This window comes from Oryctolagus cuniculus, chromosome 4 (assembly GCF_964237555.1).
Source record: "Oryctolagus cuniculus chromosome 4, mOryCun1.1, whole genome shotgun sequence".
NCBI classification, from domain to species: Eukaryota; Metazoa; Chordata; class Mammalia; order Lagomorpha; family Leporidae; genus Oryctolagus; species Oryctolagus cuniculus.
Window position 1 is genome coordinate 82,974,869 of NC_091435.1, and position 142,533 is coordinate 83,117,401.

The 142,533-nt window shown below is 45.4% G+C and overlaps 4 protein-coding genes across 17 annotated transcripts; 1 reads left to right on the forward strand and 3 right to left on the reverse strand.

The window, feature by feature from the left end:
• Positions 1–13,974: 13,974 nt before the first annotated feature.
• Positions 13,975–55,938, reverse strand: RNF168 (ring finger protein 168). Of its 2 annotated transcripts, none has more exons than XM_002716403.5 (7): positions 55,754–55,938; positions 55,078–55,415; positions 38,955–39,031; positions 30,884–31,063; positions 26,999–27,120; positions 19,260–19,338; positions 13,975–16,879 (listed from the first exon to the last, which is right to left on the reverse strand). In XM_002716403.5, exons 2-7 carry the CDS (start codon positions 55,376–55,378, stop codon positions 15,980–15,982), a joined length of 1,659 nt encoding a protein of 552 aa, XP_002716449.2. In that variant the 5' UTR covers positions 55,379–55,415; positions 55,754–55,938; the 3' UTR covers positions 13,975–15,979. The 2 variants fall into 2 exon arrangements, with proteins under 2 accessions (XP_002716449.2, XP_051674928.2); XM_051818968.2 differs by lacking the exon at positions 55,754–55,938 and adding an exon at positions 55,503–55,625.
• A 2,777-nt stretch (positions 55,939–58,715) lies between these two features.
• On the reverse strand, positions 58,716–63,176 carry SMCO1 (single-pass membrane protein with coiled-coil domains 1). 2 transcript variants are annotated; one of them, XM_002716532.5, is made up of 3 exons: positions 62,929–63,176; positions 60,176–60,325; positions 58,716–59,749 (listed from the first exon to the last, which is right to left on the reverse strand). In XM_002716532.5, the coding sequence occupies exons 1-3, from the start codon at positions 62,976–62,978 to the stop codon at positions 59,305–59,307; spliced, it is 645 nt and encodes a 214-aa protein (XP_002716578.1). In that variant the 5' UTR covers positions 62,979–63,176; the 3' UTR covers positions 58,716–59,304. The 2 variants fall into 2 exon arrangements, with proteins under 2 accessions (XP_002716578.1, XP_069928402.1); XM_070072301.1 differs by having other exon boundaries at positions 62,873–63,176.
• A 24,306-nt stretch (positions 63,177–87,482) lies between these two features.
• WDR53 (WD repeat domain 53) lies at positions 87,483–101,584 on the reverse strand. 12 transcript variants are annotated; one of them, XM_017347016.3, is made up of 4 exons: positions 101,446–101,528; positions 97,455–97,635; positions 95,073–95,568; positions 87,483–88,908 (listed from the first exon to the last, which is right to left on the reverse strand). In XM_017347016.3, the coding sequence occupies exons 2-4, from the start codon at positions 97,556–97,558 to the stop codon at positions 88,312–88,314; spliced, it is 1,197 nt and encodes a 398-aa protein (XP_017202505.2). In that variant the 5' UTR covers positions 97,559–97,635; positions 101,446–101,528; the 3' UTR covers positions 87,483–88,311. The 12 variants fall into 12 exon arrangements, with proteins under 12 accessions (XP_017202505.2, XP_069928403.1, XP_069928406.1 ...); XM_070072302.1 differs by having other exon boundaries at positions 97,455–97,537; positions 101,446–101,486; XM_070072305.1 differs by lacking the exon at positions 97,455–97,635 and adding an exon at positions 91,734–91,816 and having other exon boundaries at positions 101,446–101,482.
• A 29-nt stretch (positions 101,585–101,613) lies between these two features.
• On the forward strand, positions 101,614–122,512 carry FBXO45 (F-box protein 45). The gene is made up of 3 exons (XM_002716530.5): positions 101,614–102,229; positions 110,474–110,830; positions 118,360–122,512. Exons 1-3 carry the CDS (start codon positions 101,909–101,911, stop codon positions 118,543–118,545), a joined length of 864 nt encoding a protein of 287 aa, XP_002716576.2. The 5' UTR covers positions 101,614–101,908; the 3' UTR covers positions 118,546–122,512.
• The last annotated feature ends 20,021 nt before the right edge of the window (positions 122,513–142,533 follow it).

Below are 142,533 nucleotides of genomic sequence, written 5' to 3' on the forward strand. Positions count from 1 at the left end.
GACACAGCTCCAAACCTAGTCTATGTGTGAGAAGTAAAGACATAAGATTCATTTTCTTTCTTTCTCTCTCTCTCGCTCTTTTGTTGTTGTTGTTGTTGTTGTTGTTGTTGTTGTTAAAGACTCATTTATTTATTTGAAAGTCAGAATTACAGAGAGAGGGCGAGGCAAAGGGCTGGGAGGGCCAATGCTAGGAGCCAGGAGTTTTATCAGGGTCTCCCACATGCATGGTAGGGCCCCAAGGACTTGGGCCATCTTCCACTGCATTCCCAGGCACATCAGCAGGGAGCTGGATTGGAAGTGGAGCAGCTGAGACACAAACTGGCACCCATATGGGATGCCAGCACTGCAGGCAGCAGCTTTACCTGCTACGCCACAACATCAGTCCCCATTTGGTTCATTTTCAAATTAAAGTGTTCACCTGAAAATTACTAACAACTAGCTAGCATAATAGCTTGCAGAAGTATAGACAGTCACAAGTAGCCAGCGTAACCAGCCAGGTTACAAACCACAAAGTACACGCACCTGGAAAGTCCTGAAGCAAACAAGGCGTTGAGCCAATAGAACTTTAGCAAAACTACAACAGATGGAAATACAGGTGACGTCCAGGAAGATTGTAACCACATAGTACTTAGCCAGTGAAGAACAGGAGGAGGGACCTGCCTGCTGGAAATAAATTGCTTGCTAGAAACCACCCTCAGTGTGCCTGCCTACCAGGCACCTGAGCTTGCAAGACCATTAATAAAGTCTTCTTTCACTGCACTGAATCCATCCTTTGGGAATAAACAGGTGAGAATATTTCCCAGTTTGTATGTGGTCCTTAGACAGTTATATGCTGCCCCCAAATTCTAATATCCTAGAATAGCTACACAAATAGCTGATACCAGGGTTTGGCATTGTGGTGTAGTGTGTAAAGCCATTGCCTGCAATGCCGGCAAACTATATGGCTGCAGCTTTGAGTCCCACTGCTCCACTTCCACTCCAGCTCCCTGCTAATGCACCTAGGAAAGCAGCAGAGGATGGCCTAGGCACTTGGGCCCCTGCACCCATATGGGAGACCTGGAAGAAGCTCTTGGCTCCTGGCTTCGGCCTGGCTCAGCTGTGGCCGTTGCGACTGTTTTGGGGGAGATATCTCTGTTTCTGCTCCCCACCCCTGTAACTGCCTTTCAAATAAATAAAAAAAATTTTTTTAAAAAGTAGCTGATACTAATCTTGAGCCAGAAGTAGTTGTACTATACCTTTATGTTTCTATGATTCAACTTTATTTATATTGTTAACTCCATCTGGGGAAACAAAAATTTTATTTCAGTTAAGCTGGTTTCCTCATGCTTTACCTTGTGTTATACATAAATTCTTGGGGGGCTTTCCATTAGCGTAAACACACACAGACACACACAGACACTTCTGCTTTGGCACCCATGTGACCTTTGTCATCTAGTCACGCCACCACCTATATATATATATATTTTTTTTTTTTTTGACAGGCAGAGTGGACAGTGAGAGAGAGAGACAGAGAAAGGTCTTCCTTCCATTGGTTCACTCCCCAATGGCCGCTGTGGCCAACGCACTGCGCTGATCCAAAGCCAGGAGCCAGGTGCTTCTCCTGGTCTCCCATGCAGGTGCAGGACCCAAGCACTTGGGCCATCCTCCACTGCACTCCCGGGCCACAGCAGAGAGCTGGACAGGAAGAGGAGCAACTGGGACAGAATCCGGCGCTCTGACCTGGACTAGAACCTAGTGTGCCGGCGCCACAGGTGGAGGATTAGCCTATTGAGCCACGACGCCGGCCCACCTATATATTTTTTAATTTATTTATTGGGGCTGGCGCTGTGGCGTAGCAGGTGAAGCCACCGCCTGTAGTGCCAGCATCTCATGTGGGCACCGGTTGGAGTCCTGGCTGCTCCACTTCCTATCCAGCTCTCTGCTATGGCCTGGGAAAGCAGCAGAAGATGGTCCTCCAAGTTCTTGGGCCCCTGCACCCACGTGGGAGACCTGGAAGAAGCTCCTGGCTCCTGGCTCCTGGCTCCTGGCTGATGCGGTCATCTGGGGAGGGAACCAGCAGATGGAAGACCTCTCTCCCTCTGCCTCTTACTCTCTATAATTCTGCCTTTCAAAATAAATAAATAAATCTTTCTTCTAAGGCAGTTACAGGAAGAGAGGGGGAGAGAGAAAGAAAGAAAGAGAGAGAAAGAGAGAGAGAGAGAGAATCTTCCATTTGCTGGTTCATTCCCCAAATAGCCACAACAGCCAGGACTGGACCAGGTTGAAGCCAGGAGCTAAGAGCTTCCTTGGGGTCTCCTACATAGGTGCGTCGGGTCATGTTCCATTGCTTCCCCGGGCATATTAGCAGGGAGCTGGATCAGAAACAGAGCAGCAGGGACAGGACTGGAGCCCATATGGGACTCCAGCACTGCAGTAGGTGGCTTAACCCTTACACCACAGAGCCATACGCCACCATCTTATGATACCATCCCAACATATCTCTTGCTTAGTGCTTCTCTGTCCTCATTTGTAGAATTCCTTTAGGTCCAAAGGTCCCTGCTGAGCACACAGGGAATGTTCTGCTGCTCTAATTCCTGCCTGGGCCAGAGAAGCTCCGAGGTTGTCTAAGGTTCTCTGTTTCCGTATTATTTGGGGGATGCTTCTGAGACACAAGGGAGTCTGGGGCACAAGCTCTCCTTCTCCAGAGATACACACTTCACCTGAACCTGTAATGCTTCTCCTCTCCCAGTCCAGGGAACCTTCATTTGCTCTGAGGTCGGGGAATCCTGTCTTACTCAACAATGGGTATTCTCCCAAATCTATTGTTCTTCTGTTGAGTTCTTTCTTGCCCTCTCTGAACACTAGATTTTCAAGACTCAAAAGCCTAAAACTAACTGCTAATTCCTCCTAGATGAATCTTTCCATGCAGGAATAAATGGCAAATAGCCCAGCTGATTAAATGGGAGACCAGATATTTCAAGGTCAGGGTAAAATATTGGCTAATATTTCAGAAATGTATCCTGTCACACATACACTATGTCATTTAGCCTTTTCAACGGCTTTAGAGGAATACCTTTTGTCTCTGTTTTACAGTCTAGGAAACATTCAGGCCAGGCAGGGCTACACAGCTGGAAGCAGAATTTGAGTGCATGGCTATCTAACTCTAGACCCCTGGCTTGCTACTTCCCCATACACTATCTACAGGCACCTAGAAGCACAACCTCATGTTCCAAGCCTTACACTGAGTTTCCTGGCAGATCACTGCCCAAGGGGGCCTCAGCTTCCTTCCAGAGGTCTCTCAAGAAGGTTCGATTGAAGTGCAAGAACAAGTTCACCCGATTAAGTGTTGCTTCTCTCCAACCGTGACTCCTAATCATACTAATCTGATGTTCAGGCTTCTTATTGTGCCATGAGAATGACACATGGATTCTCTGACCCAGGAATCTCATGCCTTCTGCCAATATCTAGGAAACAGTAATTAACTTTTTAGCCTGCAAGTAGGTAAAATCCAATCCCGGACCTGGCCCCTGGCACAGGTGTGAGATCAGGCGCTCTGTGGTAGCAAACAGGAGAAGCTGTTCAGAGTCCAGGAAGAAGTGGTCGCTACAGCAGCAGGTAGCGTAAGAGGCAGCTAAAGCCAAAGAGATACTCTTTATGTTTCTCACCCCTCAAATCAGCAGCAGGTAGCCTAAGCGGCCACCCTCTCAATCGCTTTCAGCTGAGACTGGGAAAGCTAGAACTATCAGGCAAAACTCCCATGATTTATACCACTAGACCCACAAATTTACACGCAAATACACTTATCCTGGTTCCTCTTTCTGTCTCCTGACGGAAAAGCCATCTTTTCTCCAATGGGAAAAAATCTCTCCCTCCTCTTGTCTGTGAGTACTGCATGAGGGATCTTTAAAAAGTTCATGGAAAGGGGCCAGCACTGTGGCACCGCGGGCAAAGCTGCCTGTGGTGCTGGCATCCCAAAGGGGCGCTGGCTCGAGTCTGGGCTGCTCCACTTCTGATCCAGCTCCCTGCTAATGTGCCTCAGAAAGCAACAGAATATGGCCCAAGTGCCTGGGCCCCTGCACTCACATGGGAGACCTTGAGGAAGGTCGTGGCTCCTGGTTTCAGATTGGCCCAGCTCCAGCTGTTGCAGCCACTGGGGAGTAAACCAGAGGATGGAAGATTTCTGTGTATCTCTCCCTCTCTGTAACTCTGCCTTTCTAATAAATAAGATATTAAAAAAAAAAAAGCTCATGTAAAGAGATCGGCACTGGGGGGGGGGACAGGGGGGTTGTGGCACTCCACATGGGAGCTGGTTCGAGTCTGGGGTACTCCACTTCTGATCCAGCTCCCTGCTAATGTGGCTGGGAGGAAAGGGAAGGATAGTCCAAGTGCTTGGGTCCCTGCACCCACCTGGGAGACCCAGAAGAGGTTCCTGGCTCCTGCAGCCATTTGGGGAGTGAATGTATCTATCTATCTATGTAACTCTTTCAAATAAATTATTTAAAGCTCATGGACAATGCACATCATAAAAAACTGCATGGATTTCAAAACATCTGCCCTCAAATAAACTTAGCTTTTAACTGTTTTCCACGCACTCCTATATGTAAACGTTCCCTTACAACCGGGGCTTCTGAGCTGACATTGGTCACGGGCACCGGGTCTCCTCGTCCCATTCCAGCTGTTCCCTGCTCTCTCAGCCCCTTCAGAACCTGACTTCTCTCGTCTCACTCACTTCGGGATAGCTCCTGTCAGATCCCTGCTCACGCCACAGGCAGCCCACTTCGGCTGGCGCCTCTGAGACCTCAGAGTTGCCAACGCTGGTCGGTCTGCACGGGATTTGGCCGAGCCCCCACTCCCTCCTCAGAAGAGTCTGCCCCCTGGCGTCCGCGGGCGGAAGCGCAGGCCGAGGTCCTCCGGCTCGTGCCCGCCTCCGCAGCGCGGCTGCTCCGCGCGTCCTCAGCGTCGCCCTGGCGCAGCTCGCTCCTCCCCCTGCAGGGTGGGAGATCTCAGCACCAGCGTTCACCCCCAGAAGGAAATGTGACTTATAAAAGTCAGGTGGCATACGGGTACATTTAATCCTCACGCTTCATAGAATTTGTGCTTCACAAGGCAGCACAACCTTCCTGAGAGGGTATGGGCGGTGGACTCTGATCTGGATACACATCTTGGCTTTTTCCATTTCCTGTCAGAACCATCTTGGGAAATCCAGGGAAACTGCCTGGATCTCGGGTTCTTCCTTCACAAAACCGTGGCCACCATCCCCGTGTCAAGTGTGTAGAACTGCAAATAATCCCTTCCCTTTCTCCTAAACAGTGAAAAAAGTTGGCCCATACCTCACCAGCTATGCCAGGTTAAACACCAAGTGAATTTTTAAAAAAGATTGATTGATTTATTTGAAAGAGTTGCAGAGAGAAGGAAAGGCAGAGAGAGAGAGAGAGAGAGAGAGAGAGATCTTCCACCCACTGGTTCACTCCCCAACTGGCTGCAATGGCTGGAGCTATGCTGATTAGAAGCCAGGAGCCTGGAGCTTCCTCTGGGTCTCCTACACAGGGGCCCAAGCACTTGGGCCATCTTCTACTGCTTTCCCAGGCCACAGCAGAGAGCTGGATCAAAAGTGGAGCAGCCGGGACTTGAACTGGCGCCCATATGGGATGCCGGCACTGCAGGTGGCAGCTTTACCTGCTACGCCACAGCACCAGCCCTTCAAATGAATTTTAAAAATACCCTTATCCTGGCCCCGGGGGGAGTCTTGGCGGGTTCCCCAGCTAGCTGTCCCCCAGTGGTCAAGGACTTTGCTCTCACTGCTGAGGTGGAGGTGCAGGCAGGCAGGGTGAAATAGAAAACGGGATTACGGAATGATGCAACAGGTCCCCTCGGCTCACAGACCGGGCGGTTCCGAATGAAATGCCTCCCAGAGAAGCAGTGGCTGCCAGGAGACTGCTGCCTAGCAGCCCGCTGGGTCTCCCGGGGAGCAGTAAGACTTTTATGTAGGATAATGCATGCCCAGAGTGCTGGTGAAGCAGAGGGATCAGTCCGAAAAGGAATATTTCCATGGTTCCTTCTCTGTTCATTCTGCGGCTCCATTACACTATTTACCAAAAGTTTCCCCAGATACTCACTGGATGTCTGCAACAGACTGAATGGCCGTCCCCCTCCCCTCCCGCGCCCAGTTCAGAGGCTGAAATCTCACCTTGGCTGTGGTGGATGAGGAGGTGATGGGTCCTGAAGGCTGGGTCCTCATGAAGAGGATTAGGGCCCTCGTAAGAGGGATCCAGAGGGCGCCAGCACCCCCTTCCGCCAGGTGGAGGTGCCAGGGGTGAGCCAGCAAAGGGACCCTCAGCAGGCACTGGCTCTGCAGTGCTGGATCTTGGACTTCTGGCACCCGGAGTTCAGAAATAAATGCCTGCTGTTGATTTAAAAAAATAAAACAAAGCAAATCACACATGTATTGGTGGGAGGAGGTAGAAATCAGTTTTGCAGAGAGGAAATCCTTCTAACAAAAAATTCCAGATCCATTCTACAAAAGATTGAAGGAAGCTATATAAAGAAAAAAATTGCAGCATGGCAAACAAACAAAAGGATTCCCAATCAGAGTCAAAGACAAAAGTCAAAATGTAGGGCCAGTGCAGTGGCACCAGGGGTTGCTGCCACCTGGGAGCCCAGCATCCCGCATCAGAGCGCGGGTGGAGTTCCGGCCTCTCTGCTTCCAGTTCCGCTCCCTGCTAATGTGCAGGGAAGGCAGCAGAACAGGGCCCAAGTACTCGGGTCACGGTCACCCAAGAAGGAGACCCAGATTGAGTTCCAGGCTCCTGGATGGATCCTGGGCCAACCCCTGCCAATGTAGCCATCTGGGGAGTGAACCAGCAGATGGAAGATTCTTCTGCCCCTCTCCCTCTCTCTCTCACTCTGCCTTTCAATGTAATTTAAAAAAGAAACCTTTTAAAAAAGAGAAAGTCCAAATATGAGCCCATACTTGGTAATTAAGACTCCCAAGTCAGTTTGTAATTTAAGTACGGGAGAGGTGTGCTGATGGCATAATTACGCTGCACAAAGCAAACCCTGATCCGTGTCGGGGTCTAGGAAGTGTGACGGCGCTGGTTGTGTTGACTACAGGGGAGGAGTGGATGACATCAGCTGTGAGACGCCCGAGGACGAGCTGATTTTCAAAGCATGAGTCTGTCGCTGACTGGTGGTGTTTCAGACTTGCATTGAACGAACCCGGCCGTCACGGATAGTCTAGAGAGGGCTTGCGGCCTGTTCTGCCGGTTACTTGTTGTCAGGGCTCCAGAACAATCTTTTCCTGGGAGTAGGTGAGAACCCTTACTCTCATGCAAGGGTTATTTTTGGTAACTCGTGAATAGGAAGGGTCAATCTTCTTGATACAAAAAGGGCCCTTAGAGGCTGGCGTTGTGGCGGAGCGGTTAAATCTGCCGCCTGCAGTGCGGGAATCCCATTTGGATGCCGGTTCGAGAACCGGCTGCTCCACTTCCCATCCAGCTCTCTGCTATGGCCTGGGAAAGCAGTAGAAGATGGCCCAAGTCCTTGGGCCCCTGCATCCATGTGGGAGACCCTGAAGAAGCTCCTGGCTCCTGGCTTTGGATGGGCTCAGCTACCACTGTTGTGGCCATCTGGGGAGTGAACTAGCAGATCAAAGACCTCTCTCTCTGCCTCTGCCTCTGCCTCTGCCTCTCTATAGGTCTGCCTTATAAATAAATAAATCTTAAAAAAAGGGGGGGGGGCTTAGAAACTGAGAAGAGAAAAATCAACAATACAATAGAAACATAAGCAAATAACTCCAGCAGAAAAATAAATACAAATGGGCCAGAATATTGGGGGGGGGGGACCAAAAACACTTCAATCTCATTCAAAATAAATGCATTCTCTAAGTAACAGTTCTCAAACACCAGCAGAGAAACACAAAGGGCATTCCATAAAATGAAGGTAGAATGTCAAAAGGTATTTAATGCACAAGCCACCAAGTTTTTTTAAAAAGTACTTGATAACATAATTTTTAAAAAAGATTTATTTATTTATTTGAAAGTCAGGGTTATAGACACAGAGAGAGGGAGAGACAGAGAGTGAGGTGAAGAGAGAGATCTTCCATCTGATGGTTCACTCCCCAAATAGCCAAAATAGCCAGAGCTGGGCCCATCCAAAACTAGAAGACAGGAGCTTCTTCTGGGCCTCCCATGTAGGTAGGAGGGGCCCAGGCACTTGGGCCATCTTTTGCTGCTTTCCCAGGCACATTAACAGGGAGCTGGATCAGAAGTGGAGCAATTGGGGCTCAAACTGGTGCCCATATGGGATGCTGAGTGGCTTTACCCACTACACTATAGTGCCAGCCTTGATACAAACTTTTTTCTTTAAAAAGATTTATTAATTTATTTGAAAGGCAGAGTTACAGAGAGGCAGAAGCAGAGAGAGAGAGAGAGAGAGAGAGAGAGGTCTTCCATCCACTGACTGGTTCACTCTCCCGGATGGCCACAACAGTGGTAGCTGAGCCCATCCAAAGCCAGGAGCCAGGAGCTTTTTCCAGGTCTCCCACGCAGGTGCAGGGGCCCAAAGACTTGGACCATCTTCTACTGCTTTCCTAGGCCATAGCAGAGATCTGGATTGGAAGTGGAGCAGCCAGGACTCAAACCGGCGCCCATATGGGATTCTGGCACTGCAGGCGACAGCTTTACCTGCTACATCACAGTGCCAGCCCCGATACATAATTTTTAAGCCAAAGAAAAGAAGAGTGGTTAATTCAAAACCTTTTTGATTGCCTTAGAAATTAGGGCATGTGGGGCAGGCATTGTGGTACAGTGGGTTAAGCTACACTAGAGACACATGCATCCCATATCAAATGCCTGGATTGAGTCCCGCCTCTATTTTCAATCCAGCTTTCTGCTAATGTGCCTGGAAGGCGGCAGAGGATGGCCCAGTACGTGGGTTTCTGCCACCCGCCCACGTGGGAGACCTGGCAGAAGCTCCTGGCTCCTGGCTTTAGCTTGACCTAGCCATGGCCTTTGTGATCATCTGGGAGAGTGAATCAGCAGATGAAAAACCTCTCTCTGTGTAACTATGACTTCCAAATAAATAAATAAGTAATCTTTTTCTAAAAAGGAAAGGGCTGGGGCCAGAGCTGTGGCATAGCAGCTTAAGCCACTGCCTATGCTGCCAGCATCCCATATGGACACTGGTTCAAGCCCCAGCTGCTCCACTTCTAATCCAGCTCTCTACTATGGTGTAGGAAAGCAGTGAAGGATGGCCCAAGTCCTTGGGATCCTACACCCATGTGGGAGACCCAGAGGAAGCTCCTGGCTCCTGGCTTCATATTGGCCCAGCCCTGATCATTGTGGCTATCTGGGGAGTGAACCAGCAGATGGAAGAATCTCTCTCTCTCCCTTTCTTTTTGTAACTCTGCCTTTCAAATAAATAACTTTAAATTTTTTCCTTTGGTGCTAATAAGAACAGGGAACAGGCTAAAAAATATGAGAGTTAACTAAGATTTAGATCTTTAGGTAGATGGCCAGAATGGTCAGGGCTGGCCAGGCTGACGCCAGGAGCCAGGAGCTTCCTCTGGGTCTCCCACAAGGGTACAGGGGCCCAAGCACTTGGGTTATCATTTTACACACATACATACACATACATATTTCATTTTATACATACATATATCATTTTATACACACACATACATACATATACACATACACACACACACATATATAAGGATTTATTTATTTGAAAATCAGAGCTACACAGAGAGAGAAGTAGAGAGAGCGAGAGATATGTCTTCCACTTGCTGATTCACTCTCCAATTAGCGGCAATGGCTGGAGCTGCGCTGATCTGAAGCCAGGAGCAGCCAGGATTTGAACAATTAGTGCTCATATGGGATCCTGGCATTGCAGGTGGCATCAATGCCAGGATTTGCTATGGCACAATGCTGGCCCTGAAAATTTTTTTTGATAATTCTTTAAAAAGCACCAGTTAAGTGGCCGGCAGTGTGGTATAGAGGGTAAAGCTGCTGCCTGTGATGCCGGCATCCCATATGGGTAACTGTTCGAGTCCTGGCTGCTCAACTTTCAATCCAGCTTTCTGCTATGGTCTGAGAAAGCAGTAGAAGATGGTCCAAGTCCTTGGGCCCCTGCACTGACTTGGAAGCCCCGAAAGAAGCTCCTGGCTCCTGGCTTCGGATCGGCACAGCTCTGGCCATGCAGCCAACTGGGGAGTGAACCAGTGATGGAAGACCTTTCTCTCTCTGCCTCTCCTTCTCTCTGTGTAACTCTTTCAAATAAATAAATAAATAAGTCTTTTTTAAAAAAAGTACCAGCTATATCTAGGTAGTTGTCAGTTTTACACAAATAAAAGATTTAAGTGTAAGTTTTCTGAGCATTTGCCAATGGAAGAAATCACACCTTGTTTATAAGATGCTCTCTGCATCATCAGCTCTGGCCGAGCAAGGACAAAACAAACAACTGGGAGGGCTTTCTACAGGCCCTTGAAGATTCTCGCTTTTCTCCCATTGATCCGGTCCTGGGAATTTGCAGATAAGCATCATTGCCCCAAAGACCTCTCCCTCTTGTCAAGAGAGGAGTTTTACAGGTTTTTGTTTTAAAAATTTCAGATGTGAGTCTCAGAATCTATTTAAAAAAAATCGAGGGCCAGTGCTGTGGCATAGCAGATTAAGCGATCGCCTACAGTGCCGGCTGTAGGCACCGGCTGCTCCACTTCCTATCCAGCTCCCTGCTAAAGTCCTGGGAAAGCAGAAAATGGTTCAAGAGCTTGGGCCTCTGCACCCATGTGGGAGACCCGGATGAAGCTCCCGGCTCCTGTCTGGCACAGCTCTGGTTGTTACAGCCATTTGTTGAGTGAACCAGCGGATGGAAGATGTTTTTTTTCTCTCTCTTTAAAAAGATGTAGTTATTTATTTGAAAGTCAGAGTCACACAGAGAGAAGGAGATGCAGAGAGAGGTCTTCCATCCACTGGTTCATTCCTCAGTTGTCCACAAGGCTGGAGCTGCGCCAATCTGAAGCCAGGAGCCAAGAGCCAGGAGAACACTCCGGGTCTTCCCACATGGGTACAGGGGCCCAAGGACTTGGGCCATCTTCCACTGCTTTCCCAGGCCTTAGCAGAGAACTGGATTGGTAGTGGAGCAGCCGGGACTGGAACCATTGTCCATATGGGATGCCGGCACTGCAGGCGGTGGCTTTACCCACCATGCCAGAGCACCAGCCCCAATAAATAAATCTTTATTAAAAAAAGAAAAACGTCTGCGGTGTGCTTTCTTTCCCCCTGCCTCTCATTTCTGAAACTGCCATTTTAAACCCTGCTCTGATGTAAAAAATATTTCCCGACTGCTTTGCCAGCCGGTGTCCTATCAGGCTCTCTAGTCGGAGATCCAAGGAAAGGGAAGGAGCCTTCTAGGGTTTTGCTGTTTCCTGTCAGTGTTGAGCCTGCAATGGCAGTTGACTCCAACGGCTTTCAGCTCTTTCAGATGTGGACCCACTGGGCTGCCTCGGAGGTACCGGCGGCTGCTGGGAGGCACTTCCTCTTTCAAAGGCCTGCACGCCCAGTCTGCAGGGGCCACTTTTCCCCATGTCCCGGGCGCCTGCATTCTAGAAACCGAAGCCCTTTGTGTTTCTTGGCCGTGAGGGTGGTGGCCACTTCCAACCGTTACCATCTTCAGGATACCTCTGTGGTCTCTTTTGCTGCAACACCTGTGAAACCAAATCCCTTGACTGAACACCCTCTGTTGAAATATTGTTTTTTTTCTTTTTAAGGATTTATTTATTTAAAAGGCAGAGTTACACAGAGGGGAGAGAGGAGAGGAGAGGGGAGGGGAGGGGAGGGGAGGGGAGGGGAGGGGAGGGGAGGGGAGGGGAGAGAGTCTTCCATCTGCTGGTTTACTCCCCAAATGGCTGCAATGGCCAGGGCTGGGACAGGCTGAAACCAGGAACCTGGAACTCCACCTGGGTCCCCCATGTAGATGCCGGGGCCCACGGAGTGGCGGTTCAAGTCCTGGCTTCTTCGCTTCTTTAGCTCCCTGCTAATGTACCTGGGAAGGCAGCAGAAAATGGTCCAAGTGCTTGGGCCCCTGCCACCATCATAATTGGCGACCTAACCCACTGTACCACAATGCTGACCCCTCCTATCTTATAACTTGTATATGTGTGTTTTTATATCTGAAAATGTTTTTATTTATTTACTTGTTAATTTAAGAGTCAAAATTAGAGTGAAAGAGACAGAGAGATCTCTTATCCATAACAGCCAGGGCTGAGCCAGGCTGATGCCAACAGCTTCATCTGGGTCTCCCTCATGGGTGGCAGCAGATCAAGCACTTGGGCCATCCTCCTTTGCTTTTCCTAGACCATTAGCAGGGAACTGGATGGGAAATGAAGCAATTGGAACACAAATTGGTGCTCATATGGGATGGTGGCCTCAAAGGTGGCTTTAGCCCCTATACCACAACAGTGCTCCTCCACCCCCCATGCTTTCAAACTATCTCATTATACCATCATTTATTTAATGTCTACATGGTCATTAAAGTTGTTTCTAAGCTTATTATAAACAATGCCATAACAAAATATTTTCGTACACAACATTCAGCATACGTGAAGGTGGCTGAAAAAATCTCTATTAACATGAATGGTATCATACATCTTTTCACATGTTTAATTTAAAGTCATTTTTTCTCAGAATGTTCCTTGAAACACTTTTAAAAAAATATTTTATTTGAAACGAAGCATGAGAGAGGGGAGCGACACAGAGATCTTTTATCTACTGGTTCACGTTCCAATTGGCCACACTGCCAGGAGTGAGCCAGGATAAAGCCGGGAGACCAGAACTACCCCCCAGGTCTCCCACATGAGGAGCAGGCATCCCAGTACCCGTGGCCATCCCCTTGACTTCCTAGGTGGACTAGCAAGGAGCTGGATGAAAAGCCAGCAGCGGGGACTTCAAGCAGTGCTTCGATATGGGATGCCAATGTTGCAGGCATCAGCTTAACCCACTGTGCCATGACTCTTGCCCTGGAAACAAACTTCTCTAATTTTCCAATTATTTTTTTTCTTAATGTGTATATAAAGGAAATCAGCACTTCATAATACACTGCAACTATTTCTTCCCAAGTTTTGCCATATTTTTCAATTTCCATTTATGGTTGTTTTTAGAATGCACAGCATATAATTTTTTAAATGGAGCCAATCTATGTATTTCTTTTCTTTTTTTTTTTTTTTGACAGGCAGAATGGACAGTGAGAGAGAGAAAGGTCTTCCTTTGCCGTTGGTTCACCCTCCAATGGCCGCCGCGGCCGGCGCACCGCGCTGATCCGATGGCAGGAGCCAGGAACCAGGTGCTTTCCCTGGTCTCCCATGGGGTGCAGGGCCCAAGCACTTGGGCCATCCTCCACTGCACTCCCTGGCCACAGCAGAGAGCTGGCCTGGAAGAGGGGCAACCGGGACAGAATCCGGCGCCCCGACCGGGACTAGAACCCGGTGTGCCGGCGCCGCAAGGCGGAGGATTAGCCTATTGAGCCGCAGCGCCGGCCTGTATTTCATTTTTTAACAAAGATTTATTTATTTGAAAGGCAGAGAGGGAGAGAAAAGCTTGACCTGCTGATTCACTCCCCAAATGGCCACCATGGCTGGAGCTGGGCTGATCTGAAAACATTTTCTTCTGGGTCTCCCACATGGATGCAGGAGCCAAAGCACTTAGGCCATCCTCCACTGCTTTCCCAGACACATCAGGGAGCTGGATGGGAAGTGGAGCAGCTGGGATTCAAACTGGTACCTATATGGGATGCTGACACAGCAGAAGGAGGCTTAACCTTCTACACCACAGTACTGGTCCCAAATCTATCTATTTTTAAACTGTGATAAAATATACATAATACTCTATTTTTATTTCCAGTAATTACTTTAATTTTCCAGGTTCTCAACATCTGTACAGCTTTAGTACTCCCTGAGAAATTCAACATTCTCATATTCATTTCACAATGAGAGAACAGCAGCAATACACTCTCATTAACACAAAACATTTATTAGTTTCTAATAAAAAGGCATACATGGTTCGAATAGCAGAAAGACTATCGAAGAAATAAAATTTATCTTCAAACCAACTTTAGTCTGAAAGACTTCTTCACAAATGAGTATGGAGTTAAATATGTAAATCCTAAATTACTGTACCATGCGCTATTTTTTTTTTTTTTTTTTTTTTTTTTTTGACAGGCAGAGTGGACAGTGAGTGAGAGAGACAGAGAGAAAGGTCCTCCTTTTGCCGTTGGTTCACCCTCTAATGGCCGCACACCGCGTTGATCCGATGGCAGGAGCCAGGTACTTCTCCTGGTCTCCCATGGGGTGCAGGGCCCAAGCACTTGGGCCATCCTCCACTGCACTCCCGGGCCACAGCAGAGAGCTGGCCTGGAAGAGGGGCAACCGGGACAGAATTCAGCGCCCTGACCGGGACTAGAACCCGGTGTGCCGATGCTGCAAGGCGGAGGATTAGCCTATTGAGCCGCGGCGCCGGCTTCATGCGCTATTTTTGTTTCCCCTTTTTGGTCATGGACTATTCCAGAAAGATTTAATCAGATAACTTTCAATTTGAAGATTTCCAACAATGTCTATCCAAAAACATAAGGTGAAATTGATCTTAGAAAAAATATTAATTCAACAAGAAGATGGAGTTTAGTCTATTTTAGCCAATTTGGTTAGTTTTGCCTATATTTCATTTGATCTCATCAACATTTAGAAGGCACTCACTCGAAAGGACATTTTACTCATTGTTATTTAATCAATATTTCCATAGATGTCATCAAGTATGAAAAGACTTTCAACTATAAAATATGGAGGCCAAAAATTTTACAATATGCAAATACTGATAAATTTCACTAGAATTAGCTTTAGAGCATTTTTATTTTAGTTTTCATTAAATGGAGAAATGCTGTTAAATTGTTGCTTGTTGCTGAAAGTTGTTTATATTAATGAAGCAACAGTCTCTAAACTAAATTTCATATAATGAAATCACTGTCTTTTAATTTTTGAAATTAAGAGAGGGCAAAATTCAAGTATCATACTTTTTATTTATTTCCATAAACATAAATAAAAGTTAATATCAATACAAATGATAAGGAAACAGGCACACAGTTCTGTATCAGGTCCTACAACGTAAGACACTGTGACATAACTCCTGTACAGTAAGCTCTTTTTTTCCCCTGGAACGAACTAAAAGAAATTTGAATTTCCAAAATTTCAGTTAATTTAATACCTAATATTTTGACACCAGATACTATGGAGTAAAAAGTAATAAAACTAAAATGCTTTCTGTGTCATTTGGCAAACAAAGGACAAGGGGCAAATATATGCCAACCTGCATCTTGTTACCCTGTTATGGACCCAATTCCTGACTGCCCATTCAGTTCCAATGCTCCCAAAGGGTCAATCTACCCCACTCAGCCTTGTCTCAATTCTTAACTCCTTTTACACAAGGGTGGTCCAACTTCCTGTCAACTCATATCCAACTTTCCTGATTTAATGTTGGTGCCAATCTATTTTAAAGTAAAGGATATGGTATAATGCTTCAAATTTTATGAAATTGGAGATGGAAACTAATTACTGTAGTGTTATGGAAGATACTTTCACGCATTCTGTAAATATCTAGAAAAGCAGCAAGGATACCTAGTTTGGGTTTCTTAACTATTTGTTATAGTGAAATCTTGCTTTGATGTACTCATGACAAAAAGGTAAGCAAAGGTCATAAGCATGCTTTTGCAAAGAGAATGGCATGTGAAGATGTCAAGGCAATTTTCTATCTCTAAGAACCGTTGAACTTAGGAGGTCAGTTATTAACAATGGCAATTACAGGGACCCTTGCTTACAAGTTTTGCTAAGTACATTTGTATATTCTTCCCTTGTGACCCACAGTCCTTTAAAGATAATGAGTGTGCCTACAGAGCAGAAATTGATGACAAATTTACAGATTCTGGGATAGAAGAGAAATTCACAATCCAGGTTAACTATGCATTATTTGGTATATCTCTGAAACATTTGGAAAATACTTTTCTGTGAATTACTAGGAGCACTTTTAGATACATTACAATTATCTCTGGTAGAATTTCTCATCTTTCTTCCATTAACAACTGAATTCTTCAACTGGATCTTCAAAGAGGGCTGCCAGTTTTCAGACCGGGAGCCTCTCCGCAGCCTTGAATGCTCTCTATCAGTCTGTCGGTTGGTGTTCCTATCTCTCAGATTCCTTCCCTGTCCGTTTAGCAGTTTGTCTGGAGGTGAGGACGTAGCTCGCAGATGATATTCACCCGGGGATCCCTTTTGCCTATTTGGTTTCATTTGTTCTCTATCCACCTCTTTCTGTAGTTCTAATGCTAATAACCTATCTTGTTCTTCCTGTTTGTGTCTCTCAAAAAGTAGACGCTCCAAATCTACCAGTTTTTGGGTGAAGGTTATTTCCGTTTCTTCTTGCTCTGTGGAAGGTGTGGGAAGTATTTTCCTTCTTTTGGCACAAAGGCATGGATCGCTGGCTGTTTCCAATGGAGAGTGCTGGTCTTTACTTCTGGAAACATCCTCACTGATCAGGAGGCAGGACTCTACAACTGATGGTGTGCATTCATTGTCTACGTGGCCGCCAGGCTTCACCTCGGCTTCTCTAGCGTCAGCAGCTGCAGGCTTAGGTCCCTCCTGACTTAGGATACGTGATTCTTTATCATGATTGTTTGGTTCTGCTCTGACTTCTCTTTCAAGGCACCCTTCTGTATCATAGGCACATAACCAAGGCATAGGCGACTCCACTGAAGACTTTGCTCCTTGTTCTTGAATTTCAAGGTATATTTGCGGAGAAAGCGTTGGCATATCTTCACTGTCTGTGTCTTGCCATGTAGGGTTTTTCACATCACTACTATCAGTTGCCTGCAGGAAACAGGAGAAAACATCAAATCTTAATATGTAAGTCTAATTATGCTGATACCATACCTGAACTGACACTACACATTGTTAAGTATTACTAGGTAATATACATTAATTCTTAGTATTTTTATTTTGTGTGCCAATTTAGATTAAAGCATTTCATCATTTTCCCTCTCATACAAGCCTATGGATTAAAATCCACAAACCACACTTCATATATAGGAAATAGCTAGCATCAGGAGCTGACCTCTGTGTCACCTTATAAATGTCTTCTATGATAGGAAAAATATCCCAATGCTACAATGCCTAGTCTACCAACCCTCAATTCCAATATAAGCTAGATTATCTGGACTGAAAGTCTCTATTAATTCTATTTGAGGGACTTTAGGCAAGTCTCTTAAATGCTTTATGCCTCAAGTTCTTTTTTTTCCCCCTAAACTGTAAATTGAGTTTAAGAAGGGTAACTGTCTAACAGAATCGGAGGCTGTAAAAATGACAGAAAAAATCTAAATTATGCAGTACATAGTAAATCTAAATTTTTGGTGCTTGTGGTAGGTGTTTAGCCTAGTGGTTATGATGACTGTTAAGATGTTCCCATCTCACATCAGAGTGCCAGGTTTTAACACCTGGCTCTGGCTCCTGACTCTAGCTCCCCACTAACGCAGACCCTGGGAGACAGTGGTTACGGCTCAAGCAATCGGGTTCTTGCCATCCACATGGGAAACCTCGATGGAGTTCCTGGTTCCTGACTTCTGCCCAGCTCAGTCCTAGGATTTGTGGGTATTTAGGGGAGTGAACCAGCAGATTGAGAGCTCTCTCTCAAATTAATAAATTAACAAATAATAACATTAGGTGCCATCAAACCACTTAATGGAAATGAAAAAAATGTTAGAACTCCATGAAAAAGGTTTAACAAAACTTCTATGTAGGAAATTGACCTCAGCATGAGTTTCCCATTCCTAGCTCAATTTTCCCAGAAACCTGACAAAGGCAGAATGTCACCTGTTCTAGGCCACACAGTTTATGGTAAAGATGCCCCTTGGGGCCAGTGCTGTGGTGCAGTGGGTTAAAGCCCTGGCCTGAAGCGCTGGCATCCCATATGGGTGCTGGTTCTAGTCCCGGCTGCTCCTCTTCTGATCCAGCTCTCTGCTATGGCTTGGGAAGGCAGTAAAAGATGGCTCAAGTCCTTGGGGCCCTGTACCCACGAGGGAGACCTGGAAGAAGCTCCTGGCTCCTGGCTTTGGATTGGCACAGCTCCAGCCATTGCAGCCATCTGGGGAGTGAACCAGTGAATAGAAGACTTCTCTTTCTCTGTCTCTACCTCTCTCTGCAACTCTTTCAAATAAATAAAATAAATCTTAAAAAAAAAAAAATGTCCCTTGACAGGTGATCTGTATCTGTGCTATTACTAGGAATATTTTATAAAAACCTAGTAGGGGCCGGCGCCGCGGCTCACTAGGCTAATCCTCCGCCTAGCGGCGCCGGCACACCGGGTTCTAGTCCCGGTTGGGGCGCCGGATTCTGTCCCGGTTGCCCCTCTTCCAGGCCAGCTCTCTGCTGTGGCCAGGGAGTGCAGTGGAGGATGGCCCAGGTGCTTGGGCCCTGCACCCCATGGGAGACCAGGGAAAGCACCTGGTTCCTGGCTCCTGCCATCGGATCAGCGCGGTGCGCTGGCCGCGGCAGCCATTGGAGGGTGAACCAACGGCAAAGGAAGACCTTTCTCTCTGTTTCTCTCTCTCACTGTCCACTCTGCCTGTCAAAAAAAAAAAAAAAAAAAAAAAAAACTAGTAGGAAGGCAAAGCTGGGCTTCTGAAATGACATATAGTTTTCTGACTGGGTGTTTTTCTTATCAGGAACCTACAGAAGCTACATCCATGGGTTGTTACCAGAAATAACTGATGTTGTATAACATGGGGTCCCAGTGGTTACCACACTCACCTGTGTGGCTTGTTTCTAGGCCAACACTTAAGAGCTCTGCTGAACAGACATGTCGACGCTGTCCTATTAGAAAGCTTTGTTTCACACCTTATAATAATCTCCGTGAAGCTGGTGTCAGGTATATCCTACTCAGTTTTTTGAGTTTGATTATCTAGGTCAAGAATCAACAAACTATGACCCATGGACCAAATCCAGCATGCTGCCTGCTTTTGTAAACCAAGTTTTATTGAACATGAACAAGCTTTTTTGTTTACCTAATGTCTATGGTGCTTTCACACTATAAGGGCATAGCTGAACCAGCTGTGATGGAGAGTGTATTAGACTATCCTGACTACAAAGCCTGAAATATTTTACTATCTGGAGCCCAAGATGACTAAGAGAGTTGTTGCATTAACTATTACTGTAATAAACTTGCCTTAGTGGGCGCATCTTCACATCAACGTACCTCAGATATGCAGCTTTTCCTGACTTTTACAACTTCAGACTGTGACGCTGACTCAAGCTGAGACTTAGGTGACAAGTACCTTTAAGAAAGAAAAGGAGTATCAGAGTTTGTCTGTTCTGAAGGACAAGTATAATACAGTCCTCTATATATGTGTGTGTATCTATATGTATATAGGACTGTGTGTGTGTGTATATATATATATATTTACAGTCAGTATAACAGAGTCCAAAAAACGATGCCTAAGGTTGTCTGGTTGTTGATTGGCAAATTTATCACAGTGTATTTCATCTCCTCATCTCAGGAATTTTGGTTTAACTTCAGGACAAAAAGTAAAAGGTTAAGTATTGACATTTTAGTGAGAAACAACAGAAAAGTAAAAAATCAAATCCAAATATATATTAATTCTTCAAAGAATTAGAAAAGGAAGATAGTATTAAAGCAATGCAAGATTATAGTCATCTTAAAAGTAATGAAAAAACAAAAAACAAAAAATAAAAACCAAAAACCAAAAAAAAAAAAAAAAAAAAAAGACATTTAAAATCAGGAAAGTGAATTTGTTAGTCTCTTCTCTGCCAGAAACTTGGGCTGATTAAATTTTTTTCTTTATTATTAGGAAAGGGTCAGACTATGATTAGATGTTTTACCACTGTAGCATGAACATTTTATTACATAAGCTTTTATTATCAACTAATTGCTTAGAAACATACAGACATACCAATATGAACATTAACAGCATATCTCTAAATTTCTAAGAATCTTTAATGGCTGTTTGTTACTAAAAATATGAAGTCTGTAATAACATGGAAAATGCTGTAGAAGTAGGAAGAAAACGGTAGGTTACAAGATGGTAAGAATGCCTTTTAAAATATTCAAACATATAAAAAAATGCTATTAAATAGCAGAACTCTCCCAAAACTGTTGGTTGTTTTCAAGTGGTATTAATTTTCGATGACTTTCAAGAGTAGGTAACCATAATTTTTATTAAAAAAAAAAGGAAAAAAATGTCATTACAAATATCTTGTAAAATCATAAGTTGCACTATCTAAAGCACCAATAAGTAACATATGGAACAATAAAACAAAATCTAGATAAAGATCTCATATAAAGGTTGAATAACTCACAGACACAAATGAGTACGTAAACCACACTTTTACTTTATTAGTCTAAATGATTTTGAGAACAAGAACTGCCTTTTCAGTTGATAAGAGAAAAACAGGAGTTCAGATTCAGTTTCATTTTCATTTTGTTTCCCAAGGCTGAAGAATTCCTTCTGCCAATGTCGGTCCCTTGGTTTACCAAGTATGTCAGTATCAAGGGATCACTGCTTTACCACAATGGTTATTTTGAAATTCATGAGAGAACAAAACAAAATGTGATCAAATACCTATGAGAATCAGAATTTTAACAAAATCAGTAGAGATTCATTAATTCTCCTGGATATTCTTTATAACGAAGTAATGTATAAGTATACTTTTTATATATATATACACACACACACACTCATTCTAAAAATAAATAAATAAAAAAGTATTCTTATATAAATACATACTCATTCTAAAAAATAAACAGAAATACAGGAAATATATAATCAAACATTTCTATTCCTTTTTGCTTCTTCATATGTAACTTTTTAAAAAATGTGATTTTTTATAAAGATTCATTTATTCATTTGAAAGTCAGCTTTACAGAAAGGGAGAGACAGAGAGAAAGACAGATCTTCCATTTTCTGGTTCACTCCCCAAATGGCAACAACAGCCAGGGTTGGGCCAGGCTGAAGCCAGGAGCCAGGAGCTTCTTCTAGGTCTTCCACATAGTTCAACGACTTGTGCCATCTTCTACTGCCTTCCCAGGCCATAGCAGAGAGCTGGATCAGAAGTACAGCAGCCAGAGGCCAGCGCCGCGGCTCACTAGGCTAACCCTCCACCTGTGGAGCCAGCACCCTGGGTTCTACTCCTGGTTGGGGCACAGGATTCTGTCCCAGTTGCTCCTCTTCCAGTCCAGCTCTCTGCTGTGGCCCGGGAAGGCAGTGGAGAATGGCCCAAGTGCTTGGGCCCTGCACCCGCATGGGAGACCAGGAGGAAGCACCTGGCTCCTGGCTTCGGATCGGCGCAGCACACTGGCTGCAGTGGCCACTGTGGGGTGAACCAATGGAAAAAGGAGGACCTTTCTCTCTGTCTCTCTGTCCACTCTGCCTGTCAAAAAAAAAAAAAAAAAAAAAAAAAGAAAAAGTACAGCAGCCAGGACAAAAACCAGTGTCTATATGGGATGCTCGCACTGCAGGCAGTGGTTTTATATGCTATACCACAACACTGCCCCCCAAAATGTAATTTCTATATAGTATACACTCCCTCTTGGTTAAAGCAAAATGTATCCTATGATTTGCTTTTTTTCATTTAATGTCTTAAAGATATTTTCAAGGGAGCGTGAATGGATTTGTCTCATGAAAACCAGTTCTTGGGCCCCTGCACCCACGTGAGACACCTGGAAGAAGCTACTGGCTCCTGACTTTGGCCTGGCCCAGCCATAGCCCCAGCTATTCTGACAATTCAGAAACTGAACTGGCAGATGGAAGATCACTCTCTCTCCTTCTCTCTTTTCAATTAAATGAATCTTAAAATAGTTATCTCTTGTCAGTTAAATAAGTTAAAATATCTTGAAGTTGGCATCTCATCTTTTTATTTTCTAAATAGTTTCAATAAATGTCCTTACTCTTAATACCACCTAATTGGTTTTTGCTCTTTCAAACAACCCTTCCTAAAAATATCTGCCTTTATTATCCTCTTAAAGTTTGATTTTTAGCTCTATAAACTCTATAAATTGGTTTTTAAACAACTATTGTGTTGTTTCAGTCAACTACCTACCCATCCTTGTATAAACACCATCTAGGTTTAATTACTACAGATTTGCAGCATCCATCCTCTACCACACATTTTACTGTCTTTCAGGAGTAATTGAAGGCCCTTTCTCTTCTAAATCAATTTAAAATCAGTGTGTTACAGGCTGGTGTTGTGGCAGTGGATTAAACTGCCTCTTCTGAACCAATCATCCCATACTGGAGCACAAGTTCAAGTTGGCTGCTTCACTCCCAGTCCAGCTTTTTGTTAATGCTCCCAAGAAAAGCGGTGGATGATGATCCATATGCTTGGATCACTGCCACCCATGTGGGGGACCGGATGGAGATCCTGGCTCCAGCCCTGACTGCTGAGGTCATTTAGGGAACAAATCAGCAGATGGAAGATGCTCCTGGGCAGAGGACGAAAGATTCCTCTTTCTCTCAAATACATACTTTTTTTTTTTTTTTTTTAATTCATAAGCCAGAGATAGAAAGAATGCGAGTGAAAGAGACACAGAAATGCCCATCCACTGCTCACTCCCCAAATGACTATTAACAGCTGAGGCTGGGCCAGGCTGAAGCCAGGAGCCCAGAACTTCCGCCCCATCAGTCGGCAGGGACCCACATCCTTGAGCCATCATCTGCTGCCTCCAAAGATGCTCATTAGTTGGAAGCTGGATCAGAAGTGGAGTAGCCAGGACATGAACCAGCCATTCCATCAATTTGGGATAAGGGCATCCCAAATGGTAGTGGTGACTTATCTGCTGCATCAAACATCTACCTTTCTTTGCCCATTTTTAAACTGCCGTGTCACTGAGTTACTAGTTTTTTTGGGACATAGTCTATAGACTAGATTTGATCTGGTTTTGACTTTAAATTTATACCAGATTTCCCAATCATTTTTTCTAAATTCATTAGTGTATTCTCATATTTCTAGTAATTATATATTTTAAAGATTAGCCGGCGCCGCGGCTCAATAGGCTAATCCTCCACCTTGTGGCGCCAGCACACCAGGTTCTAGTCCCGGTCGGGGCGCCGGATTCTGTCCCGGTTGCCCCTCTTCCAGGCCACCTCTCTGCTGTGGCCTGGGAGTGCAGTGGAGGATGGCCCAAGTCCTTGGGCCCTGCACCCCATGGGAGACCAGGATAAGTACCTGGCTCCTGCCTTCAGATCAGGGCGGTGCGCTGGCTGCAGCACACCGGCCGCGGCGGCCATTGGAGGGTGAATCAACAGCAAAGGAAGACCTTTCTCTCTGTCTCTCTCACTGTCCACTCTGCCTGTCAAAAAAAAAAAAAAAAAAAAAAAAAAAAAAAAAAATTAAAAAAAAAAAAAAAGATTTATTTATTTGAAAGCAGAGTTATGGAGAAAGAGAGAGGGAAAGACAAAGAGATCTTCCATCAGCTGGTTCATTCCCCAGATGGCCGCAACGGCCGGACCTGGGGCCAGGCTGAAGCCAGGGGTCAGCAGCTTCTTCCAGGTCTCCCATGTGGGTACAGGTGCCCAAGGACTTGGGCTATCTTACACTGCTTTCCCAGGCATATTAGTAGGGAGCTGGATTGGAAATAGAGCGGTTGGGACTCAAACCAGGGCACGAATGGGATGCTGGCATTGCAGGCAGTGGCTTTACTCGCTATGCCACAGCACTGGTCCCTATATATTTCAAAATATATAATTCAGGTACATAAAGATTCATAACATAGACAATAAGCCCAGTTGTTAAGTCACCAGTTAAAACATCCAAATCTCATATTGGAGCACCTGGGTTCGATGTCCGGTTCCAGCTCTTTATTCCAGCTTCCTGCTGGTGCAGCCGGTGCAAGGTAATGCTGATGGCTCAAGTAGCGGGGTCCCTGCCACCCACGTAGAAAGAGCTGGATTCAATTCCCAGATCCCAGCTTCCCCTAGCCATTTCAGGCATTTGGGGAGTGATCCAACAGATGGGGGAGCACTCTCACTACCTGACTCTCTCACTGTCTACCTCTCAAATAAATAGATAAAAAATGAAACAAATTCATGAGTCATATTCTTTTTTTTTCTTAAAGATTTATTTATTTTACTTGAAAGTCAGAGTTACACAGACAGACAAGGAGAGGCAGACAGAGAAAGAGAGAGAGGTCTTCTATCCGCTGGTTCACTCCCCAATTGGCTGCAACGGCCAAAGCTGTGCCAATCCAAAGCCAGGAGCTTCTTCTGGGTCTCCTATGTTGGTTCAGGGGCCCAAGTACTTGGGACATCTTCTATTGCTTTCCCAGGACACAGCAGAGAGCTGGATAGAAAGTGGAGCAGCTGGGACTCGAACCAGCACCCATTAGAGATGCCAGCACTACAGGTGGCAGCTCTACCCACTATGCCACAGCGCCGGCCCCTATGAGTTATATTCTTAAGCAGAAAAATGTTGTATCAATACAAAATACTTATGATTTTCCTCTTTAATGGTTTTCTCTTTATGTGTACTTTGCATGTCATCAGTATTAACAATATTGAAGGGCTGGCATTGTGGCACAGTGGGTTAAACAGCAACCTGCAATGCCCACATCCAATATGGGTACTGGTTTGAGTCTCAGCTACTCCATTTCCAATCCAGTTCTCTGGTAATATGTCTGGGAAAGCAGCAGAACATGGTCCAAGTGCTTGGGTCCCTGTCACCCACATCAGAGATGAGGGCGGAGTTCCAGGCTCCTAGCTTCAGCTTAGTCCAACCCTGGCCACTGTGGCCATTTGGGGAGTGAACCAGTGGATGGAAGATCTCTCTCTCTCTCTCCCTCTATCTCTGTAACTCTGCCTTTCAAATAGATAAAATGTTTTTCTAAAAATTGATATTGCCACATCTATTTTTTTTTTTTTTTTTTTTTTGGACAGGCAGAGTGGATAGTGAGAGAGAGAGAGAGACAGAGAGAAAGGTCTTCCTTTTGCCGTTGGTTCACCCTCCAATGGCCGCCACGGCTGGCGCGCTGCGGCCAGCGCACCGCGCTGATCCGATGGCAGGAGCCAGGAGCCAGGTGCTCTTCCTGGTCTCCCCATGGGGTGCAGGGCCCAAGCACCTGGGCCATCCTCCACTGCACTCCCTGGCCACAGCAGAGGGCTGGCCTGGAAGAGGGGCAACCGGGACAGAATCCGGCGCCCCGACCGGGACTAGAACCCGGTGTGCCGGCGCTGCTAGGCGGAGGATTAGCCTAGTGAGCCGCGGCGCCGGCCCGCCACATCTATTTTTAAAATTCTGGCCGGTGGCGGCTCCATCTGTTGTGCCACAGCGCTGGTCCCTAAATTATAGTTCTTCAATTCTTCCAAATACAAAATGCCACAGAAAGGCTTTTATCCTCATTAAGCCATCAACACCACTCATGACCTGCTGCTGAAGAGATACTGAGGGGAAACTAAACCACTCCACTACGCTCTGATTCACGCTTTTGGATGGTGGAGAAGAAATACGATGCATAAGCTGGTGGGGAAAGGGAGAGAGGAGAAGGAACCACATGCCAAACTGTAAAGTCTTAAACAAAGAGCTTATTTGGGAGCAGCTTTTTACATTTTTTTTTCTCGGGGCCGGTGCTGTGGTGCAATGGGTTAACGCCCTGGCCTGAAGTGCCGGCATCCCATATGGGCGCCGGTTCAAGACCCGGCTGCTCCTCTTCCGATCCAGCTCCCTGCTATGGCCTGGGAAAGCAGTACAAGATGGCCCAAGTCCTTGGGCCCCTGCACCCACACGGGAGACCTGGAAGAAGCTCCTGGCTCCTAACTTCGGATTGGTGCAGCTCTGGCCGTTGTGGCCAATTGGGGAGTGAACGATCAGATAGAAGACCTCTCTCTCTCTCTCTCTCTCTCTCTCTCTCTCTCTCTCTCTCTCTCTGTATCTCCTCTCTCTGTGTAACTCTGACTTTCAAATAAATAAATAAATCTTAAAACATTTTTTTCTTTATTTATTTGAAAGGCACACTTAGAGAAAGAGAGAAGGAGAGACACAGAGATTTTCCATCCACTGGTCACTCCCCAAATGGCTGCAACAGCCAGGTTAAAGCCAGGAGCCAATAACTTCCTCCAGGTCTCCCAACTGGGTGCTGGGGCACTTGGGCCATTCTCCGATGCTTTCCCAGGAGCACTGGCAGGAAGCTGCATCAGAAGCGGAGCATTGCCGGTGCCGTGGCTCACTAGGCTAATCCTCCGCCTGCGGCGCCGGCACCCCAGGGTTCTAGTCCCGGTTGGGACGCCGATTCTGTCCTGGTTGCTCCTCTTCCAGTCCAGCTCTCAGCTGTGCCCTGGGAAGGCAGTGGAGGATGGCCCAGGTACTTGGGCCCTGCACCCACATGGGAGACCAGGAGGAAGCACCTGGCGCCTGGCTTAGTATTGGCGCAGTGCCAGCCGTAGCAGCCATTTGGGGGGTGAACCAACGGAAGGAAGACCTTTCTATCTCTCTGGCTCTCTCACTGTCTAACTCCGCCTGTCAAAAAAAAAAGAAGCGGAGCACTGGGTTTCAAAGCAGTGCCCACAGGAGATTCTGGCATTGCAAATGGCAGCTTAACCTGCCAAAGCAAGAGCCCCTTTCAGTTTAAACCAAGAGAAAGAGGAATTCAACAGACTCATTTTGGGAAAATGGGAATAACATGAAAGTCCTGAGCAAGCAAGATAAAAAGTACAAATCTGTCAAAGTAAGTGGCTGGTGAAAACATCTACCATTTTCCTAGGCCCATTAACAGGGAGCTGGATCACAGGCGGAGCAGCCCGGACTGGAACGGGAGCTCTGCCATGGATGTCAGTGACGTGAGTTGTGACTTCACCTGCTGTACCACAATACCGGCCCCTTGAGGGTTTTCATGCAGAGCTCACAAACAAAATTTTGATAGTCAGTTGTCTTTATGAACAAAAAACACTAATATATGATAGACGTCAAAAAATTGTCATGTTTACTTACTTCTGAATATCTCCAGTGCTTCTTTGTTTATTCTTATTTTTCTTTTGTGACTTGGTTGTTACTGGATCAGATTTTCTGGAATTCAAGGGAGAAGCCAAGATATCTCCCTCAGAGAAATTGTTCTTCAACAATTAAAAAAAAAAAGGATTATTAAAGGAAACCTTATCAGAATAAGCTATCAATATGGGATCTACAGAATTTTTCAGGAATTATACTAATACTTAAATTCTATACATCCACTGAAGATAACTGACCACATAAAACTGGTTGTTCCTCTTCCAGTCCAGCTCTCTACGGTGGCCTGGGAGTGCAGTGGAGGATGGTACAAGTGCTTGGGCCCTGTACCTGCATGGGAGACCAGGAGGAGGCACCTAGCTCTTGGCTTCGGATCGGCACAGCGCGCCAGCCATAGCGGCCATTTGGGGGGTGAACCAATGGAAGGAAGACCTTTCTCTCTGTCTCTCTTTCTCTCACTGTCTAACTGCCTGTCAAAAAAACAAAACAAAACAAACAAACAAACAAACAAAAAAAAAAACAAAAAAAAAACACCTCAGTATTGTCAGCTTACTGTATCTCTAGGTTTTGCATCCAGATTCAAGCATTTAAGCATTTATGGTTCAAAAATTCTCAAAAAAAAAAAAAAAGAAAGAAAGAAACTGTGTCTATTCTGAACACATACAGCCTTTCTTATCATTACTCCCTAAACAATACAGTGTAACAACTATTTACATTGTATTAGGTATTCTAATTAATTTAAAATGCATATTTATTTTTACTTCATTTGAAAGGTAGTGAGACAGAGAGACCTTCCACCTGCTGGTTCACTCCAAAATGTCTGCAAAGGCCAGGGTTGGACTAGGCTGAAGTCAAGAGCCTGGAGTTCAATCCAGGTCCCACAAGGGTGGCAGGGACCAAAGTACTTGAACCATTATTGCTGCTTCCCAGGGTGTACATCAGCAGGAAGCTGGATCACAAGCAGGGAAGCCAAGACTTGAACGAGGTACTCTGATATGGGATGCAGGTGCCCTAAAACACTGTGACAAATGCCTGGCCTGATTTAGAAATGACTTAAGGTTTATGACAGTGTATGTACAGATTACAGGCATATACTACACCCATAAAAGGCCCTTGAGCATCCATGGACGAGCTCCTAGAACCAATCCCCTAGATACTGAGGGATGATTACAGAAACAAAATTAAGTACATCCAAGTTGATCTAAATAAATCAATTTTTGCTGTAGATTATAAAGCATGCAAAATGGCATCACGATACTAATCTCTTTAGCTGATAAATTCTGATTTTTTTCTAAACAAAGTTTCATACGACTATAAATAACTATCTTAATCTATAGGGGAAAATTCAAAGACTTGTAGATATAACGAGGAGTAAAATTTAGTTTAACATGAAAATAATTTAAGTCTAGGCCTTAAGCGTGTAACAATAAATATTACAAATATTTGTGTTTTATCAGTCTCATAAGTTTTGTACTACCTTATTGGAAAATTCATATAATCTGTGATGGTGGGGGCTGGCACTGTGGCTTAGCAGGCAAAGTCACTGCCTGCAGTGCTGGCATCCCATATGGGCACCAGTTCAAGTCCCAGCTACTCCACTTCCAAACCAGCTTTCTGCTATGGCCTGGGAAAGCAGTAGAAGACGGCCCAAGTGCTTGGGCCCCTGCACCCACATGGGAGACCCAGAGGAAGCTCCTGGCTCTTGGCTTTGGATCAGCACAGCTCCAGTCGTTGCGGGCATCTGGGGGAGTGAACCAGTGGATGGAAGACTGCTCTTTCTCTTCCTCTGCCTCTCTGTAACTCTGTCTTTCAAATAAATAAATGAATAAATAAATCTTTAAAAAAAATTGTGATGTGAACACTTGGCTCTGGTCCAAACTTTCTCAAGTAAACCAAAGCTTATTATAAAATATTAATAAAAATATTCTATAATCCCATGTTATAGCTGGAAGATTTAGAAGCACAGACACTTTAAAGACAGGCACAGAGAACAGCAACCTGTCCTCTTCAACACATTTATTTTCTGTTCCATTTACTATTCCACTGCTCAATGTCTTTAATTTTATTTCCTGATTAAGCATCTTTCTAAGGTTATTCTACTCAAACATTTTTTAAAAGGCTAAAAGAGGGCCGGCGCCATGGCTCACTAGGCTAATCCTCCGCCTTTCGGCGCCGGCACACTGGGTTCTAGTCCCGGTCGGGGCGCCGGATTCTGTCCCGGTTGCCCCTCTTCCAGGCCAGCTCTCTGCTGTGGCCAGGGAGTGCAGTGGAGGATGGCCCAGGTGCTTGGGCCAGGCACCCCATGGGAGACCAGGAGAAGTACCTGCCTCCTGGCTTCGGATCAGCGCAGTGCGCCGGCCGCAGCGCGCCGGCTGCAGTGGCCATTGGAGGGTGAACCAGCGGCAAAAAGGAAGACCTTTCTCTCTGTCTCTCTCTCTCCCTGTCAACTCTGCCTATCAAAAATAAAAAAATAAATAAATAAAAATAAATTAAAAAAAATGGTGAAAAAGGCTATAAGAAAGAGGGCATACAATCCAAAACCTGAGAATATTTTTACAAACTATAAGCCTCTCAGAAAAGAAATAAAGAAAAAAAAAAAAAAGCTGGTTCTCAGTGTACTTCATTTTTGTTAAGTAAATATACATTTTTTAAAGATTTACTTTATTTATTTGAAAGACAGTTACAGAGAGAGGTAGAATGAGAGCAAGAAAGAGAGAAAGAGAAAGAAAAAGGTCTTCCATCCACTGGTTCACTCCCCAAATGGCCATGACAACAGAGCTGAGCCAATCTGAAGCCAGGAGCCAGGAGCTTCTTCCAGGTCTCCCATGTGGGTGCAGGGACCAAGTACTTGGCCCATCTTCTGCTTTCCCAGGCGCATTAGCAGGAAGCCAGATCGGAAGCAGAGCAAGGACGCCAGCACTGCAACCCTGGGATTTAACCTGCTGTACCACAACACTGGCCACACTAGCTATATATTTTTAGAGATATTTATTGTTTGAAAGCAAAGGAATTGTTCTCACAACCTCTTAAACCTGCATGTTTCATATCTCTGTAGGGACGATCCAAATTCCCTAAGTCCCACACCCCAGACACTTTAATTCAGTAGATTTGGAGTAGGTACAAGAGTATATATTTTCAAGGATCCTTTGGTAATTCTGCCAGGCTTTTTAAAGTCCTTGGTTCCCTTTGGCCTTAATATATGTGCTGGATCATCCTTTCTTTCATTCATTTTCTCATAGGCAGTAATTTAACTACAGCAAGATAATAAAATCCAGGAGACTGATGTAACAGAACAGGAATGGGAGTGACAAGGTAGAATGAGGAGAAAGGAAGTTTTCACTGAATAGTTTCCCTACATAATTTGAATTTATAATAACATTTAAAAAGCTTTTTTTAAAAAAAAACTGATTAGAGCAAATATGTAAAAGTATATAAAAAAGTATATGTTTTATCATCTTTCAATTCATTTTCTCATAGCAGTAATTTAACTACAGCAAGTTAATAATATCCAAGTTGAACACATTACTTAAGAATATGTACTCTACTTTCAAATAGTGATTTATATCAATACAATGGAATGATATTCTACTCTTAAAAAAAGAATTAGACTACATGTGAAAAGTCTCTGAACAAACACAAGGAGCAAAATAGTATGATTTAATCCTTTCTAAGTGAATAAGGGAAAAAGTTTTAAGAATCTGTTACCAATGGCTGCCTTTCAAACAGACTCATGTAATGGAACAGGAATGCGAGTGGAGAGGTGGAATGGGGAGAAAGGAAACTCATTTTTCACTGAACAGCTTTTCTATAAAATTTGAATTCAATAATAACATATTTAAAAAGCTTTTTAAGTTCTCTCTTAAAACTTACAATATCAATGCTTAGCCGTCTTGCCAGTTTCTCGTCGTTTTGCAGTTGTTCTTCCATCTCTCTTCGCCTTTTTTCTGCTTGTCTCTTTTCTTCTTCTTCCTCCTCAGCCAGTAATTTCTGTATGTATTCCTCACTGGCTTTGTTTTCTTCTTCCTCACTGGCTCGTCGCTCTGCTTCCACCTCAAAAAGCATTAATACAGAACAATATTTCCCTGAACTTTTAATTTTTTAATAGAAAATTTTTATTTAATAAATATGAATTTCAAAAGTACAACTTTTGGACTATGGCGGTTCTTCCCCCCATAAACACCCTCCCACCCGCAAACCATCCCACCTCCGACTCCCTCTCCCATCCCATTCTTCATTAAGATTCATTTTTTTTTAAAGGCAGAGTTAGACAGTGAGAGAGACAAAGGTTCACCCCCCAAATGGCCGCTACGGCCAGCGCTGTGCTGATCCGAAGCCAGGAGCCAGGTACTTCCTCCTGGTCTCCCATGCAGGTGCAGGGCTCAAGCACTTCGGCCATCCTCCACTGCCCTCCTGGGCCACAGCAGAGAGCTGGACTGGAAGAGGAGCAACCGGGACAGAATCCGGCGCCCCAACCAGGACTAGAACCTGAGTGCCAGCGCCGCAGGCGGAGGATTAGCCTAGTGAGCTACGGCGCCGGCCAAGATTCATTTTTAATTATCTTTATATACAACAGATCAACTCTATACTAAGTAAAGATTTCAACAGTTTACACCCACACAGACACACAAAGTATAAAATACTGCTTGAAGATTAGTTTTACCATTAATTCTCATAGTACAGTACATTAAGGACAGAGATCCTATATGGGGAGTTAAGTGCACAGTGACTTCTGTTGTTGATTTAACAACTGACACTCTTATTTATAATGTCAGTGATCACCCGAGGCTCTTGTCATGAGCTGTCAAGGCTATGGAAGTCTCTTGAGTTCACAATCTCTGATCTTATATACACAAGGCCACAGTCAAAGTGGAAGTTCTCTCCTCCCTTCAGAGAAAGGTACCTCCTTCTTTGATGGCCCTTTCTTTCCACTGAGATCTCACTCACAGAGATCTTTCACGTAGGTCATTTTTTGCCGCAGTGTCTTGGCTTTCCATGCCTGAGATACTCTCATGGGCTGTTTAGCCAGATCCGAATGCCTTAAGGGCTGATTCTGAGGCAAGGGTGCTGGTTAGGGCATTTGTCATTCTATGAGTCTGCTGTGTATCCTGCTTCCCATGTTGGATCTTTCCCTGCTTTTTAATTATATCAATTATTATTAGCAGACACTGGTCTTATTTATGTGATCCCTTTGACACTTAATCCTATCTTTATGATCAGTTATGAACTTAAAAGCTTTACCCTTAGGGGTAAGTCTGAGAGAGTGTGCGCCGAACTGTATATCTCCTCCCTCTCTTATTCCCACTCTTATTTTTAGCAGGAATCAAGGGCTGGCGCCGTGGCTCAATAGGCTAATCCTCCACCTAGCAGCGCCAGCACACCAGGTTCTAGTCCCGTTCGGGGCACCGGATTCTTTCCCGGTTGCCCCTCTTCCAGGCCAGCTCTCTGCTGTGGCCCAGAAAGGCAGTGGAGGATGGCCCAAGTGCTTGGGCCCTGCACCCCATGGGAGACCTGGAGAAGCACGTGGCTCCTGCCATCGGATCAGCGCGGTGCGTTGGCTGCGGCACACCGGCCGCGGCAGCCACTGGAGGGCGAACCAACGGCAAAAGGAAGACCTTTCTCTCTGTCTCTCTCTCTCTCACTCTCTCACTATCCACTCTGCCTGTCAAAAAAAAAAAAAAAAAAAAAAAAAAAAAACAGGAATCAAGATCAATTTTCAGTTGGGTTTAAACACCTAAGAATAATTGTGTGTTAATTAAAGAGTTCAACCAATGATATTAAGTAGAAAAACAAAATAATACAAAGAACAAAATAGTAGGCTTGAACTTTTAATTTTTTTTTTTTTTTTATTTGACAGGCAGAGTGGATAGTGAGAGAGAGAGACAGAGAGAAAGGTCTTCCTTTGCCATTGGTTCACCCTCCAATGGCCGCCGCGGCCGGCGCGCTGCGGCCGGCGCACCGCGCTGATCCGATGGCAGGAGCCAGGATCCAGGTGCTTTTCCTGGTCTCCCATGGGGTGCAGGGCCCAAGCACCTGGGCCATCCTCCACTGCACTCCCTGGCCACAGCAGAGAGCTGGCCTGGAAGAGGGGCAACCGGGACAGAATCCGGCGCCCCAACCGGGACTAGAACCCGGTGTGCTGAACTTTTAATTTTTTAAAATATATATTTATTTACTTGAAAGTTAGAGAGAGGAAGAGACAGAGAGAAGAGAGATCTTCCGTCCACTGGTTCATTCCCTAGATGGTTGCAATAGCTAGGGCTGGGCCAGGCCATTTTCCTGTCCCCTGCCCCCCGCCCCAGTCCAGGGAGCTGGATCAGAAATGAAGCAGCCAGGACTTGAACCAGCATCCTGATGGGATGCTGGTGTTGCAGGAGGCTTTACCTGCTATGCCACAATGGCCGTCCCTCTGAAGTTTTTAGTATGCTTGCAATAGAATAGCAAAAGAACAAGTTGGCAGGAATCTACCTCAAATGAAGTAGAAATGTGGAGAGGTGCCAGCACCGCGGCTCACTGGCTAATCCTCCGCCTGTGGTGCTGGTACCCCGGGTTCTAGTCCCAGTTGGGGCGCTAGATTCTGTCCTGGTTGCTCCTCTTCCAGGCCAGCTCTCTGCTGTGGCCCAGGAGTGCAGTGGAGGATAGCCCAGGTGCTTGGGCCCTGTACCCACATGGGAGACCGGGAGGAAGTACCTGGCTCCTGGCTTCAGATTGGCGCAGCACGCCGGCTGTGGCGGCCATTTGGAGGGTGAATCAATGGAAAGAAGACCTTTCTCTGTCTCACTATCTAACTCTGCCTGTCAAAAAAAAAAAAAAAAAAAAGAAGGAAAAAGAAAAAGAAAAGAAAGAAAAAAGAAATGTGGAGAGGCAAATTCCTGTAGAATAGTTCAAGAAGGCTCTCAAGAAGCCTTGAGCAAAGCCTGGCTCTTGTTCATTCTTTTCAGTCATTACCACAAGGCCACACATTCGTGCAAGGGGTTCTTGGTAACATTTTCTTAAAAAAAATTTTTTTTTAATTTATTTGAAAGGCAAAGTTACAGACAAGGACAAAGGGAGAGAGAAAGAGAGAGGTCTTTCCGTCAGTGATTCACTCCCCAAATGGCCACAACCGTCAGGGCTGGGCCAGGCCAAAGCCAGGAGCCAGGAGCCAGGAGCTTCTTTCGGGTCTCCCACATGCCTGCAGGAGCCCAAGAACTTTGGCCATCTTGTGCTGCTTTCCCAGGCACGTTAGCAGAGAGCTGGATGGGAAGTGGAGCAGACGGGACTTGAACTGGAACCCATATGGGATATTGGCATTGCAGGAGGTGGCTTAACCTGCTGTGCCATGGTACCGGCCCTGGTGATACTTTCTCAGGTGATAGAAAGCCATGAACTCACTGAGGTACACCTAGCTTCCTGAACCCACTTCTAGAAAAGGGGATGGAATAATAAAAGGGCCTTGGACTAATCAGGGACCCTCCCTGAAACTGGGATGAACTCCCAGAGTGGGCTGGAATGGAACAGATGCTGAAGAAACAACCTCAATGATCATTATATGATTTACAGGTGTAGAAAAGGACATGGAAAAGCGAGTAACTTTCCCAAGTTGGTAAATGGCAAAGACTCAAAATCAGATTCTAAGACCTAAGGTCATGCTTGTAGTCATTTTTTTTTTTTTTTTGGACAGGCAGAGTTAGACAGTGAAAGAGAGACAGACAGAGAGAAAGGTCTTCCTTCTGTTGGTTCACCTCCCAAATGGCCGCCACACTGAGCAGATCTGAAGCCAGGAGCCAGGCGCTTCCTCCTGGTCTCCCATGCAGGTGCAGGGCCCAAGCACTTGGGCCATCCTCCACTGTACTCCTGGGCCACAGCAGAGAGTTGGACTGGAAGAGGAGCAACCAGAACTAGAACCCGGAGTACCAGCACCACAGGCGGAAGATTAACCTAGTGAGCCGGCCCTTGTAGTCATTTAACTATACTGCCTGGGGTGAACATTGCGAAACAGGTTAAGCCACCATTTGGAACACCTCCATCACAAATTGGAGATCACAAATTCAAGATCCAGATGCTCCACTTCCAGTTAGCTTAAAAAAAAAAAAAAAAAGATTTATTTATTTATTTGAAGCAGAGAGAGAGAGAGAGAGAGAGAGAGAAGGAGGAGAGAGAGGTCTTCCATCCACTGGTTCACTTCCCAATTGGCCACAATGGCCAGAGCTGCGTCGATCTGAAGACAGGAACCAGGAGCTTCCTCCGGGTCTCCCATGCGGGTGCAGGGATCCAAGGACTTGGGCCATCTTCCACTGCTTTCCCAGGCCACAGCAGAGAGCTGGCTCAGAAGTGGAGTGGAGCAGCCGGGTCTCGAACCAGCTCCCATATGGGATGCCAGTGCTTCAGGCCAGGGCGTTAACCTGCTGCCCTACAGCTCCGGCCCCACAATTTGCTTCTTACTAATGTTTCCTGGGGGCAGCAGATGATGGTTCAAGATTTGGACCTCTGCCCCTCATGTGGGACACCTAGAAATATTTCTGGGCTCCTGGCTTTGGCCTGGCCCAGCTCTGGCTGTTGCAGGCATTTGGTAAGTGAAGCAGTGGATAAAAAAAAAAAATCTGTTACTCTGTCTTTCAAATACCTGAAAATAAACTATACTCCCTGAATATATTTAAAAAATCACTTTAGCAATCCAGATGGTGTGATAGAATAAGTTACTGATCCAATTCAAGTGAATGATAAGAGGGGAAGTTTGTTATAGCACTTTTGAGTCAAGTTTGCTTGCTCTTAAAGGAAAGCCATCAAAAATGCTCCTTTTCCCTCTGCATGCAGTTCTGCATGCATCTGAGGCTTGGAACTATGTAACTATCTTCCCACTAGCTTGAGGACAAAGCCAGCTCACAGAAGTGTACAAACAAATGGAGCTCAGGGGCTGTCACTGTGGTGTAGCGGGTAAAGCTGCCTCCTGTAGTGCTGGAATCCCATATGGACGCCAGTTCAAGTCTCAGCTGCTCCACTTCCCATCCAGCTCTCTGCTATGGCCTGGGAAAGCAGTACAAGATGGCCCAAGTCCTTGGGCCCCTGCACCCACATGGGAGACCTGGAAGAAGCTCCTGGCTCTTGGCCTGGGAAAGCAGTGGAAAATGGCCCAAGTGCTTGGACTCCAGCACCCATGTGGGAGACCTGGAAGAAGCTCCTGGCTCTTGGTCTGGGAAAGCAGTAGAAGATGGCCCAAGTGCTTGGACCCCAGCACCCGCATGGGAGACCTGGAAGAAGCTCCTGGCTCTTGGCCTGGGAAAGCAGTAGAAGATGGCCCAAGTACTTGGACCCCAGCACCCGCATGGGAGACCTGGAAGAAGCTCCTGGCTCTTGGCCTGGGAAAGCAGTAGAAGATGGCCCAGTGCTTGGACCCCAGCACCCGCGTGGGAGACCTGGAAGAAGCTCCTGGCTCCTGATTTCAGATCTGCTCAGCTGTGGCCGTTGTGACCATCTGGAGAGTGAACCAGTGGATGGAAGACCTCTCTTTCTCTGCCTCTGCCTCTGTGTAATTCTGCCTTTCAAATAAATAAATAAATCTTAAAAAAAAAAAAAAAGAAAAAAAAGAAAAAAAAAAGAAAAAATGGAGCTCAGCTCTGAAAGAAGAACCTGTCTTAAAACCCCTTAAAACCCGTACTATCACTTTAACTCCAGTTAATTTTAATTTTCTTGCTAAACAAGGTAATTTAAAGTGGGCATTCTTCTACTTGTAGTCAAAAGCATCCTGGTCGAGCCTGTTCTCACTACACTGTTGTAAGGATTAAATTATTCCTTTAAAACCCTTATTTACTGGGAGTTAGCTAAGACACTGTGTCCCACATTGGACTACTTCAGTTCAATACCCAGCTCTGGCTCCTTACTTTAGCTTCCTCCTATTTTAGAAACCGGGAGGCAGCATGAAACACTATAATAATTGGTTTCTTGCCATCCTGTGCAAGACCTGGATGGAGTTCCCTTCCCAACTTCAGCTGGCCCAACCCAGGCCACTTCAGGCACTTAGGGAGTGAACCAGCAGATGGTAGTTCTCCTCATCTCTCAAAGAGAATGCAAAATAATACAACCCCCACTGTCCCAGCCAAAACTTACTTAGGACCCAGTTTAAATAATATGCTGACAACTCTGCTAACAGAATTATTTAATAGGTCGTCTAGACATGTACAGTCCAACTGCCACTGCCACTGAAAATTTGGAATATGAGGCCGGCGCCACGGCTCACTAGGCTAATCCTCCGCCTTTTCGGCGCCGGCACACTGGGTTCTAGTCCCGGTCGGGGCACCGGATTCTGTCCTGGTTGCCCCTCTTCCAGGCCAGCTCTCTGCTGTGGCCCGGGAGTGCAGTGGAGGATGGCCCAGGTGCTTGGGCCCTGCACCCCATGGGAGACCAGGAGAAGCACCTGGCTCCTGCCATCGGATCAGCGCGGTGCACTGGCCGCGGTGGCCATTGGAGGGTGAACCAACGGCAAAGGAAGACCTTTCTCTCTGTCTCTCTCTCTCACTGTCCACTCTGCCTGTCAAAAACAAAAAAAAAAAAAAAAAAAAGAAAAAATTTGAAATATGATTAGTCCAAGTTGGGATGTATTTTAAGTGTAAAATACACAATGGATCTTGAAGAATTAAAAAAAAAGGTAAAAATTATTATTTAATGATTTATTTATTTATTTATTTGAAAGCTGAGTGACAGAGTGAACAAAGAGAGAGGGCGAGGGAGATGTAGATAGATCTTCCTTCTGCTGTTTCACTCCCCAAGTGCCCCCAACACCCAGGGTTAGGGTTGGGCCAGGGCAAAGCCAGGAGCATGAACTCCATTTGGGTCTCCCAGGTGGGTGGCAGCCACTTAAGTACTCTGCCAACATCTGCAGCCTCCCAAGCTGCATTAGCAGGAATCTGGATCGGAAGCACAAACAGCCAGGACTCAAACCAGGCACTCTGATATGGGATGTGGCTGTTCCAAGCAATGGCTCACCCTGCTGCACCACAACACCCTCTCCTCACTATTTTTATTGATTTTTATTTATTTGAGAGGCACAGAACCAGAAAGAGAGTAAGAGAGAGTGAGAGACAGAAACAGCACTCCCAATCACTACTTCACTCCTCAAATGCCCACAACAGCCAGGAGTGGGCCAACTTAAGGCTGGGAGCTAGGAACTCAAACCAGATCTCCCACCTGGGCGGCAGACCCCTGACTAGTTGAGCCATCATCTGAGGCCTCCTAGGCATATTAGAAGGAATCTAGAATCAGGAGTAGAGCCAAGACTTGAACTCAGGCACTCCAGTGGGATGCAGGTATCCCAGTAACTTAACCACTAGTTCGAATGTCCACCTCTCATTATTTTTTACATGTAATTAAAACTATCACATCATTAATCATTTTCATACTGATTATATAATAAAGCAACATTTTTAGACATACTGGATTAAATGCAGTATTAACGTAATTTAAAAAAAATTTTAATTGTGACAATTAGAACAACTTAAATAACAAATGGGCACATATTACACTTCCATTGGACACCACCATCCTACACAAAGCAAGAATGCTAGGGTTCTCTAGCTCCGTGTTAGTGAAGTGCAAAGGTTTCTCTGCGAACACTACTCATTCTCCTTCTTATGTCTTTCACAATTAGCCCTTTATGCTTTCCTCATCTAACCTTACAATCCACCCCCTTTTCCACCCTTCAAGCTCAAATCTTCAGAGAAATGAAACTTCTCACCCTTAAATGCTTAGGCTATTACATAACAGCACTAATCATGTATAAGTAAATTAAAGCAAGCTAGTTCATAACTAATTTGAACACATGTAAAAATGGAGCCTTTATAAAGCACATTGAAACTGCTTATATTTTAACATGTAATAGTTATATCAGCACATATAACTATGTAAATTCTGAAACTAAAAATATGGCAGAAAAAATTTCCCCCCAAAAGATAAGAACATTAACATCTACCTTGCTTATCTCCTCTTCATATTCTCGTCTCAATTCTCCAGGCTTACTTATCAGACGAATTGGCTGATAGTCTTCAACTGTTTGATATCAAAAAAGAAAATAATATTATAGGCACTATAGAATTTTATTACTAACCTTGATCTTCCAAGGTTATATAATATGTTAGCACTAAGATGTAAAACTAAAATAAAAGGTACAATTAATAGCCTCAGCAATATCTTCTCTTGGAGTTCCATTTTAAAAAGCTAGAGGTTTTTTAGTTCAAAATGGCATACAAATACATATATGTAACCCTTCCTCAAGATCTATTAAAATAAAAATGAAGGGATTTCTAAAAGAATGTAATGCCATAGCAACAGAGCTATTAGGGGAGGGGATCAATGAACTGATTTCAAGAAAACAGGAAGCCAATAAAAGAAAGGCGATGCAGCAGAATGAAGGAAAACAAGCCATGGAGAGATCACTTCAGTGGGAGGGAATCTGCCCAGACAGCAGCTCACAGATACATAGATTCTGGAGTAAGTGTGGGCTGCAAACAGGAGAATTCCAAGTTTATACTTGACTGATAAGAATTTCTTCCTGGATATGTGTGCAAGTGCACATATGCAGATTTCTTTTAAGAAACTACAGAAAGCCAGACCCAGAGCAAAGCCCTCTGCAATCTGGTAGTTAGGGGTGGCAAAACATGATGTAAAAACCTAACGGTGGGCCAGTACCGCAGCTCACTAGGCTAATCCTCCGCCTGCAGTGCCGGCACCCCGGGTTCTAGTCCTGGTTGGGGTGCCGGAATCTGTCCCGGTTGTTCCTCTTCCAGTCTAGCTCTCTGCTGTGGCCTGGGAAGGCAGTGGAGGATGGCCCAAATGTTTGGGCCCTGCACCCGCATGGGAGACCAGGAGGAAGCACCTGGGTCCTGGCTTTGGATCAGCGCAGCATGCTGACCGTGGCAGCCATTTGGGGGATGAACCAACAGAAGGAAGACCTTTCTCTCTCTCTCTCTCACTGTCTAACTCTGCCTGTTAAAAAAAAAAAAAAAAAAGCATCATGGTAGAGCCTGTTCTCAATACATTGCTGTAAGGATTAAATTATCCCTTTAAAATCCTTATTTACTGGGAGTTAGTTAAGACACTGTCCCAGGAAAAAGCACCTGACTCCTGGCTTCAGATCAGCACAGCTCCAGACATTGTGGCCATCTAGGGAGTGAGTCAGCAGATGGATGAAAGACCTCCCCCCCCCACCCCCCACCTCTCCCTCTCTCTGTGTAACTCTTTCAAATAAATAAATAAGTCTTTAAAAAAATTAAAAATTAAGAAGGTGTGGTCCTAGTAAGCATAGTTATCAACAGCAATTTAAAAAGTGAAAAGCCCCATAATAGCTCTGGAAAATAAGCCAAGGATTAGGGAAGTAGTACATTAATGAGGATGGACCATTCACCAAGCAGTGATGATTTATGATGGCAATCCCTTGAAGAAAACATCAAAATGCCTCTATCATAATATTCCATATGGATTAACATTTTTCTAATGGAAACAGACTATAAATGACTGAGAAGAAAATATAAGAGACTAATTTAAAATCTCTAAGATATAAATTTCCTGAGCAAAATGAGAACTCACCAAACAACCAAAACATCTATATAACAACAGACATCACGAAGTTAAACTTTTAGACATTAATTATGGAAAAACTACAATGAGCAAAGAAACATGCAATTTACAGTAGAAGCTTAACTACCCTATAGTAAACAGAAAACTGAAATTTTTTAAAAACATGGAACTGAGATTTTAAAAGTATGTCAACTATTAAAGGTGAATCTAATAATTTTTCAACCATAAACACAACAAATTAAAATTGCCTTTATGTTCAACATCATCTAGGTGCAGCATTTGCTATTTTTTAATTTCTTTAAAAAATTTATTAATTTGAAAGTGAGAGAGAGAGAGAGAGAGAGAGGGAGGGAGTGGGAGGGAAGGAGGGAAAGAGAGAGAGAGACTTTCCATCTGCTGGTTCACTCTCTAGATGGCCACAATGGCCAAGGCTAGGAGCCAGGAGCTACATTCGGTTCTCCTACGTGTGTGGCAGGTGCCCCAATACTTGGGCCATCTTCCTCTGCTTTTCCCAGGTCATTAGCAGGAAATTGGATCGGAAGTGGAGTGGCCATTAACACAAACGAGTGCCCATATGGGATGCCAGCATTGTAGGCTTCAGCTTTACTCCTTATGCCACAATGCCAGCCCCAGCATTTCTTTTTCTTTTCTTTTCTTTTTTTTTTTTTTTTTTGTTGTTGTTGGAAAGATTTTTATTTTCCTCTCCCAGTGCTGTGGAAGGACACAGTGTTCTGTTTCGCTTCCTCCCTCAAGGAGAAAAGACTGTTTTGGGGTCTTCAGGTAAAGCTAAAGCTGTTCCTACGTGAACCCAGCCCAGACAGACTGGTGACTGCTCTCAAATCTATCAATTAACATATCAACCACCACTGAAGGGGCACGCAAAGGACGAGCAGGCAAGCTGTCAACTTGACTTCAGGGACTGAGGTGATCAAAACATAAAGGTCAGCACCTCTCAGGCTGCAGCTGACAGGGGACCCTGGTACTTTGGCTACTCACAGTAAGTGGTATGTACTTGGGCTATAGCCTCCAGGCCAGATGCACAGCTCACGCTCAAGACTGAGTGTCTCTTTCCATTCTCCTTGGCCTTAAACTGCAGGCAAAAAGGCAGAGTTCTAGCAAAAATCCTCCTATAACAGCAGTTCTAGGCCAAGCAACAGCTCCAAGCAAAGGGAACCATGGTGCAGGGCTCTGGACATGTACAGGGCTCCTACTCACAGGATACCCTTGGCGCTTCTCCAGGGTCCTTAGGTCCTAAACTTGATCCCTCACCAAAACCACCTGTGCTCTCAAGTAGAGTGCCAGCCACTCCAAACATGACTGGTGGGTGTTCAGGGCTGAGGCCCAGGAGACAACAGGACACCAGCCATAATGAATTAGTGCACATACTAATGACCTTATTATTTTTTAAAATGCCTTCTAGCTTTTCTTTTCTTTTTAATTTAGTGGTCAATGCTATGGCACAGAGGATTAAGCCACTGCCTGCAACACTGATGTCTCATATGGGCACCAGTTTGAGTCCCCACTACACCACTTCCAATCCAGCTCCCTACTATTGTGCCTGGGAAAGCAGAAGAAGATGGCAAGTGTCTGGGACCCTTCCACCCACATGGGAGACCCAGGATGGAGCTCCTGGCTCCTGGCTTGGGCCTGGCCCAGCCCCAGTCATTGTGGAATGAACCAACAGATGGGAAGATCTCTCTCTGTAACTGTGCCTTTCAAATAAATGTATCTTAAAAGAAAATGGAATAATATAAATGCAAATAAACCTACAATGCAGTGGGCGTGGCTTAAGTCCACCCTAATCCTAGATTCAAGTCCCATAATGGAGTGCCTGGTTCACTCCAGGCTACTGGGCTTCTGATCCAGTTCCCCGTTAATGCACCCTGGGAGGCAGCAAGTGATTGCTGAAGTACCTGGCCCCCTGCCACCCACAAGGGAGATACGATGAAGTTCTTGGCTGCCAGCTTCAATTGGGCACAGCACTGGCTGCTGTAGGCATTTGGGGACTGAACTACCCATGAAAGAGCTCCCTGTGTGGTTCTATCTTTCAAATAAAAATTAAATATACATAAAACTACAACATAAGGGTGGGCACAGAGTCCAGCAGCTAAGGACACCATTTAAAATGTCTGTCCATATTGAGGACCTGAGTTCAATACCCTGCTAGTTCCTGACTAGTGTCCTGCTAACGCCTGGGAGGCAGCCACAGTGGCTTCAGTGAGAGGGGTTATTGCCAACCATGCTGGAGACCTGGATTGAAGTTCAAGCTCCCAGCTTTACTGTGGACATCTGAGCAGTGAATCAGTAGATGGGAGCACTCTGTTTCTGTCCTGCCAATAAATAAATAAATATTTTTTTAAAATCTACAATGAGAAACTATAAACCCACTACAATGGCTAAAATTAAAGAGAAATAATACTAAAGGTTGGTGAAAATGTGTAGAAATCAGAACTTACAAATATGTTGTTGGGAATATGACAATCAATTTGGAAAAAGACCTAGTAGTTTCTTATAAAACCAAAGATGCACCTACTGTACGACTGAGCAATTCTACTCCTAAGTATTTATCCAAGAAAATGGACATATACAACCACAAAAAGCTTTTATAAGAATTTTCTCAAATTTATAATAGCCAAAAACTGGAAACAATTATGGTGCTAACACTGGAAAATGGTCAATAAAATACAGCATAGTTAACAGCGGAATAACACTTTAAAAGAAATTCATGCCCATCTCTTAAGTGGGTTGTTTGTTTTGATCTTGTGGAGTTTCTTGATTTCTTTGTAAATTCTGGTTATCAACCCTTTATCAGTTCCATAGTTTGCAAATATATTTTCCCATTCTGTCAGTTGTCTCTTCACTTTCCTGACTGTAAACAAGAGTGTCAATCTGTTAAGTCAACAACAGGAGTCACTGTGCACTTACTCCTCATGTAGGATCTTTGTCCTTAGTGTGCCGTACATTGAGATTTAATGCTATAACTAGTACTCAAACAGTATTTTTCACTTTATGTTTCTGTGTGGGAGCAAACTGTTGAAATCTTTACTTAATGTATGCTAAACTGAGCTTCTGTATATAAAGAAAATCGAAAATGAATCTTGATGTGAATGGAAGGGGAGAGGGAGTGGATAAGGGGAGGGTTGCGGGTGGGAGGGACGTTATGGGGGGAAGCCATTGTAATCCATAAGCTGTACTTTGGAAATTTATATTCATTAAATAAAAGTTAAAAAAAATGGGAAAAAAAAAAAAAAGAAATTCATGCCTACATAAGGATGAACCTCAAACCTCATGGCTGAATAAAAGAAGTGTACACAAAAGAATAGAGGCCAGAGCTGTGGCATAGCAAGTAAAGCTGCCACCTGCAGAACCAGCATCCCATATGGGCACTGGTTCAAAACCTGGCTGCTCCACTTCCAATCCAGCTCTCTACTGCAACCTGGGAAAGCAGTAGAAGATGGTCCAACTCCTTGGGCCCTGAACCTGCATGGGAACAAGCTCCTGACTCCTGGCTTTGGATCAATCTAGCTCCAGCCATTGCAGCCATCTGGGGAGTATACCAGTGGATGGAAGACCTCTCTCATACTCTATCTGCCTCTGCCCTTCAAATAAATAAATCTTTATACTCTTCAGATGGCCTTAAAGGCCGGAGCTGCACCAATCCGAAGCTTCTTCCAGGTCTCCCATGAAGATGCAGTGACCCAAGGACTTGGGCCATCCTCCATTGCTTTCCCAGGCCATAGTGGAAAGCTGGATTGGAAGCGGAGCATCCAGGACTCGAACCAGCCCACATATGGGATGCCAGCACTGCAGGCAGCGGCTTTACCTACTACGCCACAGCACCACCCCCAATAAATCTTTAAAAAATACACACACACACACACACACACACACACGGCATGAATACTGCTGTAGGTTGAGTTGTGTCCCCTAAAAAGATATGTTGAGGGGCCAGTGTTAAGCCCTGCCTGAGGCACTGGCATCCCATATGGTTGCTGGTTTGAGTCCCGGATGCTCCTCTTCTGATCCAGCTCTCTACTATGGCCTAGGAAAGTAGTAGAAGACATTCAAGTCTTTGGGCCCCTGCACCCATGTGGGAGACCCGGAAGTTCTGGCTCCTGGCTCTTGGCTTTGGATCAGCTCATCTCCGCCTGCTGCAGCTATTTGGGGAGTGAACCAATGGATTGAAGACCTTTGTCTCTTCCTCTGTTTGTAACTCTACCTCTCAAATTTTTAAAAAATTATTTAGGCCAGCACCGCGGCTCAATGGGCTAATCCTCCGCCTTGCGGCACTGGCACACCGGGTTCTAGTCCCGGCCGGGGCGCCGGAGGCCAGCTCTCTGCTGTGGCCAGGGAATGCAGTGGAGGATGGCCCAAGTCCTTGGGCCCTGCACCCCATGGGAGACCAGGATAAGTACCTGGCTCCTGCCATCGGATCAGCGCGGTACGCCGGCCGCGGCAGCCATTGGAGGGTAAACCAACGGCAAAGGAAGACCTCTCTCCCTGTCTCTCTCTCTCACTGTCCACTCTGTCAAAAAAAAATTATTAAAAAAAAAAAAAAAGATGCTGAAGTCCTAACCCCTAGTAATTAAGACATAACAACTTAAGAAACAGAGTTACTACAGGTATAATTGGGTTTATATTGTAATAGGATGGGCTCTTAATCCAGTATGACTGGTGTTCTTAATAAGAAAGGTGATGGCCAGGTAAAGACACACACAGTGAACTCCATGTGATGACAGAGGCAGAGACTGGCAGTTACATGGCTGCAAGAAAGGAAGGAACACCATGGATTGCCAGTGATTCTAGAAGCTAAGAGAAAGGCATGGAATGTACTCTCCTAGAACCTTCAACAAAACATGTTTTTGCTGACACCTTGATTTAGTACTATGGCCTCCAGAACTGGGAGAAAATAAATTTCTGTTATCTTTTAATTTTTTTACAAAGATTTTATTTATTATTTACTTGAGAGGTAGAGACAGAAAGATCTTCCATTTACTGGTTCACTCCCCAAATGGCAGCAACGGCTGGAGCTGGGTTGATCCGAAGCCAGGAGCTTTTTCTGGGTCTCCCACGCAGGTGCAGGGGCCCAAGGATTTGGGCCATCTTCTGCATTCCCAGGCCACAGCAGAGAGCTGGATCAGAAGCTGAACAGCCAGGACTCAAACCAGTGCCCCTATGGGACGCCAGCATCGCAGGCAGAGGATTAACCTACTGTGCCACAGCGCCGGCCCCAAATTTCTGTTATCTTAACTTACCCATTTTGTGGTACTTTGTTATGATAGTCCTAAGAAAAGAAGAGATTTCCATTTATATTAAGTTCTAGAACAGGCAAAATTATCTACGGTGAAAAAAATAAAGACAGTTGTGTTAATTTTTGGTGCATATGGGTAGGGATTAACTGAAAGGGACATGACAGAACTTTCAGGAGTAATGATAATGTTCTGTACTTTATGTTTAAAGGATCACACAAACATTGAACACTCAATGAAGGTACAATTAAAATGTATACATTTTATATATGTAAATGTTATACCGAAGGAAAATGTTATAAACTAATATTTATGTCTATTTAATAATATGATACTTATATATTTAGGAGGAAGTGAAATAACATGAAAAAATCATAGACTGATGAGTGGGCAGGTGAAGTGACATGTAACACAGCAAGTAGAGCAAAAATGACAATTGTCTCATGGGGTTAAAGATATTTGAATGTTCACTACAAAGTCTTTCAACTTCCTGTATGATTAAATTTTAATAATAAATGTGTATACTACTAAACTTGCTTTTCTTTCTTTTTTTTATAGGAAGTTTTTATTTAATAAATATAAATTTCAAAAGTACAACTTTTGGACTATAGCAGTTCTTCCCTCCACAACCACCCTCCCACCCCCAAACCATCCCACCTCCAACTCTGTCTCCCATCCCATTCTTCATTAAGATTCATTTTTAATTATCTTTATATACAGCAGATCAACTCTATACTAAGTAAAGATTTCAACAGTTTGTATCCACACACACACACAAAGTATAAAATACTGTTTGAAGACTAGTTTCACTGTTAATTCTCATAGTACAACACGTTAAGGACAGAGGTCCTACAAGGGGAACAAGTGTACAGTGACTCCTGTTGTTGATTTAACAACTGACACTCTTATTTATAATGTCAGTGATCACCCGAAGTTCTTGTCATGAGCTGTCAAGGCTATGGAAGTCTCTTGAGTTCACAATCTCCGACATTATAAAGGCCATAATCAAAGTGGAAGTTCTCTCCTCCCTTCAGAGAAAGGTACCTCCTTCTTTGATGGCCCTTTCTTTCCACTGAGATCTCACCCACAGAGATCTTTCATGTAGGTCATTTTTTGCCGCAGTGTCTTGGCTTTCCATGCCTGAGATACTCTCATGGGCTGTTTAGCCAGATCCGAATGCCTTAAGGGCTGATTCTGAGGCAAGGGTGCTGGTTAGGGCATTTGTCATTCTATGAGTCTGCTGTGTATCCTGCTTCCCATGTTGGATCAAAACATGCTTTTCAAAAGCTGTATTGGGAAGCATGTGGTGCAACTAAAACTCTCATTAAACTCTCATAAAACACTACTTATAGGAGCAGTTTTAGTGAAAACAAAACAATTTTGTAAAGCTGTAATTAAATAACCACCAAAGCATGGTTTTAAGCTTTACTAAATATTTGATCTCAAGAAATGATGACAGGTCACATCTGGCATCAATCTAACAGCAGGAAAGTGTAGCAGTCAAGGCAGTTTCTGCTCCACAGAAGCCAGTATCTCCTGTGACAGCCGTACAGGCAGGTTCCCCACAAAGAATATGGCCAGTTACTATAGTTACTATGCTCAAGAAGTAAAATGCCTAATATCTTGATCAGTATTTATAATGCCTCCCCTCAAGAGGCAATTTCTCAGTAATGGACCATTTTCACAATAAACAATGTTGTCTATTAACAACACTGACACTGAGTTTTTGGAAGATTAATAGCTAGAGATTCAATCAAAAGTTAGGTTCTCATATAGCACAGGAAAGGATTTAAACTTTTTATGAGGGGCTGGTGCTGTGGCATAGCAAGTAAAGCTGCAACCTGGGGCGCCAGCATCCCATGCAGTTGCTGGTTTGAGTCCTCGCTGCTCCACTTCCAATCCAGCTCCCTGCTAATGAGCCTGGGAGGGCAGCAGAGGATGGCTCTAGTGCTTTGGCCCCTGTGGGAGACCTGGAAGAAGCTCCTGGCTCCTGGCTTCGGATTGGCCCAGCTCTGGCCGTTGCAGCCATTTGGGGAGTGAATCAACAGATAGAAGATCTCTCTCTCTTTCAAATAAGTAAATAAATCTTAAAAAAAAAAAAAAACCCTCTTTCTGATTCCACAATTCCACTCCTATACATATGAATATATCTGACAGAATGTAGACATATGTTCACTGAAATACATGTGTGAATGTTCACAATAACACTATTTGTAGTATCAAAAACTGGAAAAGAATCTAATACTAATGGGCATGGAATTTTCCCTTTTAGTACTTAATATCCACATAACATAATGCAATGAAAAGAAACAAACCACAACTCATATAAAATGAATTAATCTCACCAATATAATGGTGAGCTAGGGGGGATTGAGGGAGGGAAATAGAGGGGGTGGGAACTATGGTTATGCTCTTAGAATTATATCTATGAAATACATGAAATCTATTCTCTTTATATTCATAAAAATAAAAAAAAAAAATGGTGAGCTAAAGAAGCCAGACACAACAGTACAAGATTCCATATTTTTAAAGGTCCAGAAACAACAAAAGTCATCTATAGTGTTACACGTCAGGATACTGGTTACAGAGACACTGAGTGAATAGAAGACTGGAAAGGGACAATATGGAGGATTCAGGAGTTTTGGTTAAATTCTGGGGCTTGAACAGCATGCTGGTTACATGAATGTATTCACTTTTACATGTGTGTTTTATTTCAATAACATTTACTTGAAAAAGTAGGGAAGATCAACTTCCTGAAAATGCAATGAAGAGATCCACAGACTTGTCTTCCAATTAAACAACAGAAGGTTATTAAAAACCCCGACCATAGAAGTCCATGGAAACTGTCCTAAAAGCACATAGAAAATGAGTAAGTATTTTATATATATGCATTCTAAATCTCTGGGACAGGTGTTTAGTCTGGCAGTTTGAGCTCCAACTCTGCCCTTGATACCAGCTTCCTACTGATTCAGACCCTGGGAGGCAATGGTGATTACTCAAATAATCGCATTCCTACCACCCATGCGGAAGATATGGATTGGATTCTTTCTTCCAACTGCTGGTTTGCTCTCCAAAAGGCCACAATAGCCAGAGCTGGGCCAGAAGCCTGGAACTCCATCCAAGCATTTTCTTTTTTTTTAAGATTTTATTTATTTATTTGACAGGTAGAGTCACAGACGGTGAGAGAGAGAGAGACAGAGAGAAAGGTCTTCCATCTGCTGGTTCACTCCCCATATGGCTACAACGGCCAGAGTTGCGCAGATCTGAAGCCAGGAGCCAAGTATTTCTTCCCAGTCTCCCATGTAGGTACAGGGGCCCAAGCACTTGGGCCATCTTCCACTGCTATCCCAGGCCACAGCAGAGAGCTGGACTGGAAGAGGAGCAACTGGGACTAGAACCAGCGCCCATATGGGATGCTGGCGCCGCAGGCGGAGGATTAACCTAGTGTACCATGCGCCGGCCCCCATCCAAGCATTTTCCACTGCTTTCCCAGGCACATTAGTAGGGAGCTGGACTGGAAGTGGAGCAGCTGGGACTTGAACTGGAGCTCCTATGGGATGATGGTATCACAGGCAGCAGCAGTTTAACACTCTGCACCACAAAGTCAGCCCATGGACTGGGTTCATTGTGGGTATCTGTGGAGTGAACCAGGGGATAGGAACACTGTCTCTCAAATAAACAAACATTTAATAAATAAATACACAAATTGCAATATTACAGCCTTCAATAACAAAAAAAAATGCAAATACCAGGTAAAGGAGAAAAGCTGATTTCTAGTTATCATGTTATAACATTCAAATGTGCAACTTCCATTCAAAAAAATCTGTAAGGCATACAAAGAAACAGGAGAGTATGGATAATTCCAAGAAACAGATTAAGTTAACAGAAACCACCCCTGAAGGAGCCCAGACATTGGAGTTTCTAGACAAAGATTTTGATTTCTTGGATATGACATCAAAAGCAAAAATAGACAAATGTTAAGCTTAAAAAGTTATGTGCAGCAAAGGACATAACTGAAGTGGGTGTTCAGCCTAGCGGTTAAGATGCTAATTAAGATACTTGAGTCCCTTGGGGCCAGAGAGAGAGAGAAGGAGAGGTAGAGAGAGAGAGAGATTGATCTTTCATCCACTGGTCCACTCCCCAATTGGCCACAACAGCCAGATCTGGGTCGATCTGAAGTCAGGAGCCAGGAGCTACTGTGGCGTAGCGGGTGAAGTCACTGCCTGCAGTGACGGCATCCCATATGGGTGCAGGTACGAGTCCCGGCTGCTCCACTTCCGATCCAGCTTTCTGCTATGGCCTGGGAGAGCAGTGGAAGATGGCCCAAGTCCTTGGGTCCCTGCACCCACGTGGGAGACCTGGAAGAAGCTCCTGGCTCCTGGATGAAAGATCAATCAATCTCTCTCTCTCTACCTCTCCTCTCTCTGTGTAACTCTTTCAAATAAATAAATAAATCTTAAAAAAAAAAAAGATACCTGAGTCCCACATCAACGTATCTGGGTTCAACACCCAACTCTAACTCCTTACTCTAGTTTCCTGTTAACGCAGACCCTGGGAGGAAGTGGTGGTGGCCCAAGGGATTAGAGTCCTACCCCCCAACATGGGAGATCTGGATTGAGTTCCCAGCTCCTGGCTTAAGGCAGGCCCAGCCCTAGCTATTGAGCACTTGGGGAGTGAACCAGTGCATGGGACCTTTCTTCCCTTCTTTCTGTGTATGTATCTGTCTCTCACTGACCCCACCTCTCACCCAACCCCCATCTCTCAAAACAAATAAAGTTAAAAAAGACATGATCAACAGTGAAAAGGCAATCAACAGAATGGGAGAAAATATTTGCTAATTATTATCTGATAAGGGTTCATATCCAGAATGCGTAAATAATGCCTATAAATCAACAACAACAAAATAAACTGAATAAAATGGGCAAAGGACTTGAAAAGATATTTTTCCAAAAATGATATACATGGGGTATTATATACATATATGGCACAGCAGTTAAGATACTGTTTGGATGTCCACATTCCCAAATTGGAGTATTTGAAATCAAGTCCCATTTTGGGTTCTGATTCTAACTCCCTGTTGATATGCACCCTGGGAGGCAGCAAATGATGGCTAGGGTTCTTGGGTCCCTACTATCCATGTGTGAGATCCAGACTGAGTTCCTATCTTGCAACTTTGGCCTGGCCCAGCCCTAGCTGTTGTGGACATTTGGTCATTAACCAGTGAATGGAAGCCTCTGTCTGTGTCTGTCTTTCTATTTCTCTCTGCCTCCCAAATAAAAATGAAAATAAATAAAACATAATTAAAAAAAAGAGAGGCGGGGGCAGGTGTTGTGGCACAGCGGGTTAAGCTGTTACTTGCAACACCCTCCTGGCTCCTCTGCTTCTAATCCAACTTCTTACTAATGAGCCTCGAAAGGCAGCTGGCAATGGTCCAAGTGGTTGGGTTCCTGTCATTCATGTGGGAGACCCGGATGGAGTTCCTGGCTCCCAGCTTTGGCCTGGCTAGCTCTAGCTACTGTGGGTAATCAGGGAGTGACCCAGCAGATGGAAGAGTGTTCTCTCTTCCCTTGCCCCTCTCTTTCTCTCACTGTTTCAAATAAAAACAAATTTCAAGGGGGAGGCGGCATTGTGGTGCTGTGGATTAAGCCACCACTTAGGATACCTGTATCCCATAGTGGTGTGCCTGCACTGAGGTCTGCCTCTACTTCTGATCTAGCTTTCTGCTAATGCATCTAGGAAGGCAGCAGAGGACAGCCCAAGTTCTTGGGCCCCTGACACCCACATGGGATACCTGGATGGAATTCCTGGCTCCTGGCTTTGGCCCAGCCCAGCCCTGGCTGTTACAGGCATTTGGAGAGGAGGAGTAAATCAGTGGACAGAAAATCTTTATTCATCTGTTTCTGTCACCCTGCCTTTCAAATAAGTAAATATAAAAAATAGAAAGATGCTGCTTGGGACAGTCACATACCCACTGGAGTGCCTGGGTTCAAGTCTCAGCTCTGCTTCCAATGCCAGCTTCCTACTAATGCACAGCACAGGAGGCAGCAGTTATTGGCTGCAGTACTGGGGGCGGGGGGTGGTCATTGCTACCCCCATGGGAGATCTGGATGGAGTTTCTGGCCCCTGTCTTCAGCCTGCCCAGCCCTGGTTGTTGCAGGCATTTGGGGAGTTTAACAGTAAGTGGAAAATTTCCTTCTCTGTTTCTCTGCCTTTCAAATAAATGAAAAAGTTTAACTTCTTATTTAAAAAAAGATGACGAACAAAAGGCCTATAAAGACATGTAAAGATGTTCAACATCATTAGTCATTAGATAAATGCAAATCAAACTACAATGAGCCTCATACCCATTAGAATGGCTACTACTATAGAAACCAGAAAATAGCAAGGGTGCACTGTTCATGGAAATGTAAAATAGTGTAGTCACTGTGGAAAACAACACAGAACTTCCTTGAGAAGTTAAACATAGAATTATCATATGGTCTAGAAATTTGACTTCTGGGCATTTACCCAAAGGAAGTAAAAGTAGGGCTTCAGTGAGATATTAGTACAACCATGTTCATAACAGCGTTATTCATAATAGCCAAGAGGCAGAAGCAACTCAAGTGTCCCCTGATGCAAAAATAGATTTTTAAAATTCAGTAAAAGAAAAAAAAATGTGGTTTGTAATACAATGGAATATTTTTTAAAAAGATTTATTTACTTGAAAGGCAGAGTTAGAGAGAGACAGATCTCCCATCTGCTGGTTCACTCTGCACATGGCCGGATGGTAGGGGCTGGGTCAGGCTGAAGCCAGGAGCCTGAACTCTATCCAGGTCTGCCACCAAGGTGCTCAAGCCATCATCCACTGGGTTCCTAGGTACATCAGCAGAAAGCTGGATCAGAAGTGGAGCAGCCAGGACTTGGACCAACACTTACACAGGATGAAGGCAGCGACTTAACCTGCTGCACCACAATAAGGGCCTACACAATGAAATGTTATTCAGCCTTAAAAAAGAAGGAATGGGTTGGCATTATGGCACAGCAGGTTAAGCCACCATCTGGGACAACAGCATCCCTAATCAACCCAGCATCCCATACTGGAGCACCCTTTTGAGTCCCAGCTACTCCACTTCTGTTCCAGGGCCCCACTAACACACCTGGAAAAGCAGCCTGGTGATGGCCCAAATACTGAGGTCTCTGCCAGCCATGTAGGAGACCCAGATGGAGTTCCTGTCTCCTGCCTTTGGTCTGCCCAGCCCTGGCCATTGCAGCTAGTTGGGGAGTGAACCAGCAGAGGTAAGATCTCTGTCACAATGCCTTTAAAATAAAAAAAATAGATAAGCAAGGCAATCTTGTCATATACTACACATGGATAAACACTGAAGACATGCTAAGTGAAATAAGCCAGAAATAAATGGACAAATATGTATCATAATTCCACTTAGATAAAGAACTGAGAACAGTGAAATTATGTCATAAAGACAGGAAGTAGAATGATGGGTGCTAGGGGAAATGAGGAGTTAATGTTTACTGAAAGTGGGGTTTCAGTTTGGGAAGATTAAAAACTCTGGAGCTGGATGGTACCAATGAACGCACCGAGTGTGAATGTATGTAATGCCACTGACCTATATAATTAAAAATGGTAAATTCTGTTATGTTTATCATAATTCTAGAAAACACATAGTAAGATACCTCCTCACATTTACCAGGATGGCTATTAAAAAACAACACCAACATGGAAAATAACAAGTACTGGTGAGGATGTAAAGAAACTGGACATCCTGCACATAGTCAGTGGGAATGTACAACAGCATAGCCACTGTCAAAAACGCTGGCACTTCTCCAAAAGCTAACTATAGAATTACTGTACGATCCAGCAATGCCACACCTAGCTTACAGGCAGCCTCTGTAGCTGCAAGCTCTGCATCCATGGGATCAATCATTGAAAACATTCAAGAAAAAATAATGTACAGACTTTTTCTTATCAATATTCCCTGAGCAATACAACTATTGGTATAGTGTTTATATTATATTAGGTATTAAATATAATCTAGAGATGATTTAAAGTATGTCGAAGCATGTATATGGATTATATATGCAAATACACTGCCACTTTATACAAGAGACTTAAGCATCCACGAATTTTAGCATCCTCAAGATACTAAAAGTAGAACCCCTTGGATGCAGAGGTATGACTGTAGACACTAAAAAACTGAAAACAAATATTCAAACGAATATTTGTACCAAATGTTCGTATCAGTAGCATTCTAATATCTAAAAGGTAGAAAAATTCCAAATGTCCACCAATGAATGAACAGATAAACAAAATGTAGCATATATCAGAAAAATATTAATCAAAAATGAAGTAACTGATAAATGCTACAGTGTGCATGCACTTCAGACATGCTATGCTAAGTGAAATAAGCCAGACACAGAAGATATTGCATGATTGCACTAATATGAAATATCTAGAATATGCAAATTCAGAGACAGAAACTAGAATAAGGGTAACTTAGATCTTGGGGAAGAACTCATTAATTAATGGTGAAAGGGTTTACTTGTAGTAATGAAAATTTTAAAACCAGATAATACATTGTGAATATAATTAATGCCATTGAACTGTACACTTAAAATGGCAAAATTTGTTGCATATATTTTACAACTTTTAAATAAATTAATAATGCAGCATACCAAAACCCCATCACATTACACACTTTAAATGGGTGAACGGTATGTGAAATATGCCAGGAAAACCGTTTTTTAAGAAAGTGAGTATTGTTTAAAAATAGCAAATTCTGTTATCTGTTTAAACTACAATAAAACAATCAAAGGGTAGGCACACCAGAGCAGAACAGCACATCCAAAGCTTAGACAGGAAACACGACATGGCTCACTGCCCACAGGAGCAGAGACAAGCAGAGTCAGGGGTGCAGCGTGGGGCTCCCAAGCTCACACTCAAAATGACCGAAATGGACGGAACAGGTAACACAGAGCTATTTTAGGTCGTTGCATGCTAAAAAGAATAGTAAAAGAAATGATGGGGACGTACAGACGAGGCAGTCAAGAGACAGACAAAGTGAATGTAATAAGAATACTAACACAGGAATCAGCGGTTCCCTCTGCGCACTTCCACCACTGCTCCCCTCAATATTTAGGCACAAGCTCGGGCACTGTAACAACAGCCACAATCATGCCCATGACTGTGACATTCTGGAGCCCATGAAACGCAAAGCCTCCAAGAGTAACTTGAACACACACTCCTGCGTCTTCAACACGCTGGGCTTCACTCACCGAGATCCCCGGATTCTTGCCCCGAAGCTCTGAGCTTGCATTCCCTCGGGTAGTGTTTCTGAATCATCTCCCACAGTTTCATATTGACAAGAGTCTTTCTTCGGGTATGGTAGCGAGCCCACGAGGAGACCCGGCGGCGACAGAAGGGACAGCATAAATTCGCCTTTTCGACAGTGGACTGGAAGCATGGATTACAGAGCGTGTGGTTGCAAGGGAGGGTCACCGGCTCGATCAGGATGTCCACGCAGATCCCGCACCGGCACTCCGACAGGGAAGGGATGTTGTCTTGGGGCACAGCCATTTTAGTATTGCTAACAAGGCCTAGTCAACATGAACACCTGCCAGAAAAAAAAAAAAAAAAAAAAAAAAAGGATCGTATTTTCGGTCAACCACCGGGCACCAATTTAAGTTTCGCGTTTACATACGAAGCTCAGCAGCGTGCCAAAAATTCAGAGACGGGGAGCATCCAACACGTCTGGGAGCAGGCAGGCGCTCCGAGGCGCGGGTAAAGAGCAATACCCGGGAAGACGAACATGCCCCAAGAGAACACACGAACATTTCCGTCTGACGCGGCAGTTGAACAGCGCGGCCGCGGCGGCGCGCGGCGTCGGGCGTGCGGGCGTGCGGGCGCCCGGCGCGGCGTGGAGTGGGCCCGCGTCCTCTGCTTCCGCTTTACCTCGGCGGGATGCGCCTCTTGGCTCCGGGGCCCCCAGTGCCGGGGCCGCTGCGGGATCCGGGAAGAGCACTGCTTCCGCCGGACGTCGAGCTCCGCGCAGGGCCCCCGTCTTCCCGGGGCCGTGAGGGCCGCCGCGAGCCCCCAGTTCGAGCCTTTGGGTGTCCCGCGCAGATTCCTAGGATTCCGCGCTCCGCCCCTCTCTTCGGGCTACTCGTGGCGGGGTCCCGTAGCAACCGTACACAGACCAGTGACGTCACAACTGCCGCCAAAATGGCACTTCCGATCCGCCGAACCGTCCAGAAACACAACAGCGAACATTCGGCGAGGCGGGACTTCCGAGGCCGCCGCGCGCGCGCGCGCTGGCGCCGCCCAATCCCGGCCTGCCCCGCCTTCCCAGGAGAAGGCCCCACCCATTCCCGCCGTCCCCGTTCCCGCGGTTCTGCTGCGGTAGATCCAGATCTTTCCTTGGCTTTCTGCCCCCAGAGGCTGCAGATATCCTTGAGTGCCTCAAGACTGGCGTGTGGACAGAAACGTGAAGCCTCAGAACGAATTAAAGACTCGAACATTAATTTTTATAATTCTGCCCGCAGTACAAGAGTACCTTTTTGTTTCTATTAATGAGTGATCTAAGGGTTGCTTGCCAAAGTTATTGTCAAGAAACAAAATTTCGGGGCTGGTCCCGTGGCATAGTAAGTTAAGCCTCCGCCCTGTGGCGCCGGCATCCCATATGGACGCAGTTCAAGTCCCGGATGCTCCGCTTCCATCCAGCTCTCTGCTATGGTCTGGGAAAGCAGTGGAGGATGGCCCAAGTCCTTGGGCCCCTGCACCCGCGTGGGAGACCAGGAAGAAGCTTCTGGCTCCTGGCTTCGCATCAGTGCAGCTCCTGCCGTTGCAGGCATTTGGGGAGTGAACCAGCGGACAGAAGACCTTTCTGTCACCCTCTCACTGTAACTACCTCTGAAATAAATAAAACTCTTTAAAAAAAAATAAAGATTTACTTACTTATTTGAAAGGCAGAGTTACCTAGAGAAAGGAGGCACTCCCCAAATGGCCCCAACAGCCAGGACTGGGCCAGGCAGACGCTGAGCCAGGAACCAGGAGCTTTATTCGGGTCTCCCCCATGGGTGCACTTCCGCTGCTTTCCCCAGCACATTAGCAGAGGGCTGGCAGAAGTGGAGCAGCCAGGAATGGAACTGGTCCCCATGTATGAGATGCTGGTTCACAGTGTGGCAGGTAGAGAGCATCACCCACCAGCCCCAGCACTTTTGTTTTAACTGGGTTCAGGAACTTGAGGTTATCACCCAGCTATCTACAGTCTCTTAGCCTGAAATTCCACTTCCTAATGTGTCCACAACCTGCTTTTCCCATGGACATTTCCATTACTCTGAAAGCATGCAACTATGACCTCCCCCATCACACAGGGATTCCCTTCTTTTAAATTCATCCAATCATGTACAGTTCCTAGTAATAATGGTTTTGATCGTAACTTACTTAGTGCCTGCATTTTGCTTTATCTTTAGGAGTTTCTGACTTGTGTGAGGGATATATTTTTACGTGCTTCCTCAGATTTCCTTGGCTTTGCTTGCTTTCTGAACTGTCAATCACTTGCTCTGTGCGGAACTGACCAGGTGCATTCCTAGGGTCTCTGCCTTCCTACCCTCCCCAACCCCTTACCCAGTCCCTTCTGAACAATGCAAGTATGCAAGTGCTGGTTTCCAGGTAGCTGATAGGAGGCCTGGATGACACATGCTGGAAGTATCTGGGGGCAGATTTCTCCCTACCCCAACCCTGCCCCCTGTCCAGAACCACCTTGGCAGATTGAAAAAAAAGTAGACTGAGTGAGTACAACAGAGCAATTCATCTTCCTTCTTTCTTCCAAGGCACGACTTCTCCATACAGTGTATGTGGAGAAGGGCAGGACTGAGCGGATGTGCCTGCTAAGAACTTGCTGTGTCACCTGCCGTCTTCAAGGAGGGACTGGCATCGCCTGGTGTTACTTCACATCCCTCTCTACCCAGATTCCTTCCCTCGTCTTACCTGGCTCTGACCATCTGAATTTGTACTCCCAAATAAAGCATCAATACTGATTCCTTGCCTTGATGATGGGGGTCTATGTTTTTTAAAATTTTATTTATTTATTATTGTATTTGTTTGAAAGGCTGAGAGACAGAAACAAGGAGACACAGAGATCTCGATCTCTCATGAGCTGGTTCACTCCTCAGACAGCCAGACCTGGGCCAGGTCAAAGCTGGGAGCCCAGAATTCAATCTGTATATCCCTACGGGTGGCAGGTACCCAACCACTTGAGTCATACTTGTTGCTTCCCAGGGTATGTCTTAGCAGGAAGCTGGAATGGAGAGTGGAACAGGGACTTGAACCCAGACACTCTGATATGGGAAGCAGGCATCCTAAGCAGTGGCTTAACCAGCAAGCCGAACAACCACTCCCACATTTATTTATTTATTTATTTATTTTACAGGCAGAGTGGACAGTGAGAGAGAGAGAGACAGAGAGAAAGGTCTTCCATTTGACGTTGGTTCACCCTCCAATGGCCACCGCAGCTGGCGCGCTGCGGCTGGCGCACCGCGCTGATCCGAAGGCAGGAGCCAGGTGCTTCTCCTGGTCTCCCATGCGGGTGCAGGGCCCAAGCACTTGGGCCATCCTCCACTGCACTCCCGGGCCACAGCAGAGAGCTGGCCTGGAAGAGGGGCAACCGGGACAGAACCGGTGCCCCGGCCAGGACTAGAACCCGGTGTGCCGGTGCCGCTAGGTGGAGGATTAGCCTATTGAGCCGCAGCGCCGGCCCACTCCCACATTTTTTAATGTTTCTGTTTCAGCATGTAGCCCATGGTGTCAGGTGTTCAACAAATATGATAAATAAGTGGTCAATATGTAAGAATTGCCTTTCAAGTATAAATAGCTACGTTACTACATTGGAGAGAAAAGGTACATCAACATACAATTTGTAGCATCTGATACATGTTAGGATTTTTTATTATTTATTTGTCTTTTAGCAGGTCATATATTCACATGGTTCAAAGCTCAAAATGTCTCAAATGGAGTAACAATGAAAAGACTTCCTAGTCTTTTCCTTGTCCCCCCCAGTCTCAGTTTTCTTTTCTAGTACAACAAATACTATCACTCTCTTCTCTGCAGAAGTTGTTGATGGACACGTAAGCTAATATGCATTCTGTATACATGTTTGCCATAAGTGTTTACCTTAAATGTTTACTTCTGCCTAACAATATCTATTAGAAGCAGTCAAGAACAACAATAAATTTTGGTGATAAGTCTAAATCATTATACAGAAAGCTTTTTTATTCTTTTATATAGCCATACAGAAAGTATTCATTATATCCATTTGTCATAATATTTTTAATACTCCTCTTAATTTTGGCTTTGAAAATAAGCCTTAAATAAATAAATGGTGCATTTTTTTCCTTTTTGCAGGATAAATTACTAGAAGGGGTTCTAAGGTAGCAGGTTAATTTTTTGTTGTGTTTTTATTGACTTGAGAGGCAGAGAGAGAGATTCTCTCTACTGGTTCCAGGTTAGTTTCTGAGTGATGGTATTAACTCTTTCAGGGATGACTTTTGCTCTTCAGGGATCCTCACTGCTTTCCCCTTTTCAATTACCTGCACAGCCCTCAACAAACCATCCCGCAGAGCCGGGTTCTTCACCATGTTGGTGATCAAGAAGGAGACGTCTTTGATGTACATCTGCCTCGCTTTGGCAGCATAGTGCTCTGCCTTGTTTCCGTGTGCAATAAAGAAGGTGCAGAGTGCTGCGACATCCCCTTCTTGTAGCCCGTACTCCTCCAGGACAGACTCCCACACAGCTCTAACACGCTTGCTCTTGACTTTTCGTCTAAGGACAGAGGCTAAAGTGGGAAGACCCCTCCCCAGATCTGGCAGCTTCTCAAGCACACGAGTGTGCAAATAGATCAGTACTTCAATGACATAGCTGTATAAAATATTGAATTCCATTGAAGTGAACCTACAAAAAATGCGGAGAGCTCCTTAAGCAATAGTTTACATAGAAGCATAAAATGAATTCTGCTAGAAGAACTCAGTACAAACCACTAGACGAGCTAGCTGTTGTATCTTAGCAAGCACTTGAGGATGGACCCTGCCCTATGCTGGACAGCTGGACTCTCAGGCCGCACATACTGTAAGTTCCTCGATGGCCAGGGAGTTACCTTATGCACCCCTGTGTTAGACAGATGTTGGCAAGTCAGAGCCTCTGTGTGGAGACACGTACCACAATGTCTGTAAACAGGTGCTCAACTTCATCTAACTTGAATGAATGAGCCCCCCAAATGTAATTTCTTCACAATCCAATGTTGGAACCATATTAAATTTAATTGTTGGATGCCCCCTCCCAAAGCCACAAAATTGCACTGATGTCTCATTTAATACTCACTTGAGTGTCCAAGCTGCTGTCCACATCTCCTCCTGGGCGGCTTGGCTTGCCAAAGTTTTACTGTGATGTTCAAATTTCTGTGTCAGGTTATCCATGGTGAAGTCCAGATCTTTGAACTGCGCTTCTAAAGCTTGGAGTTTGTGGTCTACTCTATAGGATAAAAGAAATATGGGTTGGTTTAAGTCAAGGCACTAAGCAAAGGTTTATCCTTAACCTCAGGCTCTAATGCTTACAACCTCTTTCAACACTGGGCAAGTATTTCAGTTTAAAATTATGAACAGATGCTCCCATTTGCCATTCCCTGCAGCCCTTGTCCTTGTTCTTTCAGTCCTTGTATTGTCAAAGTTCTGAACTGTTTAATTATTTTCCATGTCTTGTTTTTGTATTGGACTTTAAAGAGTATTTTATATAAGCATTACTTTGACTCTCAAAACAACCATAAGGAGGCCGGCACTGTGCCCTAGCGGGAAAAGACGCCACCTGAAGTGCTGGCATCCCATATGGGCACCGGTTTGAGTCCTGGTTGCTCCACTTCTGATTTAGCTCTCTGCTATGGCCTGGGAAGCAGTAGAAGATGGCCCAACTACTTGGGTCCCTGCACCCACGTGGGAGACCTGGAAGAAGCTCCTGGCTCCTGGCTTTGCATCGGCGCGGCTCCGGCCATTACAGCCAACTGGGAAGTGAACCAGCAGATGGAAGACCTCTGTCTCTCTGTCTCTGTCTCTGTCTCTGTCTCTCTGTCTCTGCCTCTCCTTCTCTGTGTAACTCCGATTTTCAAATAAATAAATAAATCTTAAAAAAAAAAAAACAGTTTTCTCTATGCTATCTGATTGTCCAAATCCTAACCTTTTTTTAAAGATCACTTCAGAAGATTCCACTGCCTTCTAGAATCCCCTGTCTACCTGGAGAGCTCCTTGCCTTACAAATAATTGCCCTCAAGGACCGGCTCTCCACCTCTTGCTTTATTTGTAAGCTTTTCTTACATGAAATCCTAAATTCTGGACAGGAAGGATCAGAGGCCATTTCTTAGATATTTTTATGTCTGACCTGCAATCCCTAGCAGAGACCTTACTCAGAAGTAATGAAATATTCATGTGCCCTATGACTGACACTTTAACGTGAAGGAGATCCTGAGCCGTGCAGCCCAACATGGTGATCTGAATAGTTCTGAAGAGCCCTGACCATCACAGGGCACTGTGGCACTGGAACTGTGTCTTAACTGAACCACAAAGAACCGCAGTGACACAACCCACTTGCCTAAAGCTACTCACAGTGTCTTTCATGACCGAAGTTTTGCACAAACACAGGCCACTCCCACATGACCTAAATACCTTTGCGGTGGCCCAGGCTTCTATGCTGGATCATCTTCTCTTCTTGGTCCTAAGTTTTCTCTAAGGCTAATTCAGATCTAGACCTGTGTTTCCAACTGTGTTTTGTACATCTCCACCGGGAAGCAGATGCTAAACTCAACTGTGCTAAGCTGAACCTGGTAACCCTGCCTCCTCCACCCTCATCTTCAGAAATTACTGCGAAGGAATTCTCTCACTGCTTTGGATTCTGTTTACATCTAGATAAGACTCAGTAAGAAATGAGCATTTTGTAGGGAATCTTAGCCTGCATGAACTAATATGCCACCAATCTCTGGCTACAAATCAAAGTGACGTCACCTGGCATATGGTTGTATTAACCTTTAGGCCTTTTAGACTCTTACTCTAAGTTATCACTAGCTTGAATTTTAAAGATGAACCCTAGCATGTCAATCAGTATAAGAGTTTACAAGTATAGCAGTTCTTTGGAATCATCTCACTAAAGAGCATTCCCAGATCTTTCCAAACAAATCATAACCTGCAAATCCGAGCAGTCTGCTTTTCTGCTGCAATTCCCTAACTCGGTTACCGACTTCACCATCTACCCAACTGCTGGAACTGGAAATCTCAGGATAATTCTCAACTTTTTTGCTTCTCCCACAGATCTCTCTCTGATCCATTCCGTCCTGGTCACCCCCACCAAACCCCTGGCTGATCATTTCACTTTGCCTAGGACTAGAGTAGCCTAACTGGACTGGTTTCAGTCTCAATTCCTCCTTCAGCTCAACAGCCTGTATACCTCCTGTGCCACCCTGACTTGTCCAGTGAGCCTTCAGAGCTGAGTTGGATCTCCTCGGCAGGAAACACAGAGCTCTTTTCCCTCTGCCCCCGTCTTTTGCCAGTTTTCTCCCACCTGCTGCTTGTTAAAGTGCACCCACAAGCTTATACCTGACTTCCCAAGACAGTTTCCCCTGCCTAGAATTCTTTCCCATTTCCTTCTTTCTCACAAACTCCATCACACTTGAAGATCCCGTTTAAATGTCCCTTAGGAAGGGTTCCTGTCCTCAGGGTCAAAGGCAAAATGGATTGATCTTCCCTTAACATTCCCATAGCCCTGTAGGTGCTCATCATCCAAGGTCACTTGCATTAAGTATTTTTAAACATTTCTACAAGTTGTGAGCTCCTGGGCAGAAACCACATTTCACAGAATTTTGTAAATTTACACAGATATACAAATTAAATGGAGTTATAGCATCCAGGAGCAGATTTTTTATTATGAATTTTCAGACTTTTTTGAACCAGGAATACTCAAGCCACTTTAACAGAGATAGAATTCTAATTAGCAAGTCTATAGTTCTTTGCTTATTTCTATTCTTCATTCTTCTCTTACCCATCTTCCTAGAATAGCAGACCCATGCTTGTTCCCTCCCTGTAGCCCTTAGCAACCTTTTCATGGCCTCCTTCAAGGATATCACGGTTGTGGTTTCATTGCTCATCTTCTTAAGTCAAAATTAAAAGAAACAAAACAAAGCAAAACAAAACCCAACAGATGCTTGAATTCAGGGTTTTCTGCTGTCTTCTACTCAGCAACAGGCAGCAGCAGCGTGAGCATTCAATCTAAATTCTATCTGAAAGGTCACTCCGTACAAGCAGCTTTTAATAGCTTGTGCATCCAAATATAGTTTCACAGAACTGATCCTGGGAACACAGGTGTCCTGGAATGCAGTAGAACATTTGTCTTTGAAAACTGAGTCATAGTACGTCAACATAGGGCAGCAATTACATATGGCTGTAAGGGTAGGCGCTGGGTCTAGAGGTTCAGGCGCCTGCATCCCACGTTGGAGTGCCAGGTTCAGTATCTCTGGTCCTGATTCCAGCTTCCTGTGAATGCTGACCCTAGGAAGTAATTGGGTCCCTACCACCCACAGAGGAGATCAAAACTGAATTCTCAGCTCCCAGGTTCCTCAGCTGTTTTGTGCATTTGGGGAGTAAACCAGTAGATGGGAGCTCTCTCTCTTTTAGTCTCTCTCTCTCTCTCATTTAATCTCTCAGAATAAAAAAAATATTTCTAATTATGTCTATATATTCTGATAAGCATATGTAGAGATATACAGATATATACATATACTAGGGTTTATATTCAACAAAAATATTATTCTTATTTATTTATTTACTTATTTAGGAGGGACAGAGAGAGAGGGTGAGAAAAACAGATAGACAGAATGATGGAGATCTCCTATCTGCTCATTCACTTCCCAAATGTCTGCAATAGCCAGAACTAAATCAAGCCAGAGCCAGGAACTCAATTCAGGTCTTCTATATGGGTGGCAGGGTCTCAAATACTGAGCCATTGCCTGCTGCTACTTCCTACTACTTCCTGCTACACGTGCTACATTAATAGGGAGATGGAATTGGGAGCTGGGACTCAAATCTAGGCATTCTAATGTGGGCTGTAGGTATCTTAACCACTAAGCCAAATACCTGCACCTATACTCATTTTTTAAAAAATGTTTTATATATTTGAGAAGTGGAGAATCAGACAAAGAGTAGACAGATAAAGACAGAGAAACATAGCTGTCATCCTTATGGTTTACTTCCCAAATGCCTACAGCAGGAGCTGGGCCAGAAGCCAGGAGCTGGGAATTCAATCCAGATCTCCCACATGTGTAGCAGGAACCCAGCTACTTGAGCCACCATCTGCTGTCTCCCAGGACCTTCACTAGCAGGAAGCTAGAGTTAGGAGCTGAGTTGGGTATTGAATCTAGGCACTCTAATAAGGGACACAGGCATCTTAACCACAGTTTTAGCCACTTGGCTAAATGACCAGCCCTACAGTTTCTCTAATAAACTACAATCTAAATTAAGTTTAAAGAGTGCTTTTTCCAAAACTGACAAATGGGATTACATCCAATTGAGAAGCTTCTGCACTGAAAAAGAAATATTTAGCAAAGTGAAGAGGCAACTGACAGAATGGGAGAAATTATTTGCAAACTCTACAACTTATAAGGGATTAATATCCAGAATAAATAAAGAGCCCAATAAACTCAACAACAACAAAACAAACAAACCAGTTAAGAAATGGGCAAAGGACTTAAATAGGCATTTTCCAAAAGAGGAAATCCAAATGGCCAACAGTCATGGAAAAGTGCTCATGAGGTTTCACCTCTCCCCCACTAGAATGGCTTTCATGCAGAAATCAACAAACAACAAATGCTGGCGAGGATGTGGGGAAAAAGGTACCCTAATCCACTGTTGGTGGGAATGTAAGCTGGTTAAACCACTATGGAAGAAAGTTTGGAGATACCTCAGAAATCTGCATATAGACCTACCATATGACCCAGCCATCCCACTCCCAGGAATTTACCCAAGGGAAATGAAATCAGCCTATGAAAGAGAAATCTGTACCCCCATGTTTATTGCAGCTCAATTCACAATAACTAAGATATGGAATCAACCCAAATGTCCATCAACTGAAGACTGGATAAAGAAATTATGGGATATGTACACCATGGAATACTACACAGTGGTTAAAAAAATGAAATCCTGTCATTTGCAACAAAATGGATACAAATGGAAAAGATTATACTTAGTGAAATAAGCCAGTCCCAAAAGGACAAATACCATATGTTCTCCCTGATCTGTGGTAACTCATAGAGCACCTAAAAGGTTATCTATGGAAGTGAAATTGACACTTTGAAATGTGATGACTTTGAACAGTCCCTGTCTTGACTGCTGAGGAAGAGTTTTTTTTTTCCTTATACTGTTTGTTGAACTCTTTACATAGTATAGAGTTACTCTTCTGTGTATAAAGTTAATTGAAAATAGATCTTAGTGAAAAATAAGAATTGGAATAGGAGAGGGAGGAGGAAAAAGGGTGGGAATACATGTGGGAGGACAGGTGCGTGGAGTCACTATGTTCCTGAAGTTATATATATGAAATGCATGAAGTTTGTATACCTTAAATAAAAGGTTTCTGGGAGAAAAAAGAGGGCCCTAGGTCTTTTGTGATGATGATGATATCAAAGCGAAAAATCTGGATAACCATCATTAGAAGCTACGAAGTTTTTATTGAGAGCTTCTGGTATTCAATTAGGAGTTGGAATTAAATAGATTTAAGACAGGATTCCTGGTTTCATGGAATTTATTTAACAATTTATTTATTTATATGAAAGGCAGAGGAGGGGAGAGAGAGAGATAGAGAGAGAGAGGTTTTCCATCTATTGGTTCACTCCCCAGATGGAATTTAAAATCTAACTGGGTGGGGCCAGTGCTGTGGCATAACAGGTATAGCCACTGCCTGCAGTGTCGGCATCACATATGGTCACCAGTTTGAATCCTGGCTGTTCCACTTCCAATATAACTCTCTGCTATGGCCTGGGAAAGCAGTGGAAAATGGCCCAGGTCCTTGGGCCCCTGCGCCCACATGGGAGACCCCAAAGAAGCTCCTGGCTCCAGCTGTTGCAGCCATCTGGGGAGTGAACCAGTAGATAGAAGACCCTTCTCTCCTCTCTCTTTCTCTCTCTTTCTCTCTGCCTCTGCCTCTCTGTAACTCTTCCTTTCAAATAAATAAATTAAATGAATTTTTAAAAATCTAACTGGGGACTCTTCTCCTGCTGGAACCACAGAGAGTGCTGCAGAGAAGAAGCCCTTAAGAAAATGCAAAGGAAGGCCGGCGCCATGGCTCAATAGGCTAATCCTCCACCTTGCGGCGCTGGCACACCGGGTTCTAGTCCCGGTCGGGGCGCTGGATTCTGTCCCGGTTGCCCCTCTTCCAGGCCAGCTCTCTGCTATGGCCAGGGAGTGCAGTGGAGGATGGCCCAGGTGCTTGGGCCCTGCACCCCATGGGAGACCAGGAAAAGCACCTGGCTCCTGGCTCCTGCCATCGGATCAGTGCGGTGCGCCGGCTGCAGCGGCGGCCATTGGAGGGTGAACCAACGGCAAAGGAAGACCTTTCTCTCTCTGTCTCTCTCTCACTGTCCACTCTGCCTGTCAAAAAAAAAAAAAAAATGCAAAGGAATTTTTAGAGCTGAAGATCAAGTGCCTGAGAAAGAATTTGCTCAAAAAAACCTTTGGAAAGGAAAGGAAGAAGGTTCTCTATGAAAAATCTAAGAAATATCACAAGGACCATCACTGGAGTCTGACTGGATGGCAAGAACAGCTGGCAACCTCCGTGTACCTGCAGAACCTACACTGGCCTTCGCCATCGGGACCAGGGACATCAATGGTGAAAGGTTTGAAAGGTGTTGTAGCTTCCTGGCCAGATCCTCACTGACACGTATGTTAATCTCAACAAGGCTTCAGTGAGCATGCGGGGGAGGTGTGTATTTCGTGCTGTAGTAAGACATTGCTTGGGACACCCATGGCCTGTGTTGGGGTGCCAGGGTGTGAATCCTGGCTCCACCGCCATTCCAGCTTCCTGCCAGTGTTCATCCTGGGAGGTAGCAGGTGACGATTCAGGTACCTGGGGCCCTGCCACCCACATGGGAGACCCAGATGGAGTTACTAGCTCCTGGCTTAGGCCTGGCCCAGCCCTGGCTATTGCAGCCATTTAGAGGGTGAACCCATGGATGGAAGATCTCCCTGCCTCTGTCTGTCTGTCTCTCTCTCATGCTCATACTTTATGCCTTAGAAAAAATGAAAACAAATAAATTTTATAAAAACTTTCAGGCAAGCAGATTTGATGAACTTCTGTATTGCTGAGTACACAGGAGTGCTCAAACGGTTGCACCCCAGAAGGGGGCATGGGATACCCATGTCCATACATCTGGCTATTTATCTGTATCCTTTGCCATATCCTTCACAGCTAACTGGTAAATATGTTCCTCTGAATTTCTAGGCAATTAATTGAACCCAAGAAGTAATAGGAACCCCAGTTTATAGCTGTATCAAAAGACAAAATTACAACTAGTTTAATTATAGGTTTTTATGGTAATTCACGAATCCGGGCAGCCTCTCTTCTACAATTCAGAACGGGAGCTCCCACTAGGCAATAGCAGAACAGTGGGTTTTGTAAGGTGGAGACAAGGAAACAAGACAGGAAACACTGATTGATTAACATCCTGTTACTTCAGGTTACTTTTTTGTAAGGGTTAAAGCAGAGGGAACTTTCTTATTACATGACTCAGGTAGACTGGAATCTGCTGTTTTCAGGAAAAAACTGTTCTGTTTTAGGATCTATCTGCTTCCTTAAAGTTTCAGTTGGATTGTGTGCATTGAGCATGAGGGACTCCATTTAGTTTGGTCTGGTCTGTTGGAGCCTGTTGCAACAGCTCTGTCCAAAACAATGGCCTCCACTCATTTTTTCTAAAGATCTGATTGGCCACAACTTGCTGCTTGTGTTTGCCATGTGCAGTGGAAAGAAGTTGTGGAGCTGAGCTCTTTCCCTAGACTCCAGCGAGAGAGGGTCAGGATGGAGTTGAATGACAGGGCACCCAGCTGATTTCCGCTGGAGACCGCTTGGTGTGTTTTGCAGTGAGTGTGAGTAGAGAGAAAAATTGTGTGTTTTCCTTTATGGATGTTCAGGATGGATCGAAGATAATAGGAATAAAACTAGAGGCAAAGAAGCTGTGAAGGAGACTTTATTTTTAAAATGATTTCATTTATTTGAGAGACAGAGAGAGACCTCCCAAGCTCCCATCTGTCAAGGAGACCAGGACCCAGTTTGGGTGTGAGGTCATGTCCTGGGAATGGAAAAACAAAGGGACAGACCCAAGAGACATTTCAGCAAGGATGAGGCCTCCTGCGAGTTGGAGGCAGTGAGTCCCACAAGAATCTTCATCGAAAGTTTGGGTGTCCTGAGGGAATCAAGCCCTTCCTTGCCTCGGCAGGAAGAACCTTACTGGGGTTTGGTGGCCCACCCAGTGGTCATCCTCCCTTGCACCTGCTGCTTTGTTTGTGTTAACAGGACCCAGCATCTGTGTGCTGGGCAGCCACAGGCTTCCAGGGAGCCTGGGCCCCTCTTCACTCTCAGGGGGGTGACTCTTCATCAGATTAAATCACCACAGCAATTTCACCATCATTGTTATTATCGTTGATTTAGGATTGGGCAGGTGGCAGAATTCTGATCCAGGAAATGTGCAAAGAAGTCTGCTGTGAGGTTCCTGTGGAGAAAGAAATTTTTTTCATTTTATTTGAAAGGCAAAGAGGAAGAGGCAAGGGAGAGAGATTAAAAAAAAAAAAGAAAAGAAAAAAAAATCCCCTTCTTGCATACTAGTGTAGATAAATATCTGGGCAGAATACACCCCCCCCCCTTTTTTTAAAGATTTATTTACTTATTTGAAAGTCAGAGTTACACAGACAGGGAGACAGAGAGATCTTCCATCTGCTGGTTCACTCCCCAGACAGCTACAACGGCCAGCACTGGGCCAGGCCAGAGCCCAGAGCCCAGAGCTTCTTCTGGGTCTCCTATGTGGGTGCAGGGGCCTAAGCACTTGGGCCATCTTCAGCTGCTTTCCCTGGCACATTAGCAGGCAGCTGGATGGGAAGTGGAGGAACCGGGACTCAATATGGGCGCTGTAGAATACCAGTGTTGTAGGCAATAGCTTTACCTGCTCCACCACAACATCAGCTCCTGAATGTACCCTCTTAGAGACTGCATTGTGAGCCAAACCAGACTGGCAGCCCCCTTGGGAAAGTTTCTTTTAATAACAGATCTGATTTCCATCCACATTTGCTTCTGTAACAAAACTTCTTAAAGCAAGGTAGTCAATAACTACTTTATCAAAGGCACCTTAATCTCTGGTTAAAAAAAAAAAAAAAAAAAAAAAAAACAACCCTCAGGTCTTCTCCCTGGCTCAGAAGCCTCGGCGGTAGCATTACCTTATTGGTAACTATATCTTGGTCTCAGGGCTCGAAGTATCAGCATATTCAACTGTTAGCCCTTGATTCTGTTCTATCGTAACAAAGACCTCTGCTGTTTCTAGGGGCCTCTATCAGCAGAGCAAAGCACCATTTACTTGGCACTGGAGTATAACATCCTTCTAAGTTCTGTTCCCTGAAACAGGATCTAAGCTGTAACTTTGTTATAAAAGAGTTGGTAGGAAAAAAATGTTTAAAGTCACATCTGCTGCTACTGCAGGCATTTGGGAGAATGAACCAGCAGATGGGGGCTTTCTGTCTCTGTCTCTCTCTTTTTCTGCTTCTCATATAAATAAATCATTTCAAAAATTAGTACATAAAATAAAACGTTTTATCAAACAATAATGAAAATTTAACATATAAAACTAGAAGGACACAGCTACAGGTGTACTTAGAAGGAATTTTATACAGTCTCAAATACATATATGGAAAAAAGAAGGCTAAAAATATTAAATATTTAATCTCAAGATGTAAGGAAAAGAGCAAATGAATCCTAAAGATGTTAGAATGAAGGGCTGATGCTGTGGCATAGCTGATAAAGCTGCCCCCCTGCAGTGCCGGCATCCCATATGGGTGCCTGTTCTAGTCCCGGCCGCTCCACTTCCGATCCAGCTCTCTGCTATGGCCTGGGAAAGCAGTGGAAAATGGTCCAAGTCCTTGGGTCCCTGCACCCACGTGGGAAACTTGGAAGAAGCTCTTGGCTCCTGGCTTCGGATTGGTCCAGGTCAGGCTATTGTGGCCAACTGGGGAGTGAAGCAGCAGATGGAAGACCTCTCTGTCTCTCCCTTTCTCTGTTTGTAACTCTGCCTCTCAAATAAATAAATAAACTTTAAGAGAGAGAGAGAGAGAAGAGAATATGAGAATATGCACCCCATGTTTCATTGAACTGCTAGTCATAATGGCTAAGATATGGAATTAATCGAAGTGAATAAAGACAATGTGGTATATCCACATAATGGAAAATTGGCCTCAAAGAAGGGGTTCCTGTTATTTACAACAACATGAAAGAACTTAGAAAGCATTATGTTAAGAGAAATAAGTCAATACTGAAGATAAATACTGAAAGATCTCACTTATGTGTGAAAACTAAAATGTCAAACTCACAGAAGCAGAGAGGAGAGCGATGGTTACCAGGGGTTTGGGGGTTGCTGGAGACCTTGGTTAAAGGATACAAAATTTCGATAACTAGGAATGAGTTCAATGGAGCTGTCCTACAAAAGGATAATTACAGTCAACAACACTGTATTATATTCATGAAAATTGCTCAGAGGGGAGGTTTCAAGTGTTCTCACCACCAAGAAATGGTATCATGAGCTAATGCATGTCAACTAGCCTGACTTAGCCATTTAGCCAAAACATCATGGACACCAGAAATATATACTATTTAAATGTGTCAGTTAAAAATGGTCCTTTGAACAGACTATTAGTATTGAAAAACTCCTGACAAGACTGATATAGGAGTAGGTGGGGCAGGTGTTTAGGGCAGCAGTTAAGGTGCCTCTTGGCCTGCATTCCACAGCTAAGTGGCTGGTTCAAGTCCTGGCTCCTCTCCTTTCCTTCCAGCTTCCTGCCAATGCATTCCCTGGGAGGCAGCAGATGATGTCTCGAGTACTTGAGTCCCTGACACCCACATGGGAGATCCTGATAGAGTTCTGGGCTCCTGGCTTTCATCCTGGTCCAGTTTTGGCTGTTGCAGGCATTTGGGGGAGTGGAATAGTGAGTCTTTCTATCTTTTAAATAAAATGAAATATATATACATATGTATGTATGTATTTTTAAAACACTAACAGGGGTAGGTGTTGTGGCACAGCAGGTTAAGCTGCTGCTTGGGCTGCCCTGGTTCAACTCTCAGCTACTCTGCTTCTGATCCAGCTCCCTGCTAACATGCTTGGGAAGCAATAGATGATGGTTCAAATACTTGAGTCCCTGCCACCCATGTGGGAGACCCGGATGGACCTTCTGGTTCCTGGCTTCAGCCTGGTCCAGTCTGGGTTTCTGTGGCCATTTGGGGGAGTGAACCAGGGAATGGAAAATCTCTCTGTCTCTCTCTTTCTGTCTCTTTCCCTCCCCCTTCTCTCCTTCCCTCCCTCTCTCCCTTCTTCTTTCTCTCCTTCCCTCTGTCTGTTACTCTGCCTGTCAAATGAATAGATATTTTTCAAAGACTAATGAATACAAGAAAGAAGCCACAGACACCCAATAACAGGATTGAAGACAAAGACATCATTCTACATGTAAACAGACATCAAAGAGGATAACATAAAAAAAAAAGTCATGTCAATACATTGGAACATCTATACGGATGTGCAGGTAGTCCATGAATCAACAGTTTGTTCCTTTTTATTCTGAGTATAAATGCACTCGAGTTTGTTTAACCTTTTTGGGATCCATCAAAAATAAAGCTGCTGTAAACATTCGTGTGCAGTATTTCTCTGAGCTAGCTGCCCAGGGCTGCAGTTGCCAAGGAACATGACAGCTGAGTGTTTAGTTTTGTAAGAATCTGCCAGACCACTGAGAGTGGCTGCACTATGACACAGTTCCTCCAGTGGTGTCTCAGGGGTTCGGCTTCTCCACTTCCTCATCAGCGTTCAGTGTTGTCGTTATTATTCTATAAAATTTTAGTCATCCTGATAAGTATAAAAATCAATTTTTAAGAAAAATTTAATCCACATTTTGTAGGATTCTTGAAGGGTGAGTTGATCTGTGATATGCTAAATTATACTTCAATATATAAAATTAGTTGTTTTACTGGTAATCCTTTTTTTTTTTTTCTGAGAGATGGTATCCAGGCATCTAGATATATTTTCTAAATCAACAAGGGCGGATCTAGTTTGTGGCCGGGGTTATGAATCACTGGTCTCAGATGATGAAAGCTTTGAAGGGAAAGTCATCCTTTGGGGAAACAGCCATATGTGATGATAGGAAGAGACAGTGGAAAAAGGTAGCACAATAGAGGTGCCAAATGATGTTTCAGAAAAGCAAACAAGGAGTATATTAACCTAGAAAATAATAATTTTAAAAAGGTTTATTTAATTTATTTGAAAGTCAGAGATAGAGAGAGAAGGATAGGCAGAGAGAGAGAGAGAGGTCTTCCATCTGCTGGTTCACTCCCCAGTTGGTCTCAATGATAGGAGCTGTGCTGATCCGAAGCCAGGAGCCAGGTGCTTCTTCTAGGTTTCCCACACAGGTACAGGGACCCAAGGACTTGGGCCATCTTCTACTGCTTTCCCAGGCCATAGCAGAGAGCTGGATTGGAAGTGGAGCATCCGGGACTCAAACCTGCGCCCATATGCAATGCTGGCGCTGCAGGCTGCAGCTTTACCCGCTGTGCCACAGCACCGGCCCCCAAAATAATATTTTTTAAAACACTTTTTTGAACTTCTGAAAATTCGAAACAGATTGCTTTAAAAAAAAAAAACTACTTAGATCAAAAATAATTTTAAATCTGTCAAAATAATCAGTGGTTACTTAGAAGAAAAGTTCATTACTAACAAAAATTAAAGTTGAAAAGAGATACATAATTGTCTAACTCACCTATAAAAGCAAAAATAGGAAATGTTCCGGTAGAGGCTAGTCAAGTTAACTGATAAATTTAAAGCCATCAAAGCGTCCTGTGACACGGGAAGGTTGTGGATCGTCACCAGAGGGAGCTAAACCTTCACAGAGCAATGAAGGAAAAGGAAGACATGGAAAATTCTATGAACCAAAAAGTGATGCCTCGAGATCAGTGATGTCAATTGGAAAACCAGAGTACGCGGTTTCAAAAGGAGCAAGTCTCAGAGTGAGATGTGAGGGCGACAAGAAGAAAGTGTCTGCCCTGCCCCACTGTGCCTCTCCAGTGGGGTTCTGCCACACGCGCCCCAGAGCCCTGACTCATCTCAGAAGCAAGGTGGCACTTTGGAGAACTGGCGGCAATGCCATACAGTGACTCGTCAGGGCTGGGCAGGGCAAAGTGGGACTGAGCAGCCAGACCTGCTCACTCTCCAGTGCTCCCTACCTGGATTTATGGCCCCAGGACCCACCCAGCCACTGAAGCCGGAACCCGGGGTTTCGTTCGTGACTGCGGTATCTCCTCCTGGTAACATACTGGTTTCCCTTCTGTGCTACCTTAGGGTTTACACTGAAGAATCCTCTGTGTTCCCCAGAACACCCCTTTCCACCGCAGATTAGGGACTCTTTTTAAAAATTTATTTTAGATTTATTTATTTGTGTGAAAGGCTGCTAGAGAAATAGAGAGAGGGAGGAAGAGGGAGAGAGAGACAGAGAGACAGAGAGATCTTCCATTGCTGATTCACTCCCCACATGGCTGCAATTGCTGTGGCTTGGCCAAGTCAAAGCCAGGAGCCAAGAACTCCAATAGGGTCTCCCATGTGGGTGGCAGGGGCCAAAACATGTGGGCCATCTTCTGCTGCTTTCCCAGCTGCATCAGCAGAGAGCTGGATCAGAAGTGGAGCAGCCTGGACTGGAACAGGCGCTCCAGTACAGGATGCTGGCATCACAGGTGGCAGCTTAACTCATTGAGCCATGACACTGGCCCCTAAAATTTAAATTTAAATTTATTTTATTATTCATTTGAAAGACAAACAGAGAGAGATTGCCCTGTGATCTTTCACTCTCCAAATGCCTGCAAGTCAGGCCAGGCCAAAGCCAGGAACCAGGAACTCAATCTGCATCTCCCACATGGGTGGCAGGAACCCAACCACTTGGGCCATTACCGCTACTTCTAAGGGTCTGCATTAACAGGAAGCTGGATCAGAAGTAGAGCCAGGACTCTAACCCAGGTATAACCTATATGGGTTGCAGGGTTCCCACGTATTGTCTTAACTCCTGCGCCAAATGCCCATCCCAAACTATGAGTTCTGACCTTTAAATACCCCCATATTCCCCAGTCCTTCTTATGTCACTGGAGATATTAAAGGTCACTCAGGAGGATTTTCAATGGCAGTTAAAATGCTGCTTGGGGCACCCTCATCCCACATCTGAGTGCCTGGGTTCAACTCCTGGCTCCAGTTCTGAGTCCAGTTTCCTGCTAATTCATACTCTAGGAGGTAGCAGGTGATGGCTCAAGGAATTGGGTACCTTGGGTCCCTAGCTTTGGCCCGGTCCAGCCCTGCTTGTTGCAAGCATGTTGGGAGAGAACTGTGGATGGAAGATCTCTCTCAGTGTCTCTCCTTCTTTTATTTATTTGAAAGGCAGAGTTACAGAGAGAGAGGGCAAGACAGAGAGACAGAGATCTTCCCATCTGCTGGCTCACTCCCCAAATGTCCCAACAGCCAGGGCTGGGCCAGGCTGAAGCCTGGAGGCAGGAGCTTCTTTTGGGTCTTCCATGTGTGTGTGTGTGTGTGGGGGGGGTCCAAGCACTTGGGCCATCTTCTGCTGCTTTTGCAGGAGGTGCATTAGAAGGGAGCTGGATGGGAAGTGGAGCAGCCAGGACTCCAACCCGCCACCCATGTGGGCTGTGGCATCATAGGCAGTGGGTTTACCCCCCTCCCATGCCACAATGCCAGACCCCTCTTCTTTTTTCAAGCAAAGAAAAATTAAAAAGAAAAGAAAATATGTTTGGACTTCCAGAGTTGACTATAAATTAATTATTAATTTTTCTTGCATAATGCTGCTTAAATATGTCCAAAACCCACATTAGGTACAAATATTTTAGGCATATAACTCTTATATAACTGTAAAATCAAAACAAATCTACACATAAAATGCAAATTAAATGACAACTAATAAAATGAAGTTGACAGCATTAACGTGCTCTGATGGTCGTTTGCTCAAACTCAATCAGCTCTCCCATCGTGGATTTGAAGCAAGCTGCTTTAGAGCAAGCTCTTATGCATTTGTCAAGTTATTATCTTGGGCAGAGAAACGACTCAATCATAAAGCTTCTCTTGAACTCAGCCACATCCATCATTTGTTATATGTACTGTCTGATATATTTTTGATTTAAAAACCTTGAATATTTATACCTACCATTTATTCACATTTAAAAAACATTTTTATACTCTATTTTTTTTCAAACCAAAGATTGTTTAAAGATTTATTTATTTATTTGAAAGGCAGAGATACAGAGAGGCAGAGGCAGAAAGAGAGAGGTCTTCCATCCACTGGTTCACTCCCCAGATGGCCTCAATGGCCAACGCTGGGCCAATCCAAAGCAAGGAGCTAGGAGCTTCTTCCGGATCTCCCATGCTGGTGCGGGGGCCCAAAGACTTGTGCCATCTTCTACTGCTTTCCCAGGCCACAGCAGAGAGCTGGATCAGAAATGGAGCAGCGCGGACTCAAACTGGTGCCCATATGGGATGCTGGCACTGCAGGCAGCGACTTGATCTGCTATGCCAGAGGACTGGCCCCCTAAACCAAAGATATTCTATGATAAACTATTCCTGTTCCTTCCACCACTACTGTTGCTGAGTGGAGAATTTATTACGAAATATTGGGGAGAAGGTTTGCTTATTTAAAACACTTTGGGGGGCTGGTGCTTTGGCATAGCGGTTAAAGCCACTGTCTGCTATGCCAGCATCTCATATGGGCACTAGTTCGAGTCCTGGCTGCTCCACTTCTGATCCAGCTCTCAGTTATGGCCTGGGAAAGCAGCAGAAGATGGCCCAAGCCGTGGCTCACTAGGCTAATCCTCCACCTAGCGGCGCCGGCACACCGGGTTCTAGTCCCGGTTGGGGTGCCGGATTCTGTCCCAGTTGCCCCTCTTCCAGGCCAGCTCTCTGCTGTGGCCTGGGAGGGCAGTGGAGGATGGCCCAAGTCCTTGGGCCCTGCACCCCATGGGAGACCAGGAGAAGCACCTGGCTCCTGTCATCGGATCAGCGCGGTGCGCCGGCTGCAGCGGCAGCCGCGGCGGCCATTGGAGGGTGAACCAACAGCAAAAGGAAGACCTTTCTCTCTGTCTCTCTCTCTCACTGTCCACTCTGCCTGTCAAAAAATAAATAAATAAATAAACAAAAAAGAAGATGGCCCAAGTCCTTGGGCCCTGGAACCTGCATGGGAGACCCAGAAGAAGGTCCTGACTCCTGGCTTCAGTCGGCTCATTTCTAGCCATTGCGGCCATTTGGGGAGTGAGCCAGTGAATGGTAGACTTCTTTCTCTCTCTCTCTGCCTCCGCCTCTCTGTAACTCTGATTTTCAAGTAAAATAAATAAATCTTTCAAAAACAATTTTGGGGGGCATGTGGGCATCCACTTTGGTGAGATGTCTGTTCAAATCTTTTGCCCACTTTAAATTGGATTGTTTGTCTTCTTACTGAGTTGTAAGAAAACCATTCATATTTATGATATAAATCCTTTAGCAGATACATGTTCTACAAATATTTTCCCCTAATCTGTGGCTTGCTTTTGCATTTCCTAAATAGTTTCTTTTTAAACCAAAATTTTCCATTTTATTTTTAATACATATATATTTTTTATTTGTTTATTTGAGAGACTGTTACAGAGAGAGGGAGAGACAGAGAGGTCTTCCATCGGCTGGTTTATTCCCCTAATGGCTGCATGGCTACAACAGCCGGGACTGGGCCACTCCCAAGCCAGGAGCAAGGAGCTTCTTCTGAGTCTCCCATGTGGATGCAGGGGCCCAAGTACTTGAGCCATCTTCCGCTGCTTTCCCAGGTGCATTAGCAGGGAGCTGGATCAAAAGTGGAGCAGCTGAGACTCAAACCAGCGCCCTTATGGAATGCCAGCGCCACAAGCAGAGGCTTAACTTACTATGGCACAGCACTGGCCCCAAAAGTTTCCATTTTGATTAGATACATGTCAGTTTTCTGAAAAAAGTATTTACTTAATTACTTGAAAGGCAGAGAGACAGACAATGAAAGCTAGTTCTTCAGTTCTCTGGTTCACTCCCCAAAATGCTCACAATACTCAGGGCTAGGCCAGGAATAAACCAGGAACTGAGAATTCAGTCCAGGTGTCCCACATGGGTGGCAGGGACCCAGCCACCTGAGCCATCACCCCTACCTCCACGGGCACTCGTCAGCAAGAAGCTGGGCTGGAAGCAGAATCAGGACCTGAACCCAGGGACTCTGATATGGCATGTGGGCATCCCATGTGGTGTCTTAATCGCTGTGCAAAACCCCTGCCCTTGTCAATCATTTTTGATTCATTTTTTTTGTGTGTGTGTCCTAGGAAATCTGTGGCTATCAGAAGTCACAAAAATCTTCTTCTGTATTTCTTACATTTTATAGTTTTAGCTCTTATTTTGGTTCTATTACCCATTATTTATGGTATGAGGTAAGGGTTGTGGGTCATTTTTGGGTATATGGTATCTGATTGGTCCATCAACATCTTTTGGAAAGACCATAATTTCCCTCATTGAATGACCTTGGCACCTTTGCTGAAAATGTGTTTTCCATAAATGTATAAGCCAATACCCACATGAAAGTAGGCTCAGCATCATTAGCCATTAGGGAAATGCCAAGCAAAGCTACAATGAGATACTACTCCACACTCACTCAGATGGCTATGATGAAACAGATAACAAATACCAGTGCACATATGGAGAAACAGGAACCCTCATACTTGTACTTTTTAAAAAAATTGTTTATTTATCTATTTATTTGAAAATCAGAGTTACAGAGAGGGGGAGAAAGAGAGATCTTCAGTCTGTTGGGTCACTCCCCAAATGACCGCAATGGCTGCGGCAGGGCCAGGCCAAAGCCAGGAGCCAGAAGCTTCTTCCAAGCACTTGGGCCATGTTCCACTGCTTTCCCAGGCTATCAGCAGGGAACTGGATGGGAAATGAAGTAACTGAGACTCGAACCGGCATCCATTTGGGATGCCAGCCTCTCAGGCAGCAGCTTTACCCACTATGCCACAACACCAGCCCCCACAGTAATATTTTGCTTCTGGGAGTGTAAAATTGTGCAATTTCTTTGGAAAACAATCTGGCTGCTTCTGAAAATATTAAACAACAGTTACCGTAAGACCCATCAATTTCACTCCTAGGTGTACACTTGTTCACAGCAGCATTATTCATAACAGGCTCAAAGTGGAAGCATCCCAACATCCATTAGCTGTAAGTGGATAGATGAAGTGTGGGATATATGTACAACGGGGTACTATTCAGTCTTTTTTTTTTTTAGAGGGAAAGGTCTTCCTTCCGTTGGTTCACCCCCCAAAATGGCCACAACAGCCGGCGCGCTGCGCCGATCTGAAGCCAGGAGCCAGGTGCTTTCTCCTGGTCTCCCATGCGGGTGCAGGGCCCAAGGACCTGGGCCATCCTCCACTGCCTTCCTGGGCCGCAGCAGAGAGCTGGCCTGGAAGAGGAGCAGCAGGGACAGAATCCGGCACCCCAACCGGGACTAGAACCCAGGGTGCTGGCGCTGCAGGCAGAGGATTAGTCTAGTGAGCCGCGGCACCGGCCTACTATTCAGTCTTATAAAGGAAGGAGATTCTGACACATGCTACAACATGGATGCATTTTGAAAACATAATGCTAAATGAAATAAGCCAGCCATAAAAGACCAGGTATTACAAGATTCCATTAGTATGGAATGGCCAAAATTGGCAAATCAATAGAGACAGAAAGCACATTAACTATCACTTAGAGTAGGGGAGGCACGGTGGGATAAGAGGAAATGGAACTTTACCTAGATGGTGCCGAAGGCAAAGAAGGAAGCTCCTGCCCCTCCCAAAGCTGAAGCCAAAAACAAAGACTTTGAAGGTCAAGATAACACTGCTGAAAGGTGTCCACAGCCACGAAGAAGGAAGGGGGGGAGGGGGGGAGAGAAGGAGGAGGGGTGGGGGAGGGGGAGGAGGAGGAGGAGGAGAAGCAGCAGCAGCAGCAGCAGCAGTGGCAGCATCAGTGCATGTCACCCACGTTCCAGCCACCCAAGACACTCTGCCTCTAGGGGCAGCCCAGATATCCTGGGAAGAGTGCCCCCAGCAGAAACAAACTTGACCACTATGACAACATCAATCCCCTGCCCTGAGTCTGCTATGAAGAAGACAGAAGACAACACCACACTCGTGTTCACTGTGGATGTCCAGGCTAACAAGCACCAGATCAAATAAGCTGTGATGCTGATGTGGCCAAAGTCCACACCCTGAACAGACCTGATGGAGAGAAGTCGTATTTAGATGTCTCTGAGCCCAGCTGGCTAATTCTTTTTTTCTTTAAGATTTATTTATTTATTTGAAAGTCAGAGTTACACAGATGGAGAAGGAAAGGCAGAGAGAGAGAGAAAGAGAGAGAGAGAGAGAATCTTCCATCTGCTAGTTCACTCCCCAATTGGCTGCAACAGCTGGAGCTGTGCCGATCCAAAGCCAGGAGCCAGGTCTCCCATGTGAGTACAGGGGCTCAAGCATTTGGGCCATCTTCTACTGCTTTCCTAGGCCACAGCAGAGAGCTGGATCCAAAGTGGAGCAGCCGGGACTTGAACCAGCACCCATATGGGACGCTGGCATTGCAGGTGGTAGCTTTACCCGCTATGCCACAGTGCCGGCCCCAGGCTAATTCTAAAATACATGTTTTTTCACCTTAAACAAGAGGAAATGTAACTGCTACTGGATATAAGTTTTTCTTTTGAAGGGAGAGGGATTTTCTAAAATTAGATTGTAGTGATGGTGGCACAACTTCGATTTATTCTTGTTTTCACCAGTATTATAATTATTCCTAGAGTTTGAAACAGGAGTTGTCCTTTCTCTGACATTGTTAAAACTTTTTCTAAAGCCACAAAACACACATAAGCACACTAAGAGATAAATGTTTGATAAGTTTCCCCAATGTGTCAGTTACACAAAGAACAGTAGGTTAAGGTAAAAAGAACCCATAACAGAGAACAGAGGCGCTGACTCAGCCTTACTCTGGCGCTCCCTAGTTTCAGGGCGTCACCTGCCCAATGAGAAGACAGAGGACCGTGCTTCCCTAGATCTCACAGGATGGCTGCAGCCCTGTGGCCTTCCAAATTCTCCTTGAATATTTTCCTGTTCTTCTCACTTTAGGAACAAGTTTTCAACAGGTTTACGTCCTCCTTCCAAAGAAGAGCTACAGGAGAGAGCCACGCTACAGTTGAAGAGCAGCGCTTTGCCACCAGCTAATTCACGATGTCAGCACGTGTGCTCACTCTTCCTGTCCTCAGCCTTGTCTTGAGCTCCTAAATCTGAGTCGTATACTTAGACTCAGAACAGCTGGCCAAGTCCCGGGCTTGGAAGGAGAGGAAAACAAGCTAAGAGAAAGGTTCTGGGCTGGTGGGAACGCTAGCCTGATTCTTCCCATTCTCAGGGAGAGGGACAAAACTTCAGAGGCGCCCCACTGTGGGGAGCAACTCGGACTAGACTGTTACTGGAATTAAGACTTATTCTATGCATCTGCTCTCCCACAATATGGCACTGGGAGAGGAGGAAACAGCTTCTACACAGCTGCCTCCAGTTCAACCAATAAACAGCAGGACCTGCTCCTGATTGGAGGAGAGCAGCGTACTCGGCATGTGGGTAGCAGAGTTGGGATTGGTGGAAGAGGACTATAAGGGAGGAGAGAGACAACATGCACCAGGAACATCTAAGAGGAACACCTGTGCAGCCCCCGAGAGAGCCGGCCGGCGGTGTGCCGCTCCCCCGCGGAAGTGGGGAAAGTGGCAGGGGGAACCACCCTTCCACGGAGGTGGAAGGGTCGGTAGCCAACCTGGGAAGAACCAGCAGCAAACCCGGGAAGGGCCGAGCAGACAAAAGAACAGCACAGCGTCCTGTGTCGTTCCTCCACGAAGACAGGGAGCGACATAATGGTGCTGTGACTCGGATAAGAAACCTAGGCAGGGTTTAGTGTCGTTCCTCCATGAAGAGGGGGAGCAACACCCCACCACATAGGGAATGAAACCCGCAGAACCCTGTGCCACGGCTCTAGTCACCCGCCTTTCAATCTGTTCTCAGTTCAAGTGCCTGATTTCTTCATTTGCTTTCCTCCGTGAGTATAGCACACCAAGGTACACCACCCTGTGGCTTTCCTCGCCAGTCTGTAGTTATATAACCCTGATATCTGGCACAATGTGATATTCTACTATATCTTAGTTGTTTGGGATAAAATACATGACCATATTGCATTTAAGATTTATTTATTTATTTGCAAGTCAGAGTTATGCAGAGAGAGAGAGAGAGAGGTCTTTCATCTAATGGTTCACTCACCAATTGGCCACAATGGCCAGAGCTGCACTGATCCTAAGCCAGGAGCCAGGAGCTTCTTCTGGGTCTCCCACACGGGTGCAGGGGCCCAAAGACTTGGGCCATCTTCTACTGCTTTCCCAGGCCATAGCAGAGAGCTGGATTGGAAGTGGAGCAGCCGGGTCTCGAATTGGTGCCCATATGGGATGCCGGCGTTTCAGGCCAGGGCGTTAACCTGCTGCGCCACAGCGCAGGCGCCAACATATTGCATTTGTCTACCCACATATTGGATTATTTGCCCCCCAGATATAATACTTAATGAATTAATAACAGAATTCCTGAGACTGTAACTTGTTATCTGTGAGTAAATTCAGATTTGAAAGGTAGATTCAGATTTGATCAAGTCTGCTGACTCAGAAGGCATACAATTCTTATAAACACTTTTTCACTGTCCTGGTCATGATAAATCACATATTTGATGATGTACTTTGTAGAAATTCTAAGTATTAGGAGCTCTTCCTGTGACCTGTGTGTCAATAGAACTTGTTCTTACGTGACCACTGCAGGCTCTGGATGCCTCTTATTCACTGGCTGGAATGACAGGAAAATCATGCTCAACTGAATGTCAGGCCACCCTCCCTGGGCATTATTTATGGCTAGAACAAGGGCTTGATGGAGACTCTGCTCAACCCTGCCCCTTCTCCCACCAAGAGTACCAGGGGATGGCAGGGACCCTCCGAAGGCGCTGAGGAGCTGGTCTGGATTCCTCCCACATCCTCCCTGCCGTGGATACCAAATCCTGCTCCGCTGGCAGGTGACTCAGGCAGCCGTGAAGGCATGAACCTCGTTCAGGCCACTAAAACTACACACTCTTCCGTAGTGTCCCTCTGCTCTAGCAACCTAGTCCCTAAATGAACTCTAGCTCAGCGCTAGGGACAATCTTTTTCCTGAGACATCTCGCGAGAAGAGGGTTGACTACATAGGAGACCTGCTTCTGCTTGGGCTACAAGGTCCCTCTTGCTGCATCCTGCCTGTACTATGATTATACTGGAGAGTGTCCTTTTTTAGGAGATGCGTGCTCAAGTATTTTGAGATCAACAGTCATGGTGTCCCACTTTCAAACAGTTCACAAAACATACACAGAGAGAACACATATGCAATGTATTACTGGTTTTCACTAATTCTCTGCTTATAAACAGGAAAAGTGAGGTCAGGGCAGAGCTGTCATTCGCACCAAAACTACACAGGGGTCAGCCAGAGGGTGAATGACTAGTCCTGAAGGTATTTCTGCTCGTGGCAGGGAGGAATGATTGGGTGGCACTGCAGCAGCCCCAAGCTTGTGTGTTCTGGGTCACACCTGGATTGTAATTTGGAGAAGGAATATCGCATGTGAAGTGAGCATGCCTGAGTCTGCAAATGTGTGGCCCTGACAACTGGTGTTAAGAGTAACCTGCGGCATAGGCTGAGGGTTTGGCCTGGTTCACCTCAAGCTGACTATACTTTTTTCTCCCATCTACATCTTTTTTTTTTTTTTTTTTTTTTTAAGATTTATTTGAAAGACAGAGTTACAGAGAGAGGTAGAGACAGAGAGAGAGGTCTTCCATCCGCTGGTTCACTTCCCAGATGGCCGCAATGGCCAGAGCTGTGCCAATCCGAAGCCAGGAGCCAGGAGCCTCTTCTGGGTCTCCTATGCAGGTGCAGGGGCCCAAGGAGTTGGGCCATCTTCTGCTACTTTTCCAGGCCAGAGCAGAGAGCTGGATCGGAAGTGGAGCATCTGGGTTTTGAACTAGCACTGGGACTTCAGGCCAGGGCATTAACCCTTTGTACCACAGTGCCAGCCCACCATCTACATCTTTTCATGTTTTCACCTTTTCCACCTCCCTCGATTCATTGAATATTTAATGAGTACAATTTGTGTTGATGTGTGTGTGGGGGAGGAGGATTTAGGGACAGGCCTTTAGGGACCTTTAGGACAGGATTTAGGGACTGTATACTCAAGTAAAACAGGGCAGTATTCACCTCAAGCATCTTATACTCTAACAGGAAAGCAAGTGTACAAATATTATTTCTTTAATACAATCCTTTAAGATTCACAACTGAACCAGATCTGCAAAGATTCTTTTACCAAAAAGGAAATAGTTACAGGTTCTGGTAGTTAGAATGGATACGTTTGGGGGACATTTTTTTGGCCTACTATAGGTAGAGTAGGACAGATACGCATCTCTGAGAGGCGATCATTGAAGTTCCTTTGTCACTTGGGTGGACAGCTGGCTAAGAGAGCTGTGTTCAAAATGATACCTGGTTCTCTGGAAGCCTAGGCGGAGGTGCTTCCTTCCACTTCACCCTTACGTATCCTTAGCCCTCATTGACTAAAATATTCTTGGCATGCCTCCTGCACACTGAGAATTAAACTACAGCAAAAAAAAAAAAAAAAAAAAAAAAAAAAAGCCACCATTCCTAAGAAGTTGATTTTGCACATAATTTTCACACTGTAAATTTTTTTAATAACTGGTCCTTAGTTCCTTTTTTTTTTTTTTTTTTAAGATTTACTTATTTGAGAGTCAGAGTTACACAGAGAGAGGAGAGAGAGAGAGAGAGAGTGAGTCTTCCATCCACTGGGTTCATTCCCCAATTGGCCACAATGGCTGGAGCTACGCAGATCCGAAGCCAGGAGCCAGGAGCTTCTTCTGGGTCTCCCACACAGGTGCAGGGGCCCAACGACTTGGGCCATCTTCTACTGCTTTCCCAGGCTAGAGCAGAGAGCTGGATCGGAAGCGGGGCAGCTGGGTCTCTAACAGGTGCCCATATGGGATGCTGGCGCTTCAGGCCAGGGCAATAACCCATTGCGCCACAGCACTGGCCCTCATACTATAAATTTACTATAATATTTGGTTGTAGATTTTTGGGGCTACTGACTCAGCCTATAGGGTGGGCCCCTTAGGCAACATTCACCCTCCAGGACAATGCAGATCGGATTCAATCAGGGGTGGGAATGATGATGGACTAGATTCTCCTCAGATCTTGGGCCTTGACTCAGCATTGAGATGGGTTGCAGATGTAGCCCTGAAATGCCATCTTTGCTAAGTGAAAGCTATTATGTACAAAGAAACAGAGCCAAGCTAATATAGGCAAGCAGTAAGGAGAAAGCGGAGGTCAGCAGCCTCTCCCTACCATCCCACCTACTCCCCCAACACACCTCCCTCAACCTGTACTGCAGAAAACAGCTATTTCTGAGAAACCGCCTGCAACTGATGCCAGCTGAAAATATCCAAAATGGCTGCTGATGGCATTCCCCCCACCCATGACATGTAGCGAATTATGTCATTATAATAAAATTATCATGGTGATATACTTAAACCCTGCCCCAAACATGGCTCCCATGAATATTCAATTCCTTCAGATCATATAAAGGGATAATCCTGAACCTCGCTGAGTGCAGCTCACTCTCAAGTGTGTTCACACTCCCTCTCAAGTGTGTACTTTTGCCTTGCTGATAATCAACTTTATTCCTTGAATTCTTTCTTGCATAGGAGACAAGAACCTCGATCCAGTCATCCAACAAAATGATCACAGACTGGAAGTGCAAGTAACTTGCTTTTTGTTTTTTCTTTTTCAACACAACTGTCTTTGTCTTATTTTACTGATTTATTTTCATTTTATTTGGGAGAGACAGACCAAGAGAGATCTTTCATCTGCAGGTTTGTTCTCCAAAGGCCCGCAACAGATAAGGCTGAGTCAAAAACTCAACACAGGTCTCCCATGTGGGTGGCAGGGACCCAAATGACTAGAACCTGCTGGCTTTCCAAGGTGCTCACTAGAAAGCTGGAATCAGAAGTGGAGCCAGGACTCAAATCCAGTACCTCTGATATGGGATGAAGGTGTTCAAGTGATGTCTTAACCATTGCTCCAAACTCCTACACCCATGTCTTGGTTCTCTTTTTTTTATTGTGTGCTGAGAGTTTATTTATTTTTTAATATTATTTATTTGAAAGTCAGAGTTACAGAGAGAGAGAGGAGAGGCAGAAAGAGAGGTCTTTCATTCTCTGGTTCACTCCCCAATTGGCTACAATGGCCAGAGCTGAGCCGATCCAAAGCCAGGAGCCAGGAGCTTCTTCCGGGTCTCCCACGCGGGTACAGGGACCCAAGGACTTGGGCCATCTTCTACTGTTTTCCCAGGCCATAGCAGAGCCGGGACTTGAACCAGTGCACATATGGGATGCCAGCACTGCAGGCGGTGGCTTTACCTGCTATGTCATAGCACCGCCCCCCCCCCCCCCCCCCATGTCTTGGCTCTTAATGGCTTCCCTGGTTAGAGATCCAAGTGAAGCAGAGCTGTATCTCTCCTCTAGATTAAGAGAATTCTACTCCCTGCTCCCATCCTTCTCTGGATGATAATTTTCATTTTTGCTTAGCCAGTCCTAAGTGGATGTCTCTTACTCATACTCAATAGCTAAAACAATGTTGTAGTACCTTTTCAAAAGATCCTTCTAAAAACCCCAGATTGCCCAAGATTTTTCCTGACATTTTAATCAGATTAGAACCATTAGAAAAGCATATAAGCACACTATTATGGTGGCCCTACTTTCATTTCCTAGAACAGTGGCATGGAAGATACCTTAGGGGACGTCTAATTCAATACCTTCACTCTCAAATAAGGAAACAAAGGCCCCAATGGCCCAGAGCCTTGCCCAGTACTGGGATTAGACCCTAATTTCTGCTACTGAAACCACAGCCCTTTGTCAATAAACTTCTCAGGGCCAACAACGGTACTCCCTTTTCCGTAAATTCTAAGTGAAATCACTAAGCAATGTTTACTGACTGCCTACTTATTGGTCCAGACTCTTAGTTACAAGTTAAAAATCTAGCTTAAGCTAGTTTAAGGTTAAAAAAAAAACACCACCACCACACAAACAAACCGGTTTCAGGAATGGCGGCTGTTTTCATGCTCAAAATTGCTGAGTATTCTCTCTCCACCTCTAGGCTTCCCCAAGGTGGGGCACTTCCAGGTCACACCCTGTCAGTGTAGTGCACCAGCAGGACATGCCTGACTACTCTGCAACTTCTTAGATCTGTGAGTCAATGAATTCCTCTCTACTCCCTGAAAGCCAATTTGAATTTGATTTCTGCCATTTGTAACATAAGTCCCAATTAGAAAAGCTTACTAAAAAAGCTCCCCATAAACAAGGGTATTGGTAAACAGATTATCCCTTCAAAACTCTCTACGAGTAGGCAGTATTAGAAAAAAATGCAAGAACGTGCAGAGGCGACGATGAAAAGAAACTTGTATTTACACATGACGCATGGCCTTTGCTCTATCTTGTATCTTCTAATCATTTACAACTTCCACTCATTGCTCCCACCAGCATCATGTCCTGGATCGCTGCCTAACAGCCCCACATGATTCAGCTATCCTGGAACCCCTTTCTCAGAAACACAGCAGGAGGTGACCGTGAGCAAAGCCTCTGAAAGTTACACAACCAGGAAAACAGATTCCTCTTCCAGCTTGGTAAACCTCCCTTTTTTTTTTTTTTCCAATCGTTCACTCCCCAGATGGCCGCAATGGCCAGAGCTGTGCCGATCCAAAGCCAGAAGCCAGGAGCCTCTTCCCAGTCTCCCACATGGGTGCAGGGAACCAAGGACTTGGGCCATCTTCTACTGCTTTCCCGGGCCATACCAGAGAGCTGGACAGGAAGTGGAGCAGCCGGGTCTCGAACCCGCGCCCATATGGGATGCCGGCACTTCAGGCCAGGGCGTTAACCCACTGCACCACAGCACCAGCCCCGGTAAACCTCCTTTCGACAACAACTGCTGTAACTAATGCTGCATTTGGGTCAGGAGGTGGGCTTCCCAAGGAGAAAGGCTTCACAAAGCAGTCAAGGTCCTGTCCAGGCAAGTCCCGGTGCCTGCCATCTTCCTGCATCCTTACGTGGCTTATCATCTGAGTCTGGATTCCCAAGCCACTAAAACAGGAGAAAAACCTCCTTCACTGGTTTGTATTAAGAAATGAAATATGTGTAAAATGGGTAGAACACAGTCAGTACTCAATGAATAGTGATTCCAAATTTTAATGTCATTTACTACATGGAGTATGATCCAATTACCTTTCCAAATGTCTTAACATTTATACAATGGAATGGTATGATTCTGCATACAATAAACAGTTCAAATGAAGAATCTAGAAGTTTTTAAAAAATACTTATTTATTTGAAAGGCAGAGTGAGAAAGAGATAGACCAGAAGCAAAGAGAGAGAGACACATCTTATCCGCTGGTTCATCCCCAAATGGTGACAACAGCTGGGGCTGGGCCAGGCCGAAGTGAGGATGGAACTCCATCTGGGTCTCCCACATGGTAGGGACCCAAGGCCACCTTCTGCTGCCTTCCCGGGAACATCAGCAGGGAGCCCGACTGAAGCAGAGCACTACTGCTTCAAACAGGCATTCTGATACGCGATGCTGGCATTGCAAGCAGTAGCTTTCAGTGTGCCACAATGCCAGCCCCAGAATCCAGAATTTAAAAGAATTATTTATTTGACAGAGAGAGCGAGAGAGAACACTCTTTCATCCATTGGTTAACTTCTTAATTGCAGGCATCAGCCAGGGCTGGGCCAGGCTGAAGCCGGGAGCCAAAACTCCACCCAGGTTTCTCACAAGGGTGGCAGGGACCCAAGTACTTGAGCCATCATTTGATGCCTCCCAGGGCTTACATTAGCAGGGAGCAGGATAGGAAGCAAGTAGTCAGGACTTAAACCCAGCACTCTGATGTGGGCTGCAGGCATCCAAAGCAACGTCTTAATCACTATACCAAATGTCTGCCCCAGAATCTGGAATTTTTTAACCTAAAAAAAGTTTTGCCAGCTGTTAACCTGTTTTTATTGGATTTAAAATTCATTTAAGGGGTATACAGATATACAACTAGTTTGATCAGCTACTAATATATTTTGATGTCCCTTTATTTTTGTTCCCAAAAGCCAGTTCACTTTTTCTCCATGTTCAATATTTAGCTTTGGTGAAATTTTGCCAGAGTCTTCCTCTTCTGTTACTGAAGCACTAGCATTTTTACCCTGCTTGGTGTAAGTTGCTCTTTTAGTTTTCTTCCTGTGGGCGTGTTTCGTAGGGCTCTTCTGTTTTCTGTCAACTTCACTACTCACATCCCACAGCCTGATCTTCCCATCATTCCCTCCTGTAAGCAGCAAATAGGATTCTGGCAGGAAACATACCTGGGATACCCCCAATGTGTGGCCCTTAAATCCCAGTTCCTGTTCACACTTGACTCCCATCACCCTAAAGATTCGGACCTTACCATCTTCTGCACCACAACTAAAAACATTGCCACACGATGCCACAGAGACAGAGTGGGCTAGAGCAGGGTTAAAGAGCTGACCAGGTGACTGTGGGCCTTCCACTTCTTCTGTTCTATCCTCCTGTAAGTTTGTAATCCAGAGTGGCCGTGCTTTCTGAAGATTCCACAGCATCACCTGTAAACAAGAGGGAGTTACAGACTCACACGGAATGCTAGCCATTTTCTCAACTACTCTCTTATTCAGCATCTTAACAACAACAACAACAAAAAGGAAAATAAAAGAAAAGAAAGAAATCAAATAGTCTGAGAATCTGTAGAATATGTTCCAAGCAATACTGAAAAGAGATAAAACCAGACACTATCACAATATGTCAGCTAAAACTAGAATGCAGATGGGAAGACGGCATTTGCAAAACAAGATCCTGCATAACTTTTGATTAACAAACCCCATTACAGTATAACTGTTAAGCAGCTGCTAGTTTCTAAATGTCTTTCCACCCTCAACTCTCCAAGTAAGATGAAAGATTATGAAATTTGTTAATTTAATTCTATGCAGGGTACATCAGCTAAAGAAACTAAATCTGGAATATCACTGAAATAACATCTATCTAGAATGCCTTTCTGTTACATTACCCAAACCACCCAGAAAGGGGCTTAAGCTCAAATCTCTGTCCTGCAAAAAGATGTTCCGATCTGGCCAGCCCACTCCCCCTCTTTCCTATAGCAAGTTTTTTTTTTTTTTTTTTGACAGTCAGAGTGGACAGTGAGAGAGAGAGAGAGACAGAAAGGTCTTCCTTTGCCGTTGGTTCACCCTCCAATGGCCGCCGCGGCCAGCGCGCTGGGGCCAGCGCACCGAGCTGATCCGATGGCAGGAGCCAGGTACTTATCCTGGTCTCCCATGGGGTGCAGGGCCCAAGCACTTGGGCCATCCTCCACTGCACTCCCTGGCCACAGCAGAAAGCTGGCCTGGAAGAGGGGCAACAGGGACAGAATCCGGCGCCCTGAACGGGACTAGAACCTGGTGTGCCGGCGCCGCAAGGTGGAGGATTAGCCTAGTGAGCCGCGGCGCCAGCCCCAAGTTCTATTAACTGACATACACTACAGGCTTGTCAGTTTCTTGAAGATTTAATCTATCTTTGCTAATGCCTAGCATAACTCTTTGGAAGGAGAAGAAATTCCAAACACGTTTGTTGATAATTTGACATCCTGATATATTATTTGGCTCTTTTTTGTTGTTGTTCCCTTCATGATCTTGGATTTAAATTGTTTTAAACAAAATGGTAATTAAAACCTGATTTTAGTGGCTGGTGTTGTGGCATAGCAGGTAAAGCCAATGCCTGTAGTGCTGGCATCCCATATGGGTGCCATTTTGAATCCCAGCTGTTCCACTTCCCATCCAGCTCTCTGCTATGGCCTGAGAAAGAAGCAGAAGATGGCCCAAGTCCTTCAGCCCCTGCACCCACAGGAGTCCCGGAAGAAGCTCCTGGCTCCCAGCTTTGGAGTGGTGCAGCTCCAGCTGTTGCAGCCATCTGGAGAGTGAAACAGTAGATGGAAGACTTTCTCACTCCCTCTCTCTGCTTCTGTCTCTCTGTAACTCTGCCTTTCAAATAAATAAATAAATCTTAAAAACTGATTAAAAATTTTTTAAATGGATTTTACACTATACTGATTTCATTCTTTTCCTGTGTCAATTTGAAAATTAAAAAAAAAAAAAGATTTATTAATCTGAAAGGCACAGAGAGGCAGAAGCAAAGAGAGAGGTCTTCATCTGCTGGTTCACTCCCCAGATGGCCGCAATGGCTGGATCTGGGCCAATCTGAAACCAGGAACTTCTTCTGGGTCTCCCACGTGGGTGCAGGGGCCCAAGGACTTGGGCCATCTTCTACTTCTTTCCCAGGCCATAGCAGAGAGCTGGATCAGAAGTGGAGCAGCTGGGACTTGAACCAGAGCCCAAATGGGATGCTGGTACTGCAGGCAGCAGCTTTACCTGCTACGCCACAGTACTGGCCCCAGAGAAAAATATTCTTAATACTTGTGCTTTCAAAGTGAATAGACAACTTTGCTTTACCATTCAGTATCATCTCTGAATTATAACTCACAATTTTAACGGACACTAGGATAGACACACTCTTGTTTATGCAGTCAAAAGCACAGATCTGGGGGCCAGTGCTATGGCACAGTAGATTAAGGTTGAAGTCCTGGCTGCTCCACTTCCGATCCAGCACCCTACTAACGGCCTGGGAAAGCAGTGGAAGATGGCCCAAGGAGCTCCTGGCTTTGGATAAGCTCAGCTTCAGCAGTTGTGGCCATCTGGGAAGCGAACCAAGGGATCAAAGACCTCTATCTCTCTAACTCTGCCTCTCAAATAAATAAATAAATAAATAAATATATTTTTTTATAAAGCACTGATTTGAATCAACAAGATTACCATCACTATACTATAAAGGATTTGGTCTTTTCAAGGTAACTTTCCTTATGAGTACTCCCATTGGCCTAGTTTCAGAGGTAGTCACATCTAATAACTTCTATTCTGCTCCTACTAGACAAAGTCTGTTCCTGACTGGATTTATACTATTATATGTAGTGGTTAACATAAGCTAAAGTAAAAAATATCAGAAAACATAACACAAATGAATGAGTGCTGAAACTTGACATGAAAATTCTGTATAAAAAATCTGAACGTAAGGAAAATGAACATTCCAGAATCTGCAGCTTAATTAATGACAGGCACCCCATGATCTTTCACATAGAGCCCCTGTAATGCCTGGATTATATTTTCTGTCCTTCTAAGGCATTCAATCACCAACTGCACCCAAGTGCTTTTAGCAACTCAAACAGTTTTGTATTTGGCTTAAATCATCTGGTTAACAGTCACCAGATTCTACCACTTCAGAACCATTTCCAAGACTGAGAATTTACAGATTGTTCCTGCCTGGACATTCTCTTTACATTTCTTTATTCTTCCCAACTGCCAAAGACTTCCAGATGTTTCACACTCACTTTTTCAATCAGCTGTTCAAGCAGTTACCACCCTAAGACAGCTGGAGATACTGAAGAATGAAAGAGCCTGGGGCTTGGGGACCCTTGAAACATCAAAGGAAAACAGTTAGCTGGCATATGTTCAAACGTGATTGCAATTCCGTCAAAGTGGTCCTGCTCAAAACTCCTCCCCTTACAAAAGGATTTCTTTCCTATTAAAAGATTCATTTTTAAGATAAAAAGCGCGCCCTGGCTCAATAGGCTAATCCTCCGCCTTGCGGCCCCGGCACACCCGGTTCTAGTCCCGGTCGGGGCACTGGATTCTGTCCCGGTTGCCCCTCTTCCAGGCCAGCTCTCTGCTATGGCCAGGGAGTGCAGTGGAGGATGGCCCAGGTCCTTGGGCCCTGCACCCGTGTGGGAGACCAGGAGAAACACCTGGCTCCTGCCTTCGGATAGGCGCAGTGCACTGGCCGCAGTGCGCCGGCCGCAGCGGCCATTGGAGGGTGAACCAACGGCAAAAGGAAGACCTTTGTCTCTCTCTCTCACTGTCCACTCTGCCTGTCAAAAATTAAAAAAAAAAAAAAAAGATAAAAAGCGCTCCTCCAACCATCCTGATCCCCACATGTTGGCAGAGGAGATCTTACAAACTCTGAAAAAGAACAAACCTTTGCATCATTTGTTTTCAGATGCAGAAATGGGGAGAGGGAGTGAAATCAACAAGCCTGCTACGTTTCAAATTTCCAAAGGTCTTTACACAGGGTAGATACACAGGTATTTAATATTACTATTTATATATTACATACATATTATTTTGTTCCTGTTTAATAAAAAATTTGGTAGTCTTAAGTGTCTTAAATCACTTTGTTCTAAAGGTCTCTGCCTCTATGCACTTTGCCTAGTTATTTAAATCAATGTAAATCAAAAGAAATAACTTTACCATCTCTTTAATAACAAAGACAGGTATGTATAGAAAATGGCAGTAATTTAATTCTTGCCTTCCTTGAGATAAAATTTGTTTACTGAGAGAAATACTCAGAATTAATCTACTAAGAATTCCCACTATTACACTTACATTCTTGGGCTGCCCCATAGGCCAGCTATTATTAAGGTTTAGAGTAATAGTGTAGAAGGAAATTTCAATTAGAAAACTGTGGACAAAATTATAGTTTCTGCTTCAGTTAAGGAAGTAATCCTTTAAAAGAATGGTTGTGCTGTCTCAGATACTGTGCAGAAGTTAATCCACAATGAACTTTAAGCACTTTTTGCCAGGAAAATCAAAATGGGCAATTACCTAATGCAATTACCTTCTTTTCATATTTGTTTCCTAGACTTTGTCTATCAGCTGCCTGCTCTTAAAATGTCTTGCCTAGAACTAGAGACAAAATGGTAAATTCTGGATATCCACTCCCTATCTAATCTGAAGAGGACAGGTGTCACCACCATTGCATACTTAATTGTTGCCATACCTAATGGCTGATTTAATAAGCAAAGAAAAACTGGTATAGCTGAAGGATGAGAGAAACTTGTCAGAGACACTGTACAACCTGCCTACCTGCAACAGACATGCACTTGGCTGTGCAGGTGCTTCTTGCCCACTACTTAGGCAGATTATCACCAGTACAGGGTAGAAGGCCTGTAAAGCGCGTGGTCAAGAACTAGGAGTGGAAAAGGAATTTTTGGAGAGTGACTGTCAAAGGAGGCCCTACAGACATTTTTGGCAGGACATTATCATTTGGGGACGGTCACAGCATTGCAGGATACCCAGTGATCCCATCTACCAAATGCTAGCAGCTTGAAAGAGACAAGGGACAATCACTGTGACACCAAAAAAACAGACATCAATTCCTTCATTATAAGAGGTGGGCAAGGTGGAGGAAGGGGTAGTAAAGCCCACTGGCCAAGAAGATGCAAAGACAAAATCTTCGATGCCATTAAAAGGAACACAGAGTCTTAGAAGTAAGATACTGTATATTATCGGAAACACAGATCAAATACCTACAACAGTACTGAGCAGGTCACTAAAAAACAATGGCTCTCTTTCTAAAAGCCACCTCCTCCCAACTAATGATATTCTGCTTAAATATCTCATGTTACAAAGAAAAAAAACACAGCTTTGGAGTCAGAGATAAGGTCTGAATCTGTCAGGCAGTTGTGTGGATATTTAATTTAAATTTATTTCCTCATCTGTAAAAAAGGGACAACTACCTGGGAAGGTATGATCCAAATTTAAAATAATATACTAAAGCACTGGCGAGTACTAAGTGCCTAAGGTAGCTCAGCTGTACTCTCAGGAGCGAGCATATCCCACTATGGGAAAGTTTGAGCTATTGAAAACTTTTTTTTTTTTTTTTTGACAGGCAGAGTGGACAGTGAGAGAGACAGAGAGAAAGGTCTTCCTTTTGCCGTTGGTTCATCCCGCAATGGCCGGCGCATCGCACTGATCCGAAGCCAGGAGCCAGGTACTTCTCCTGGTCTCCCACACGGGTGCAGGGCCCAAGGACCTGGGCCATCCTCCACTGCACTCCTGGGCCATAGCAGAGAGCTGGCCTGGAAGAGGGGCAACCAGGACAGAATCCGGTGCCCCGACCGGGACTAGAACCTGGTGTGCCTATTGAGCCACGGCGCCAGCTCGAAAACTCTTCATTAAACCAAAATCTGCTTCCTCATGACTTTGGCTGTTTAGACCAACATGGTTTTTTTTCCCATAAAGACAACTAAGAATTAAACTTCTTCAGCTCCCATATAACGGGGTTTCTAGATATACCTACCTTCCTGATGGCCTTGCTCTGGATTTGGGCCAACCTGTGATGCTCCTTTCGAAACCCAGCATTGAGCTCTCTCCTAATCTCTCTCTCTTACTCTCTCATACCCCATCAGGCTTCCCCCATCCAACAATAAACCTTTCCTCTAAAACAAAACAAAACAAAACAGAACAAACAACAAAAACTAGCTCTGACCCTGGTCATCAATACACAGTATTTCAAGTAATTTTTTCAGTGAAAACAAACCTATCTCCTCCAACTTGTTTTTTTAACAGAGTTTGTAGAGAAAAGGTAGATCAACTCTGCCTTCAGCAATCCCCTTTGTTTAAATAGATGTTTAGAATCAAGTATTTGAATTCTCAAGTTTCAGGAATGTCTTAAGGCACAGAGAAAGAAAGATTAAAAGATTGATGATTACATTGTGAATAAAATCAATGAGGTTTTGTTAGGGTAGAAGTAAAGCTTATGGTTCATAAATGAGTAAGACATGTTAGCAGAGAATAGAAAATGCAGAGATATATTTAGCCTGATTAATAATTTGATTCTGTTAGCAAATCTCATTTGGAAATTACCCAAGTACTCTCTGCAAAAGCATCACCTGCATATCCAATCCACACGACACCAGGCTCAGAGGCCTCTGCGGTCGAAAAGCTACAGAGGAACAGATATTGGAATGTCTCTTCAGGGATCTGCTGACTTTCTTGTTTTCCAAGTCTAGGATTTTGATGGCCCCAGAGTCGTCAGCAGAAGCCAGCAGGTTTTCAGTTTCATTCAATGAAAGACAATTGATTTCTTCTTCATTCACATGAAAGTGGTCCAGGCAACCTTTGAGGGACCTGACATCCAGTATGCTGATTGTTTCTCCGTGTGAGGCATAGAGCTTGGAGGGGCAGGAAGGAGAAAATAAGACACTGGTAACATCATCAGCCCCTGGGAACCGTGTGTGTCCTAATGGAGTCCCATCATCACCCCAAGCCGTGAGATCTCCGCCTTCTGCTCCAGACACCACCAGCCCTTCTTTACTTGCATTCAGGCAGAGCACTGGGGAGGAATGTCCACCAGTCCACTTGACTGCCATAACGGTCCAGAAGACTCTGTGAAGGGGCCAGAAACGGAGCTATCATCTCACGTGTTATCAATGCATCATTTAAATATTTTTTTAAAAAGACATGTCAAAAAAAAACCCTCAACAAATAATAAAGATAAAAAAGACATTTAAATATCAAGTATGGGGGCTGGCACTTTGACAGTGGGCTAAGCCTCTGCCTGCACTGCCCGCATCCCATATGGGCGCCAGTTCAAGTCCCAGCTGTTCCATTTCTGATCCAGCTCTGTTATGGCATGGGAAATTCGGCGCTGTGGTATAACGGGTAAAGCTGCCGCCTGCAGTGCTGGTATCCCATATGGGTGCCATTTTGAATCCCAGCTGTTCCACTTCCCATCCAGCTCTCTGCTATGGCCTGGGAAAGCAGTAGAAGATGGCCCAAGTGCTTGGACCCCTGTACCCTCATGGGAGACCTAGAAGAAGCTTCCGGCTCCAGATCGGCTCAGCTCCAGTCTTTGCAGCTATTTGGGGAGTGAACCAGCAGATAGAATACCTCTCTCTGCCTCTCCCTCTCTGTACCTCTGCCATTCAAATAATTAAATGTTTTTTTTAAAAAAAAAAAAGATCAAGTATACCAAAGGCAGTTGAATACAGAGTTGTGTACTGGCTGGCAAATGCCTAAGTAGACTTCCCCTGCCATTAGGGACCAGGTAAGCTAATCTCTCCAGTCTTTGACATGAGAACATTAAAATAAACAATATTTATATTTAAATGTAGGAAAAAATAATTTAATTAATTATTTGAGAGGCAGAGGCAGAGAGAAAAGAGAGGTCTTCATCCACTGGCTCACTCCCCAGATGGCTGCAACAGCAGGAGGTGCACCAATCCAAAGCCAGGAGCCAGGAGCTTCTTCCGGATCTCCCACGTGGGTGCAGGGGCCCAAGGACTTGGGCCATCTTCTACTGCTTTCCCAGGCCATAGCAGAGAGCTGGATGGGAAGCAGAACAGCTGGGATTCAAAATGGCACCCATATGGGATGCCAGCACTGCAGGAGGCAGCTTTACTTGTTACGCCACAGTGCTAGCCCTTCGAAAAATTCTTTTATTGAAAGGGCTACATGATCATTATACTTTTTATCTAAATGTGTTAGGGAGTGAGCTTTGAAGACAGACTTTTCAGGTTTGTGCTGGATGACTTTGGGCAAGTTACTAAAACTCTGTGACTCACTTTCCTTCTCTACTAAATGAGAATAACATTCTTTCGTAAGGTCATTGAAAATTAGATGATACTATATGTATACGTAAAGCACATATAATACGGTGCCTGTTACGTAATAGTGCTTGACAGATATTCCTGTTGTTACTCTTCCTCTTTTTATTAGGCCATGGCAAAGAAGTACCATATATATATATACTATATGGGTGCTCTTAAAGTATAGTCCCCAGATTAGCATCATCAGCATCCCCTGGGAACTTAGAAATATAAATTGTTGGGGGGTCCAGCATTGTGATGGAGCAGATTAAGCTGCTGCTTGCAACACTGGCATCCCGTATGAATGCCAGTTCAGATCCTGGGTGCTCCACTTCTGATTCAGCTCCCAGGTAGTGCTCCTGGAAAACAGTGTAAGATGTTTTGAGTTCTTGGGCCCCTGCCACCCATGTGAGAGACTGGGATAGTTTCAGGATCCTGGCTTCAGGCTGCCCTGGCCTGGCTATTGCGGCCATGTCAGGAGTGAATCAGTGGATGAAGATCTCTCTGTCCTCTCTCTGAATCTGCCTTTCAAACAAACAAACAAACAAAAAAAAGTAAGAATACTAACAAATAAAACTTGTCAAATCAAGTTATTAGAAAAGGGTCTTCGTTATTTAAACATTTGAGATCCCTTTATATGAGATCCCATGCAAATTCTAAGAGCCAAGAGACTGAACTACTTACTGAATCTGAAGCTCTGGGTGTGGGTCAGCAGTGTGTCTGGTAAATCCTCCAGGTGCTCCTGATGTATGCTGGAATTTCAGAACCTGTGACACACTAATCATCATCTGGGGAACTGGTTGAAAATGCAGACCCTTGGGTCTTACCTCAGAGATTCATTCAGTAGGTTATCTGGTTTCAGTCCCTTTGACAGATAATAAAACTGAGTCTTAGAAATGCTAAATAATTTGACCAAGATCTCTTGGCTCCTAGAGTTGAGCATTGGATCTAATTAAAAGGATCCCAAATGTTTAAATAATGAAGACCCTTTTCTAATAACTTCACTTGACAAGTTTTACTTATTAGTATTCTTTGCAAATACAAGTAATGACAAAAACTTACCAATTCATTACTACTTCAAATATACTCACCTATTTTTAATTATATTATCATCTACTTACATTTACACAACAGGACTTAAGTACAAGATTTAGATTCCTCATCCTTTAGGAATTCCAAATATATAGACTAGAATTGCCACACATTATCACCCTGCCTTAACCAGCTATTGGTCAAGGCAACAAAGAAAATCACCACAATTCATACAACTCTAATGGTCAGGTGAAAGGAAGCAAACAAATCCACCTGGACAAATTTAATTTTTCATTTTATAAACATAGGAAGAATTTACCAAGTGAAAAATCACCAGAACTGCTCCACTATTTTCAGATGAGAATCCTGAATTTAGTCTAATGGTACAAGGATAGATTTTCTAATATTGTTTGGAAAAATCATTTAAAATAATCTGGCAATTTGTTTAAAGTTTCCATTCCTAACACAAATTTGTTTATTTCCTCTTACTTTTAGCACCACCCCCACAGGCACACACAATCACTAGATGATTAAACAAAAAGAAAAAAAAAATTCCTGATCTATTAGTAACTCAAGTAACAGAAATGTGGTCATCAAAACACACAGAGCAATTTTCATCAAGATGACAAAATGGGCAAAACATAAACATTTTTATTTCAGCAGAAGCATTGAGTTAGTATACAGAAGAAACTAATTAGATAGAGACTGAAGCAAATAAGATTTTAAGGAGAGGCTTGGAGAGGAAATGAGTCAGAGAAGGAGGTAAAGACAGGGAGCCCTGGTGGTTTGACTCTTGCTGTAAGAAAGACTTGTAAAATTCCCAGGCAGACCAAGAAAACAAGAACACAACATAATTTCAAGTGAAAGGTATTGATGTTATTTCGGCTTAGAAAGTGTCACAGTGACTTATATGACATGCAACACTATCCTACTTTAAAATATGAAATCTGAGTTAACTATTTTAAAAGGCAATTGAAGTTATAAGTAATTTTAATTGTTATGAACCTTTAGGATGTTGATCACTTCTTTCCTAAATTTTGCTATGATGAATCAACCGTAAAGTCAGGAAATCTGTCCTCTACACTCAGATTTGCTGATTTGTGGGCATACAGATTTTGTATCCCTTTTGGAATTTTAGGTTTTCTTTAAGACAAGAATGAGGCAAGTTTTTAGGATTTCTATTTCTTCATTACAAATCTACCCACAGGAGATCCAAATAAATGTTGACTGGCAGACATGAGTTTCAGAGATTTTCTAATTCTTTTCTGGGAAAGAGTACTCCAATTTTAGAGGCATGTTTGGTTTAAGGTCTACCCCCAAAATGTGAGAAGTTAGGCAATAAGTGAAATCTGTATTTAAAGGGATTATTATAAACAACACAGTTCCTATACATGTTTCCATGATGAAACAGCAGGAACTCTTGTTCTGTTCTCACAAGACTCAAGAATAGCTCTGCCTTAAACTGCATGCACCTGAGTGAAAAACGAATTGAACTTCTGATTTCTAAGACACATGGACAATAGTTACTGTCATCTACCTGTCAGAAAAATTCAACTATTAACCTATTACTGGGAATGTTAAGAAAAAGTTGGGAAAGCCCCCAAAATACCATGTGAGGCTAATGATTTTAGTCAATGTTCCTCATGCAGAATACTGATCAGTAATTTAATCACATCCTCCAAAATCATGTGATTGCTTAGTCTGTAAAATTGAAAGTACTATCACTTGAAACATACCCAAAGACCATCATCAACGTGTTAATCAAACTGCTGTGGTGGAAGGGTAGTGGAAAAAAATCATTAAATTGGAGCTAAATCAGAACAATCTTTTAGGATTGAGTTGGCAAGCCACTGTTTTCTTTTCTTCTTTCTTTTTTTTTTTTTTTTCTGGGACTGGAAAGCCTAGCAGAAATGGTTAAGTGCTACCACCCCACAGTCACGGCTCATGTCAACAAGCTTCTTTTTTCCGATGTTACCTAAAGAGTCACAGTGGTCAGTCATGTGCCACTGGGAATGACTTAATTAGATAATATATTCCTTCTTTCTAACACCCAAAGATATGACGGAGTGGGGGAGGAAAGGGTAGGGGTATTTCAGAGCCTTTCAGGGGTGGAGTGCCACTGACTACGGGGAGCAGGCCTGGTGGGGAGGGGGATAAGCAGGTGAAAGATCTGTAAATAGAAAAGGAAGTGATAAAGGTAATGTCTTCCTACTTCGAAACCCTACCTGGGTTACTTGGGGGAGAGCCTGCCACTGAGTCACCTCAGCAACTGGACTAGATTACCAGCAGAATTATGACGTGAGCACTTCGCAGGCTCCCCTCACCTTCACTGTTACACGCAGGAAGAAAGATCAGAGCTGCTAACAGCTCGGAGGTCAGTACTCTCAACACTCCTCTGCTTCACTCCTGTCTCCACTCACCCAGTTCCCTTTTCAAGTGCCCATGCCCATAAACCTGCTCATCTTGCATGGTTCTGTACCCCCTTCTCAGATGGACGACTCCAAACCCTGGACGATTTAAAAGAAACACAACTGTCTTTTCAGGTAAAACTTAGTCCAAACTCAAGAAATATCACCTGAAAGAGTCACCACCACTATAGCCGGTATAGGCCAACTCCTCTCTACAGGTTCCAGGTTTCACAAGTTCCTCCTGATGTCAAGCTGGAGATCAATCAAAAACAATTAAAGGGCTGTACCACTGGCATTACCGAGAATGAAAAGAATGTGGGTTACTGAGCTTGGTCAAAAAGACACCAGGAAAGAAGACATCAGCAAGTCATAAAACAAGTAATTACATCAGAGTTTGAAAGCTAGCTGTTCTTCATAGACCAAGAAATGGATTGCACCCACATAAAGGAGGCAAAACACTGGAGCCGACTAGGAAGGATGTTTGCAAACCTATTATTACACTTACCTACCTCATAGAGTTGTTCTGGGAATTAGATTAAAAAATGGGTCAAGGGCCCGACTATCGGGAAGTGCCTGGCTCACATCATGGATCAAGTGGTGGTCACCCTTTTACTAAACGTCCTTAAAATGCTGTCTGGGGGCCACCTAGGGAAACGCAGTATGATCAAATAATGCTCAAACTCTTCTCCTCCCAAGAAAACACCTGTAATTACAGCCTCCACGTCATTCTACTGAAACATTTAATTGAATACTTCGCCCACTGCCTTAATCTGCCTACTAAGTGGTGATCTGGGAAAGACCACATTTTGTCCAAAATACTGTAGCGTTTAATTAGTACTCAAATGGCACTTTAAGTTATCCAGTTTTTTTTTTTTTTTTTTTGGTGTGTGTGGGGGGGCGTGGGATGGTGTTCAGATGTAGCCATCTTACTTTCCGAACGCTAGCTGGGACATCAGTTCTTTTAAGTACCGATACAGGGGGAGAACGACTAGGCCAGGCCAAGAAGAGACTGCCTCAGCTGCCTAGGCTAAAGATAACCATACCGAAGGTGGCGGAACAAGGAACTAGCTACCAAGGCAAGTTTCATGCGTTAAGCTGCCGCGGGAAGCAGAGACCTAACTCTCGCAAGAAACTTCATAAGAAAAGCCACCCAGGAAAGCCGACGCGAGGCTGCTACCACAAAGAGAACAAGCTACTGGAGGAGAGCTCCGAACCCACCGGCGACAGCCTCGTACCTGCGTTTCCCGCTCCCCTCCTCGGCGCCTCGTGATGACCTCACCCGCGAGCGCCCAATCCCATCAAGCGTAGGGCGCGAGGCGCCTCAGCCAAACAGTCACATCCGGGGCCGAGAGGAACCGCGAGCGAGCTGGGCGTGCGCCCTTGCTTCGTGCCCTCAACCCGCATGGCGGAGCCACGGGCGCGCCGCGGGGAGGCCAGGCGAATCGGGCGGTTCCGGCGCCCGGGCTGAGCCGCGGGGGAGGGGCGGGGGACGCCCGTGCAGCCGGTGCGTCTGCCCTCAGTGAGGCGGGGCGCGCGGCGGACGCCCCCGGGCAGGGGCGGGAGCGGTGGTGGCGCCGGCGGTTGGCACTGAAAGGGGCGGTGAGCGAGCTGCTCCGGTGTCAAGGCGAGGCTCGGCCTCTCGCGCAGAGACGGGGGGTAGCGGCGGCGGCGGCGGCCTTCGGGCCGGCTGGTGAGGCGATGGCGGCTCCAGCCCCGGGGGCTGGGGCAGCCTCGGGCGGTGCTGGCTGCAGTGGCGGCGGCGGCGGCGGCGCGGGTGCGAGCTCGGGCTCCGGGTCCGCGGGGGCCGGGGGCCGGCTGCCCAGCCGGGTGCTGGAGTTGGTGTTCTCGTACCTGGAGCTGTCCGAGCTGCGGAGCTGCGCCCTGGTGTGCAAGCACTGGTACCGCTGCCTGCACGGCGACGAGAACAGCGAGGTGTGGCGGAGCCTGTGCGCCCGCAGCCTGGCAGAGGAGGCTCTGCGCACGGACATCCTCTGCAACCTGCCCAGCTACAAGGCCAAGGTGAGGGAACCCCGGGCCACGCCGCTGCCCCTGGCGCGCTCCTTGGCGCCGCTCGCGGTGCTTGCCGCGAAGCTTCTGAGTCAGACGGCTCGCCTCGCCATCCCGCCTTTCCACGCTCGCGTCGGTACCTTCCTCACCCTCCCGCCCCCGCAAAGATCGTCTTTTCTCTGGAATGAAGTTCTTCTCTTTAACCCGCCCCACTTCCGCGATGACTTTTTCAAAGGCGGCATGGTTCCCCATCCCTGATTTCCATCACTCCTTCCACTTTGGACTGACTTTGTTCCTACAGACAGACCACCGCTATTGTTGTGCCTTTCCCTACTCACCCTGTTTCCCCTCTGGCCTCCAGATACTTCTATTATACTAAGTCGTCTCGGTTGCTTTAACCTCGCCTTGATTTCTGAGACCTTTCCAAGCTCTGATCCCTCACCATTTTTTCCTGTATTTTTGCCCAAGTTCTCTTTCGTCCCCTCCACTGTTATTTCAGGCTTATGAGTGAGTGTGCCTGCTAACTTTGAAGATACAGGCACAGCCAGAACCTCCTGCGGCACCACTTAACCGGCGTGGTACTGCCTTGTGGCTGCTCTTAATGGCTGTTGGTTGCCAACTTTTTCATAGTCCCACCTTGGTGTGTCGGGGCTGTGTCCATGTGTCGTCTAGTGTGCTGATTCCAGTTTCACTACTGCTTTTTTTTTCTCTTAGATTCTTGGGTATATTCCTGACACCTTCATATACCAAATAAAAATGACAGGTTATGGTAGGAGGAGAAGATGCTTCAGCCCATAAAAATAAAAAGCCTTGGGCTTGCGACTGGGTGACAGTCATTCAGCACAGCAGTGTGTGTGTGTATGCATATGCATGCATATATGTCAGAGGACGCCTGACCTGAAGTGTGGGAGACTGCTGGGGCAGTATCGAAGTAAGAAAGGCTTTTTTATGTGAAGTACAAAATGTATTCTTCTGTGAGATGGCCTTTAGTTAATAAGATAAGGAACTTGGCTGTTAAATATGTAAACTATCAAGCTGTTTTTTTAGCAAATAAAGTAACATTTTACTAGGACAGTATGTGTATACTAGGTGAAATTTATGTAGGAGAGTGCAGAAAATTGCAGTTTTGTCCTATTTGCCTGGTCAATATGAACATTTCTCAGGTTTTATTTAGCTTTTATTTTTCCATAAAGTCTGTTGGTTTGGGTTTTAAATTACAACTTTTTGGCAATTAATTTGTGACATGTTACATATGTTGGCTTAAGTCAAGATTCATATAGTATGTAATGGATAATGTGTCCATGTGAGTTAAGCTTCAATAGAAGCAAAATGAGATATAGCAAAGTGTTTCTTTTGGCCCTTGTCCCCCTGCTACCTAGTTGCCTGCTTGGAAGAAGTCTAAAGCTGTAATTTCTTCTGTATCCTTCCTGCAGGATTGTGGGTTTTCTAAGTCTTTAATGCTTTGCTTTTCTGCAGTGTGCACTGGAGGTGCTGTAGGCTTATACTAATCTCATGTTCACTTAGATGTTGCAGGACTTTCCTTGAATAACTTGAAGATACGAGATTAATTTCAAAAAGAGTCAGGCTAATAGGGAAATCCCCAGGCTAATAGAAGAGAAAAAAATATATAAAAGTAACTGTATTGCATGGTAGAAATTGCTCCATTGTATCAATGATAGAAAAAACATATAGGAAGGGCTGGTGCTGTGGCGCAGTAGGTTAATCCTCTACCTATGGCATCGGTATCCTATATGGGTGCCATTCGTAGTCCCGGCTGCCCCTCTTCTGATCCAGCTCTCTGCTGTGGCCTGGGAAAGCAGAAGATGGCATGGGTGCTTGGGCACCTGCACCTGCGTAGGAGACCTGGAAAAAGCACCTGGCTCCTGGCTTCGATTCAGCCCAGTTCCAGCCGTAGTGGCCATTTGGGGAGTGAACCAATGGAAGGAAGACCTCTCTCTCTGTCTCTCCCTTTCACTGTCTGTAACTCTACCTGTTAAATTAAAAAAAAATCATGCTAGAATAGTTTCGTGACAGGAGAAATTTGCAATTTGGAGGATTGGAGAAGATTTGAGGATGAATTGTATTTGAGCTGAATTTTGAGGATGATCTGAAAGTTGTACAAAGAGAGCAGAAACAGAACAACAGGAAGGCAAAGAGTCTGTACAATATATATTTTTATTTAAAAATATGAGTGCTTGGGCTGGCGCTGTGGCACAGTGGGTTAAAGCCCTGGCCTGCAGTTCCGGCATCCCATATGGGCACCGATTCAAGTCCCGGCTGTTCCACTTCAGATCCAGCTCTTTGCTATGATCTGGGAGGGCAGTGGAGGATGGCCCAGGTCCTTGGACCCCTGCACTGTGTGGGAGACCCAATGGAAGCTGCTGGCTCCTGTCTTCAGATCAGCTTGGCTCTGGCCGTTGCGGTCATCTGGGGAGTGAACCAGCAGATGGAAGACACCTCTTTCTCTCACTGGCTCTACCTCTCTCTGTAACTCTCAAATAGATAAGAGTCTGGAAAAAAAAAAAATAAATAAGTGCCAGGCACCATGCTCAGTTTTGCACTTAAGGTTGCCTTGCCTTTTGGAGCTTGCAATCTAGTGTGGGAATGGCTGTTAACCAAATGATCACTCAAGCTGTGAAACTGCATGGACTGAGTATAAAGCAGATATACATAGTGCCCTGAGTGTAGTGGAGGATTTGACCTAGGTAAGGAGGTGAGGGAACACTTTCTCACAGGTGACCGTGAACTGAGACTGGAAGGATAAGGATACATAGGCCAAGGGGGAATAGAAGAGCCTTCTGGCAGGGAACTTGGTAAGTATAAGAAATAGACAGTATGTCAGTGTGGCTGGAGCATAGAGGGCAAAGGTGATGCCAGTTTGAGGTAAGGTGGAAGAGGTAGACCAGGGCCAAACTACAGGGAAGCCAATGCAAATTGTACACTACAGAGATTCTGGAGTGTGGGAATTGGTGTTGTGATTATTTTCCATTTTTAAAATATTTATTAGTATAGAGACAGCCAAAGAGCTTCCATCTGCTGATTCACTTCCCAAATGCCTGCAACACCTGCAGCTGAGCCAGGCTGAAGCTGGGAACTCAATCCAGGTCTCCTGCTTGGGTGGCAGGGACCTGACCACCTGAGCCATCACCAGCTGCCTCCCAAGATCCACATTAATTAGTACGAAGCTGGAATCAGGAGCCAGAGCCATATACCAAACCTAGGTACTTCAGTGTGGGAGTGGACATTTTAAGCAGTATCTTAACCATTAGGCCAAATCCCCACCTCAGACTGTTTTGCATTGTTAAGAGGTTATTTCTGACTTCAATGTGAAGAACATGTTGGAGGAGGACCTTGGAAATACAGTATATCAGTTAGGAAGTAAGTAGTGCATGAGATGGAAAGAATTGAACAGATTTAGGAGGTAAGATCTATAGGACTTGATAGTGATTTTAAATGGATGAGGAAGAAAGATGCTGGGAATAGCTCTCATAATAAAGGGATCAGTTGGGCTGGAATTTGGAGGAATTGCAATGAATTCAATGATGGTAGGGTAGTTACCGTGTTTTTAAGACAACTGAGAGATTTCAGGTAGGTAGCTGTTAGAAGTTGGAGCTTAGGGCAGATTAAGCTGCCAACTGCGGTGCTGGCCTCCCCTATGGGCACCAGTCTGCTCCACTTTTGATCTGGTGCCCTGCTAATGTACCTGGAAAACAGTGGAGAATTGTCCAAGTATTTGAGCTCCTGCACCCACACGGGAGACCTCGATGAAGCTCCTAGTGTTTGGCCTGGCCTAGCCACGGCTGTTGTGGCTATTTGGGGAGTGAACCAGCAGATGGGAAGATCTCTCTCTGTCTCTCACTCTATTTGTAACTCTGTTCTTCAAATAAATAAATCTTAAAGAGAAGTTGAAGCTTCAAGGAGAGGTCTAAAGATATAAAATTGTAAGCAATTAGACTGAATAAAGGGCAATAGTGGGGAATATGATTATAACATGAGTGGCCTTGAAGCAGCCTTCAGTATGTAGTTTGGGCTTTGTTCTATATTTGGGAACTATAGAACTTTGAAAGGGGAGGTATTTTTAAATATAAAGATTGCTTTATTTAAATATTTTATTTATTTGAGAGGCAGAGTTAGAGAGGAGGATTTTCCATCCATTGGTTCACTCCCCAAATGGCCACAATGGCTGGACTGGGCTGATCCGAAGCCAGGAGCTTCTTCCTGGTCTCCCACATGGGTGCAGGGGCCCAAACACTTGAGCTGTCTTCCACTGCTTTCCCAGGCCATAACAGAGAGCATGATCAGAAGAGGAGCAGCTGGGACACAAACTGACATCCAGATGGGATGTGGGCGCTGCAGGCAGAGGCTTAGCCTACTATGCCACAGTGCTGGCCCCACTTATTTATTTTTTATTCACTTGAAAGGCAGAGAGAGATCTCCCATCCACTGATTCACTCCCCAAATGGCAGCTATGGCTGGGGCTGCACCTGGCTGAGCCAGGAGGCAGGAGCTTCTTCCAGATCTCCCTTGTGGGTGGCAGGGGCCTCAGGGACTTGGGCTAACTTCTGCTGCTGTCCCAGGCACATTAGCAGGGAGCTGGACGGGAAGTGGAGCAGCTGGGTCTTGAAGCTGTATGTCACTTGTATGGGAAGTGGGTGTCACAAGTGGGGGTCTGACTTGCCATGCTGCAACTCTGGACCCTCGGGGAGTGATTTAAAAAAAAAACAAAGCAAGCAAGCAAACAAAAAAAAACCAGGCCAGCACAGGTGATTGGCCTAGCAGTCTCAAGGCCTTCACATTTCATATTAAAGTACTTGGGTTTGAGACCCAGGTTGACTTTTTTTTTTTTTTTTTGACAGGCAGAGTGGACAGTGAGAGAGAGAGACAGAGAGAAAGGTCTTCCTTTGCCGTTGGTTCACCCTCCAATGGCCGCCGCGGCCGGCGCGCTGCGGCCGGCGCACCGCGCTGATCCGATGGCAGGAGCCAGGAGCCAGGTGCTTTTCCTGGTCTCCCATGGGGTGCAGGGCCCAAGCACCTGGGCCATCCTCCACTGCACTCCCTGGCCACAGCAGAGGGCTGGCCTGGAAGAGGGGCAACCGGGACAGAATCCGGCGCCCCGACCGGGACTAGAACCCGGTGTGCTGGCGCCGCTAGGCGGAGGATTAGCCTAGTGAGCCGCGGCGCCGGCCCAGGTTGACTTTTGACTCTGGCTTGCTGCCAGTGCAGACCCTGGGAGACAGTGATAATGGCTCAAATAATTGTGTTCCTGCTACCCACATGGGAGATCTGGTTTGTGTTCCTGGCTCCCAGCTTTGGCCCCGAGCCAGGAACCTTTGTGGGCAGTTGGGGAATTGAACCTATGGATGTGTAGCTCTGTCTCTCAAAAACAAAACAAAACAGGCCATAAAATGAATCCAAGAGGGCAGAGGTTAGAGGTTAGTGCCTATGCCAGAGATACTAAAGACCTGAAGGGAGGGCGGGAGAAGCAGGTGGCTAGGAAAGCTGTGGTAGAGAACAAATCCATGCTCTTCTGCTCTTCATTTTCTTTCTGCTCTTCATTTTCTTATAGAGATTGATCAATTTAGATTAGATTCTGTTTTTCCCCCAGTTTTTTCTTTTACCAGAATCAAGTGGCTAGAGGTGCATTAAAAGCAAGATCTATAGATTATATATTGTGTGATGCAAACAATAATGAGCAGGAATTTAGGAGAGAGAAATGAGGGAACTTGGGTGGTCCTGGTTAAGAATAGCTTCCTGGAGGTGGTCTTAGAGGATAATGTGGGAGGAAAAAAGCAGATAGGATACCACAGACAAGGAGGACAGCATAGAGGTAGAAAGGGAAATAAGCGGAAACAAATCTGAAGGCTCTGAAAAACAGAAGAAATTACAGTTAATGATATTAAATATGGAGCTATCAAAGTTTATTACCTAGGGTGAGATATATTAAAGGTGTTGTTTTAGAAACATCTGGAAGGACTTAGGGTTAAGGATTGAGTTTGGAAAATTTTGGGGAGCAGAGGAAGGGTGCTCACCAGAAAAAAAATACAGTAGAGGATCCGTCCAGTGAAGTAGGAAGATGTCACAGAAGTTTGAGAAAGAAGTTGTCGGAAGTATCAGTGTGACAGGGAGAGAAAGCAACTGGAACTTACAACAATTGGATAAGTATAGGAAATTATTAATTCAGTATTTTATAATGAGGAAGTAATTATCTTTTTAAAATTTTATTTATTTTTGTTTAAAAGAGAGACAGATTTTCCTTCTGCTGGTATACTCCCCAAATGCCTGAAACAGCATGACTAGGCCAGGCCGAAGACAACAGCCTGGAACTCAATCCTGGTCTCCTACATGGTGGCAGAGACCCAACTACTTAAACCATCAACTGCTGCCTTGCAGTGTGCATATGGCAAGAAGCTAGAACTGGAAACAGCTAGGATTTGGACCCGGGCACTTAGATGAGTTGAGGGTGTCCCCAGCAGCATTCTTCTTTATTTTTTTTTAAGATTTATTTTTTTAAGGAATATAAATTTCATAAGAACAACTTTAGGAATATCGTTATTCTTCCCACGATACCATCCTCCCACCCCTCCTCTTCCTCCTATCTCTCCCCTTGCCAGTCCCATTCTCCATTAAGATTCTTTTTTTTTTTTTTTTTTGACAGGCAGAGTGGACAGTGAGAGAGAGACAGAGAGAAAGGGCTTCCTTTTGCCGTTGGTTCACCCTCCAATGGCCGCCGCGGCTGGCGCGCTGCAGCCGGCGCACTGCGCTGATCCGATGGCAGGAGCCAGGTACTTATCCTGGTCTCCCATGGGGTGCAGGGCCCAAGGACCTGGGCCATCCTCCACTGCACTCCCTGGCCACAGCAGAGAGCTGGCCTGGAAGAGGGGCAACCGGGACAGAATCCGGTGCCCCGACCGGGACTAGAACCCGGTGTGCCGGCGCCGCAAGGCGGAGGATTAGCCTAGTGAGCCACGGCGCCGGCCAAGATTCATTTTCAATTAATTTTGTACACAGAAGACCAACTCTGTACTAAGTAAAGATTTTAACAGTTTGCACACGCGCACACACACACACACACACAAAACTGAGAACTAGTTCCACAATTAACTCTCATAGTATAACTCATTGATGACAGAGATCCTGCATGGGGTGTTAGTGCACAGTGACCCCTGTTGTTAATTTAACAGTTAACACTTTTTTTTTTTTTTTTTTTTTTTTTTTTTTTTTAAGATTTATTTGAAAGAGTTACAGAGAGGCAGAGGGAGAGAGGGATAGAGAGAGAGGGAGGTCTTCTATCACTGGTTCACTCCCCAATTGGCTACAACAGAGCTGCACTGATCTGAAGTCAGGAGCCAGGAGCTTCTTCTGGGTCTCCCACGTGGGTGCAGGGGCCCAAGGACTTGGGCCATCTTCTACTGCTTTCCCAGGCAATACAGAGAGCTGGAAGAAACTCTTGGCTCCTGGCTTCAGCCTGGCCTAGCCCCAGCCATTGCGGACATCATCTAACTGTCCTATTGTGGCTCTTGAAGAATCCCTCTTTATTAAGTCCTCCTGGTTGAATTTAGATGCTGTTTGGGGGGTTATTTGGTTTGGTAAAATGTGATTGGTGCTGTCTCAATATATGAGTGATACCCAGCAGGTAGGCTAAGGACCCTTAGGTTACTAAAATTTTTCAATAAGTTTAGGGCTACCATGACTAAGATCTCTATTTTACATAAAATATAACTTTTTTATGACAATGCTGTTAATATGAAAATTGTTCATCTCTTAGGTTTTTGATATACAAATTCAAATCTAAACAAAAATAGAGGAAACAATCCTTCCCTATATTCATTTCCCAATGACTAATTCACGGTGCATCGAGTTTCGTGTTTATCCCACCCGCTCTTCCAGTCCACCCCTGATACCTCAGAGCAATTCCCAGGTATCATTATTTCACCCATAAACATTTCGTTATTGTCTCTAAAATACAAGTGTTTTGTGTATATCTTTTGATGTTTTATGAAGCCTATTTAGAGAAATTTTACTACACTTTAGAATTTTGATCAGTGATAAAACAGTTGGTAGTTATTTTTAATATTGTACAATTTATTATGTTAGTCTCCTACTCTGAAACTTTATTATTTGGAAATTCTTATTGTGTTGCTTAAAACATATATAACTTTAGTATTTAAAAATATATACCCTGAAGCTTGGGTATTTTTTTAATATCTGAGAAAAATACAATTTCTGTTTCCTTTGATGTTTTTCTCATCTTTTCAGGTACGTGCTTTCCAGCATGCCTTCAGCACTAATGACTGCTCCAGGAATGTCTATATTAAGAAGAATGGCTTTACTTTACATCGAAACCCCATCGCTCAGAGCACTGATGGTGCAAGGACCAAGATCGGTTTCAGTGAGGGCCGCCATGCATGGGAAGTGTGGTGGGAGGGCCCGCTGGGTACCGTGGCAGTGATTGGAATTGCCACAAAGCGAGCCCCCATGCAGTGCCAAGGTTATGTGGCATTGCTAGGCAGTGATGACCAGAGCTGGGGCTGGAATCTGGTGGACAATAATCTACTGCATAATGGGGAAGTCAACGGCAGTTTTCCTCAGTGCAACAATGCACCAAAATATCAGGTGAGAAACAAGATATTTTCTCAAGTGTGGGCTTTTGTCAAATCATGCTTTCATTTGTTTTAAATTTATACATTTTTGTAGCAGCTGTGTCTTTTTTTGGTAATTTTAAAATAAATGATGTCAGTGGCATGTCTCAGTATTTGTTTCCTAATACCTATTTGACCTTGGGCAACCCATCTTTGCTATAGGTCAGGGGTTGGCAGACTTTCTTGTGCAGGGCCAGATAGCAAATATTTTCAGCTTTGCAGTTCAACTTTCAGTTCTTTTGTTAACAGCATGAAAGCAGCTGTAATAGTATGTGAGCGGATGACCATGGCTGTGTTCTAGTACGGCCTTACTTATGAGCCATAGGGCAGATTTAGCCCAGGGGTCTTAGTTTGTCAGCTCGTGTCGTAGATTGTCAGATTAGCTAAGTCGTAGCACATCTGAATGTTCTTTTTTCTCAATATTTCACTCCAGCTAGTGCACCTGTGTGCGTGCACACCATACTCGTGCTCTGATACTTATTCATTTGTGTGTAGACTCAAAGCCCCTGGAGACTTCAGCTCGCTCTTTCTTTCTTTCTTTCTTTCTTTCTTTCTTTCTTTCTTTCTTTTAAGATTTATTTACTTATTTGCAAGTCAGAGTTACACACAGAGAGAAAGAGAGGCAGAGAGAGAGAAAGAGAGAGAGGTCTTCAATCCACTGGTTCACTCCCCAGTTGGCCACAATGGCCAGAGCTATGCCAATCCGAAGCCAGGAGCTTCTTCTGGGTGCAGGGGCCCAAGGACTTGGGCCGTCTTCTACTGCTTTCCCAGGCCATAGCAGAGAGCTGGATTGGAAGTGGAGCAGCCAGGATTCAAACCGGCGCCCAGTGGGATGCTGGTACCACAGGCAGCCGCTTAACCTGCCACGCCACAGTGCTGGTCCTGGCATCAGTGATTTCTGTAGAAACGCAAGTTCAGGCAAACTGCTACATTTTTATTCTTTCATTTTAGCCTTATCTGTACTCATTTGATTCTAGAGTCAAAATTATAATTCCAGGGCAGGCAAATTTAGCCTAATGGTTAATATCCCCATGTCCCACGTAGAAGTACCTGGGTTCAGTATGCAACTCTTGAGTTCTGACTCCAGCCATTCTTTTTTTTTTTTTTTTTTTTTGACAGGTAGAGTGGACAGAGAGACAGAGAGAAGGTTTTCCTTTTGCCGTTAGTTCACCCTCCAATGGCCGCCGCCCCGTGCTGATCCGAACCAGGAGCCAGGTGCTTCTCCTGGTCTCCCATGTGGGTGCAGGGCCCAAGCACTTGGGCCATCCTCCACTGCACTCCCAGGCCATAGCAGAGAGCTGACCTGGAAGAGGGGCAACCGGGACAGAATCTGGTGCCCCGACCGGGACTAGAACCCAGGATGCCGGCGCCACAGGCGGAGGATTAACCTAGTGAGCCGCGGCGCTGGCCTTTTTTTTTTTTTTTTTTTTTTTTTTTTTTTTTTTTTTGTAAGATTTATTTATGGCCGGCGCCACGGCTCACTAGGCTAATCCACCCTGGGTTCTAGTCCCAGTTGGGGCGCCAGATTCTGTCCCGTTGCTCCTCTTCCAGCCCAGCTCTCTGCTATGGCCCGGGAGTGCAGTGGAGGGCCCTGTACCCGCGTGGGAGACCAGGAGGAAGCACCTGGCTCCTGGCTTTGGATTGGCGTGGTGCGCCGGCCGCAACACGCTGGTGGTAGCGGCCACTTGGGGGGTGAACCAATGGAAAAAGGAAGACCTTTCTCTCTCTCTCACTGTCTAACTCTGCCTGTCAAAAAAAAATATATATATTTATTTATACACTTGGAAAGGTAGAGTTATAGAGACACAGTGGCCAGAGCTGGGCCATTCGGAAACCAGGAGCCAGGCCTTCCAGATCTCCAGCGTGGGTACAGGGCCCAAACTTGGGCCATCCTCTGCTGCTTTCCCAGGCATATTAACAGGGAGCTGGATCGAAGTGGAACAGCTAGGACTTGAACTTGTGCCCACTGTGCCAGAGGCGCCAGCCCCTGACCCCAGCATCTTGCTAATGCAGTCCCTGGGATGTAGCAGTGATGTCTCAAGTAATTGGATTCTTGTCATCCATGTGGGAGAACTGGTTTGAGTTCTTGGTTTTATGACTTCCGCCTGACCCAGGCCTGCTGGTGCCAGCATTTGGAGCGTGCGCCAGTGAGTGGGAGCACACTGTCTGTCTCTCTTTGGCTTTTCAAATAAATAAGTGAATTAAAAACATTATAAATATTTTAAAAGCCATATTATTACCATAATTTTGTCAGAAAAACACAATCAGATATGAAGTTGGACATCTTTAGGAGCTAAGGGTTGCATATTTCAGATTCATGTGTAGCTTGAAAGCCCTAGCCTCAGTAACAACCTCAAGTCAGGCATACTAAAGAAGAACTAAAAATATACCCCATTTCCTGAGGTATGAAAACTGGGAGGATGTATTTCATGAGAGTCCTTTCCTCATCTCCTTTCAGCTCTGAGAATACCCTAAGGAAAAGTTGTCAGGGCTTAACGATTACTGAAGACACGGTCCTGTCATACCTTTGTGATGATGTAGTGAAAGTACTTAAATCTTTGCTTTTAAAATAATATGCTCTGGGCCGGTGCCGCAGCTCACTAGGCTAATCCTCCGCCTAGCGGCGCCGGCACACCGGGTTCTAGTCCCGGTCGGGGCGCCGGATTCTGTCCCGGTTGCCCCTCTTCCAGGCCAGCCCTCTGCTGTGGCCAGGGAGTGCAGTGGAGGATGGCCCAAGTGCTTGGGCCCTGCACCCCATGGGAGACCAGGAAAAGCACCTGGCTCCTGGCTCCTGGCTCCTGCCATTGGATCAGCACGGTGCGCTGGCCGTGGTGGCCATTGGAGGGTGAACCAACGGCAAAGGAAGACCTTTCTCTCTGTCTCTCTCTCTCACTGTCCACTCTGCCTGTCAAAAAAAAAAAAAAAAAAAAAAGCTCTGTATGATTTCAGTCCTTTCAAATTTATTAAGACTTACTTTATTCCCTGAATATGATTTATCATGGTGTTTCCTGTGTGCTTGAAAACAAAGTGTATTCTTTGTTGGATAGAATGTTCTTTAAAAGGCAGTTTGGTCAAATTGGTTGAGTGTGTTCAAGTCTTGTATATTGGTGCTGATTTTCCTTGGTACTCTTCTATTTCTGAAGTCTCCAATTTACTTGCTAATTTGTCTGTTTCCGTTCTCTCAGTTTTTGCTTCACATGTTTTAGAATTTGTTATTAGATGCATATGCATTTGTAATTGTTCTGTCTCCCCTTATTAATTTTATCATTATGAGTTGACCTTCTTTGTCTCTAGTAATTATCTCTAAGTTTGCTCTATTTGATATTAATATACCCACTCTAGCTTTCTTATGCTTACTATTGCAAATTTCCATTTTTCCATCTGTTTACTGTAATTTTGTCTTTGTATTTAAAATGAGTGTTCTAGACAGCAGGTGGTTGGATCTTTTTATCTAATGCAGTCTCATAGTCTCTGCCTTTTGAATGTTTGACCACTATTACATTTAATGTAATTGTTGGAATGCTTTAAATTGTCTAGTTATATTCTTTTTTTCCCTTTTTTCTTTGGTTTGGATGATTTCTATTGCTCTGTCTTCAACTTCATAGATTCTTTCTTCTGTTGTCTGAACTCTGCTATTGATCCAGGCTAGTGAAATTTGGTTTTTGTACTTTTCACCTCTACAATTTTCATTTGGTTTTCATTTCTTTTTAAAATAATTTTACTGGGGCTGGCACTGTGGCATAGAGGGTAAAGCCACTGCCTGCAGTGCTGGCATCCCATATGTGTGTGGGTTTGTGTCCTGGCTGCTCCATTTCCAATCTAGCTCTCTGCTATGGCCTGGGAAAGCAGTAGAAGATATCCCAAGTCCTTGGGCCCTTGCATCCATGTGGGAGACCCGGAAGAAGCTCCTGGCTTTGGATCAGTGCAGCTCCAGCCATTGTGGCCATCTGGGGAGTGAACCAGCAGATGAAAGACCTCTCTCTCTCTCTCTCTGACTCTCTGTAACTGCCTTTCAAATAAATAAATAAATCTTTTAAAAATAAAATAATTTTATTTACTTATTTTGTAAGACAGAGACAGAGATCTTCCATCTCATCCACTTGTTCACTCTCCAGATGCTTGCAACAGCTAGGATTGGGCCAGGCCAAAGCCAGGAGCTGGAAACTCAGTCTGAGTCTCCCACATGGGTGGCAGGACCTAAGTACTTGAACCATCATCTCCTGCCTTCCAGAGTGCACATCAGCAGGGACCTGGAGTCAAGAGCAGAGCCAGGACCCAAACCCTAGCACTCCATCCCAAGTAGTATCTAACTGCTATATCGGGGGCCGCTGCTGTGGTGTAGAAGGTTAAGCCTCCACCTGCAACGCCAGCATCTCATAGGGTACCTGTTTGAGTCCCAGCTGCTCTGCTTCCAATCCAGCTCCCTGCTGATGTGCCTAGGAACTCAGAGGAAGGTGACCCAAGTCCTTGGGCCCCTGCATCCATGTGAGAGACCCATAGGAGGCTCCTGGCTTCTGGCTTTGGCCTGGCCCAGCCCCAAAGCGGCTGGCTGGCTGGCTGGCTGGCTTTCTTTCTCTCTCTCTTTCTCTTTTTTCTCTCTCATTTTTCTTTCTTTCCTTTTTCTTCCTTTCTTTCTTGCTTCCTTCTTTCTCTCTCTCTCTCTTTCTCTCTCTCTTTCTTTCGATTTATTTATTTATTTGAAGGTAGAGTTACAGAGAGGCAGAGAGAGAGAGAGGTCTTCCATCGCTGGTTCACTCCCCAATTGGTTGCATTGGCCAGAACTGCGCTGATCAGGAGCCAGGAGCTTCCTCCGGGTTTCCCTACGCGGGTGCAGGGGCCCAAGCATTTGGGCCATCTTCTACTGCTAGCCCGGGCCATTGCAGCCATTTGGGGAGTGATCAACGGATGGAAGATCTGTCTCTTTCTCTCTCTCTCTCTCTCTCTCTCTCTCTCTCTTTCTTTCTCTCTCTCTGCCTCTAACTCTCTGTAATTCTGACTTTCAAATAAATAATAAAATATTTTTTAAAAAATCTTACTGCATCAAAAGCCTGTCCTGGTTTCTTTTTTCTCTATTGAAATTCCATATTTATTCACTCATAAATACTGTATTTTTTTTTCATCTTTGGACATATTTATAACAGTTCCTTTGAAGACTTTGTCAAATTGGAATCTTGGCTCACTTGAAGTTAGTTTTTATTGACTGCTTTTTTTTTCCCTCCCTGAGTATGAATCACACTTTCCTGCTTTTCATATTTAGTAAGTTTTAAATTAAAAACTGAACATGTGGGTAAAACGTTCTAATGATCCTAGAATGCTCTGTTTTTCTAAAAACTTTATTATTCTTAAGAGCATAGGTTTTGTTAGAGTGGGTAGGTGACTGGACTCAATCTATGAACTCTGTCTCTCCTGTGGTGAATAGTGGCTGATGTCTTCGTTCATTTTTTTTTTTCAGCTTTGCTGCTTTCTCAGCCTGGTTCTCTGGGGCTTTCCTCTACCTGTGTAATAGGATGGTCACACAGGGATCTGGGCAGAGTTCGTGTCTCAGGCCGTAGAGCTCATCGTTTTTGTGGTTCTGTTGTTTCTGGAGTTCATTCTGTTTGCAGTTGCTCTGCCACCTCCGTTTTACCCACTTGTACCTGCAGCTTGTAAGACTTTTGTCTGTTGCTGTGCTGTGTGCTTGCTACTTGCTCATAGGTGGAGCATACTTGGAGATTTCAGCCAAAGTAGTTCTGTCTTCTTAATGTCATCTTCTGTAAAATAGAGCTAACTCATAAGGTTGATGTGAGGATTAAATGAGATAATACAGATAAATCTCAAAATAAATACCCCACAAATTAGCACTTTATTCCTGTCTTGTTATTATTGTTCATGTTTTGTTGGTAGCTATGGTGGTAGTGATGATTTGGAGGTTCTTAGGTCCATCAAATGGGTTTTGGGTTAATCTGTGAGTAGGGTAAAGTGGGAAAAAACATATTAGGAATCATTTGTGACAGAACATACAATAAAGGAGACTACATGACAACAGCAGGGGTTATCATAATCAGGAAGTATAAAATTTTGATTTTTGGTTGCAGAAGTTGGGGCCTTCTGCCTCTGAGTATATAGATGCAGCATTCTTATTTTTTTGCTTTTCCAAATAAGAAAAGAATTGGATATACTGAGCTTTCCATTTAGTTTAACAGGCCGTGGTGCTGTATTTATAATCAGCAGATGTTTCAGAGCAGTGGACTGCATTGACTATTTTATAAGCCTATTCTGCATGTTTAGAATCTGTAGTCAGAACTACTTCTGATTATATAAGTTTCACATTGTATATGGAACTACTTTCAAAGTTTAAAGACTAAGTGTTATATTACAGTGATTTTTTTTTTATTGTGTTATAACATATTCGGGGTAAGTGTTGTGGTGCAGTGGGTTAAGCTACTGCTTAGGACACCACATCCCATATCAGAGTGCTTGGGATCAAGTCCATCCTCTGCTTCCAATCCAGCTTCCTGCTAATGTACCTGGGAGATAGAAGGATGGTCCAAGCACTTGGGTTCCTGGCTTCTGGCTTCTACCTGACCCAGCCCTGGTTGTTATGGGCATCTGGAGAGTAAACCAGTGGATGGAAGATCTGTCTTAGCTTCTGTCACTCTGCCTTAAAAAAAGATTATAGCATCATTTCCGTTTGTACATGTGCAATTCAGTGGCATTAAATTGATTCACAGTGTTATATACCATCACTGTATCTGTACCCAAAACTTTTATCATCCCCAACATAAAATCTATACCCATTAAAGAAAAACCCTCCACTTCCCCTCTTCCCCAGTCCCTGGTGACCTGTGTTCTACTTTCTGTCTCTCTATATTTGACTATTCCAGGTACCTCATATAAATGGAATAATACAGTATTTATCTTTTTGTCTGGCTTATTTCATTTTAGCATCATGTTGTCAAGTTGCATCCATATTGTAGAATATGAGGGTACTTTAAAAAGCTTATGGAATAGTGGAATTAAAAGATCCATTTATTTTGGTGCAAAAAAGTTGCAGTCTGCATTGTTTTTTCATAATATGCATTTCCATGACCTGTTTAAAGACTATTTATTAGAATTTAATATCCTTATATGACTGATATTCTCTAGTGTGTATATGATAACCTACAAGATTATTTAGAAAATCTTTTATAGTAAAACATACCAAGGCTTAAGAAAAGGCTTTAAACAAAGTATAAATTACAGCCTGGGGATTGTTTAGGGAGAACATTTAAATTGTCAGTAATTAAATGTAGATCCCATGTGAAGCTTTAAACAAAGTGATCAGAATAAGCATTTGCGAAGAGAATGATACATGTTTTGTTCTCTAGATGCTTTTCCCTGACCCAGAAAGCTCCCCCTCTGATTTTTCTAGATAACTTTTAAGACATATTTCTTAATATTTTCAAGTTCTTGATTTGTGTCTGTTTCTTCTAGCTGTATTCTTGGTGGATTTTCTTCTGACCTTCTTTTGATGTCTATTTGCAGATAGGAGAAAGAATTCGAGTCATCTTGGACATGGAAGATAAGACTTTAGCTTTTGAACGTGGATATGAGTTCCTGGGTGTTGCCTTTAGAGGACTTCCAAAGGTCTGCTTGTATCCAGCAGTTTCTGCTGTATATGGCAACACAGAAGTGACACTGGTTTACCTTGGAAAACCTTTGGATGGATGACAGTGGCTTTCTTATGGTGAAAGAGTGGAGGAAAGATCTGCTTGTGAAAAGTAGAATCATGAAGTGACAGTTTCATATGTGCATGTCCAAGAAACATCCTGAAAATACATGAAGTTGTAAACTGGAGAAGCAACTCTACAGCAGAGATTATTTTAGTGTTTCCTCTTTCCACCGGGCCAGAAAAATCCTCAGGGTTGCAGTTGGTTGAGTGGGCAGTTGACCTATGCATGTTGCAACAGATTTTGTCTCTAAATTAGCAATGTGTCATTTCCAGCTTTAAAGGTGAAATTTTAGAAACACTGTAAAAGGGATAAGGAAATAGCAAGATTTTTAAGTGGTATGTTTGTGAAGAAAGATTGATCCCATCTTACAACTGCCTGTTCTTTCTCCAGTCCCTTTTTTTCCCAGCCAGCTTGACTATTAGAAAAGTATGAAACTGGTTGGGTTTTATTTAATATTTTTAATATATTGAGAAGCATGGTCTGCTTGGACTGCACTTCTCTAACAGTGAGATATAAAATTGTGCAGCTATTTTAAAAGTTGTATATATAATATGTGTGTTTAAAAAACTGTAAAAAAAATGGACAAAGGGGTTGCTTTGTTCCAGTTCAGTTTATTAAAACCACTACATGGCTACATGGCACAAAATTAGAATAACATTTTGGGACAATTGGATAACTACAAAGAAGAGGATTTTAAGAGGAGATGCATTGTACTGGCTCATTTTGTATTGTTTTTGGCTAACAGTTCCCATAGCTTTTACAATCTGTGTTGGGTTCTTGGGTTTTTTTTAACCATCAAAATTATAGTAAAGATCTCTCAATTTCCTGGTTAAAGATTGAGGGAAGGCAAATCTATTTCTATTTATACATATATCAGCAAAGATATCTATCTAAGCATAATAGTGATGTGCATCTTATGGTGTCTGGTTTTATTTTTTGGCTGAGAAAGTGTCTCATAATATAGAACATTGCTATTTGCTCCATGAAAGCTATTGTCATAGACCCTTGGAAAATAAAAGAATGATGGTCTTTTTATTTTGTAACTTTATAATGCTGTAGATAATGTCAAAAAGTTTTAATTTCATATTGTTTACATCATGCAACAGTCGAAGTCTCAGATTCTTCACTGGGACTATCAAGAAAATGTTTACTCACTGACCTGAAACAGTGCTGACCTGAACCCAGGCTAAGAATATTTTTAATTTAATTATAAATAATTGCCCCCATGGGACTTGAAATATGACACCTGTGTTGAAAACTTCAGGTTGGCAGCATTTTGAGTTTCACTGTAGACGAGCTTAACTTTACTTCCTATTTTGACTTTACATCTTACTTATTATCACTGATACTCCTGAATTAACAATACAACATACATGAGCTGAGATTTTCTTTTGTTAGAAAGAAAGTATGTATGAAAGTATAAATTGTATGGTTTCAGATAATAAGAATTGACGAAGGCAAGTGAAATCTTTGTACTTTTGAGATTATTGCTGTATGTATATTTTGTTTTAAATCTAATAAAATTAGGGACAGCAAGCAGCTTGCAGGGGATCTTGGGTTGCTTTGAGAGTTAAAATGATCACTACTATGAAGCAAGGGATTTCAGCCATAGAACAAAGGTTGCTGTTGCCACCTGAAAGGTTTGCAAGTATTTATTGTGTATTTAGTATATCGCTTGAAAGGGTGAAATTTATTAAAGTTTTTGATATCTGTGTCAAGAAGAAACCTCCTTGTACAAAATGATAATGTTAAATGTACTAGAGTGTGGCTGATAAAAGAAATTGATTTTTTTGACATAGAACAACTCAGTTTGGCAAAGTTTAAAATTTGGTTGAAGAGAACTGGTTCAGGATGAAGATTGGCTAGTTAGAAAGTGGTAATGTTCTGTAAGTACTTGTTTCTTTTTCAGGTTGTGATATGGCCAATTCCAAGAGCTTTTACTGAGAGTGTTATTTATGACTTTTTTTGTCTTAATAGTAAACATTCATTTGCAACAAAGTTTTGAAGGTGCAGAATGGAAAACAGAAACACATGGTTATTGCACATTAAACCTAGAATCAAATAATTGCCCAAATATTAACAACAAGCCATTCTTACGTCAAAGATTGAGCACCCACTATTCCATTTACACCTTTGATAGAATGGAGGTTCCTAGTCAGCAAGAGCATCAGGGCAGTGTAGAGCCTTCGTTTATAACCAGATGAATAAATATGTTCCTAGAGACCAATAGTGTCTGTGCAGAATATTAAACTGCGACAGCGTTCAAGGACATGGGCTGTCTTTTTCATTGGTGCAGAGAGTTTTAAGGTGGAAGACAGTTGCACCTGAAGATTGAGTGTAAATCACCTAAACCAGTGGTTGTCTACCTTGGCTGTCCTTTGGAGTGACTTTGAAATGTGTTTCTAGAAATACTGATTGGGGTCCCCTACCCCAATAGTCTGATACTGATGTGGAATAAAACCTGGCCATGATTTTTTGAAACTCTGTGGTGATTTCAGTATACCACTACAGTTGAAAACCATTGATCTAAAATTCACCTTGAGTTTTCTTATCTGCAAAACGAAAAACCCTGGCTCGCTCCCTTCACTACCTCATAAGGATATTGAGGGTAAAGGAAAAAAAAATGGGCAACTGCTTGTGTTATGAATGAAAAATGCTATTGAAAAAGCAAAGTAGTAGTTTTTCTATTTCAACCAAAACTGATCAGGAAAAAATGTGGTTGAATTTGCTTTGTTGACTTGGGAAATTGGGAGCACTTTCTTTGTTTCTTTAATGCAACATGCAGATGTGGAAGCCGAGATTACTCTTACTCATATTGCAGTCTTCTGTTACACTTGAGATAGGCTGTTTTAATGGTCTGGTTTTATATAGGAAGGAAGAAATATTAAGGCTCAAAGTCTGTAATGGTCAGTGGCTCATAATTTATTAAAATTTTTCAAACAAGGAATTCTGTGGTTAATAGATACCATTTCATAGTTTCCATTACTTGGCGTTTGAATGTTGAGCCTTTATTTCGTCTCCCATTCTTACTCATATATGTTTGTATATAGATTTGATAAAGCACCTACAGTTGAGCTGGTTTCATCCAGTAGACTTTTTGGAATCATGGGCTCAGTGATTAGACATCTGCCTTTTAGATACGATTTGACTGGGGAAAGAGTTTCAAAAATAATAGCCCTTCACCATATGGAAACTCTCCTAGTTAACTTTTAATTTAAGTCCTCAAACTACTGTTTATAGAGACTGTAACATTAAAGTTTTTTATTGTTTTAAGAGGTAAACAGTTGAGTTAAGGAGCTTTAAAGATTAGTGTTAAAATGCTTACTCTCCAGAGATGGAGACCACCACAGTTGGGCCAGTGGGAGACAACCAGACCACTTTGAAGGAACCATCTACACCCAGTCCAAATGCTGTCCACAGAGCGTTCCTCAGTTCCTCTGGCCAATTGTTACCTCCTTCCTTGAAATTTCCTTAGTTTTATATTTTACCTGTACTTAATTTGTGCTATGTTACATTATACCTTGTATAAAACTTTTTATTTATTGATTATTTATTGGTGTCTTAGCTCCCCTAAACTAGGACAGGGTCCCTGACGGACTCGTCTTTGTGCCCGCCTCTTGGTGCTCACACACTTGCTGAAGAAACCGAGAACTCTACAGTGAGGCAGAAGCTCCTCTGAAGTCCCAGGCTAGAGTAGGGAAAGACAGATGGGAAGGACATTCTTTCTGTGTCTTAGTCCAGGTGCAGTAGTAAGGACAGGGATGCAAACCTGAGGCTGGGAAGGAGGAATAATGACTGTGAATGCATTTTAGCCATTCCCCCTTATTCATGAATACTGTACACTGATTTTTAGTTTTTGGTGTAAGTTTCATTATTTGTTTAGATTTAAAATTAGAATTCTGTATTTTAATTTTTTGGAATTCTGTTGTTTTGCCTTAGTTTCCTAATAAAAAGTTAAACATTCACCACCTGTGATTGCTTACATTTTTAAAAAGTGAATTTTTTTACACATTGGTCAGAAAAATTTTGAAGTGCCTTTAGTAGCCAAAAGTTGTGACAGTAAGTTCCATGGCTTTTAATAACAGAATCCCCATTTCCTGTGTTGAGATGGAACCGGGCAGGGAGCAGTCCATGAGGACTGCGTTCTGTCGCCACTACCCGCAGCTAACAGTCGCTTGCCACTGCCACTTCTGCCTAGGGTCCTGAGAGGCGCTGGCACTGCTCCTGAGGGGCCAGCAGGGGCTTCTGAGACAAGTTGGTGATGTTGCTGAGAGGTGCCTCTTGTGTTAATATGTGAAAATTTACACAAAGGGTTCTAATTTTCTAAGAGAAAACTAGGTAGGTGTCAAGTTTCCGAATCTCTTTGTTTAGTGGAAGGAGGCGCCAGAGACAGCTTTAGCAGCCTGTTGTCCTAATTTCTTTTTTGGATCCTCCCCCAAACGTTTGCTTTTTGTTTCCCCCAGCTCATTAGAACGTTGTTTAGAGCAGCCTGTCTCCAAGTCTTCAGAATATCGCCTGTTGAAAGAAGCCCCTCGGGGTTGAAGATTGTCACTCAGCTTCTGTGTGTACCACTTCCAGGCCAGTGACTCCAGCAGTAAATCATTTAGGGAGTGTCCTTGCTCATCCTGTTGACAGTGTTTAATTTGTTTTCTTGAAAAAGATGGGGCCTGGCGCCATGGCTCACTAGGCTAATCCTACACCTGCGGCGCCAGCACACCAGGTTCTAGTCCCAGCCGGGGCCGGGGCGCTGGATTCTTTCCCGGTTGCCCCTCTTCCAGGCCAGCTCTCTGCTGTGGCCCAGGAGTGCAGTGGAGGATGGCCCAAGTCCTTGGGCCCTGCACCCCATGGGAGACCAGGAGAAGCACCTGCTTCAGATCAGCACGGTGCACTGGCCGCAGTGCGCCAGCCGCGGCGGCCATTGGATGGTGAACCAACGGCAAAGGAAGACCTTTCTTACTGTCCACTCTGCCTGTAAAAAAAAGAAGAAAAAAGGGGGGGGGGGCACAAATCCCATCTCTTCATAGAATGATACTTAAAGGGGTTGTATTTCTCCTCTCCTCTCCTCTGTAAATAAAAGGGGAATGAAGTCAAATTATAGAAACGGGTTTGAGGTCTTGCCTCCCTTGAAAAGGACTCCCTGCAATCATTTGTTAAAATGCTCATGTCTCAAGTTAGATTAATTAGAGGCATTTTCAAAGGGAATAGGCCAGATATCTGCTTACTTGAATGTAGATAATTTGTTTTCTTTTTCCAACTGATAGTAAAAAGTATGTTATTTTTCATCTGTGCCCTTGTGTTGATGACCTTCATCTTTGAGGGAAAGGAGGCTTATGGCTGGAGCCAGAGTGACACCACTTCCTCTTCGATTAGGCCAAAGAGTGATGCAGTATCTGACCAAATTGCAGGAGCAGTAGCAGGCATGGGCAGTTGGCTACCTAACGGAAGGCATTGGTAGCAGAGACTGGAGAAACAAGCAAATGGCATCCACCCTTCCAGGCACAGCCTTAGGGGGTGGTGATCCTAAGTGCCTATGGAGTCACCTGGAACAGATGGTGACTCGAGGCCACTCTGGGTTTTATGTGGACATAAAACCACAGAGGCCACAGCCTCTGAGATTGTGAAGGAGCTCTCCGCCCACCCATTCTTTTAGACAAATGAAAAAAGCAGAAAAGACAATTCCTAGTTCAGACTTTCTAGTTCCCATTTGTACCAGACTCTTGCCAGGTACTAGAGATACAGAGATGAGAAGAAAAGCTAAAAATGAAAACAATCTGTTCCGAAGTGGCTCACAAGCTGGTGTGAAAGCCAGTGTGGAACTAGCCTACCATAAACAGTGCAATGGTTTCTTTAATGGGATTACAAGGGAATTTCAAAAAGCTCTTGGAGGGTTGGGCATGTGACATTCTATACTGAATGACAGGGTTAAAGTTCAACCTCTGCTCTCCATTCCACCTTTCTGCTAACGCGCACCCTGGCGGCAACAGGTGGTGGCTTGGATCCCTGCCACCCACGCGGGAGATCCGTATTAGGTTCTGGGCTCCTAACTGCACTGGTCCAGCCTTGGGCTTTTGTGGCTATTTGGGCACTGAACCAGTGGATGAAAGATCCCCAACTTTCAAATACGAGTGTGTGTGTGTATGGGGGAAATTGGGTGTTTATATTGGTGCAAAAAATCTTGAAATCCATGCATAATTTTTTCATACACTGTTGCCATGGACCTTTTTGGAGTCCATGTGAAGTCCACATGTAGCAAAAGAGAAGGGATATTTAACTTACCCTGTGCTGCTATTTCAGATGGGTAGAAGGCCTGTTTGTTAAAGGTTAGCTCCCAACATCTTATGTTGGTGCTGTAAGTGTGGAAACTTAATCCAAATCTGGTGACTGAGTGTGGCCTTTGGGAAGAGATTGGATTGGATTGGATCATTAGGCGGGAGCCCCCGTGATTAAATCCTGGTGGCTTTCTCAGAGACCACAGAGACATAGGACAGACGCACGTGTTCCCCCTTGCCACGTGACGCTGCCTGCCAGCTCAGGGCTCTGCCAGCAGGAACAACCCAGCCATCTTAGACTGTGAACCTCCTGAGCCATGAGCCGAAGTAAACTTTTTATTTAGAAAAATATATATATTTTCAGCTATATGAAAGGCAGAGTGGGCCTCTGAGGAATAATCTTACCACTTTAAATCTTTAAAAGGTCTCTTTAAATTTTTGAGGCAAGGGTCCGACACCGTGGCTCACTTGGTTAATCCTCCACCTGCAGCACCAGCATCCCATACGGGCACCGGGTTCTAGTCCCGGTTGCTCCTCTTCTGGTTCAGCTCTCTGCTGTGGCTCAGGAAAGCAGTGGAGGATGGCCTAAGTGCGTGGGCACCTGCACCCGTGTGGGAGACCAGGAAGAGGCACCTGGTTCCTGGCTTTGGATCGGCGCAGCGCCAGCTGTAGCGGCCATTTGGGGGGTGAACCAATGGAAGGAAGACCTTTCTCTCTGTCTCTCACTGTCTAACTCTATCTGTCAAATAAAAAAAAATTTTTTTTTTTTTGAGGCAAGACCACTGGGTTGGTAGTTCAGGAGCCCCAGCTTCTGCATCCTGCCAGCCAACGTGTGGTTCCTGAGCAGATTTCTTCCCTTCTGGGGCTGTTTCCTTTCCTGCTAAAATGAGGAGACTGACCCAGGTTCAGTGGTTCTCATTTGCAGATGCCCATGAGAACTACCTGGGAAGCTTTTTTATTTTTTAAATCAGCTTTATGGAGATATAACTAGCATACAATAAGCTATACTTTCTTTTCTCAAAGATTTATTTATATGAAAGGCAGAGTTAATGAAAATCCAGGAACCTGGAACTCTATCCAAAGGTGGCAGGGGTTCAGGTATTTGGGCCATCCTCTACTGCCATCCCAGGTGCATTACCAGGGAGCTGGATCAGAAGTAGAGCAGCTGGGACTATCTGGTGTTCATGCAGACATGAGTGTCACAGGTGGTGGCTTCAGCTGCTACATCACAATGCCAGTTGCAGCTCCACTTCTGATCCAGCTCCCTGCTAATGTGCCTGGGAAAGCAGTGGCAGATGATCCAAGTATTGGGAGACCCAGATGGAGTTCTAGGCTCTTGGCTTCGACTTGGGCCAGTCATGGCTGTTGTGGCCATTTGGGGAGTGAACCAGTGAATGAAAATCCCTCTCCCACTCTCCTCTCTCTGTAACTCTGCCTTTCAAATCATTAAATAGATCTTTAAAAAAAAAAAAACAACACACATGACAATGAAATATGCTAAACCAAAGATGAGAAGCTTCATCTGATTTGTCACACTTTAGAATCAAACTTTATTTTAACAGTCAGGTCTGGACCAGGCTGAAGCCAAGAGCTAGGAGCTTCTTCTGGGTCTCTCACATGGATGCAGGTGCCTGAGCACTTGGGCCATCTTCCACTGCTTCCTCAGGCACATTAGCAGGAAGCTAGGTTGGAAGTGGAGTAGTCAGGACACAAACTTGTACTCATATGGGATGCTGGTGCTGCAGGTGCCAGCTTTACCCGATATGCCACAGTATCAGCCTCTGGAATCAACTTTATCTCTTTGACAAAAAGAGTTGTGAGGGTACTTCAAGAAATTCAAGGGAGAATGGAATTGAAATATTTATTTTGGTGAAAAACTTTTTTTTTAAAGATTCATTTATTTGTTTGAAAGTCAAAGTTACACACAGAGAGAAGGAGAGGCAAAGAGAGAGAGAGAGAGAGAGTGAGGGAGAGAGAGAGAGAGGTCTTCCTTCCACTGGCTCACTCCCCAATTGGCCGCAACAGCCGGAGCTGCGCTGATCCGAAGCCAGGAGCCAGGTGCCTCCTCCCGGTCTCCCATGCGGGTGCAGGGCCCAAGCACTTGGGCCATCTTCCACTGCTTTCCCAGGCCATAGCAGAGAGCTGGATCAGAAGTGGAGCAGTTGGCACTGCAGGTGGCGGCCTACCTGCTATGCCACAGCACCGGCCCTGAAAAACTTTTTGAAATCCATGCATAGTTTTTTTTTTCATGCAACATACTACCTGGGAATTTTTTGAAGATCCTTTGAAATTCTGCTGGAAAGAAACAAGGAAGCCTAACGTTGTAGACTGAGTTGTGTGCCCCTGTGGTTCGTTTGTTCGTTTGCAGGCCTCACCCCCAGGATCTCAGAATGGGACCTGCTTTGGAGATAGGGTCATTTCAGACGTAAATAGCTGAGCTCTTCCTGGGCCCCTAATCCAATATGATCGGTGCCCTTAAGAAAGAAGCGATTCAGACACAGACGTGCCCACAGAGCAGATGCTGTGAGGATGACAGCAGAGGCGTGGGGCAGGCTCCTCCCAGCGTGCCTCCCAGCGTGCTGAAGCCCTGACCTCCGACTTGCAGCTGCCCAAGCAGCCGGTCAGTACGTTTTTGTTGTTTCAGTCACTGGGTTTGTGGGACCTTGCTGGGGCAGCCCAGGGCCATGGAGTTCTCTCACTACCAGTTCTGCTCTTTCTCTGGAGGCAATTGCACTGCAGGGCCTTGTTTGGCCATTCGCTGGAACGGGGCAAGGCCAGCACAGTTTCAGGGGTGCTATGGATTGGCTGGCAGGCCTTTGGCCAGCTTGTGTTTATATGGTAGCATTCAAGCCCCAGTCTGCCCCCTTATTAGCTCTAGTGACTCTGGGCAGAACCTTCAGTCTCTCTGTGCCTCAGTTTCCTTATCTGAAAAATGGGGGTGGGGTGGAGTAGGGATACCCACTTTATATATATATTTTAAGATTTATTTATTTGAAAGAGTTTAAGAGAGACGGAGAGAATCTTCCCTCTGCTGGTTCACTACACATATGACCCTGGGCCAGGCCGAAGCCAGGAGCTTCCTCCAGGTCTCCCACGTGGGTGGCAGGGGCCCAGGTGGTGGAAGACAGCCGAGGGGTGAGAGGGACAGGGGCCCAGTGAGGCTCGGCGGCTCGGCGTGGTACTGGCCAGGCCTCTGCTCCAGGAAGCCGGGGCCACAGCGTGGGCTGCAGGGGCTGTGTCTCAGGAGCTCGCTTGCAGAATCAGGAGCAGGAAGTTCAGGTCCTTGGACCGTGAAGAAAGCAGCCATACTTCTTGGCTCAGGTTTCAGTTCTGTGCTTAAAGAAAGGGACTGAAGAATGGCCGAGGCTGAGGTCAGAGGACTCCGGCTCCGTGGGCGGCTTTCCCCCAGCCCGTCTCCTGTCGTCCACACTCATTGTGAGACTAACAGTGAGGCTGTGTGTGCTGCAGATGAGCGCTTCCTCTCCTGGGGGCGGTGTGCTCCCGTCTCCCGCCAGACTTGTCTTTGGAGACCCCAAGACTTGATTTTGGTTGCACTGGATGCCCGGGGACCGAGGAGGGGTGTTTGGGGATGACATGAAATGTAGACGTCAGGGGAAAGGGGACACACGTTTTCTGTTCACAGAGCTGCGCGTCTGGGGCTAGACAGGAGCTTTGCGGGAAAATGGACTGGGCATCCACCCGGTGGGGGCCTCCTCCCCCCACATAGGCCTGCACATGTCCCCTGACTGTAGGGCCCCTGTGGCCTGCCACCCTCACACTTGCGGCCCTGACCTGGGATCCCCAGGAAGAAGGCAAAGGCTCCTCCTGCAGCTGCCTCTCCCCGGAGGAAACCCGGAATGCGGTAATTGACGGGAGGCCTTCAAAGCTGGGTCTCCTGTGCACCCGTCTTTTAGGACCCGATCAAAGGCGGCTGGTGGGAAATGTGTGACTGTGGTCTTCTCATCTCTAGGATATTTTTAAAATATTTCTTTATTGGGCCAGTGCTGTTGTGTAAGTAGGTTAAGCCTCTGCCTGTGGCTCCAGCATCCCATATGGGCACCAGTTCAAGTCCGGCTGCTCCACTTCCGATCCAGCTCTCTGCGATGGCCTGGGAAAGCAGTGGAAGATGGCCCGCATGCTTGGGCCCCTGCACCCACGTGGGAGACCTGGAAGAAGTCCTGGCTCCTGACTTTGGATTGACTCTGCTCTGGCCGTTGTGGCTATTTGGGGAGTGAACCAGTGGAGGGAAGACCTCTCTCTCTCTCCTCTGCCTCTCTCTCTCTGTGGCTCTACCTCACAAATACCTAAATAAAATCTTAAAAAAAATAAAACCCCAGTCTGGGGCTGGCCTATGACGTAGAACACGTGGTGGAAGATCTTTCTCTCTTTCTGTAATTCTGCCTCTCAAATAAATAAAATAAATCTTAGAAAACCAGAACCCACCTAAGTCATCAGTGCACAGCTCCCTTGCTCCTGTTGATAACGCCTCTCTCTTCCTGGCATGCCCTGAGCACCTCCCACCTGCATTTACTCCAGGTTTTCCAGTATGTTGTGCTGAATATTTGGGGGCGCTCACTCTGGACCATCTCCTCATCATACCATTTGTTTTGCTCAACTTCTCAACAGTATTTACGTTTGATTGGAGAGGAAACGACTTGGAATGACTTGCAAAGGCCACAACAGCTTTCAAGTATCAGTGCCTGCATTTGAATCTAGAGCTCTGACCCAGAAGTCTGCTGCCTTGTCACTCAAGGAGGTGGAGGCGGGGCCGGACACGCGGAACCGAGGAATGGCGGACACCATGGTGAGCGCACCCGGCCGGCGGCGAGGTGGCCACCTTGCAGGAGAGCCTGTGGGGACGTTCTGCGGCTGTCTCATTTGCCAGGGCTGGGGGACACACGGGGACAGGCCACAAGCCCCTGTCCTCCATGCTCAGCCAGGGTCTGGGCCGGCCCTTTGTGGCTTTGCTTCTCACTTCCGTGAGCCAAAGCTGTTGCTGTGACCATCAATGGCCACACAAGCCCCGGCCCGCGTCTGGGTTGCCAGATAAAACAGATGACTGGTGAAATGTTAGTTGAATGAATGTTTTTGGTAGAAGCATGTAGTCCATGTCGCATGAGATAGAAAGATGCTAAAAGATTATTTACTGTTTTTCTGAAATTCAAATGTCACTGGGCACCTGCATTTTTTTATCATGAAAAAATATACACATCATAACGTACCATCTTAACTATTTTAAATGGATAGCTCAGTGGTATTAAATATATTTATAATGTGGGTAGCCTCACCACTGCTTCTCCAGGACTCCTTCGGCTTGTAAATTGAAATTCTGTATCCATTAAACCATACCTCTCATTCCCCTAGCCTTCAAGCCCTGGCACCCCAACTCCACTTTCTATCTTAATGATTTTGACTTCTCTAAAAACCTCATGCAAGAGGAAGCAAACAGATTTGTCTTTTTGTCGTGGCTCATTTCACTTAGCGTAATGTCCTCAAGGTTCACCCATGTTGTAGCAGGTGCCAGAATTTCTTTCCCTTTTATTATTTTAAAATATTTATTTATTTATTTGAAAGACAGAGTTACAGAGAGGCAGAGAGAGAGAGAGAGAGATCTTTCATCTGCTGGTTCACTCCCCAGATGGCTGCAACGGCAGGAGCTACACTGATCCTAAGCCAGGAGCCAGGAGCTTCTTCTGGGTCTCCCACGCAGGTACAGGGGTCCAAGCACTTGGGCCATCTTCTACTGCTTTCCCCATCCATCAGCTGGGAGCTGGATCAGAAGTGGAGCAGCCAGGACTTGAACCAGTGCCCATATGGAATACCAGTGCCACAGGTAGCAGTTTTACCTGCTATATGCCACAGCGCTGGCCCCTCCCTTTTTTTTTTTTTTTTGTTTGTTTAATAAAAGATTTGTTTATTTGAAAGTCAGAGTTACAGAGAAAGGGAGAGAGAGGTTGGTCTTCTATCTGCTGGTTCACTCTCCACATGGCTGCAATGTCTAGGGCCGTGCTAGGCCAAAGCCAGGAGCTTCTTTCAGGTCTTCTCTCACAGGGGTGGCAGGGGCCCAAACACTTGGGCCATCTTCCATAGCTTTCTCAGGCTCATTAACAGGAGCTGGACTGGAGGTGTAGCATCTAGGACATGACCCGGCACCCATATGGGATACCAGTGTCGCAGGCAGCGATTCTACTCACTATGCCACAACATCCTTCCCTTCCTTTTTAAAGACAATCATATTCTATGGTTTGTCTGAGGGTAACCTCGTGTGACTTACCTGCTCATCCACTGATGGATGCTTGGGTTTGCGCCCATGTTTTAGCCACCGTGAACGCCGCTGCAGTGAGCCTTGGTGGGCAGGAGCCTCCTAGAGACTCTGTTTTCAGTTCGTCTGAGTGTACCCGGTAGTGGGGCTGCTGCATCAGAGGGTGAGTCTAGTTTAATCTTCCCGGGAGCTGCCATACTGTTTTCCACATTGGCCTCACAACCTTATGTTCCCTCTAACAGTGCACAAGGATTTGAATTTCCCTGCATCCTTGCCAACACTTGTTATTTTCTTTTCTTTTTTTTTATTTTTCCATAATAGCCATCCTAATGGGTGTGTGGTGAAGGCATTCGATCATTTTATTTGCTAAATATAGCAACCTTAAAACCCAGCCAGAGACCTCTGCCTGCGCCGTCATCAGCTCACCCTTCCTTAACCTTGATGGCTCCGTGGAACATCCTGCTTGGGCTCCCGTCTCCGACGGTTACTCGCTACTGGCGGCTGCCTGAGCCCCCGCATAGGAGGTGGGTCCGCTGCCGCCCACGAGAGAAGCCCTTGTACTTTTCGATTTGCTTCCTCCGAGAGTCCCGGTCTGGACCTGAGGGCTGAGCAGACATTGGCAGAACTTGCTCTCAAAGGAAATGGCCCAAGAGAAGATGCTGAAACAGCAGATGTCGGTGGCCTAAAGCGCAAGCTGTGCGCTGGGGAGAGCCTCGGCTCTGAGGCTGGATGAGGCAGGCACGGCTATTAGATGCCTACTCCTTTCCCTTTCTCAGACTTGCTATCGACCTGCCTAGGGTCAAGACAGGCAAAACCCCGCCCCGTTGGCGCTCAGAGCCCAGCAAGTGCCCTGTCTGAAAGGAAGTGAGACGCCAGGTGGAGCGCAGCGGTGCCCACGGGAGGCGCACAGGGGCGCCACACTCCTGCAGCCCCTGGGACAGGCAGGCTTATCGCGGATAACACCCTGTGAGTAACCCTGGACTAATGTCACTTCACACGCACCCAGGATAAATGGGTCGCATTACAAGTAGTCCAAGATTCGTCTTGCAACTTTTTCTGCCCCAGCCCTGGAATCAATTACATCCCAATGAGCCCTGTTTCCTTTTAGTGGGGAATGCTATTTAGAAACCGAGATCTGGGCATCTGACAAAGATCTTTTAGTGAGACTCTGCAACTTTGAATGGTTAGAAGAAGCCTTCATTCTCCCTCATGCATGAATAACAGTTTGGCTGGTGCAACATCTGAAGGTAACTATTCCTTTTCTTAAGCGCTTTGAAAATAATATTCCAGGGACCAGCGCTGTTACATGGTAGGTTAAGCCTCTGCCTGCAGCATTGGCAACCCATGTATGGGCACCAGTTCTAGTTCTGGCTGCTCCTCTTCTGATCCAGCTCACTGATTATGACTTGGGAAGGCAGTGGACAAAGGCCCAAGTGCCTGGACCCCTGCACCTATGTGGGAGAACCAGAAGAAACTCCTGGCTCCTGGCTTGGAATCAGCCCAGCTCCAGCGTTGTGGTCATTTGGGGAGTGAACCAGAAGATGGAAGACCTCTCTCTCTCTCTCTCTCTCTATCTCTATCTCTATCTCTCTCTCTCTCTGTAACTTTACCTCTCAAATAAATAAATACGTCTGTAAAAAAATAAAACTCTGGCTGGCGCCGCAGCTCACTAGGCTAATCCTCTGCCTAGCGGCACCGGCACACCGGGTTCTAGTCCCGGTCGGGGTGCCGGATTCTGTCCCGGTTGCCCCTCTTCCAGGCCAGCTCTCTGCTGTGGCCCGGGAGTGCAGTGGAGGATGGCCCAAGTGCTTGGGCCCTGCACCCCATGGGAGACCAGGAGAAGCACCTGGCTCCTGCCTTCGGATCAGCGTGATGCGCCGGCTGCAGTGCGCCAGCCGTGGCGGCCATTGGAGGGTGAACCAACGGCAAAAGGAAGACCTTTCTCTCTCTCTCTCTCTCTCTCACTGTCCACTCTGCTTGTCAAAAAAATAAAATAAAATAAAATAAAATTACTCCATCATTATCTTCCGGCATGCGTGGTGAGTGGTAAGGCTGTTGTCAGTCTGGCTATTGCTTCTCTAGGTATTCTTTTTCTTCTGAGAGTTATTTATTTATGTATTTATTTTTTAAACACACAGCTTTATTGGGACAGCACTGGCTGGGCTCTCATCCCAATTTTTTTTTTTTTTAAGATTTATTTATTTGAAATGCAGAGTTACAGAGAAGGAAGGAGGGAGGGAGGGAGGGAGGGAGGGAGGGAGGGAGGGAGGGAGGGAGAGAGAGAGAGAGAGAGAGGTCTTCCATCTGCTGTTTCACTGTCCAAATGGCTACAATGGCCAGAGCTGGGCCGATCTGAAGCCGGGAGCCGGGAGCGTCTTCACTTCTGGGTCTCCCATGCGGGTGCAGGGGCCCACTGCTCTCCCAGGCCACAGCAGAGAGCTGGATCGGAAGTGGAGCAGCCAGGACTCGAAGCTGTGCTGACATGGGATGTTGGCACTGCAGGCGGCGGCTTTACCTGCTATGCCACAGCGCTGGCCCCTCTGAGAGTCATTATGATGTTTTCTTTCTCCCATTGCGGCACAGTTTCGCTGCAGCATGCCATGGTATATAATATCTACATAGCTGTGCACCATGTGACAATGGTGTTATCAATGAGCAACCACATGTACAACGGTGTCTCCCTAAGATTATAGCGGAGCTGAGAAATCTCTACCAGGGAATGACATTAGCAGCACATGGCTCACATGTTTGTGGTGCTGCTGTAAGCACAAAAGAACAGCGCAGACAATCCCGTACAGTACGCGATACTTGCTAGCGGGGACAAATGGCTGGTGCAGGCTTTGCGTCTGCTCTGCTTTCAGTTGTTATCATGACGTGTATGCCTACTCATGAAGAAGCTAACTGTAAAGCATTATGGCGCACGGGGCTGGCTGCTGCCTCCGACCCCCGTGTGTACTGCAACTCTTGGTTGCCTCATTTTCTCTTGTGCTTTATTTGATCTTGTTTTGTTCATAACGCCCTGAGGAGCGACAGGCTAGGCAGGTAGCCCAGGTGTGTGGTAGGTTGTGCCGCCTGGCTTGCACCAGGCCCCTCTATAGTGTTTGCACAGTGCTGACCTCACTTACTGCTGCACCCAGCAGAACACGTCCTTGTCATTCGGTGAGCCACAGTCTTGCTTGGTACTTTCTGTGCGCTTTTTTTATATGAGGACTCAGGCCCTTAATTCTCAATTCTAGAAAGTTTTCACTATTCCATTTCTTTTTACAACTTTGTTCATATATCATAAAATTTACCAGTTAAAAGTATACAAATCAGTGGGTTTTTAGTATATTCTCAAAGCTGTGTAATTGTCACTACTGTCTAATTCCAGAATACTCCCCCCCCCTTTTAAGGTTTATTTTATTTGTATGAAAGACAGAGTTAGAGAGAGAGGTAGACAGAGAGCAGTCTTCCATCTGCTGGTTCACTCCCCAGATGGCCGCAACAGCTGAAGCTGAGCTGATCTGAAGCCAGGAGCCAGGAGCCAGGAGCCTCCTCCGGGTCTCCCACATGGGTACAGGGGCCCAAGCACTTGGGCCATCCTCCACTGCTTTCCCAGGCTATAGCAGAGAGCTGGATTGGAAGAGGAACAGCGGGACTAGAACTGGTGCCCATATGGGATGCTGGCGCTTCAGGCCAGGGCTTTAATCTGCTGTACCACAGCGCCAGCCCCCTAGAATATTTTTTAAAAAACTTATTTTTACTTATTTGAAAGGCTCTCTCTCTCTCTCTCTCTCTCTCTATATATATATATGGCCGGGCTGTGCCAGGCTGAAGCCAGGAGACCAGAGCTTCATCTGGGTCTCCCATGTGGGTACAGAGGCCCAAGCACTTGGGTCATCCTCCACTGCTTTCCCACACACATTAGCAAGGAAGCTGAATCGGAAGTGGAGCAGCCAGGACTTGAACCAGTTCCCATATGGGATGCTGGCATCACAGATGGCTGCTTAACCTGGTTAACACCACCACACTGGCCCTTAATTCCAGAACTCTTAAACAGCAGCAAAAATAAACCTTACACCCGGCAACACTTACTCCTCTTATCTCCTTTCCTCCTGACCCCTGGCAACCACTAACTTACTGTCGTCATTAATTGTGCCTGTTCTGAATGTTGTATATAAATGGAATCAATCATATATAATCCAGCCTTTTGTGTCTGCTTTCCCTAAGCCTATTATTTTTCAAGGTTCGTCCGAGGTGTGGCAGGTGTTAGCCATTCCCTTTCCGAGCTGAATAGCGTTCTGTTGTTTGTGCGGACCACGTCTTGCTTGTCCATGCACCACTTTTTGGTACCGTGAATGATGCTGCTATGAACATCTGTGTGCGAGTTTTTGTACAAACTTGGGCATGAACATGTGAGCATTTTCAATCCCTTTGGTGGGATTCTCTAGGGGCAGAGCGCTGGGCCACACATTTTTACTGCGTGTTTCACTTTTCGATGAACAGCCAGATTTCCCCACAACAGCCTCAGCTTTTCATGTTCCCACCACCAAGGGGGGGGGGGGGGTGTCCACTTTCTGCACATCCTGGCCATCACTTGTTATTTTCTGTTGGTTTCAATTCTACCCATTCCGGATATTTTTCATGTACTATTGGATGTTTGTTCATCTCATTGCAGAAATGGCTATTCAAATCCTTGGTCCATTGAAAAGTATCTAATTATTTATGAGGAATAAAAAGGGGGGGGGGAGAAAGAGAGAGAAAGGACACACAGAGAGAGTTCCCATTCACTGATTCACTCCCCAAATGTCCACGATGACCAGGGCTGGGCTGGCCCAAAGCCGAGAGTTGGGGAACTCCATCCGGGTCTCCCGTGTGGCTGGCAGTTGCTGCCTCTGCCTCCCAGGGCCTGTGTTTGCTGGAATGAGGAGTTGGTATGAGATCCCAGTATGGGATGCTGGTGTTCCAACCGGCACTTCAACCATTATGCTAAACACCAATCCTGTTTGCTCATTTTTTTAAATGCATAACTTGCCTTTTTATTGCTTAGTTGTGGTTCTTTATATATTCTAAAAATGATGGTGTACTTTGTAGTACAAAATATTTACTTTTGATGAAGTCCAATTTATCCATTTCTTCTTTTGCAAATTGGGCTTTTATTGCCACATCTAAGAAACCATTGCTCAGTTGAACCCACGCACTCTAATATGGGCTGTGGCATCTTAAGTGCCCACTCCCAAGTGAACTATTATCTTTCCAAGTATTCCTTCTTTATCATTGTCTCCATTATTGTCTTCTGGTGCTTTTAAAAGAAAAGAGACTCAATCTATTCTGTCTCAATTAGTCAATGTTGCATTTTTTTTTTGAAAAAGTGTTACTTATTTGAAAAGCAGATTGAGAGAAAGGGAGATCTTCCATCCAAATGGTTCACCCTCCAAATGCCCACAACAGCCAGGAACTCCAGCTGGGTCTCCCACGTAGGTGGCAGGGGCCCAAGCACTTGGGCCGCCTTCTGCTGCTTTCCAAGGCACCTTAGCAGGGAGCAGGATCAAACGGAGCAGCTGGGAGTGAAATCAGCACTGTGTGTGGGATACTGCATCAGAAGTGCAGAGTCAGAAAGAGGCACTCTCATAAGGGATGAGGGTGTTCCAAGTGCAAGCTTAACCTACTGCGCCACGATGCCTCCCCTACTTTAACAATTTTCTTTAGGGATTGGTACTGTAGTATAGCAGGTAAAAAACTACCGCCTGTAGCCCTGGCATCCAGATGGGTGCTGGTTTGGGTTCCAGCTGCTCCACTCCCAGTGGCCTCAGAAAAGTAGAAGATGGCCCAAATGCTGGGGCCTCTGCCACTCACCTGGGAGACCCAGATGAAGCTCTTCATTCCTGGCTTTGACCTAGCCCAGTCCTGGCCATTGTGGCCATCTGGGGAGTGAACCAGCAGATGAAAGACACCCCCCCACACACACACACCGTGCACGCGATTCTGTAACTTCTCTTTCAAATAAAAAAAATAAGTCTTTAAAAAAATAAAGCTCTAAACATTTTTTTTAAAGATTTATTTTATTTATTTGAAAGACAGAGTTACAGAGAGGTAGAGACAGAGAGAGAGGTCTTCCATCCGCTGGTTCACTCCCCCAGATGGCCGCAATGGCTGGAGCTACACCGATCCAAAGTCAGGAGCCAGGAGCTTCTAAGGGGTCTCCCACGTGAGTGCAGGGGCCCAAGGACTTGGACCATCTTCTACTGCTTTCCCGGGCTGTAGCAGAGAGCTGTATCGGAAGAGGAGCAGCCGGGACTAGAACAGGCACCCATATGGGATGCTGGTGCTTCAGGCCAGGGCTTTAACCCTCTGTGCCACAGCGCTGGCCCCTAAACATTTTTTCTTTATAATGTTTATCCTTCCATGTTTTAATCCACAAATTTTCTCTTTGCTTTCAGCATGGAGTTTATTCTTTCTGCTGACTTTTAAAAATCATTGAATACATATTATGTTTCCAAGGTTTCCAATACATTTTTCTTCTGACTAAAAAAAAAACATTATTTAATGAGTTTGTTACTCTCAAATATGAAATCCAGGCACAAAGCACAAAATTCAAATATAAAAATATAGGCCAGCGCCGTGGCTCAATAGGCTAATCCTCCTCCTAGCGGCGCCGGCACACCGGGTTCTAGTCCCAGTAGGGGCACCGGATTCTTTCCCAGTTGCCCCTCTTCCAGGCCAGCTCTCTGCTGTGGCCCGGGAGTGCAGTGGAGGATGGCCCAAGTGCTTGGGCCCTGCACCCCATGGGAGACCAGGAGAAGCACCTGGCTCCTGGCTTCGGATCAGCGTGATTCGCCGGCCGCAGTGCGCCAGCTGTGGCGGCCATTGGAGGGTGAACCAACGGCAAAAGGAAGACCTTTCTCTCTCTCTCTCACTATCCACTCTGCCTGTCAAATATATATATATATATATATATATATATATATATATATAATGAAGAGATTATTGACTTTAAAAAGCATCCGCCTGTTCTTGTTTCATTTCTGCCCATTTTTGCTTCGTCATTTGCTGTTTGTGTGAGGTGTATCACTCACGCATCTTAAGTGTTGGTGGAGGGGAGTGGGCAAGAGGACTGAGGCTGGAGAGGGTGGGAGGAGGAGTGAGTGTGGGAACAGCTCAGCTGGGTAGGAGCCCAGCCTGTCCAGGCCAGGCAGGTGCACAGGGCCAGCCTGTGCCCTTGGGAATGAGAGGCAAAATAAGTTCTGCTGAGGAATGTGAACATTATTCTCTCAGCCCTGTAGTCTTCGAAAACCTTTTTCTCTACATAATTAGTATTGTGCTTTAGGAAGGTTACTATCTTCAGATAGCTCCAGGGGAGGTGCAGAGAGGAGGCCTCTTTAAAAGCCTCCGCCCCCAGGTGCTTGTCCTTGACCCCTATAAGCAAGCCTCTACTCTGATGAGAAGCCAGATGTCCCAGACACTTCCTGCAAGGATTTCGTCTAGCGTCTGGCCGCACTGAGGCTCTGTCATTGCTTAGTCCTCGGAGCGCCCCCTCTCCTGCCCCTGATGCGGGGGTCCGCCAGGTCCTCCCAGCAGGGGGCAGCAGCGGCTCACTGGAGGCGCTCAGGGTGGGGCGGGGAGCTGCGGGATGCCCTGAGGGGCGGAGCTTGCTGGAGGAAACCCAGCGAGTGGGAACAGTCACGAGTTCCTGGGTCCTTCTGCCAGGCGGAGAGCAGGTTGCCTGCGAGCCTGGCCGTCCTCTCCTCGGGAAACAGCAGGAGGCAATCACAGCTTCTGGAGGCCCTGGCTCTCCTTTGCTTTTCCTTAATCTGTTAGCCTCTCTTTGGCAATGAGGGTTCCAGTTTCTCTGGCTCTCCCCTTCTTTTTTCTGTCATTTCCAACATTTCCTCCGTTTTCCCCACTATCAGGATTCTGAATCAGGCCAAAGGACAGCCTTCCAGTCACCCTGGGACCAAGAGGGGGCAAGGTGTGTGTGTTTAGGGGGGTCCCCCAGCCTTCTCCTACCCAGAGGCTTCGCGCCATTTCCAAGACCACACACATCCCCGTGGGCTTGGGGACCAAGGCTAAGCGGTGAAGAACAGTCTTCCAGGGATCCGGAAGATGCACTCCAATTGGAACTTCTCAGGGCTTCTGCTGCTGCCAAGCCCTCACACCACCTTGCCTGGTGGCTGCCACCATGGAGCCTCGTGGCATTAGTAGACAGTGCCTGGGGCTTCTCACAGTGGCCTGGCGAGACCTGGCTGATAGAGGGCGAGTCGTTTGCTCCCTCTGGGCTTTGGTTTTGTTACCCGTAAATGGGCTCATGGAATCAAGATGCTCAAGGTGACAAGAAAGGGGCTTAAATGGCAGAGAGCGGCCGGAGCCGCAGCTCACTAAGCTAATCCTCCACCTGCGGCGCCGGCACACCGGGTTCTAGTCCCGGTCGGGGCGCCGGATTCTGTCCCGGTTGCCCCTCTTCCAGGCCAGCTCTCTGTTGTGGCCCGAGAGGGCAGCAGAGGATGGCCCAAGTCCTTGGGCCCTGCACCCGCATGGGAGACCAGGAGGAAGCACCTGGCTCCTGGCTTCGGATCGGCGCAGCCAGCCGTAGCAGCCATTTGGGGGGTGAACCAACAGAAGGAAGACCTTTCTCTCTGTCTCTCTCTCTCACTGTCTAACTCTGCCTGTCAAAGAAAAAAAAAAAAAAGGCAGAGGGCGTTTACCCCCTTCTTCAAGAACACCTTGGCCCTCGCTTCGTGGGCACCTACACTGAGCCATGGAATTAGGTGTTGGAAAAATTGGATTCTTGAGGGTTCCGGGGCCATTGAGTGACAACACACGGCAGCTCCCTGGCTCACTCATAGGGACCAGTGGACCAGGTGGTGGAATTTCCATTTCTGGAAGCGTCTGACACAGGCTGGAAGACTTCTGGGAAGGACTGGGGATTGCGGGCTGAACCCGATGACTCCTCCCGTCCCCTGCAGCCTGGATGCCAGGCCAGCACAAGGGCAGATGGGGAGAGGGGTGAGGGCTCACTCATAGGGACCCAGCTCCTAGCCCTCCCTGCAGGAGGGGAGGAATTTCTTTTCTTTCCTTGGGACCAAGAGAAACTAAGAGCGAGGTCTGCTTCTAGAACCCCGAGCCAGGATGAGACCCCCACGGGGTCCCTGTGTCTCTGCCCCTCACGGAGGGCTGCACTGAGCAACCCCACGTGGGTAAGAAAGGACAGGGAATCCAGTCTGTCTGTTACAGGCTCCCAGGGAGATCCCTGTTCCCCGGGTAATGTTGGGCTGAGTGAACGTCACAGGGAGCTTTGCTTTCTCTGTGATTTCTAGCTCTGTGTCTGCCGCTGTCGGCTGTGACATCGTCGGAGCAGGAAAATCGCCCATTCATCTTTTTTTTTTTTTTTTTTTTTTTGACAGGCAGAGTGGACAGTGAGAGAGAGAGAGACAGAGAGAAAGGTCTTCCTTTTGCCGTTGGTTCACCTTCCAATGGCCGCCGCGGCTGGTGCACCGCACTGATCCGATGGCAGGAGCCAGGTACTTCTCCTGGTCTCCCATGGGGTGCAGGGCCCAAGCACTTGGGCCATCCTCCACTGCACTCCCGGGCCACAGCAGAGAGCTGGCCTGGAAGAGGGGCATCCAGGACAGAATCCGGCGCCCCGACCGGGACTAGAACCCCGTGTGCCGGCGCCGCAAGGCGGAGGATTAGCCTAGTGAGCCGTGGCGCTGGCCCGCCCATTCATCTTTATATCCCGGCCAAGCACAGCAGAAGTGGCTCGAGGGTCCTGAACTGCGTTGATCCGTCTTCTCTGGAGCTGGGAAATACACTGGTCCCTGTTGTTTGTCTGCTTTAGATACAATATTTGCAAAGGTCAAAACAAACCTTGCAATAACTTGCCTTGCAGCTTCTCTCCTAAGTCCCCCTCCTTTGGGGGTGGATTGGGATGGGGGTGGGAAAGCTGGAGACGGAGCTGTCCTCTCTACTCAAGGACAGTCCCCAGGAGGGCTTGGCCTGGATGGCCCTCCCTTTCTTATCAAATGAAATCAGCCCCCGAAGGAAATGGGCCTCTCTAGATTGTTGAGAGACAGGAAACAGCCCCGAGAAGCAGGGTCCCGGCGGGGAAACCAGAGATGGGAAATCAGCCAGGCCCGGCCCCCTTTCCTGCTTCTCGGTCTTGTGCTCCTCACCCCTCTCCCTGTCTGCCCTTGTGCTGGCCTGGCATCCAGGCTGCAGGGGACGGGAGGAGTCATCGGGTTCAGCCTGCACTCCCCAGTCCTTCCCAGAAGTCTCCCAGCCTGTGTCAGACGCCTCCAGAAATGGAAATTCCACCACCTGTCCAAGAAATCAGCTCCGTCTTCCTTCTTCTTTTTTAATATTTATTTCACCTACTTGAAAGGCAGAGCAACACAGAGAGAAAGAAGGAAGGGGAGAGAGAGAGAGAGAGATATCTGGTGTTTCACTCCCCAAATGGCCACAACAGCTGGGGCTGGGCCATGCTGAAGCCAGGAGCCCAGAACTCCAGCCAGGCCTCCACGAAGGTGGCAGGGGCCAAGCACTTGAGCCATCATCTGCTGCGACGTCCCAAGATGCCTTAGCAGGAAGCTGGCTCAGAAGTGGAGGGGCTGGGACTCACACCAGTTCTCCAACAGCGGGTGAAAGCATCCCAAGTAGCCGCTGAACCCGCCGCACCGCAGCGCCCGCCTCCCTCAGGCTTTCTGTCCCCCGAGCTCTGCCTGCTGCAGTGGCTCCTGCTGGCCCACGGGGCCTCTCTCCTCCTGGGGACACCCTTTGGAGGCTTTACTCTGCAGGCTAACCCGCAGGGAAGTCCCTTGGTGGAGGCACAAATTTCTCAGAACTCACAAACCCAGGGAAAGTCAGGAGGGGGCCTGGCAGGAAGGAAAAGCCGAGAACAATGCCGCTGTGGGCCTTCCCTTGCCAGGGAGACGCGCGGTGGTTTCACCTTGATGCTCAGTGCGGCCTCAGCATACTGCTGCCCCCACTCCTGCTGCCCGCTACATGCCGGAAACACTGTTTTTCCTGTTCAGCTCACTTTATTACTTTTCATAAAATATTTTTAAGGTATACTTAAAGGTATCAAGGTATGCTCCCATTCCTAAGCACTTCAGTATTTATTTTATTTATTTATTTCAGTAAATTTATTCATTTATTTCAGTATTTATTTCAGATTTATTTTATTTATTCGAAAGACAGTTACAGAGAGGGGTAGAGACAGAGAGGTTTTCCATCCGCTGGTTCATTCCCCAGACAGAGCTGCGCCGACCCAAAGCCGGGAGCCAGGAGCTTCCTCCGGGTCTCCCACATGGGTGCGGGGGCCCAAGGACTTGGGCCATCCTATACTGCTATCTCAGGCCATAGCAGAGAGCTGGATTGGAAGAGGAGCAGCTGAGATTAGAACCAGCGCCCATATGGGACGCTGGTGCTTCAGGCCAGGGCTTTAACCTGCTGCGCCTCAGTACTGGCTGCTTCTATATAT

Excerpts from the sequence above, each read along its gene's own strand:
- WDR53 (XM_017347016.3), bottom strand. The coding sequence starts at position 97,558 with ATGATGATTAGTGTGTCACAGGTTCTGAAATTCCAGCATACATCAGGA. Across the intron at positions 95,569-97,454 it reads CACCCAGAGCTTCAGATTCA|AGTCTTCTGGACCGTTATGG; the intron begins GTAAGTAGTTCA and ends GCCCCTTCACAG. Across the intron at positions 88,909-95,072 it reads CGTGTGGATTGGATATGCAG|GTGATGCTGTGGAATCTTCA; the intron begins GTGATGCTTTTG and ends TCTTGTTTACAG.
- FBXO45 (XM_002716530.5), top strand. The coding sequence starts at position 101,909 with ATGGCGGCTCCAGCCCCGGGGGCTGGGGCAGCCTCGGGCGGTGCTGGC. Across the intron at positions 102,230-110,473 it reads TGCCCAGCTACAAGGCCAAG|GTACGTGCTTTCCAGCATGC; the intron begins GTGAGGGAACCC and ends TCATCTTTTCAG. Across the intron at positions 110,831-118,359 it reads ACAATGCACCAAAATATCAG|ATAGGAGAAAGAATTCGAGT; the intron begins GTGAGAAACAAG and ends GTCTATTTGCAG.
- SMCO1 (XM_002716532.5), bottom strand. The coding sequence starts at position 62,978 with ATGAGCAATGAAACCACAACCGTGATATCCTTGAAGGAGGCCATGAAA. Across the intron at positions 60,326-62,928 it reads TTGAAGGAGGCCATGAAAAG|AGTAGACCACAAACTCCAAG; the intron begins GTTGCTAAGGGC and ends TTTATCCTATAG. Across the intron at positions 59,750-60,175 it reads ACAGCAGCTTGGACACTCAA|GTTCACTTCAATGGAATTCA; the intron begins GTGAGTATTAAA and ends CATTTTTTGTAG.
- RNF168 (XM_002716403.5), bottom strand. The coding sequence starts at position 55,378 with ATGGCTGTGCCCCAAGACAACATCCCTTCCCTGTCGGAGTGCCGGTGC. Across the intron at positions 39,032-55,077 it reads GCAAGAATCCGGGGATCTCG|TTGAAGACTATCAGCCAATT; the intron begins GTGAGTGAAGCC and ends GATATCAAACAG. Across the intron at positions 19,339-26,998 it reads AGCACTGGAGATATTCAGAA|GTACTTGTCACCTAAGTCTC; the intron begins GTAAGTAAACAT and ends TCTTTCTTAAAG.